This window comes from Apus apus, chromosome 4, assembly GCF_020740795.1.
Source record: "Apus apus isolate bApuApu2 chromosome 4, bApuApu2.pri.cur, whole genome shotgun sequence".
NCBI lineage: Eukaryota > Metazoa > Chordata > Aves > Apodiformes > Apodidae > Apus > Apus apus.
In genome coordinates this window covers 100380565-100524743 of record NC_067285.1, presented here as the reverse complement: position 1 = coordinate 100524743, position 144179 = coordinate 100380565, and the positions used below count along the sequence as shown (strand labels likewise).

Here is a 144179-nt window from a genome sequence, read left to right as displayed (position 1 = left end):
CTGTGTGCTATGTATAAACATACATCCAGAATATTGTTTCTTCCTTGTACTTCATGCTCCTACAAATCTAAATAGAAAAAAGAGAGAGAAATAAATAATAAACATGTAACAGTTACAAGTTGGGAGGATAGTAACTAAATTTTACATTGAACATTTACATTGACATTCCAAGTCAGTGGTGTTCCTAAAACCTTAGGAAATAATAGCTTATCTCCCTAATACTGTTTTGTGCATACTGACCCATACATAGCATATGTCTAAGACATAGGATTAAAAGATCTAAACTCTATTCTTTCCTATTTCAAAGCTTTTACACTTGTAGTTAAATATTACTTCCAGGTAGCTTAAATCATGGCAACTACATTGAAATAAGTAATCTGTGCTAGCAATGATGTGTACAATCTTAAGACATCAAAGTTATGTTCAGAAGTACCGCTGAATTCCAGAAATAAAAATCTCCTATTCTGTGTCTTTGTTTAAATAAATAAATGCAGTAACATTTTTTCATTTACTAATATTCTAGAGGGTTTTTAAATTATTAAGTATAAGACTGTCACCTACCAGCCTTGATTTTTCAAGCAGGCTGACTATCCTCTGGCTTGCAGTAATTTCAACCAGAGTTGCACTCCCTTAATCTGTAAGAAAAATTCACACCCATGCAAACTCAGGAGTAACAGAAAAGAAGTACAAAACCAGAGACCTAAATTATTGACAGAACTGAAACATCTAAATATTCCAGTCATCAAAATTTTATGTCCTTTGTATTCAAATTGACATTGAGAGAGAAATCTTGTCATGCTTTTGAAAAGAGCTCTATTGGTAGCTGTAGAAAAGCTGTCAGAGGTACCTGGCCTTCTGCTGCTGGGTCACTCTCTTGTGGAAGATTTTTAGCCAGTTCAGCCTCCCACTAATAACAAACAGATGTACTTAATGCTACTGAATGTAAATATTATTCTAACACACTTTTGCCTAGTTTTCCTTGAGGCCCTATTTTGAACTGTACATGCTTGTGAATCCCCCTGCCCAAGGGTTCTGCAGGTGGCCTATCTCACACTGCCATTAGAAAGTTAATTACTTACAAGGGAAGTTTAAACAAGTTTTTCCAAAAGCAGTGGAACTAATAAAGCCTGGTTTCCTACAGATTTGTGGCTTGCATCATTCCCCCCTCCATACTTCAACAGCCCAAGCCCGTTTTCCATGCTTCTTTGATAAATTCCTCTCCCTGCAATCCACACTGTCCCCATCCCTCCTGTATCCATCAGCTTCAGGTCAAGCAAGAGGCAGCACACACCATGCTTGTTTCCAAACACTGGGTGTGACAATTGCTTGGCCAGAATATATGTGCTGGAACTTTTCCTTCCATAGGTGTAGTAACACATTTCCTAGCTCTAGTTTTCTCACAATAAACAGGAACCTCATAATTTTGAGAAAACAGTGGCACTCAAACTCAGGTAAAATTGGCCAAAGAGTTGAGAAGTTTCTTTAGAAAAAAACTCTCCAATTGTACTGAGTGAAAGATTTTATTAGATGCATTTCTTTAAAAGTTCAGTCTAAAACATTCCCTCCTCTCAGATCATCCATGCATATTTTGCCATTCGTTAAACAGATATTTTCTCTCTTATTCTTCTAACTCGTATCAAATCTTTCAGACAGAATCAGTCACTGTCTCCTGCATCTCAAAGGTAACTTGGACTACAGACATACAAATGCATAACTTTCAAAATGTATCAATTATCATTAGCACTAAAATTAAAATGACAATTTTGATTTTTCACTGTCACAGAAAATGAGATCACAAGCTGAACCAGTCTCAGATACTTTAATTCTTCAAGGACCAAAGTGTTTTATGTTCTTTTGATACGCCTGTTCCACAGCTTTCATAGCATCTTTCTTTCATGAAGCAATGACCTGAAAGTGTAATTTTCTTGGACTTTCCACTCAGTCCTCCTTAGGACTGTGTGAGTGTCATAGGTCTGTAAGCCATACAATGCAGATTTCCTAGCCCCTCACTCACAGAGAAATTAGACTTTTAGAAGAGAGACCTTTCTTAACAGCAAAAAAATAATAAATGTACCTCCTAAAACAGCATGTGTGAATCTGACCCAACTCATCCAAGGATATTTTTCTATCACCCAATGACTATAATATGCATGCATACTACTATCCCTGAGCCCTCTGTGCCAGTTTTGATTAATCTTTCCCCAGGACACACAGCCTTCCAAGCTATGAATCACTTTGCTTGATTTTGTATGCACTTTTCCATGTCAGCAGTTTTCCTGCCCCACTGCATGATGACAAGTGCAGCATGCAGTGTTTGTTGACTGCCAAGTGTTATGCTGTCACTCAAGTAGAAAAGGTAGTGGAAACAGATCTGCTTTGTTTAGGGATGTGCAGTAGTTTTGTAGGCATCTCCCTGCTCTCTAGCTCCATCTATAGAAATACCAAACCTCCTTTTCCAAAATAACGTCCAAGTATCCCCATAGAGTACAGGAACAGTCAAGGCAAAATTGCATTACCACAGAGTAGCACGATACAGCCTACAAAATCTGAAAGTGGTGACTACACACAACACCCTACTGTAATACCCGTTTCTGTAGGCTGATTCTAGCTGAAGAGCCTGACCTCATAACATCAGAAATTCCCCGTGACATACGTGATCTCCCCAGCACACTTGCATTGCCCTCTTTAATGAACACAGAGCTGCTAATGTCTTTCCAATGCCCATCTGCCCCGTGTCGGCCTTACCCTTTGAATCTCTCCCTCAGTTGCCCCTATTTTGATGTGCTGCTGACTCCGCAGCAAAGCTACACCCTTTTTTTCTGGTGGAGAATATTTTAACTACTTTTTCATTACAATAGTCATTAAAGATCTATCATGAGTCAAGCCTTCGGTCAGGACTTTGTTTATTCTGCATGAGAGCTTCAATGGAACTTGCTCCAACTGTATGCATTCATCTTCCAGCTGATGAGAGACACAGGGAGAATTTTGTTTTGACCTTCCCAAAATAAACACTTTCAAGAAAAGAGATACAAAGTAAATAGTAAAAAGACTGTAAAATATTAAGGGGAAACGTGGAATGTCTGAAAAGATTACATAGTGTCTTCCCATTTAATGAGATTAATTTATTCTCAAACTCCTCTTTAAACTGTAAATTATCAAATAAACAACTAATTTAGAAATCACATAGAAATTTACAAACAGAAGGATGACATTACTAGAGAGTACTATTAAAGGGAAAGGAAGTTAAGGCTCTAGTTCATTTTAAAATCAGTCCTAGCTGAAATATCCTCTGGAAACAGAGGGGCAGCAGCAAAGGAATCTAACCCAGCAGCTAAGGGCCTGTCTCTGCTCAGGGCCTAGAAGAAGGAGAGGTCCTGGGGCAGGCTGCATGCCCCAGCCAGAGAGAGGGTTACTCTCCATGTCACAGTGTCCTGCTTCTCCCTTTATTTAGGCTGTTCATCTGGTTCTGCTTCTGCTGGCTTGTGATCTAGCAAGTAAAAGGAGTGAAAGTCTTTTTCCTTGCAGTTTTTTCCTTCCCCTGCCCTTTCCCACTTCTTCAAGGAACAAAGAGAGGCCTGGGAGAGGAGGAGGTGGGAAAAGAAATGAACGCCTAGTTGTTCTCTGCAAGGGCAGGCATGAAGAAATAAACAACTAGCATTACTCACAGGAGGGGGTGAAAGCAAAGCAGAGCCAGTCTGAACAAGCTGGATTTTCCTGGCTCCAGCAAACCCCTCCTGGACTAATGTATTGAGCCACCTCACAGTCTTTACGCCTTTATCTGAAACACACTGTCCACTCGCCAGCAGCACGTTGCCTTCCCTCGCAGACCTGGCCTAACTGCTTCTTGTAGGTAGAAGAACAGAGGAACCAAGAAGCCCAAAGCACAGGCAGAGACTTAGAAGAGGACGTAAAAAGCCACAGGAGTTGCAAGGACCTGGAAACTCCAGTGCCATCCAGGAAAGAGGTGGGAATAGCTTAGTTTTTTTGCAGAGAGGTGTCCGAGCTGTTAAGTTGCCAACTTTCCTTTTGACCTGCCACAGAGTTACTTGTGTGGATAAAACACAGCAGGCTGGTAAGCTGCACAGAGACCAAGGAAAGCAAAAATAACATTTCTATTTACTGCATCAGACTTGAGACTTGAATGGTAGAATGGCAAACCAGCAACACATAGTGGAGACTGGAGCAGCTTCTGCAGAGACATAAATTGTAGGAATATGTTTAATCCAAAACATTACAAATTTTGAGAGGAAGTTAGCAGAGGTGAATTATGTGTCTTCTTGAAGGCTTGTATTTTAAACATACAGTTCTATACACACAGAACATTCAGAACTCTAAATCTTTGCTTATCTTAAAGTGACCAAAACCATAGGTTATCTATGCAAGATAAAAAAATGAGATCACAACCAATCTCATAATTTTACATAACCTCCCAAAATTATGGAACGTATGGCAACTAGAGGAAACTTCTGGAAAACATTACTCTAATATGCAACCACCAGATGACAGTACAACAGATTTATAACTGTATTAGGAAGGTAACTTGAAATCTGAATATAGCCATTGTGATGAATTATGATATTTGAGTCGTCTCAGAAAACAGCTTCCTTTTCTACTGAAGATACATCACAGGAGAAGGATTTATGGAATTCACTTTTCATTCAAACCCAGTTTTCCTTAAAGGAATCCAGAAAAAGCAATTCACAAAATCCAGGCCAGACCTGAAAAAATGGCAATGCAACCGAGAGTAGAGGGAATGCAAACTGAACAGGCATATTTGCATGGGTTTCGTGAACAGCCTCTGTGAGCAGTGTACTGCCTGACCCACCTGCTTTCAGGCCACCTTGGCCTCCAGAGTATCTCCAGCACCAAACTCCCATGCAAATCCTCATAAGCGACCTCCAAACTAGGAATCCCACATCCAAGACTCAAGCAGGGACCAGACAGCACCCTGGTAGGCAAATGGAAATTGCCTCTCAGTCACTTTCTCCAAATCCATTGTTTGGCACATTTACTAAGTGTTTGAGGTGGCTCCTGAATTTTAAAATTTCTCTTCCAAAAAGCAGATCCCAGAATTCAGAAGCAGACAATGGATGGAAGCACTGAATCCCCTCTTTACCTTTACTTTTAACTAGATAGATTACTTTGGTCTTCAGTTCTATGTTTTCAGACACAAATTAGGCATCAAGGATATCTAGATCCACTGATCTGCAATAAGGTTGAACCTAAACACCACTGAGATGTTCGAAAAACATCTTAAGTTCCTACATTTCTGGGTTGACTTCTGCAAATAGTTTCCTTAAAATCATTTTTAAGACAAGCACATGTCAGAGGACCAAGCTGAATGAATTTACATCAGTTTTGTCTGTCTCCCTCTGAAAAGGCAGTACAAAGCAAACCCTTATCCTGTTAGAGACCTACAGGTTTCAGATCTCCTCTCCTGCACAATCCTGTATCACTGCTAGCTTTGTTACAGCTTTGTCAGAGATCCCAATGGGGACCAAGACCCTCTGTTTAACATTAGAATCCCATGCAGAAGCTTCTCACTGGTTGGCCAAGATTTACAAGACACTGCTTTGACCCAACTCAGTCCAATATAATCCACCACCTAGGAAATGTTCAGACTTTATTACTGGGCCCTCAGTCTTTCATCAAAATATCAGAGTGCTTCAGCTAAAAGAGTCCATGCTAAGACGATCAACAATGTCCCCTGCAGAAAGAAAATTTCTTGGGTGTCATTTTGCAGCCTAGGGCCAGGATGAAGAAACTTGCAGTAGTTAAAAAGAAAAGCTTAAATGTAGCTCCACTGGAGCTGGTCAGTGACTGAAAGCTTGAACATTCACAGACAAAATCCTGGCCCTGTTAAAGGCAATGAGCACAGTCTCACTGATTTCAGTGAAGTCTGGATTTCTCCCAGATGTACTCAGAAAAATGGTCAAAAAATCACCCTAGAGGTAGAGCCAAGATTCACATTCCTGCTTCTGTAAAGAACCAAAAATTCTCTCAATCCTCAGTGCATAAAAACCACCCCCATATCTAATGTAATTGCTTCTATCTTCAAAAGCATGGCAACTGGTCCAGGAAAGGGTTCAGGAGGCTTGTTAAATGTTAAACAAGTTACACTCTGCTGTCTCTACCCTATGTTTCCTCCTGTTTATTTTAAAAGAGAGCTTTTTAAGCCAAGAATCTAATTCCTATCCTGCAATGTTTCAAGTGAGTGAGTTATGGGCATTACTAGGCCGATAAAATACTTACAGGATTTCTGAATTAGCTTTACCTTTTCTAAAATCATCAATTCTTAACATAAAGTAAGAGGAATATCCGGTGGAAATGTGTTTTATCAAAAGGAAAATATATTTAGTCCTATTCAATCCAGGCTGTCTGAAAGCAAGACTGTAAGTAAAACTCTTAGACAACACTACATAAACACATTATTTAAAATACATTCTGCATCTGGTTAATTGTAACAGGAGATCAAATATTAACAACTTAAGAATCTTCACTCTTGAAATCTTCACATATGGAGTACTTTCAAAAGTACTGTAATTTCAGAGTAGTAAATAAGACCTCTCACCTAAATTACACAAGCATTATCTTTTGGTTGCTTAAAAAGTGAATGCACAACACAAAGGTTTTGTTGCAGGTTGATTTGATAGAAGTTGCCCTTGTGTGGCCCATGAGAGAAAAAAACAGGAAAATTATGCCCTTTGTAAGAATATTTAATTCACATTCCTGCTCTCTCTCTTCTGCAGCAGTTATGGGTATGACAGATATTCATTCCTGCACTACTTAAAATGTGGTTTTATATGAAAAAGACATTCATATTCATTCTTAGCTGAGAACATGGCTTGCGTTGTTATGAGTGTTAGAGTTATCCTCAGTTTCTTAACAGAGTAAGTCAGGCCAACTTTCTCAGTATTTAAAGTCTAAATTCAATTTGTATCCTTACCATTTTGCTTCCAGTCATTTTCTCAAACACTGGAAAACTTCCCCTGAGCTCTACATCTTACAAAAATATATTGAATGTTTATTGCCTGATAACAATTACAGCAATTTTCAGTATAATCAGAACTGCCACATCCTGTAGTCACCAATTTAAGAGAAAAGGAAAAACCATCTCCAGTCCAAACCATAGCACAGATAGTTCAAGCTTATTCCAGATGAGAAAGAGCAGAAACACAAGCACGTGATCCCAGGCTACCAATGCAGACTTTTATATGCCACGTATCACCTTATAAAATTCAATAATGGAAGAGAATCTCCTAATTGAGGTTTCATTTTTCTTTTTCCTTCCCTTTTCCAGAAGCAGACATAGTGGGCCAGAGTTTCATTTTAAATTAGTAGTTAAAGCTATCGACTTTAAGATGAGAGACTTACAAGGAAAAAAAGCCCAGTATTTTGAATAAATTACAGCTGTAAACCAGGGCTGAAATCTACTTCCATGAGTTTTCACGGTGCACAATCATACTCTCAGAAGAAACATCTCGTGCTTAACACAAGTCTGGCATCACCCAGTAACTTACCTACCCCTTTGCAAGGGCCCAGCAGGCCCAGACCCTGAATCTGGGTGACTTCAGACTATGAAACATGGACAAAGGAGGGGAACAGACACTCTTTCTTCAATGTATGCTTGATCCAGAAGAAGACAGGATGTATATCAGGTGTCACCATAGCATTCATGTTATCTCTATTATGCCATTGTATCCACCTTTCATTTGCAAATAGACACCAGAAATATATTCTTATGGCTGTAACAAAATCAAAGAATATTATTTAATTCAAAATGTCCATTCACCTATATTATTTGTCACATCTCTATCCCGTTCACAGAAGGCAACTTCAAAGAAAAAGTTTAACTTTTTCATTTACTTTGCTTCAGAAAGCAGCAAATACATATCAAGACAGGAGATCTAAACACAAAGAGAAAAGAACCTCTCAAAATAGTCACTCATATTCTAAAAGTGCTCCACATAGAAAATAAAATGTCTGTTCCTTCCAAAACAGGATGAAAAGCCATAACATTGAAAATATTAATAAACATTAATAAACAAATAACAGCATACAGGTCAATTTGATGGTTTATGCTATTTGTTATTTGACCTGTTATATATATGGATATTTTTGCTGCGATTGTCATTTCCAGAACTAATAAGAGAAGAACCTAGATATCTGATTGGTGTCAGAGAGAGCAGTGGCTTGCCTTAACCAACTGCTGACTCCTGAAATGAGCCTCAAGGCATCATCCCTGCCCTATGCTCTCTCCCTCTTCCCTGTCTTCCTTCAAACCATTCCATCGCACACTGACATCACAAGGCAATTACCTCATCTGACACATGACCTTTCATTTCAGCACCTCCGTTACCTTCTTTGCTTGCCAAAATTTACATTTCTCACCATTTCCCCTTGTGTCCACAGGCATGTTCCACATTTCTTTAGACATTAACCTCACATTTGTGCATGAACACGCAGCGTAGGGAAACTTTCAGAAAGAAAGGAAGAAGATGTGGTAAAACTTAGGAGTTTGGGGGCTCTTGCATGTTTTATCTTGCTGCTAGGGAAAACAATTTGCTGTAGGTCTGATGAGATGCTGTATTATTCTTTGACCTTGGCCAGCTAAGAGCGTATAAATATTTCTGCATAATATCATTGCTTTCTTGAATATGCCTGACATTTAAAATGTAGATCACATGATTAGGATGGTTTGTGTAGAAAACAGGTATGAAATACTACAATAATGACGGCACTGCTACCTACTTGATAAAAAATCAGTAATTTTTACTACATTAATTTTAATATTTTTCAAGACTGTGTCACAGTGGCATGACTCCAAATTACCACCTCAAAATAGCAAGCGGATACTCCGGTGGATAACCACTTTTCAGATTCCAACTGCATGATTTCCATAAGAAAAAGAGCATGCAACAAACCCTCCAAAATGTTAGGTAATGTGTCTAAAAAACATCTCTGTTTCTAAGGAGCTTAAACATGTAACTTTTGAACTTCCAGTTGAGCAATTATGAAAAATGTTAATGCATATACATGAAGAAAAGTTTTGGATGAAACCCTTGCAAGAAGGAAAAATTAGGAAGGAGAGTAAAAATTTCTTTTTTTTTCCTCTTCCCTTAAGTGAACTGATAAGTTACCAGCTGCTAAAGGGCTTGAACTAGCTGGTATAAGACATTCTTCTAAACTTAGCTCAGGATTAACAAATAACACTAGTCAGAGCAAGGGTGAAATACAAAGACTGTCTTTTCGGGAGATGAATGGATAGTACAAGCTTCCAGAAACACATCTGCACTTTTTGCTTATATAAGGTGTCAACCAGACAAGCTGTAGCTCTCAGTTAAAGGTACATACTTACAAAACAGGTGCCACCTTCCTGCTTGTCACCTAGTAACAGAGCATTTCTAACACAGGAGAGTTTTGTGTGCTGCTGGTTTTCACCACTGTGACACTGAAGTGACTTGAAGGAGGGTGGAACCCTAATTTTTCAACCGGACACAGACACCTCTGGAAGGAAACCAGCCCTCCGGATGACTGCATACATGATTCACGGCTAACAAGTCCTCTGGTTTATACTCCCTTTCTCAATAATACTAAGACCATATCCCTTTTGCATTAGTAGCAGCATTGGCTCCACTGTGCATTGTGTCCAGGCCTGCTGTGCCCAGCAACAAGGCACCTGAGCACACGGCCGGTGCACAGTCCAGGGCAGCTTCGGAGTGCTGGACTCACAGGCTGGAAGCTCTCGTTCTGCCAGCTGCTGCCTAGCCTCATCCCAGAAGGCCATTGGAAAAGCAGGATGCCATCCACTGTCAGCAGAAATGGGCTCAGCCCCATTCCTTGCAGCTACAGCACATCATGAGCAACTCCCACGTGCTACATGCAGGTAACCAAGTGCTTCAAATTCTGGACCTGCTGCAATCAGAAGGAAGAGCTCTGTGTAGTTGGAGGTGATATCCCATGTGTCAGGACTCAGCAACAGTAAGTACAAGGAATTATTGGATTAGGTGAGAGGCCAGGTCTCCATCATGGAGTACATGTTGCCGTGTGGCAACATCTTGTAGGCCATATGAACACAGCAGTAGACAAGACCAGGCTCCTGGGTGCAACAAGGCTCAGGAGGAAGGATGAACTCTCTACATACAAATAAACAGGTTGCTACAAACACGTAGCAACCTACACATACATTAGATGTCATTCAGATGTAGGGCACCAAAGGCAGCTTTAGTAACAGATTTTTTTCACTTTCTGAGGCACAAATAAGGAACTCTATGAGTCCCACTGGCCTATCAGGCCTGCTGACCATTGCTTGGCCTGTGCTATCCCAGGAAATCAAAATTACTTTGTTTCCTTTAAGAAAAAGTTCCTCTCTGGGAGGGGGTGGTGAAGCACTGAAACAAGCTCTTCAGGAAAGTGATCAAGGCCCCAAGGATGCTCATGAAGCATTTGGATAACACACTTAGAGATATGGTTTAATTTTTAGGTTGCCCTATTTGGAAATAGGATTTGGACTCAATGATTCTCAGGGGTCTCTTCCAACTGAGGATACTCAACCCAAGAAGCTGGAACTGGGTGGCTTTGTAGTTACAGAAAAAATCTTATTCATTGCTCTAGTCCAGTATATGAGCTTCACATCCCATAAATGATCCTTTCACAACAGAGATGATTGACACAAATTCTGCAAGGTCCGTAATTTTTAAAGGCTGCTTGTGAAGGGAACAAACTGCTGAGGAGAAGTAGAATCAGCTGGGACAGCTATGTCTCAATATAAATATTTTGCTGTTACACATGGACTGTCATTAACTTCTATATGAATGAAAGTTTCACAAATGGAAGTTCCCTCTACTTCAAAAAATAAAAATAAACAACCATGGGTGAGCCAGTGTAAAATTCACATCGTAAGCAACAGAGTTCAATGTGTTAAAAACCATTAATCATGCTGAGGTCAACCAGTGCTTTACATATTTCCTCCCCAAACTCTGTCTTGTGGGTGATCTGTATCCTAACAGGTTTTGTATTGCTGAGTTGTAAAGCGCTCCTGATGAATTGTTTTTGGCACTCAGTCCAAAGCCTTGAAAGCCTGAGTCCTTGAAAATAAAAAGCAGAGCCTTCCTTTAACATTGGTGTTGGATACATCACTGGAACACAGTCTGTATTGTAGGCATAACAGAAGAAGAGCCTGTGGCCCATGCATAGGTTCGTCTGGGACATCAGGAGTCTATCAGCAGTATTTTAAAGCAAAGTCATTAGAGAAATGAGAGCACACTTGAAGGGAAGGCTAATAATATTAAATTTATACTTCTTTCACTCTGCCACAGTAACTGTGGTACCTGTTACTACCCCTCCAGCTCCCAGCATTAGACAGTGACCATCATCCCTGCTGTCCTGTTAACCTCCCTGTTTTTCCTTGACCTCTCACTCCCATTAGTCTCCTCACACTTTTGACAGAAACGTACCTCACTCTCCTACACTGTGTGAAGAAGGCACAAAAAACCCTGTGGCTTCCACCCTTTTATCCTGCCTTTTCAGCCATAACCATGAGCAGTCATACTGAATTCTTCCCCACTGACCTCATGCTTTACTCAGTCAAGACAGACTTCTCTCTTGAAATTATATCCTTCCAGATTCAGAGAAGCACACCTCCTATTTGAATACGGCTGTTCTTTCTCCAGCTGCACTGTGCCCCAGCTTTCATCTTTCAGTCTTTCTTTGCTTTTTGCCTTTTGTTTAGGCATTCAAGTTGTTATTCTACATCTCTCCTTCCTTTTCTTTCCCACTTCCAACAATGGGTCCCAAGACTCCATCCTCTGCCTATGCCTTTTTTCCTTCAGCTTCCATACCTATTTTTACCTGTCTTTTTTATTTCCAGTTCCTGCACAGTGTACAGATCATTACAGAGTAGCCTTCAGCTGTCAAAAAACATTATTGGATGGCCTTCCTCTGTGCAGGGAACTATAAGTTTAGCACACTCTATTATCTCTACCAAGTTTCTCCACTTGTTCATGGGAGTAACTTTCACTGAGGCAGGTTATACATCTAATGTATCTGTCTAAAGTATTCTTTCCTCTGTTCTTCTTACACCATCAAAATATTTGTGTTTTGATTCATCAAGACCCTTCTTCAAGTGTCTCTCACTTCATGTTTTTGCTTTTCATGTCTTTGCTGTTTCCACTAATTTTCTGCCATTTGTCAAACACCTTCATCAGCTCGTACTTCAACTTCTCTCCTTGAGTTGGTGCAGTCTTCAGCAAGAAAATAGGTCAGTTATACATAAATTCTGCTTTCTGTCAAATTGAACTTCAAGAGGTTTTTTTAGCCAATAGATATATGCAAGAAAATATGGTCTCCCAGCTATAAATAAACATGTTTCAGAAAAATTGGTCAGGGAAAAAAAAATAAAATAAAAATTATTAAATTACTTCTCTTTCAGGAAACAGAAGAATGCAACTAGAGTTAATTTTCAATTTAGACAAAGTTCTTGAGAAGAATTATTTTGTCAGCTGTGTATGAAAGAGGCAAACTCAGCAACATTAAAATAAAGTAGTATCACATTCTATAAAGAAGCAACATTCCTAGACTGCACAGAAGGACATAGAACCTTTTTTTTTTCCTCTTCTTGGTCTCTCATCACATAAAATTGCCATCTGAAAGCTCTTATAGTATTTTTAGGCAATAAGAAAAAAAAGCAATATATAATTCACTGTCATATGACACTGTTATATGGTATGCCATAGAGTTATATCCCATCTACACATACCTATACTCTGTCATAACTGATTTTGTTCTCCATAAGATCACACAGGTCTTCCTAAATTGCCCATAATCAATAACATAAAAGGACAACTCTTCCATTCTCAGACAAATAAAACTGCTTTTCAACTAATAATCCATTTCAGGTCTACAAATTATAGTACTACTGTGCCACATGGCTGAGGGTTTATGTGGGTTTAACTATGCAGACTAATTTTTCATGGAGTTTGCAACTTGAATCAAAAGATCATTTTTCCATTTGTTTTCACTATGGTAAATAGGGATCTATCCTGGGGGTTCAGCAGAAACTGCATCACACACCTATTTTCTGTGATAATCAACCTCATTCATCATTGTTATCTACTATTTACTCTTCACCACTTGTCTAGGACTGTGATTAAAACACAACTAAACTAAACAACTTGAAGAAAGTTAAAAGACATTAAAAATCATGGCTGCTTTAAGTAAATGAGATTATAAATGGCAAATAACTAGTTTTAACATAAGAAAAATATTGTCTACATAAGAATTAACAAACTGTAATGAAGGAAATTTTAAAAAATTCTAGAGTCTTCATTCCAACAGCATTTTGTTTAAAGGCAACATACAGTCATTTTAAAATGAGCTATGGGTTTTTCATAGTAATGACAATTTCACTTATGATCATAAAAAAAGACTATTAACATCAGGATGTGAGGATCACCTCCTTCTTTCATATGATTACTTTCACTTGGCTATTCCATTTTTTGTTTGATTATTTCTCCATGTCATGTCTTGTCCTTTTTTGCCATTAAATGCTCAAAAAGAATTTTCTATTCCATGTTTACAGGTAACCTACCACAATAGGACCCCAGATTCAGGATGAGATTCAGAAATAATTCCACTTCTAATTATATCAATTTCATCATTTTTTGTGGCCAGCCACAGGAGTAGTCCTATTTAACTCTGACAAATAAAACTGTAAACAACATTGCTGTCAGCCCCTTGCTTTTGTGATAGAAACTGTGATAGAAATTAACTGAATGCTTTAAGCATCATAATTTACTCTCTCATGTACAAGAGAACATGTTTTTGTATAGCCTCTCATGTCAATAAACTGAATGTACCAGTTAATTCTTCATGGGAACCAGTGATCGATGTTTCACCTCAAAATTGCTAAGAAGCACCATGTTAGCCTCTAACCTCAGCTGCCCCTGTATCTGCTGGGGGTAAGTGGATGTAGCAAAAAATTTCTTGGTACTTCAAGCTTGCCAATGGTCTGATTTAGAGCAGTCCACATCACATCTGGCTAGCTGTGACCCCAGCGGGCTGCCTGCCAGCTGGGATTTGACAAAACTTCGTGTGCTTCGGACATTCCCCTGTTCCCACAGTAACATTCTTGTCAGGGGCTGCAGGGAATGTGCTAAGCAATGAGAATACCCAGCTGAGGAGAAGCGGCAATTTTTTCAGATATCTACAGTGCAGAATAAAGGAGCTCAGACCAACACATTCCAAAGCTGTTTGCAAGAGAAACCCTCTTATTCCAGCATCGAAAGATCACACTGCCCTGCACCAGTCCTGGCTCTGAATGAGAGGAAGGGAAATGTTACCTATGAAGGGGTTTCTATTTTAATTAATAGGATAGCTAAGATAAGCCGTGCTAAGCTGTGACTGTGTCCAGATGGGGAGCACTAAGGTAAAGCCAGGTAACAAGGCTTTGTACTTGCAGGGCACCACTCTGTCCTGAAGTAGAACTATCCACCTTGGGTGCTATTGTACATGTGTATCACTGTCCATCAGTGGAACATCATCTTCATAAAGTCACTGTATATAAACAAATAAGGTATTTTGTGATAATGAATTATTTTTTGCTCTTCATTTTTCTTTGAAAGGTAAAATACCTATTTCACACAAGCCTGAGCCAATACCCAGCAGCATGTTAGGTTATGTTTTCCTGAAAAAAAAATTAAAAAAAAAAAATTGAATTAGATCCAAAAGTGAAGCTCTAACTGTCAAGAGCCCTTAAAAATCCCAATCCATCTTAAATGAGGACCTAATCAACTGTCTCAGCTCATGATCTTCTACTCATTCACTTCCTGTCCCAAACCACTACCTAGGATGGCTCGACAGCATTGGGCAGTTATTGAATTCCTCTCCCATCGATCATGGTGCTCCAGTGCTGCGCTTCCAAAGCTGTGAATAGTTTTGAAAATCCCTGATGAAATGCATAAAGCACTTCAGGGGAAGGTTGATAAATGAAAGCTCCCTAGAACTTTTTGTTTAGCACAAGAATTTAATGGAGCATGATCGTGGTGGGTGGTGGGCACCTTCAATGGGGAGTAGAGGGGACCAGAAACAAGGTCACTGAGAAAAAGGAGGAGACAGAGACAGTAAATGCAAAGCCATGAACTTTTCAAGAGATTATTTCTTAAACAAGCATATTCCAATACGCAGCACACATTTTCTATTGCTTTGAAATTGCATCTGCTTTTTATAAGAGTAGGGCGATTATTATATAAGAAAAGCCTATTTGCCTGAGTATGTGGTTACACATTTTCTACTGACTTCACAAATTGTTCAAATTTCAGTATTTGTTGGCTTCATTATAAAGCCAGTGTTATTACTGGCAGCTATTATACTATATTAAAAAGACTTTTTTTTATTGTTACTATAGTGTGGAATTAAGGATCAGAAACTCATCCGAAATAAGTGACAGCTGAAAGGGCAGGAGTCCATTTACATTGTATTTCAATTTAAAATCTTAATAAAATAAAATTACTCACCAGGTCAAGGAACCAACAGATCCCCCAGATGTGTAATGTCTTCTAAGATCTCATCAATTAGAGCTCTCCAGCTCAAACCAAATCCTGCCTGATCACTCTGCTCAGATGAAGAGACTCACTTGGACTGGCCTTGGTGCTTTGGTTCAACTCTTACACAATTCACTTTCTGAATTTGTTTTGGGTTGATTTTTCACCCATACTTCAATATTTTCTACTGCTTTTTGGTCTTGTGTTATCTGAAAACAAATTCTCCACCACAATCAACCATTAACATAAAGCAGTGAGGAGGAACCACACCAACTGAAGAGTTGGCATAGGTCAAGCAAACAATAAAAAACCCTGTTTTTGACAAATTGCCCACTGGCAGGTGACATGCTTCAGTACCACATTTCTGCCAGTATAACACCTTCTGACAGGAAGAGGAACCAAAAGATTTCAATCCAATTGCTCATCTAAGGCCTCATGGTACCCAGTGGCTGTCAGTCCTTTTGTAGCATCAGAGAGGGAACATGTGGCTTCAGGTGTTGTTTTCGTGGGTAACAGGTTTGAAAGGATCCTTCAGGTCATCAGATCCAGCCCTGGCTCTCACAAGAAGCAATTCAGGTAATTGTTTTTATGTCATTCACCTCAAATAATCTATGATGCTTGTTTTGTTTCCCCTATTCATTTTGTTAGAAGACTTTCAGAAATTAATTGCTCTGAGGGGTGAGAATCTTCTCATTTCCAGCCTGATTGCATTTTTGTGATCAATCTATAACTGTCTGAAGTTCATTTTAATTTCTCGTGCAGTGAAAAGCCCAAATAAAAGCAGAATATTTTTCTCAGTGAAGCCTCTGTTAAGTCATGAGCTCTCTCTCATTTACTGTAGCCAATTCCATTCCTCACCACTGTGAACAGAGGCAGGGGTGCTGATCTTCAGGAGAGCTATCTTCCAGCCAGACCTATGCCTGGAATTCCCACTGAACCAAGGGACTGCCCGTTTTGCCATATGTTGGTGACCAAACTTGACATAAACTGGAATTAATAGCAACTGTGGCCTTCACAAAGATCAACTCATCCATACACAGACTCACACACAGCATTTTGAGGAAACTAGAAAAACAGATAAAACGATCATTGCTTATGTTTCTACTCTGTTTCATCAGTAAACTGAAACACAAAAAACTGGTTTATAAAAATCTACAATTACAGACCCAAGTAAAACTTTTTCTTCACAATACTAAACTAGATTTGTACAAGCTTTTGAAGTTTTAGGGCAGCAGATTTGTGCCTACATTCATCCTGGTAAACTGAGACCACAGAATTTATCCATATGCATTAAGAAGACAGAACATCTCAGGCTGAAAAGAATAAATACATTTGTGAATATTATGCAAGCTGTTGATTTTGAAGACAGTACAGTTTTCCAAACCAAAGTGCTCAAAGAACACTTTAATGAGAATTGTTCATAATCCAAATGCCATGAGTATGTACAGGAACTCCCTGACATTTCAGTTAAATTTCGGGCCTGCTGTCAGGTACAAGATGTTCAGAAAAATCCTAGAGAAGACAAAAGATGACCTGTTTCCCATCAGTAACACACTGCGGTTGTTCAAATGACAGGTTATTTTGACACCTACTGGCCAACTCCGAGTACAGCATTGTTGCAGTTCCAGGTTGAGACAGTGCCAAGAGTAGGCAGATGTTTAAACCAGCCTCAGTAAAGTAAAAACCTTTTGCTTTTTCTTTTTTCTCTCTACTGGAAGTCAATGTATGACGGTAAACTGGAAAAGGCAGGGCAGACAGACTGCTGGAGATCCCAGGCTAGTCCGAATCACAGTTATTTTTAAAGAATTTGAAGGGATAGGGAGAGGAAGGGAAGGAAGAGGGATATGGGGACTGGGAGGCAGGATGCTGCTTGGAGAGTGTAACATTTGTATTTGTAAGCACTGGCGTGGTTAATGGCTCTAAAATAGCTCTTAGACATTGATGCATTAAATTCATTGCCAGGTCCAGGTGTTGAAAAAGGACTTGACTGATAAGAAAAGGCTGGTCAGAATTGAGAGTGCTACCAATGATATAAACAACTGCCATTTGGGAGAAAAAAAGGATTAATCACCAATGGAAGCTAATCAGAACACCATTGCCCCTAAATACTGTTACAGGATTATAGTATCAGGGTCCACACAATGAGAGGGGCCCTTTTATACTATAGGTCAGTTAAAATATATAATGAAAGTAAAATCTAGGGGTGTGGGATGAAAAGATTAATGAACCTTAAGAGATTCTGACTCTAGGAGTCAAAAAGCATGGTTATTGTCACATCTCTTGTCAGGCTGACACAGGTACAGAATCAGTAGATGCAGACAAAAAATTACAATCCTGTCCAACTAATTTGGTCTACAAAATGGAAAAATTATTAAGGTCCAGAAATGACAATTTTTTTTTGAGAGAAGAGCTGAGTGCATTAATTTCAGTATTAATCCCTGGATTTTCAAATCTTCTTTCTGGAGCTCCCACACTCCACATTTCCCTGGCTGTGCAAAGAGGTATCCTGCAATAGAAAGCAAAGCAAAGTTCAGAGAAAAAAACTCAGCTGAAAGCAGAACAAAGTTTCCAGCCTTGAGCTGTTCCCAGGCAGTCCTTTGAATTTAGCTACGCTGTAGACAGCATATCACATTATACAGGGAGGAAGGATGAGGAAGAGACAAAAGAGAAACCCTCTAAAGTAAGTGTTGAAAGCTAGTACTATCTCACCTAGGCAGGCCAGACTTGGACACGCAGCAACTGCTCAGTTGGAACATTGAAGAAGTAAAGAAAAACTTATGAGAAGAGATAGGTAAATTTTTCCAAGCTGAATAGTTTGTGAAAAATCTTCCTGGTGAATACTGATAGTAAAAGGGATCAAAGTTCTCAAAATTTTTCTTTCTTCCCTTCTAAAACTTTTTTATTATGTTAGGGGCAATTTTTTTAATTTTTTTTTTTTTTTTTAATTACACCATTAAATGGAAACCTTTTCTTCATGGGTAAGAAAACTTCTCCAAACCCAGCACAGTGACTGGCTCATACAGTACAGAGAGTGCTGACATTTTCATATTAATTTCTTCCCTTCATAGTCCTGGTTCTTTATCACTCTGAAACTCCATATTTGTTTTTCCAGATAGAAGCACTCCATTAACTATTTTGCTTTATATTTTCACTGATTTTTTTTTTTTTTCTCCTGCTCCTCTGCCACAATCTTGAAACGAAACATGAACCTAGAAATGTTCGAGTTTGAGCTGAACCTTAAAAGCGATGATGTCTGAGTGGGTTTGAAATTAGACAAAACGAGTTCTCCATTCAATTGCTTGGGAAGAGATATGAACCTGTTTACAGAGATATGGGGGCTGACTTACGTTTTCAAACAGCACAGAATGTTTTTACAAGCAACGTGTGCAGTATTTGATACTGAGTCATTGCAGAAGGATTTTGTACCCTAGTGCATAGAAAGTGTATTGTGTTGAGAGAGCTCGTGCAGAGCCCACTCTTCATCTGGGACTCTCAGAGAAATTAGCCATTTTTTAAGCAATTGGTCTACCAGCTAATCTCACCCCTGCACGGTAGCTATAAAGAAGAAAAGCAAAGCTGCAGACAAAAGTACCATTTTTGCCATTTGGCCTGATCTGACAAGATGTGTCTCTTCAGACTGTGCATCCCTCTGACACAGGGAATAGCTTTTTGCCCTTCTCTGAAAAAAACAGTCCCAAGTCTCCAGTAAAGTGAAGCATTGTGATGAGAGCAGTATGAGCATAAATATGCATATGAGAGGAATTACACTGTGAGGATTTAGCCTGCCTATGTAGGCAACAGCTACCATAGGCTGCAGAGGGAGATGTGCTGACTGCAACTCCTGAAGTGTTATTAAACCCATTTTTGTTTGTATCTGAATTACATGCAGGGAAAACAAGTGCTGGACACAGAAATCAGCATGTAAGTGTAGCCTGACCCTGAACAGAAAAAACCTCTGCAACACAAACAATGCAATTCCAGTATCAGAGAAGAAGACAGACAAATGCAGGTGGATAGATGGAAAAGTATGAAGAAACTGAATGAATCACCTTCAAGTGCAGAAGCCTCAGATTGCCAGGTGCCTGCTACTTTTTTGTAGGCTTTGTGGAAAAACAGAATACTAAGAAGTGATACTTAAAATTCATCTGCACATAAAGCTAGTGTCTGTCTCTCTCACCCAATAAGACAAGCAGAAAAATTCTTGAGTGCATGCCCTCTGGCAAATTCAGCTAAAGAACCAGAGGCAGCATCCACAGCATCTGAAATGCTAGCAGTGCAGAATCAAGGTTCTTGAAACTTTATACCATCAAATAATGAAACTAAAGGTCCCTGGTAGCTACTGAGCCTGAGGTCAGATATTCCACAGCTGCACTCCAAACAGAAAAACAACTTTTATCTTAAGCCTCCCACGATACTTCAAATGCCTTAAGCAAAAGTCTCCTCTTTCACAGGCACACTGGGTTTCATCCCTGCTGCTGTTTGCTCTCCTCCTGTGGGCAGAGCCAGTGGGATTCCTGTGCCAGTGGAGCAGGCATAATAGCAGAACCTGGATTTTAACAGAGGTCTTCCCAGGAAGACCAGAATAGATATTGCCAGTGGAACATTCACCTCCCTCCAGCATCAAAAATGCAAGTACCTCTGTTCCAGTCATACACGTGGAAGAACAGGAAAGAATTGTGAACAAATTTGCTACCTTGATTGTACTACCTGTTAATTTTATTATTAAAAACAAACCAACCAAAAAAAGCAACACACAACATTATTACTGGATAATGAAAGATACTGTCCTGTGTTTTTCAATATAATATCTCAGGTATGTATTAAGAACAGCACCCAAATACTTGAAAATGGGTAAGGCTTTAGGAAAAGCCTTTATTTCCAGGGATGAAGGCTACATGCAGGTACTGAAGGGAATAAGTATAGGAATGACAAAACTAGTGTAACACTAGCCTTACTGTTACACACTGCTTGCTCTACAGCTGTAGTTTGTATGAGTAGAAAGAATCCATGTGTTGAGAAAGTGGAGAGAAGAAGGAGGCAAGAGCTGGCCAAACTAAGCCAATTTTGCAGCTGTATGGCTTATGGATATATATGGGTGAAACAAAGGAAACCCCACAGCCCATTTTTCCTTCAACTAACTATCTGGCCTCTGAACTGTGATCATCTGCTCCCCCTACAGCTATAGTTCCCCTGGCTTATTTGATTATTTAATTTCAAATTATACATGTGCAAAACCAGACTGAAATCCTATTTTACCACTGGTTTTATCACTACTGTCTGAACTATAATTCTAAAATACAGTGACTGTAACATAGTTATGTTTCATTTTTGTAGTATAAGATCAAGAATTCAGCAACCCACTGTATCAAGCACTGTGCAAACATACCCCTGTGCAATCCTTCCTCCATGAGTTTACAATTTAAGTACACAAGGGTTGAACTATGTTAACACTACTGCTACTTCCTTTTTTTTTCCTAAGCTCTGAAAGACCTAAACATCAAGTTGACTGTATATGTTATAAATATTTTCTAAATATTATTTACCCCAGGGGCAGGATAACAGCTTTGAAAGTGTAAGTACAGTGTAGAAACACTTAAAACAGACCCAACTTTCCCATGCCTCTCCCTTGCAATCCGTTCAACACAAACACCCACTACTGTTTTCTCCTGACGCCTTTATGTTAAGGATTACCAATAAAAAACAGACCTGGCTTTTACCTTCAAGGCACCACTTAACAATTGTCTCATTCCTTTCCACAGATACCAGTATCTTCTAGTTGCCTCATTTCTGACTGTGGCTTTTTTCCACACTACCATAAAGGTAATGGAACCTCCAATTAGACAGGGCAGAACCCCCTTAAAAATATATCTGACCCAAACTCATTCATCCTTGCTATATATAATTCCTAGCAGGTTTCTGTACTATGCTAAAATGTCTTTTTTGTGTCAAGAGTGTGGCAGGTCCTGTAGGGCGTATAAATCTGAATAGTTGGTCTAAAGGACAGCTTGACACATTTCATAGAAGAGAAACAAAACTGGAGTTTATGATAAATATGATGCCACCTTCACTTCTGGATTAATTCCATCTTTCTCTGCCTGAAAATATAACTTGAAAATTAATCCTTCCAGTGAGCTTCCCAGTACATATTCTCTTTCCACCTTAAAGCACTAAACTCAATGATCAAGGGACTGTTTCCATTTTGAGTTTCACACAGAACTGAGCAGTTCTGTAACTTGTGATGAATATGTGAAAGTGAACAAGGGAACATACCCCCTCAAGTTTCCATTGCAGAGCACTGACTAAATTTGTACCAATATATTAAACATTAATTTCTGCAGAACAGACCGTAACAGTTTCTCCTCCACGACCCACTAACAGACCTTTTGTGACTTGACCTTTTTGTTCCAGGAATCATATTTAGACTGAAGGTTTAACTCATTGATTAAAGTTTCATAAATGTATGACCTTGGTGCAGATTCTTACTCATTTTTAAAATTTATCTTGTCTTCCCTTATTAGAGAAATTATTACAGTCACAAATTATTTAGAATACATTATAATAAAAGAACCCTTCAAAAACATCATTCTGTGACATGCACATGGCTCAGGAAAACCTTCCATATTTTAACCAGTGGCAGGTTTACTCTTACTGCTCTTAGTGGTTTCTTCTCACTATACTGAATTTTAAATAATTCATTGTGGTGATTAAAAAGATCCAGAAATTTATTTGATGGACACTTAATTGCTGAAGAGGCTACAATTTTAAAGCTATTCATCACATTTCAAGTAGTTTATTACATGTAACTAGCCCATTTAAAACTCAAGGAGCTTTGATTTCACTAATATTAATATTTGTCCACAGTTACTACTAATGATGAATACCAGTGTGAAACGATCCCTTTTCCTTTATGTATCTGACCTGCAACCACCCAAGCTGTGAGCACACTGCATATGCACCAGAGAATCCATCTTATAGTTATAGTCATGACTAGTTTTTCCTCTTTGCTTTACAAGTTATCAGAACAGCTGTAGGAATTTGAAAGGAAATGAGAAGATTTATATTATTGTGTATTCTAAATAGGTGACTACGCAGCCAAAATAAACTTTGGCCTTCTAGTAGCTTTAAGGCAATATTGGCACATGTGAAACAAAACATACAACAATACATACCACAATGAGTGCCAGATGTTCATGGGAGAAAACACACAGCTGTTGGGCTTAGATCACCTGAACTCTTTTAAAAGCCAAAGGCACCGGACACCTTTGTTGAGCTGTCAGATTAGCAGAGGGACTGCAAAGACTGGAAGCAAGGAAGGGTCTTCTCAGTTACACTGAAGAATGCCAATTTATGCCTCATCAGCCAACTGTCATGTAAAATTCCTTATGATAGACAGGACTAAAAATAACATTTGTCTTAAATGTACCATTAGGCACATTGAAATAATCTAGTTATACTTATTCTTCTATTAAGAGCTCAGTGTTTCTCAAGTTGACTGTAAAAACCCAGTTGACTCCAATTCTGTTCACCTAAACAGATAGAGTTGAGCAATTCAGTGCAAGGTTATTCAGCAAGACTGAATTTCACCATGACCTGGATTGCAAGTAAGTGGACTGCAAATCCCTGAATTTTATACAATAATATTTAAAAATAGCTAGGAATTACAATTATCCCACATACACAAACATGAGCTAAATATTGGGTGATACGTATTTCTGATATGGGGTTTCAATAAGGATTAATTTTGCTCAAAAAATGAAGATAGATGACAACAAATCATTAAACTATTAAAGGTGGAGTTTCACCTGTGAAATTAAACTCTGGCAAAACTATCCCTCCAAAAGAGCATTTCCCTTAAAAGGATACAGCTACAGGATTTTAAGTTATCTTGATGAAAACCAGTTATAAGGCTAAACACAATATTCCATTTCCAGTGCTGAAGTACAGTAAAAGCAGAAAATGTTGTCCTCAGTTTTCTGAGCATCCAAACAACAGGATTGTGTATTCTTCTAGAAGGATTCAGGAGTTATGGTGTTTGGATCACTTATCTAAAATTCTGCTAGTGGACGCAGTCATAAACATAAGCATACTATTTTTAAATCACATTAACCAATTGAATAATCTCTTTTTAAGCCTATTTTTATTGATGTGTTACGCTAAGCATATATTCAGCTGAAGATACCTAACAATTTGTTGTGTTTTCACATGTTGTTTCAGTTGTTTCTCTGCAATTTAGTTGCGGCCAATTCCACAAGGGTGTTTATCTGTTCATACCCTAATTTCTATGCTAATTCCAACTAAAATTTGAGTATTAAATAGTTCCAAATACTTAAAAAGTGCTTTAAATGAGCTTCTCTCTTTTTCAATAGTTTTGTTCTCACTTCCTAGGGACATTCAAAAGAAAGATGGATTTTTAATCAGCCAAACTGTGTTCAAGGTGAATCTAGAATTTTACAGCTTAAAATCAGATTCAGAAGACTGAGAATATACAACAGCTAGCTTTTACTATAAAATAAAACATCTTTTAGCAAGATTTTCTTGCCTATAGTAAGCACATGCAAAGTTGTGCCTTGGATTCGCAAAAAACCCTCCAAATTTCAAACAAAAGCAATCGTAACACCTATCTGTCGTACTACTTGTGATGTGATAGCAGATCTAGGATATTTTCTCTCACTGAAGACCAAAGTAAAATTCACAAGGTGATATCCTATGAAGGATTTGGCTCCAAGAGCCCACACAATTCCTTGCTCTCAGTCTCCACATGCCTGCTACACTCCTCTGCTTTGCCACATCCGTGCTGCATTTCCCCAGTTAAGTGGGGAATGCAAACGGCAAAGTTACACAGGTAAGTTTTCAGTCTTTGTGTATCCTACTTAAGAGGATTTACTCTGTCTTGGAACCAATATGCTGTAACAATTGTCTGTTAAGCAAATTATGTCATAGCAGAAAATTCAGGATGTATTAAACATTTGCTGACAAGTTTAAATCAGTCTTTATGGAAAGAGTTGATGCAAAGGGACCCATCTGCTTTCCATAGTGTAAGAGAGCCTATGAGATCCCTATAGTTTCATATTCTGCTATTAGTTAAGGACTTTATTGCTTCCTAAATAAATACAGCAGTTCAATCTGTAAACTCACCACTATATAACATATTTAGTACCACAAGTCTGACATTACCCATCTAAAACAGCTGAACCATTTTTTTGTTCAAACCTCTGTATTTATATATGCACCAAGAAATGTAGAGAAAAGAAATTAACTGTTGTAATTAAATGTAACAAATATTTTAAATTTCATTGCTGTAAAATCTCATGGGTGGTTTCATGGAACAGCCCCTTTTTATGAAGTCTAATAAGTTGGCAGCAGTGTGCCCAGGCAGCCAAGAAGGCCAATGGCATCCTGGCCTGTATTAGAAACAGTGTTGCTAGCAGGACCAGGGAAGTGATGATCCCTCCATATTCAGCACTGTTGAGGCCACACCTCGGATACTGTGTCCAGTTTTGGGCACCTCAATACAAGAAAGACATCAAGGTGCTGGAGTGTGTCCAGAGAAAGGCAGTGAAGCTGGTGAAGGGCTTTGAGAACAAGTCCCATGAGGAGCTGCTGAGGGAACTGGGGCTATTTAGTCTGAAGAAAAGGAGGCGGAGGGGAGACCTCATTGCCCTCTACAACTACATGAGAGGACATTGTAAAGAGGTAGGTGCTGGTCTCTTCTCCCAAGTAACTGGTGATAGAACAAGAGGAAATGGCCTCAAGCTGTGCCAGAGGAGGTTTAGACTAGACACTAGGAAGAACCTTTTTCACTGAAAGGGTTGTCAGACAATGGAACATGCTGCCCAGGGAGGTGGTTGAGTCACCATTCCTGGATGTGTTTAAAAGCTGTCTAGATGTGGTGCTTGGGGATATGGCTTAGTGCTGGGCTTGGTAGAGTAGGGTTAATGGTGGGACTCAATGATCTTAAAGGTCTTTTCCAACCTATGTGATTCAGTGCTTCCCTAAGTTGCTGGCCTCAACTGAAGATTTTAACTGCTATAACAGCACAAAACATTTATTTGTACATCTGGTTGGAATTCCTTTTATTTAACAAATTTAATCAGTGTAATTATCTATTTGACACACACTTAGCTGGACAAGAGAAAACCCCAACAAGATGTAATTTACATGCTTCAATTAATCTTTAAAAAAATTTGTCCAATCTAATAGATGGATCGAACTCTGTGCAAGTATTTGACCAAAAGCTATAAATCAACAGTGATATGTTTTCTTCCAGGCAGTAGCCTGAGAAATAAATATTGTTTCACAAAGTTAGACAAAGGAGCTGTAAATCTTACATTTACAATAGCTCCCTTCCTCATAAAACTATCTACTACATAGAGAATATGAATGATGTTGCATTCTTAACCATGACAAAGAAAGGGTAGGTTTGAAATATTTATTAGTCTTGTTAAATAATTTTCTGTTATTCGTGTAAAGAACTTCATAGCCCTGCACTACTGCAAATTAATTCATATTAACACTGATGAGCAAATAGTGAAATTCCCCAAAAGGCAGACACCACAGTTACCATCTAATATCATAGCATGCTATCAAAGCAGAGACACTTCCCTGGTGTCATATTTTCCATTAACATTTATAAATTAATAAATAAAATAACAAAAAATGTGGGGGGAAATGTAATTTAAAAAAATATCTGACTGAGGGAGGTGGTACTGTTCTAGGAAAGGCTCCAATAGATGATCTGACCTGTACAGGAGAGAGGACTATGCCCCTGCTGACCCTCCCTGGTACAGATGACACCACCATACTGCCTGCCTATGGACACAGTATGCGGCAGCCCCTGCCAGGGCACCTCTGTTGCCTCATGGTCACTTGAATGTTGATACCATGATACCAGAGCTTGGCACATCTACAGCCAGTTATCTGAAAACAGCTCTGGATGTACAGGCTGAAAGCCTCTCAGTTTAGACCACCCTGGACCACCCAATCTACCCTCAAAAGGAATAGTAAAGTCGTGAGTTCATCACCCCATCAATCAAAATACGCAGCAGCTGAAGCGTGATGGTCTGCAGCGGGTCACCCTGTTACCACTGCCTTACTGTCTGCAGTGCCTAAGCCCATTTGGCCAAGCAGAGACATTCAGAGCTGCAGCACCCACAGGAACACCCTGCCACCTTCCCTCAGAGGATTGAGATACCTGACAAACTGCTGGTCTCACCAAGGAAAGAGCTCCTGTTCTAGCTGATTTCCTACAAGCCATGTAGAATGGCCAGAGCTTCTACCTTGTACATAGGTGTTGCTGATCAGCTGAGTGGTGGCATCCTCCTATAGATCAGCTGAAAAGGCTCCAGAAAAAAAGAAAATAAGACTGGCATCTCTCCCCTGCTGTAAGAATAAGCACCACATCTCAGTGGAATGCCTAATTCATTCACTATTTAGGCAACCTTTAAAATAGAACCTTATGCACCAGCAGAGTACATGCTACCATGCTGCTGTCACAGTAGGCTTGAACATTAGGTACCTGCGAGTGACAAGTAATACTTCTTACTCTTTAAAGCACCTTGAGTGAAAAGCTATAGAAAGAAAGTTTGTCTGGCATAAAAATGTAGTCTCTTCATTGCCACCTTCATCATTTTGTGCTCTGAAAAGTAATACGAGCTTTGACAACAATTAAGAAGCTGGCAACATGCAGTGCAATCCAGACTGTGCAGTGCAGAATTAGATGGGAACAAGAATTTCACTTAAATCTTCTATTTGTTAAATACATCTTTCCATCTGTCTCTGAGTCAGCAGCATCACCCTGAAGGCTGATAAAAAGCTCAAGAGGAAACAAAACTGCTCCAAAACATTTTCAAACTTAACATATCAAGCCAATACTTAAAAACATCTGAGATTCAGTCTACTCAAAAAGAGGGGGTGGGGTTATTTCTTTCTGAACCATGCATGTACTTCAAAGATACACTCTCTTCAATGTGAAAAGTAGACCTAGTGCTCTAGAGCTACAAAGCCCTAATGCCCTTGATGTCTTAAAGATCATTCAAAATAAAATAAAATCAAAATTAATACCAGATGGGGAGGGGCAAGGAGGCCAGAAAAAAAAGTGGAAAAAATACTAACATTCCTTTTTATCTGCAGTTATTTTTGGCATTTCATATTGCTACTTTAATTTTTTTATCCTTCAGTCTGCTATGACTAACTAATTCCAAGCTTAATTGGTAGTGACTACTGGCAATTTTGCTCACTTGTCAGGTAATCACAGCAGTTAATTTTACTTAGGCGTTGGATCCCACCAGGGTTTATATTCACAACGTACTGCTCACATGGAGCCAACCAGTGGGACAACACATGGATCGAAAGCTATCATAAAATCATAGCTATCTCATGCAAACCATGGATACATATAGGCAACCTTTGCATTTACAGGAAAAAAAGCTCTTATTTCACAGCCTAGAAATAACCTTTACAAATCCCTTAGCAACTTGGAAACTGAGAACAAGATAGCACATTTTTCAGTCTTAAGTTTTCTATAAGGAAATAAAAAGAATTATGTGCAAAACCAAAAAATGATCCTATGGCATGAATAACTTGCAGCAATCCATGTAAGAAAAAAACCCACAAACTAAAATGAATTTACACTGATTACTGAGTGAACTTTAAGGAGATGAACACATTCCCAACAAAATCTGTTTGTGGTAACTTGGATCTTGAGAGACATATTTTAAGAAGCTGAAAAGGCCCGTTTTTGCAATGTGGATAGTTTAATCAAACTGAAAACTGAACTAAAATGTAAGATAATTTGCTTTAGAGTCTGCTAAGCATCTCGTAGCAGCCTTGGCTCCACCATAGGTTATTTATACATGTATATTATATTCAACAGATATTATATTATATATATTCAAAAAAGCCATATGGAAGAAAATTAAGGCTCCAAAGACAGACACTGAAAAGCTAGCAAAAAGCCAGAGTTCAAGTTGCCTCTTTCACTGTAGCACTGCCCACTCATTCAAATACATTCTGACACTGTTTCCCATTACACCACCATTTGCCCTTTTCCCTAGATAAACCCTCCCCCAAATGTTGCATATTTTCTCCCTCCCTCACCCAGAAAGGTGCAGCTCATTCTGTTATTTACTGCATGAAAGCCTTGCTGTGAAGGCAGGATTCATTTCCTCAGTGGTGAATGTGGTGTTGCACATCCCCATAGTAACTGAGAACTTCAACCACACACGCATTTTCACAACACCCCTGCCTCCATCCTCTGTCACTCCGCTTGGTTCCAATCCCTTTGGCAGACTGTTGCCTTCCACAGTTTCTCACGCCCCAGTCACCCAATTCCTCATGTAATCTTGGTCTCAACCACACCTAGAGAATGAGGTTTCCATCCGAGTTATAACTCCAGCAAAAAAAAAAATAAAAAGCTGGTGTTTATTCCTGACTTCCTTGAACCCCTTCTGATAGTTTAGCAAAGTTTTCACAAACTGAAGGCATGGAATGGAAAGGGATAATGTAACATGGTTAATCTTTGCAGAAGAAGTTGCAGCAGCTCTGCCAATAGTTTTTATAAAAGACACCGGCTTCTAGGGAAATGGAATTTGAACTGAGAAAAAAGAGTAGGGGTTAAAACCGTCCCTGGGAATAGAGAGAAGCATTCGCTTGCAAAGGCCACTTTCAAGGTTAGGGGTGTTTCATTTTGCGCCACTTTAAGGGCCAGTTCCAAGTAAAATGTGGGAGGGAAGGGAAGGGAAGAAAAGGGAAGGGAAAGGAAAAAAGACAGACAGAAAGACAGACAGACAGACAGAAAGACAGACAGACAGACAGACAGACAGAAAGACAGACAGAAAGACAGACAGACAGACAGACAGACAGAAAGACAGACAGAAAGACAGACAGAAAGACAGACAGAAAGAGACAGAAAGACAGACAGACAGACAGACAGACAGACAGACAGAAAGACAGACAGAAAGACAGACAGAAAGACAGACAGACAGACAGAAAGACAGACAGACAGAAAGAAAGAATTCTATGGAAAGCAGGCAATGCTAACAGTTACAGTGAAAAGAGTTGTTTATGTGTATTTTCTAATCCAACCCCAAAATATAATACATCTTCTGAATTAATCCCTGCTATCTTTGCAGATTTGAGATTTTTTTTTAAAACACCATCAACATGAAATTACAGGATTTTTTGGGTGTGTTTTTTTTTTTCAAGCTTACACACAATGTTAAAATTCCTTGTCTCTACAGTAAATGGAAAAAAATATTATGTGAAATTTTCTCCCATTAACACACATTTTTGCAGTCCAATCAAAACACTCCTGGATGTCAAGGAACAACTTGTGTTGACGACCTGATCACTCACAAACCCAAAACATTCCCTTTATAAAAGGCTGTGTTTATCTGCATCCCTATCTGTAGGTTCTCTTCAACCTGACAAACATGGCTCTATTACTGGGCACAACCTGGATAACCCAGACAAATCAGCTGTGGGTGCCTTGGATCAAAAATTACTCTTCTGCAGTATCTCTGAGCACAAATTACACAACGAGGAAACCATGGAGTGGTGTGGGGAATATGATGATAATTTAAATCTTTACTGTCTTTAGACCAAGCAGTCTGCTCTCTGTTGGCCTCTGAAGAGATGCCTCTCAAACACTAAGTCCCCAGCAGCTGCTTTAAACTTTGGAGTCTGGAGAACATCCTTGCACTGTCGCTGTATCTCAGAGTTCACAGTCTGAGTGTAGATGTTCAGGGCCAAGGCTGGTGGCCTTCAGTTCAAATGCTTTAGGCTGGAGGCCTGTTTTCACTCCTTCAGACACTGTTGTCTCTTTGAAGCCTGGCCCTTCTGGACAGCAGGGCAGCTGAGCACCTTGCAAGTGCTTATGATCACCAACAAAACAGTTTCATTACTGTTGACTGAACAACATCACGACAGCATAGAGGTACTGGCCTTCCACTGTGCAGTATCAGCTCTGGAAGCAAGCCGCTGTGTTTGAGGTGTGAGGCAAAATTCACTTTTGCCTCTATCCAATAACTCATACACAAATCAGATCTGCAATGTCAGCTTCTAAAGATTTCACAGCAACCAGGAGCATTCAGTCTTCATGGGAAGTCTCCCCACTTCCTAACATCAGAGAAGAAAGGCAGATAAATTTTTCCTACATGCAGCTTTAAGACTGAGTAAAAGTCTTGAGTTAAAACAAACAAACAAAAAAATGTCAGCACACTGACAAAAAAAAAAAAAGGGTTTAAGTTTATTTCAGCTTTATCAAATCCCAATGACTTTCTAGAATAATTGTTCAGCTGGTCTGGATAAAAAGTAAGATCTAAAATATTTTGAAGTATCATCAGATGTAAGACTCTCTCATAAATTACACATTGAAAAGTCAACGACTCTGTGAGTGTAAATGGTAACCCATGAGTAATCAAAGGCAGGAGTCCAACTATTACAAAATCTATCTCCTGACTCTATTAAGCAGAGGATTAAGAACTGTGTAGCTGCATGGATAAACCTTTAGTCCTTTATGCATCTATTATTTATTAAAGTTTAGCAAATATTTTGAAGGCCACACCAACTTAGTGGAGAATCAACACTATCAAGGAGCTTCGGCTTTTTTGCCATAATTATTTGCACTGCTCATGATTTTAACTCTTTAAAATGGGCCCTCCTCAGGTGAAGGATGTAAACCCTCCTCACTATGCTGCCAGCAGTCTCCTTGGGTTGTGAACTATTCATCTGAAAGAAAAGACACCTTGTAATTTCACCACACAACAGGTACAGATTTCCCAAGGCGTTAGTGCATGTCTGTAACACAACCAGAGAGATAAGTCCAGGTCTCTTGGCCCGGCCCCAATATGAGAGCTCCATCCATGGAATCCGCCTTGAGTAACAGAAAGAGAAATACTAATCAGCCTTTACCAGTGGGATGAGTAATTTCAGTGTGCAAAATCAGTGTGGCCAAGCATTACAAGTCTTGCCGAAGAGCAGGCTGCTGCCTTTGTGAAAATCCAACCTACAGAGCTTCTCACTTGCATGTCTAAATAATCATGGAAACATTTTTGGTTGGAAAAAACCTTTAAGATCATCAAGTCCAACCATTAATCTAGCACTGGTTAGGTGCAGCTGTACCTCACTTTACCCTTATCTTTCTGCATCCACCTTTGGCTCCTCACTCCTACTTACAATGGCAGTTCTTTGTGGTGAGGTCATAATTTTTTTCTGCATTGGAACAGCATCAAGCTTCAGGAATTTCAGATCACAGTTGGGGTTTTAGAATTTTTGATAAAGATAACAAATAAATATTATTCTATGTTTCTTTTACCAAACAAACAAAAAACCATAAAGGGGAAAGAAATACTTAGATTTGAATGATTTGACCAAATATCTATAATTTACATGGCATAAGCATTTACAAACGTAACACACTTATACTGCAAATACAAATTAATAGGCTATGCTGAGGGATTGTAGCTTCCACACAAGGGGGCAACTTCAGCTTTGATGCATGCAGGCACAATTACATTAGCATCAGTTGCAACCATATGCTAAACACACACTTTTCTCACACAGGGAAGTTTCTGATCCAGGAGGAAAGCTACAGGAGAAAGCTTCTAATCAGTACAGAGCCACCTTTGCCATTAGGTCACACTCCCTTCCTCAAGTCACTTATTCCATCAGAGGGAATAAGAGAAAAGCCAGGTACTTTAAAAAGAGCAACTACTCCTTTTGTGAAAAAAAGTGCCAGAAAACCCAGGGAGGAATGTAAAGTATTTCTTTACAACAGATTTCAGATAGGCTGAAAGAGCATCCCTGTGCATTTCCTCTCTGTTTCCTCTGCTGTTTCAAGAAACCACTTTAGAAAGAGGTACAGAAAACGGCAGGTCATTTTATATTTAAAGTAAAAATCTTTCTTCCTTTAATTTAAAAGGGAAAAAAAAAAATGAACACCCACACAGATTATTTTATAGAGAAATTTATATAGTTTCAAAACTCACAGTAACCCTAGCCCTGCAATCAGATGCTCAGGTACTCAGTGTCTCATTTTAGGCATCTCTGAAATATCCCCTAGATATGGAACACACTCAGGTCTGCCTTTTGGTGCCAGATGTTCTTTGATGAGGCAGATGGCTTGGCAAAAAAGAAGGGAAAATTATTGAAAATCGTTATTATCTGCTGTGTTTCTGCCATTAACAGCAACACGCAAGGAAATCAATGTGAATTGAAAATCTGGGAGCCCAGGAAAGGACGTTTGCAGATTGACTTTGTGCAGGTGGAACCGATGTCAAGAGGAGGTCAGACAGTGGTGAGAAGGTCACTTTTCTTTAAAACTTTTGCACAGCCTGAGGAATGCAGGTCATAAAGAGCTATTTATTGCCCAGGTCTGTGATTCCATGAGAAGCTGTCTACACTCGAACCCTGACCAGTGGTGCTTCTGTGTCCCAGCTCATTGTCACCTCAGCTGTGCTTAAAGTGTGCCAGGCCACTTTGATCCAATCTTCTAATAAAAACTGGTTCTCTCATGCCCTCTTCCACATTTTTTAAGCTGAACCATTTTCCCAATAGAGATTATAACATGGTCATATAAATAACTGTGCTGCCTTAGTGACAGTGGAGTTGAGGGAGGAGTTGAAATACTATAGGCTGATAGCACAGGGAACAACCAAGTGCTTTGGTGAAATGACGACAGGAACTGGTCCGTGTACCTACTCTCCAGCCATCTTCCCATTTCCTTGCTTCCCACTGCAGCTCTTAGTGTACCATGCAATTAAAAGTAGAAGGTGAGCGCTGGGCAGGCATGTCACTTCTGCACCACAGCAGTGCAAGCAAAAGTGCTCCAGTGCTCTGCAGCACTCCTCAGACCTGCCTTATTTACAGTATCAAGGTAGTCAAGATATCCTAGAGACAGCTATTTTTATTATACATCATTAACAGCTGTAAGTATTTCCAAGTGTTAGCCAAATGATCTAATATGTGCTTCTAGCAGTACTGAAACATTTGTCTTAAAACAGTAAACAGATACAGGTGAGGAGAGAACCAAGGATCTATCTACAACTTTGCTAGCACCAACTACCAAAACACATGTGCACAATGTATGCAGGCTACCATACATATTTATATACACATAGACACACATGTATGAGCAATATAAAGTCCTACTAAAGTACATAGCAATAAAGGAATCAGTTATGCTCAGAGTGGTTCCTGTTGAGGATGACTGCAGTTGTCAAACATACAAGAGAAACCACTGCTCTAATGAGCTGAACATTTGAAGAAAAAATAAGGAAAAAAAAAAAAAGAAGAGGAAAAGAGGAAAGAGAAAGAAGAAGAAAGAAGAAAGAAGAAAAAGAAGAGAAAAAGAAAAAAGAGAAAAAAAAGAAAAAAAACCCCACAAACATGCAGCTTTGATTAACACCATGCCCAGAAACAAGTAGTGATGCTTCTAAGACCTTACCTTGCTTGTCACCCTCTGCAAACAGAAAGTTATTTTTCATATGCTGAAAGACATACCGAATTTTTACCAGTTAATGATGTTAATTGTTAATTATTTGGAGATCTCCATGGACCCTACAGTTGCCACAATCTACCATATTTCTGTGGCAGCATAAACATTTTGCCAGAATAGGGAAATCTGTGGTTGCAAATATCTGTGCCATGACATGCACATCTTATTACTAGTTTCCAGTCAGTTGTCAGTAAATGCTGAAAGTTGTTACATTTACTTGTTCAGAGAACACAGCACATTTGGAGGGTGGTACCACTACTTCCTCCTCAGATGAACAACAGACATTGGAATGAACATTCTTTTACTCTTTTGAGGTGAAGTTTGGCCTCATCCTTGCTACTCCAGCCAAGGAAATTGGAAAATGACAATAATCTGATTTGGAAAACCTGAACCTTCCTTTACAAAAACCACTAAATGTGCCCTGAAACATCTACTGAATAATGGAAGTTCATGTGCACAGAGGGTAGTAATAATTTGTGAGGAGCCACTTAAAAGCATCTGGATACAAAAAGAGTCATAGGACTTTACCCTATAACTAAATGAAGAGCCATGCTGAACCTGTCCAACATTTCTTTACCTTTCCACATGGCCACTTCACAGATCAGTGTATGGCTGACATGATACAGAAGACTCTGATGGACCCTGACCACAGCCTTCTTTCATGTGCATGGTTTATGCTACTATGTAGATAAACATATGTGCACAACTTTTGAAATTACTGCATTTTTCTTGTCTGTTTCTGGAGGGCATGGATTTCCCAATCCCCAGGATCAATCACTGAGTTTTTTCCCTATATTTATTTTAATAAACTCAATTAATAGGATGAAATTACAAGAATTCAAGTGCATCCTTTTGCAGTACGTACACAGCCACGGTAGCAGAAAGCATTAGTTAGAACAGCACAGGTGACATGTAAATACCTATATAACCGTTGCAAGGAAATTGATTTGTTCTGCTTGTGGAACAGGAACATTCACCTGGAATTTCCAGACTTCTGCTACCAGGGTAGTGTCCAACTTGAATCAGTATGATTAGTGAGTCTGCACTGCAATAAACTTCTCAGCCAAAGAGGAAAAGACTATGCCCACACCCATGAGGATAAAGAAACACTGTAGGATCATAGAATGGTTAATGTCAGAAGAGACCTTAAAGATCATCAGGTTCCAACCTCCCTGCCATGCTCACACTAGACCAGGATGCACAAAGCCTCACCCAACCTGGCCTTAAACACCTCCCGGGAGGGGGATTCCACAATCTGTTGTCACAACTAAACAACTACAGTAAACTTACACTCACCCCAAAAAAATAATTGTAACAATCTTTTAAAACTGTTTGGGTCTTATCCCAAAGGCAATGGAAAAACTGAATACTGGTGATAAGTGCACCAATCAAATTAATTGTATCTCAATCAATTAATGTACACTCCTGTAATTGCAAAATCTGGATGAACCTTCTCCAAGCACTCTCAGCTGCAGTCAGCATCACCACTGGCTGCCATCTCAGTTTCTGCTCCTGGGGTCCTGGCTGGCCATCAGGTGCCCTTGGTGGAGATCAGAAAATCATCTAATCAGCTCAGCTGTTGACTGTATGGAGATTTGCAAAGGATGGCCATTCAGTCAAAAAGAATGATTAATTAGAAGAGATTTCCAGAGGATGAGACTTCAAACCATAGTGGGGGAACAAAAAACACCAAAATAAAACAAAACAAACAAAGATAGGGAGCATTCTCTTTAGACTCTTGTTTAAATTCAGTGCTTTTCATTTCAGACTGTGTAACCTGTTGAGGCTTATTTGTATCCCTGCATTTCTGAGTGATAAAACTAGGAAAGTGGTTAAACTGAAAGACTCCCATTTCCTTTCTTACATCAGTGTGTGACTCCTGAGGGAAATGATTAAGTTTTCTTGTAGTTTATGCTTGCTTGTGAGCTCACTCACTCTTATAAATGGGTTGTCTGTATAATTGTTACCAATTACATGCAAATTGCTGTTAAATGGCACAGACAGCCCATTTGTGCCAAATGTTGCTTTACACTTTGCTCTCTTTCCAAGACAGTGGGGAGATAAAAAAGCAATTGGATTGATGAGTGGGATGTCAAAATTTCTCTCCAGTTTCCATTATGCAGTTAAACATTGCCTCACCATTCTTCAACAAATACTGGAATATATCCAGAAATCACACTTCATTTTTTCCAAGATGGTGATCAAATACGTCCCCAAATTTGAGCACAAAGTATCAGCTCTTGTTTATCCTCCATGTCAGATCTGCAATTCAGACACTACAAATGGGAGCTTGGTATGTTTTCATGCACTATCAGTCCAGTATTCAGTTTTCAGTGAGACTTGCCAAGCATCTCCAGATTCTTTTCTCTGTTTTTTGATTCATTATGGATCTGAGGAACATTTGTTCCAAAAATAGCAACTTGCCCAATGTCAAGTAAATCCTCTGATCACACAACTGAACCACAGTTCAACCTTATTTTTCTTTTTGCAACTAGAAGAAAGAAATTACCAGAAAAGCAACTGAATATATGAGAAATACTTTTTTTTCATTTTTTTCCTTTCTTTTTAACTTGGGGGTGGATTTAAATTGTACCCTTCACAATGGGTAGAAAATTCAAGAAACAACACTGAAATTCCTGAAAGTACTTTAGCCTCAAAGGCATTTATTTCAATGGAGCCAGAATTTATGTCAGCAAAGTATGCCAGAATATATTTCGCTTCAAGTGTGTACTTAAATTGCATAGACTTCAAGGGAACTTAAATATGTGCTTAATTTTGAGCATATGCTTAAGTGCTTTTGGTGAATAGTAGTGAACCGCAGTGCCTCTTTATAAAGAAGTGAATGCTTTTCAAAGCAACATTTACTTCTCAGGGCACCGTGTGTGTCTTTTAAATCCTCCTTTGATGTTTCTTGGTCTACTTTGTTTTTAAAAGCTCACCAGAAATCAAAAAGGATTAGTAGGTCATGATCTTGCAAGCTACCTGGTATGGATCAGCACAGGAAAGGAGAGAAATGGAGTTTAGCTGGCAAAGAAAAAATGTTTGCCTGGAGCAGTTTGCAGGATCCAGTTTTCTGGGGCACAAATTATTTAAAATCAGTTTGGTTGGGGCTTTTTTGGTATTATAATTCTAAGGAATATTTTCAATTTTAAAAGTAGAAAGCAGAATAGAGGGTATTTAGCAGATTATAACAAGATTAGTATTAATGTGTATTCAACAACTTCACCTATACCAGTGATACTTCCTACAGCATAAGTAGTTTTGTCCACTTATTCTTAAAAGAAAAACTTTACTGAAGCAATGTATAATTACTATTTGGGGTTTTAAACAGGAACTTGACTTAATATTTTTATAAAAACATTGACTGCTAAGATGACATTAGAGAGTAGAGGAAGATAATGTCTTGAAAGTGAAATTAAAAAAAGATCTGGATTCTCATTTCCTCCAGAATTCAGTGCTCTGAATGTGGTATCTGAGCAAACACAAGCTCTTGACCTCAAATCTATATTCTTCTCCAAGGTCCATCCACTAGGATAAGGAATGCTGTGTAGTGGTTAAATACAAAACAAACCTGAAATTGGTACCTTCTGAGGTTTGGTTCTGACCAGCCTTTGAAATAAGATTGCTTTCAGTCAATTGGTTATTTCAGCACTTGACATCACCCCCACATAAAACGAGGCAAATGGCCAATTAACTAACTGGAAGTTTTCCAGTTCAAAATGGTGCCAAAATGAATGAAGATGAAGTGGAGTAGAAGAAGAAAAAAAAAAAGTTTAAGTTGGCTGAACAGTCAGCTCTCTATGGGAAGCTGAAAATAGAAATCAGTTCATGGAACTCAGGAGCTTCACTATCTTCTATTTGGGGAAGATCAGACTTCGGTATTTGCAAGTTAAACAGGGATCCCCAAGGCTTCCAGAGAACATTTTATAAAAAGAGGTTTTATATAGGACCTGTGTATTTTGCAAATAAAACTGCAGCACATTAAATTCTAATCACATTCTATTCATAGCATCTGAAATCAGAGTATAAATTTGCTTCCTACGGATAATTATCTGGACTGGAGTTCTAATCTTATATGTATGCCATTACCCCTATACAAACATGGATAAATTTGGGCTTTTTCTTTTCAGCTGCATTCAGCTATTTTGACATTTTAAGTGGTTATGAGTTGGTTTTAAAAAAAGACAGGCTAAAGAAATCAGATTATATGTTAAGCAGTAGTACTTGAACCGAGAAAGAAAAGAATACAACATTGTAGAAGGACCTCTTTGCTTGGGAAATAATGCTCAAATTCCAGAAGGAAAAGTAGTTACTCATGTCAGCTTTGGAAATATGAATTCTATAAATGTCAGTGGCACTTTAAATACATCTATCAGGCCCCTCATACAAACTCTTAAGCTACATCAGAAACTAATGCAAGTATTCTAAACAGGGAAAAAAAAATATCCTGCAGAAAAATTGCCATTATCATAAAATTGTTAATTATGCTAAGGAGCAGCAACTTAAGACTTCTGTCAGCAACAAAACATAAAACAGAATAGCACAGTTCTAGTTAGATACACCAAGATTTACTTGGAAAGGCAACAAGTCACGGAGGATTTTCTTTTGCTTCAGTTAGTGACAGCTGCTGGGCCAGCACCGAGCAGCGATCCCAGTGTGGCACAGGCACATACTGACAAGCTTCAAAGCCTCTTTCCAGCAACACCTGCAACTCTGTTCTCAGATGGACACGTGAGCCAGTGACTCTACTACAACTTGTATGAACAAAAAGCTACAAACCTTCTTTTGTGAAAAAGCAACCATATTTCTAATTTAAAATGGAAAAAAATATTATTTCAACTTATTTAAATTGCCATCATCACATCAAAAAGCAAAACAATAGACAACTTTAAATACTGCTATGGTATTTTTCGTTATAAAATTGTTATAAAATTTTGGCTCCCATGTTCATTATCAGGTGAATTTGCCAGTGTTTTCTTTGACAAGCAAATTAGCTCTCCATTTAAAAGAAGATGCCTAATGCAAATACCCTTCAGTTCCAGTGAACAGAAGCCTAATGATACAGATGGATAGCACTAACAATATTAAAATTCCTCAGAAGATTCCATACACTTTACCTAGTTTTCTAGTGACCTTGTATGTGCCCTTCAATTTATATATTTATTTATTTTTAAAGTTATTCTGTTTTAAAAGAAGCCTCATGTGTTTTCACGTCAAAATGATGTATTTGGCGAGGAGATCATTACCTCATGCATTCTGGAACTGACAGCAGCTGGTTGCAAGGGAAAATACCTTCACAGCACTGTTCAAGAAAGAGACTCCATTTGACTCCCCTAAATTATAGAACCACATAAGATATTAAGTTGCATGAGTCTAATAAGACTTCCAATACATATTTTAAAAGCATTGGTAATCTAACATATAGCCAGACACAGTGTACCTATTGGTAACCACCAATCACACCAGGCTGACCCTGGCGAGGAGCTGAACTTAGAACATTTTTAGCTGCAGAGCTGTTAGTGAAATGATTAGTTACAACAATTCTGAGCAGGCAGATCACTTCACCAGTGTGGATCTGTGTAAGATCAGGGCCTCAACATGTTCCTTCCCTCTATCTGGCCTCAGCTTCAGGAAAGAACATGCTTCCCCCCTGCCTCCACCGCACTCCCCATGTCAATGGACATTAAGCATATGTTGCCTGACTTCTGGAAAGTGTTGCATTATTTAACTTCATTACTATTTGTTGAATTGCTCTCAACTAGTTCTCACCTTGCAAGGAACTTCTGAGTGCATTAACATGGCACATGCTTAAACTCTACTGTACGTGAATCATGCGGACCAGCAGTGGGATATCACTTACGGAAGCAGACCAGGCACAGAAGTGGTGACTCACCTGCCTCCTCCATATACCTCTCTGACTAAATTTGTTTCTACCCCTCCAGGCACCAAGTAGCCCTTGCCTTCCCTGCAAAACAGTGTCTACTCCATCTCTTTACACTGTTTAATCCTCCAAAATTATCTCTGATCTTTCTGCTCAGCCTTGTGGAACTTGGGCCATACCAATGGCCACAGCACCCCTGAATCTTCAACCACAGCTGCTGCAGCACTTCAAAGGCAGCTACCATAGCCAAGGATTTAGACTGCAGCTGGAATCCAAAGGCTCAGGGTGTGGTCCCCAGAGCTGAGCCAAAAAAAAAAAGCAAAGCTCATTTGTAAGGATTAAAATGTGGACAGGTAATGGATCTAAATGGGGCAGCTAGGGTAGGGAAAAGCAGGGAGAGTGGAAGTCAGTATACAACACAGAAAATCTGATGAGGTTAAGAGGGGCAGCAAAGGGAGGGGCTGGGGGCACAGAAGACAAGAGATTCCTGGTTAGTGTAAATAATATACATGTATGTTAGGGAGGAAGAAGGAGAGCAGCTTGGAAATGTAAACAAAAATATCTTCAGAGGAGGTAGGGCTTTAACAGAAAATGGTGAAAAGATCAATGGGAATAAAACACAAAAGGATGTACAAGTCAAAGACAGCTAGAAACACAAAATCCATCTGTAAAGCTTGGACTGGGACATGTATCACAGCATTCCCACTGCAGGATTACCCTAAATGTAAAAGCAAAAGTTTCTTATTATTCAGGGTAACAACAGGTATCAAGTTACGAATGTTCTGAAAAATAAAGCTACACAAGTTTTTAAGAGAAAAGCACTGTTTGTTTTTTAAGACCATGCTACGTATTACTTGGGAAGCAGGACTATGAAGCTGACTCACATGCACTAGAGGAAGGTGGCTCTGGCCATCCAGCTGAGCCAGGCTGTGCCCAGCTCCCCAGAGAGGGGGCAGTTCTCATGAATTTTTGAACATATTGGCAGAGTTCAGGATACAAATAAACCAAGAAATCTGAGCATTCAGAAAAACAACTCACCACATGCTTTGAAAGGTATAAGCCTGCAATCTTACTTGCTACTTCAATAAATATGTTTGAACACAAGTTCTCATCTAGTAGTAGTAGAAGATAGTTCATCTTTCAGTTGCATTTAACTATAAGGTAAAGTGGGACTGGGACACAAACTCCACGGCACAGGAGCAGGAACACAGACCGTAAACCTAGAATAAAACATTTACTGTAAATGCACACCTACCTGAGTGTAGGAGAAATTCTCATTATCTCCACTTGTTTCTTAGAATTGCCCACATTTGCACTATAAAATATTACAACACTAAGTCATTATCATGTAATCATAAAACTATATGTCGAGCTGCATGCTGAATGGTTTAAAAATGAACTTAGTTTTTCAATAACCTTGGAATATACCAAAATAACAAACTGCACATTTTTGCCATCTGCAATCTTTTTTTAATAACATAGTTTAAAAAGTTTAACTATTTCATTAAAGTATTAATAGTTTAATAGTTCCAACTATTAAATACATAGGAACAGTCACTTGAAGTACCTTATAATTTCAATTTTGTGATACACAAACTTCCTTCACCCAGCCTCATTAATTTTCTAAATCTCTAAATGTTTTCTTGTACTTTATGAGAAAACACATTCTGGAGTTAAAACAGGAAAAGATTTCTAGTTTGGAATCAAGTTGGTTCAATATTTTTTCTTCTCCTTAGCTTTCTGTTCAGATGCACCAGCAGAGAACTGCATGTTTAAAAGAGAAAAGGAACAGAGAAGAAATGTGATGATCACAGAGCAGACAGCTTTTTATTTGTCATTTACTCTTAACTAGAAGGAAAAGACTACCAGGCCAAAAGTCATTCCGTTAGTTATTAAGAATTACTGATCCTAATTGATATATCAACAGTTTCTAATGCATGCTGAATACATTACTCAACATTTACAACCCAAACTGTGACTGAGGTTCATCCATATTCATGAAGACATATGAGCATATCTACTACTGTGAGAAGTAATACTGATGTGGTAATAAAAATACACCAAAATATTAGCATTTTACAGAGCGTCCACAGAGAAAACTTGAGACTTCGGAAAAGTGTTTTTATATTACAGCTTTATTTCAAGCACTGTTTCTTACTGGATACAATTTATATATTTTGCACTATGTATATATATTAACAGAATACTTTCCAAATTATCCCTAGATAAAATATATTATGTGCTTAAAATTATTCCAGCAATACCTTTTCCAAGTACGTTTTGCCAAGTGCTAGTTCAGATCACAGACGAATAAAAAGAGACAAAAAATTTTCAAAATGCTTTGGCAAAATACCCTTCCACGGTGATGTCTTTAAAAGTATTTTGAATGCAGGGTTTCTTCATCCATTTTTATTCCAATATCAGACAAATAAATAGGCGGAAACACAGAAACACAGTTATGCTGCATTATTTAAACAATTTAAAAGAATATAGATCTTAATTTTTCAAAGTGTGTGGTCTCATGTTTAAATTTTGACCAGTCAAAAAACTGCCAGCTGCTTCTCAGCATATAATGGTGCAACACATTTCTGAAACCTCTAATTGCATTGTTGGGGTGGTCACTGTTAAAAAAAAGTTTCTTGTAATCCCAGAGCCTGTATCAGGGTAGGAGGACCTCCAAAGGTATCCAAATAGAGGAGAATCGCATGGTCATTGAACTGCACACATAGAGCTTCTTGGAGGATTTATGGTTCTTGTCACAGGCTCCTGACTGTAGTTGACAATATCTGCCTTCACCACCCTCTGTCAAAAAAGAAAACACAGTAGCAATCAGAAAATACAATCTTCATGCTGGCAAAGCACTAAACAGATATTTTACTATGAAATAGGAAGGGTACAAATTTAGGCAAAACAGATACTGTTCAAGGTTTTTTTCATTACCTTACAGAAAGTCTTAATCAGGTGCTAATTCTCATTCTAGATAGCCAATTATCCATACTAAGCAGAAGGAAGTGCCTTGGTAGGTTTTCATAACACTAAAAATAGAATAGGACTTTTTTCAAAAGCTTATTAACATAGTTTTATTCAAAACATTTTGGATGGAAATAATATATTAGTATTTGTTTACAAAGACTATGGTATGCATTCTTTAAGTATAACTGCCTAAATTGTAACTGGAAAATGTACCTAAGTTTGCCTTTCTGTCTTTATTCCAGGCACTTCACAGGAAAATATGGACAGAATTCAAAGCAAATGTCAAATACAGCCGTATTTCAAATAAGCTTTGATAGGCAGACTGACTAAATAAATAGAACCCCTGCCTATCATATTTATTTATTTTCTTATACAGATCCAACAGATACTACCCATTCTATTTACAACGCATTTGATAAAATTATTGGTGTCTCCCATAGTAGGAGAAGGAAATGAGATTCCAGTTTTCAGTCCATTTCCATCTGAGGCAGCTCTGTAACATTTTGACCACACAGCACTGAAGTACCTTCCTAAGACAGTAACACAAAGTATTTCAAAGTTTCTATGAACTCTCTGGTTCTTAGAAACACCCTGTAATTGTACAGAGTTACAAGTGCTTACAGTTACAACATATATTTTTCCAATAGAACTTTACTGTAAGAGTTGTTACTTCATATAAAAGCAAGGCAGCTTGAAACAAACCCCAAGTTTTCCATCAATACCTGAACTACTGCATTGAGCAGACTTTGCTCTGGCAGTTGGAAGTGTGACGTTGGTTATCTTCTTCAGGATATTTCACTAGTTCTGCCCTGACAACATGCTGTTAATCACGTATCGACATAATGGATAGAGGGCAGGGAGAAGAATGTAGAAAGAAAAGGAGGAAAAAAATGAGAGATTGATCAGTAGTTAAAAAGAATGAATAAATGACAAAGACTACGCAGAAGCAAAACCAAAGTACTTTTCTTTTCAGGCCTTATGCTGATACAAGAACAACATATCTAGTTGAAAGCATCACTATCAGCATCAGGGCTGCTCCTCAAGCTTCTTCAAGGACATGCCTTTTCAAAGCAGAAAAGTAAAATGTTCATACATGCAATCAACATAAGTGTACTAAAGCAAAAGAAAAGACAGAATAAAAGGAAGGCAATTCAGTGGAAGAAAAGATGACAGTGGCCTACTCCTTTAAGTCTAGGGTACTTGAATTAGTTAGCTCCCTATCAACAACTGTAATAAGTGCATTAATATACACATGCATCTTCTCCACTAAATACCTATTGCATTATAACTAAATAAATAATACAGTGACATAAGTTAACAACCTCACATCCAAGTGCTGCAAAACTTTTATTTTTATATGAAGTAAAGAAAAATCAAAGGCTCTCAATTTTTCCATTAAAGACAAAATCATTGAAAGTTTTCTCACTATTAACACAATGTTAATCCAAAGGGGAGAAAAATTCATAGAACAATTTCAGCAAAGCAACAGAGGAAGGACTGCTATGAAAGATACCCTAAACCAGTCTAGTAATTCTTTCTTCAACACTTCAACAATATTTTCAAGGTTAAATTAATGGATGAATTAACAAATACTATTATTTTAAAGGAAACAATATAGAAACTGGATTATTTGACTATATCAAGAGTATATGTTAAATATTACCTCTCTAAATAAAACCAGTATGTCAAACAAGCAACAAAAATTGAATTGGCTGGTAAGGGATCTGGATTTACTAGCTGCTGATGTACTCTTCTTGAGTTTAATTGATCACATTCATATTATCTTATCTAGTGGACAACATTCATGATTTACTGGACTCCTTTCCTGATGTTATCAAGGGAAAGGTTGTCAAATCCCATGTAAGGCAGTAGCAGGAGTTTAAGCATTAAACAGTGTTATCTGACCTCACAGGACCTAGTTTCTTCGTACCAATCTTTGACTAGAGCTGAGGAAAAAAAAAAAAAAGTCTTGCAATCAGTAGGCAATTAATTGTTCCTCAAAACACTGGTCTAAATCCCATCCTGTAAACATAGGCAGGTTAGTGACCCATGCTTAGGCACGTTGTAGTAAGAAACTGACTATCATAAATTACTTGGATTTTCTAAAGGAATTTCATCTGAATAAGAGTGAAAAAATACCACATTTCTTTTATTAACTTTGTGTTAATGAAAAACTTGGGCTTCTTTGTATCAATTTCTAAGTCAGGTGTCTCATTGCCACAGTTCAAACCACTGCCAATATAGAGAAATAACCCTTCTTGGTGCAAGTACTCTGAATTCCAGATCTGACTTATTTGCCAAACATTTTATTGTACAAAGCTGGCAAACACACCCTAGTTTGCTGAAATGGCATTTAGTTAAAAATGACACATCACTTACAAAAATGCTAGCTCTTGCCAATGCCAAGGAACAAAGCTGTGCCCCATGCAGTTTTTACACTACGGTTGGAAGTAAAAAATATAGAAAGAAAAACATTTGATTAGTAAAGGAGCTATTTCCTTAAATTTCATCAGACCCTTGCGATTTAAAAGAGTGAATATTTTCAGGACTGAAAATAAGACAGAATCTGCAATTTTCTTACTTTGGAACCGTTCCACTTCAAAAACATGCTCTACTTTCCAGTCACGCATAAAGAGTAATTGAGGTCTTTGTTTCACCGCAGTTTTGACCAAATGAATTTTGATTAACAGTCATCTCAGCATGTTAACAGACAAGGCTTAGTAGCTCTAGCTGAGATAGTTTCAAAACTTACCACCCCCAAATGTCTGTCCTGTTCCTCTACTGGAGATCACTGCTGCCAAAGGAGAGCTGGTGGAATGTAATGTGTACTTGCACCTCATCCGCTTCAGCACAAAGTCTGGCAGCTTCACTTAAAAACAACTTTCAGCAGCAGTTTAAGCTAAGCTGCTCAACTTCACCCTGATGTGGCCAAGGCACATGATCACCTTCCATTTTCAGATTCTGCTGTGGGAGTGATAAATCCCAGCAAAACAGCAGTAACAAATAGCTTAGGTTGCATTAATATCTTAAACTGCCGTTGCTGTTTTATAAAAAATGCATGGCAAATAATTCAATTTCTAGGGCTTGTTCTTGCAGTTAATTAATGGAAGTTTTGCTGCTAATTTGGAGGGGACCAAGAACCCCATCCATTTTTCACAAGAGCTTTTGCAGTTTTGCCAGTCATCAAAGCTCAACAGTCGTGAGTCAAGCTCCATAAATTCATACAAGCTAAAATAATGTGTTGGGGATTCCTACTGCTTATTTCTAACCACCTGCAAGTCAATTCTAATTCAGTTACAATTCTAAATGATTTTAAACAAAAGCAATATGATCTTCAGACAAAATAAAAAAATGTGAGAAAAAGGTTTTTAAAACTATCGAGTATTCCCAATATTAGACAACCAGTAATAATTCATAAATGCATAATAATATGCATAATAAAACATACTTCCCATATAGCATTTCACTGTTGGCATTTTACACAAACTCAGTATTTCATCTTACATTCTGCTCCCACCTCAACTGAGTTAAGACATCTGAAGTTCAGACAAATATATTCAAGCAACAACTTTCTCATTGTTCAAGATTATTAAATCCCATATTACACAAAACATGGAAAATTAAAATATACAAACCAACAAGTAAATACTACCACATGTAAAAACAGAAATGTATTTTATTCTTTGTTTAAAAATTAAACCTAAGTTAAGACTTGCATACTTCATGAATTTAAGGATGAGTTATTATTACTATTGCATTTATTTGTTTCTTTATAGCATTTATCTAGCCTCTACCTAGCTACGTATCTACTTTTATAGTCTAATAGCTAGAGTTTTAAATGCCTAAATATTTTAAGAAACACATTCACATAACTGTTCCACAATTTAAGGAAGCCCTGTGCTCATTTTACAAATGCAAGAAAACAAACAACAACACAACATAATAATACCCAAAACAAGACACCATCACATTAAGGAACCTGTATCTGTCATTAAAGAATCTGTGGTAAACCAGAAACCTGGTAATGGCAACATCATCTAACACCACCTCTTTCTAGCCAAGAGACCAGCACCATGCTTTTGGGAAACAGCATCAGAACATTATTTCGATTAGTCTAATAGAAGTTCTCTCAAGAAATGTCCTTCTATTGATCTCCCTGAGGATATTAAGGATGAAGTTTTCCTTCCCCAAATTTAGGCAGAGACTTCACCTTTCCTGTCTTAAGAAGTTACCAAGGTATTTGGTTCTATACAACAATAAACCTTCACACAACTAACAGACACACCAATACAATTCGCATTGGCTTCCCACTGACTTAACTCCAGGCAATTCCTATGGCCCTCTCAAAACAGCACTCTGAAAGGAAGCAAAAGTTTTACTGGTAACTAAGAAGTATTGCTTGTTTGGAATAGATTGAAACTACCCTTGAAAAGCAGAACCTTGCAAAGTCAGGCAGCTGCTTTCCAGCTCTCCCTCTTTAGCTACATGCAGAGCATAGCACCACACAGGGATTTCTGCTATACTGAACAGCAACAGTGAGGTTTCTTTTCTGTCCCACTCCACTTATCAGCACTGATTCTACTGGTTGGTTTTTTTGTTTTCTGTCTTTTTGTTGCTTTGGTTTGGGGGTTTTTTTAACCTCTTTTTTTTTTTTTTAAAATCACTGTGGCCTGAATTCACATTAGAAGCAATGTGTGGACCACAGTGAGCATTTAAGCCATGCATATTAACTACCTGTAAGTTACTGCTACTGTCATTTGCAGTAACAGTTGTAAAATTATTAAAAAACACATAACATAAAAAGCATATACAATTATAAAAAATATAAAAATATTGCGCAAATTGTGTAATTTGCACAATATGAACTTTGATCCACATATTGTATGTTCCATTGATCTGCACCAAAAAAAAGAAAAATTTGTAATTACAACAATAAGGTAGGAAGAAGCCTACTTAAGGCTGATACAAATCTGACACAGAAAACTATGCACTGTCTAGTCAGGGCTATAAAGATGTTCTTACTTTAAAAACAACCTAAAAATAGACACGTCCTTTAGAAAGCTACAAACTTCTGTACAACCCCATTTTTCATATTCTTTTCTTAATTTAAGGTATTTGCATGCCTATCTACAAGCTTACACCCTTAGTTACTGGAACACAACACCACAGAGCACTGAAAGGTATAAGACTGATGCTCCAGGACTAGCTAGACAACTACAGAAAAATTAAAGAACTGTTTAGGTGTTGAATTATTTATATGCAAATAATCACAGAGCTCTGAATAACAGACGTGTGGTGCCCTGGTAGTAAAAAATCATTGAAAAGACAATATTTCTCTACCTATAAATTAAAGCTTTCTGAAGCTCCTTCGCTTTGCTTTTTAGGCGTGCACTGTAAGTATACTTGACCATTTCACTATTTGTAATATAGTTTTCTAGTTAACCACCTCAACACAGGATTGTAAACACTGCTGTGCCAAAACACTTTCAGAAATTACATCTTTATTGTACATTTCAAAAAGAAGGAGACCAAGCTGCACATAAGCACTATTTTGCCTTTCTTTTAAATAAACTTGGCTTACTCTGAGGTACTTGTTTAGTGTTGGCAATAACTAGCAGTTCCAGGGTATTACACCACCAGCTACCTTTTGGTTCAGTAACCAAAGTTAGAACAAGCATATTGTAAACTCAAATGTAATTATATAGTAAGGGTTACCTCAGTAGTGTAATCTTTGTATTTGCGGTTTCTGAAACTGGGCTTGTATAAAATCTTTTATGGTTAAACCTGTGCATACATTCTTCCTAGCTGGAAAATTATTTTTAGAAGCAGGAACTAGGAAGAATCATAGAATGACAGAATCACAGAATCATTAAGGTTGGAAGGGACCTTAAAGATCATAGAATCATAGAATCATAGAATCATAGAATCCTAGGGGTTGGAAGGGACCTCGAAAGATCATCTAGTCCAACCCCCCTGCCAGAGCAGGGTCACCTAGAGTACATCACACAGGAACGCATCCAGGCGGGTTTTGAATGTCTCCAGCGAAGGAGACTCCACAACCTCTCTGGGCAGCCTGTTCCAGTGCTCTGTCACTCTCACAGTAAAAAAATTTTTCCTGATATTCATCTTAAACCTCCTATGCTCCAACTTGTATCCATTACTCCTTGTCCTATCACTGGTCTTCACTGAAAAAAGCTTAACTCCATCTTCTTGACACTCACCCTTTACATATTTGTAAACATTGATGAGGTCCCCCCTCAGTCTCCTCTTCTCCAAACTAAAGAGACCCAGCTCCCTCAGCCTTTCCTCATAAGGGAGATGTTCCACTCCCTTAATCATCCTTGTGGCTCTGCGCTGGACTCTTTCAAGCACTTCCCTGTCCTTCTTGAACTGAGGGGCCCAGAACTGGACACAATACTCCAGATGCGGCCTCATCAATGCAGAATAGAGGGGGAGGAGAACCTCTCTTGACCTACTAACCACACCCTTTCTAATACACCCCAGGATGCCATTGGCCTTCTTAGCCACAAGGGCACACTGCTGACTCATGGTCATCCTCCTGTCTACCATGACCCCCAGGTCCCTTTCACCTACACTGCTCTCCAGCAGGTCAGCCCCCAACCTGTACTGGTGCATGGCGTTTTTCTTCCCCAAATGCAAAACTCTACACTTGCTCTTGTTAAACTTCATCAGGTTTTTCCCCGCCCAAGTCTCCAGCCTGTCTAAGTCTCTCTGAATGGCAGCACAGCCTTCTGGTGTGTCAGCCACTCCTCCCAGCTTGGTGTCATCAGCAAACTTGCTGAGGGTACATTCTGTGCCCTCATCCAGGTCGTTGATGAAGATATTGAACAACACCGGTCCCAGTACCGACCCCTGAGGGACTCCGCTAGTCACAGGCCTCCAACTAGATTCTGCCCCATTGACTACAACTCTCTGACTTCTTCCTTTCAACCAGTTCTTGATCCACCTCACTGCCTGATCATCAAACCCATACTTGATCAACTTATCTACAAGGATGCTGTGGGAGACGGTGTCAAATGCTTTACTGAAATCAAGATAGACCACATCTACCGCTCTACCATCATCTATCCACCTAGTAATTTCCTCATAGAAGGCTATGAGGTTAGTCAAACATGACTTACCCTTGGTAAAACCATGTTGACTGCTCATGATGACCCCCATCTCCTTCATCAAGTTCCAATGCCCCTGCCATGAGCAGGGAACCCTACCACTAGATCACATTGCACAAAACCCTATCCAGCCTGGCCTTAAAAACCTCCAGGGATGGGGCATCAACAACCTCCCTGGGCAACCCGTTCCAGTTCCTCACCACCTTAGAGTGGAGAATTTCTTCCTAACATCTAACCTAAATGTCCCCCCTCTCAGTTTAAAACCATTACCCCTTGTCCTATCACTGCTCTCTCTGGTAAAAAGCCCCTCCCCAGCTTTCCTGTAGCCCCTTCAAGTACTGGAAAGTGCTATAAGGTCTCCCTGGAGCCTTGTCTTCTCTAGGCTGAACAGCCCCAACTCTCTCAGCCTGTCCTCATGGGAGAGGTGCTCCAGGCCTTTGATCATCTTGGTGGCCCTTCTCTGGACCCTTTCCAACAGGTCTGTATCTTTCTTGTGCTGAGGCCACCAGAGCTGTACACAGTACTCCAGATGGGGTCTCCCCAGAGCAGAGGGACAGAATCACCTCCCTGGCCCTGCTGGCCACACTTCTTTTGATGCAGCCCAGGATGCAGTTGCTCTCTGGGCTCCAGCACACACTGGCGGCTCATGTCGAGCTTCTCATCAACTACCACCCCCAAGTCCTTCTCCACTGGACTGCTCTCCAGCCATTGTTCCCCCAGCCTGTATTTGTGCCTGGAGTTGCACCAACCCAGGTGCAGGACCCTGCACTTGGCCTTGTTGAACTTCATGAGGTTGGCACTGGCCCACCTCTCCAGCCTGTCAAGGTCCCTCTGGATGGCATCCTTTCCCTTTAGGATGTCAGCCACACCACACAACTTGGTATCATCAGCAAACTTGCTGAGGATACACTCAATCCCACTGTCCATGTCTCCAACAAAGATGTTAAACAGCACTGGTCCCAGTACTGACCCCTGAGGGACACCACTCGTCACCTCCCTCCATTTAGACATTGAGCCATTGACCACAACTCTCTGGGTGCAGCCATCCAGCCAATCTCTTATCCACCAAGTGGTCCATCTGTCAAATACATGCCTTGTCAGTTTGGAGACCTGAATGTTGTGTGGGACAGTGTCAAATGCCTTGCACAAATCCAGGTAGGTGACATCAGTTGCTCTGCCACCATCCACCATCTCTGTGTCCTTGCTGTAGAAGGCCACCAGATTTGTCAGGCATGACTTGCCCTTAGTGAAGCCATGTTGATTGTCACCAATCACCTCTTTATTTTCCATGTGCCTTGGCAGACTTTCCAGGAGGACCTGCTCCATGACCTTGCCAGGCACAGAGGTAAGACTGACTGGCCTGTAGTTCCCTGGGTCTTCCATTTTCCCCTTTTTCAAAACAGGGGCTATGTTCCCTTTTTTACAATCAGCGGGAACCTCACCAGACTGCCATGACCTCTCAAATATGATGGACAGAGGCTTAGCAATTTCATCCACCAGCTCCATCAAGACCCGTGGGTGAATCCCATCAGGTCCCATAGATTTATGCACCTTCAGGTTCTTTAGATGGTCATGAACCTGCCCTACACCTAGGGTGGGGGGGTAATTCATTCTCAGTCCCTGCTTTCACCTTCTGTGGCCTTTGTGTTGAGGTTGGAGGACTTGCCAGAGAAGACTGAAGCAAAGAAGTCATCGAGGACCTCAGCCTTCTCAATATCCTGTGTTGCTACCTCACCCGTTTCCTTCAGGACAGGGCCTACACTCTCCAACATACCTAAAGAAGCTTTTCTTAATGTTCTTAACATCCCTGGCCAGATTTAATTCTAGCAGGAACTTGTCTCTCCTAACCTGATCCCCAGCTGCTCGGACAACCTCTCTGTAATCCTCCCAGGATACTTGCCCTAGCTTCCACCCCCTATGTGCTTCCTTCTTCAGTTTGAGCTTTTCTATGAGCTGCTTACTCATCCATGCCAGCCTCTTGGAGTTTCTACTTTACTTCCTCTTAGTTGGGATGCAATGCTCTTGGGCCTGGAGAAGGTGATCCTTAAATAGCAGCAAGCCATATCAGAAGGATGTGGTAAGGGAAAAGGGGTTATATTAGAAAACCTCTTGCCTATTTGAACAATTAACCCATTTTTTAATCTAACTTTCACTGATAAAAGCAAAGTGACTTCCAACTGTGGTAGAGTTTGCCACTAGACCGTAAGGCCATAAAACAACGTTCTCACTAGAACTATTCTGCATACCTCAATTACTGAACAGCATGAACTGCAACAAAGCTCTGCTACAGTTCAGAACAGGACACACAGGAGGGTTTTGCCATGCATTCACAGTCAACTCACTATGGTCACATCTCTAACTCACTGCTAATCAATGTAAGAGAATGAGGGACAACCTTCTTGATGACCTCCCCACCTACAGCTGGGAAACATGCTCCTCTCTCAGCCCGTTCTCACTGCAGAGGAAATGGCAGAAAGTTGCCAAGATAACCTAATAAAGAACAGAACACAAAATGCAAGGGCAGAATCTATGCAGCTCCTTTAGGGGGAGAATATCTGGGACCAGTACAGTGAGACTGCAGATTCCAGGATGCCATCATAGCTGTCCAAACACTTGATCCCACAGGTCTGCCTGCTGTTGAAAAGGGTTATACTGAATCAGAATGGGATCCGCTTCTCATCTGCACATCAGAGTAATATGGGAAATAGTGCCTCCAAAGACAATATTCCTTCCCCAAGGCAGACAGTCACAACTGAGGAAAGTATTCTTGACCTTTATTATACAGGCACACAATGAAAACTAAAACCTGAGATTAACCAAACACAGGATCTGACATTGTTAATTCCTGACTCTGTGACTGACAATATTTTTTCCTATTTGACTACAATGAAGACTGGTTTTGAAAATTTCCACTCCCAGAAGCTTATGCCTTCTATCACTTAAATTTGCTGTGTTCAAAAATTATTTTTTTAAAAGATTTTTCATAGAATCATAGAATCCTAGGGGTTGGAAGGGACCTTGAAAGATCATCTAGTCCAACCCCCCTGCCAGAGCAGGGGGGTTTGAAAGAAAAATTATCATAAGAACTGTATCTGTCATCAATGTACAGTAATTAATGGGTATGTAAGACTGTCTTCCATTATAACTGTCTTTGTAAACATATAAGAGAGGTTTTAACTTCCAAACCGATTTTAAGTACTGATTTTAAACAAACAGCTCTCAAACTGTTCTCTCTTCAGAACAACAGATGCAGCTTCTTTAAAGAAGAGTTATTAATTTGCAATGAGTTTGGTTTTTTTTAATACTAAATCTAATACAAAGAAAAGCAAGTATTTCTGGAAAATCACCTGTGACTGTTCCAATTCTGCTTTGTTTAATTTGATGCCAAGTATGTCAGCAGCAATTCTCTGAAAACACAGGAAGACCTATGGAAAAAAAAATTAAATTGCATTTAAATGATTAAAAACAGACACCCTTGAGGTTCTTACAAATATAACAAACCATTCTTGAACTGTAAACAATGAGATATACAAAATTATGACCTGCGCAAAACAGATCTGAAAATAACCTCATCTGGTACGTTCAATTTTGTTTAAAATTGGAGCAAATAACTCAACAATGGTACAAGGAATGAACAATATGCTGGACTGTTAAGCAGCACTTCTACTCTGTCTCCAGAGACCTAACTTTAAACAAGCTTTTACACAGCCCACCTCTCAAATACTACTTGGTGCTATAAAAAATGAATAAGGGTATTCACTAATGTTCAGCACAAAATATATTACCAACATATTATGCAACAGAGATGTAGGTTTCTGAAACCAAGGACAACAGAACTGTGCATCAACATCACCAAAATCTCTCCTGTACACGTCTGAAAAACCTTAGAAATACAAAAGCCAAGCAATGATACATTTGCTCTGAAGAGTCTTGCAAAACTTTACGAGTTTTTACACTGAACAGAAGTTATCCAGGAAACAAGCAAGATGGTGTAAGGCATACACCAACCCAGCAGAGTCAGTCAGACTTTGGATGTGATTTGACAGATAGCACGGGGTGTCAATGCTATCTTAAATAACTCCTTTACTTAATCCAGTTGACCAATCTTATTGTATAGGCAGCTGCATTTTAAATAAAATTAGAGAACACAAAAGATGTTAAAGAGGAGCAGCTTAAGCTTGCACTGCAGCTGAACACTGTATTGTCAAGATGTATTTTACCTACATGGTAATTTGACTGAGCTCACAATATAAAGTACTATTAAATGCTTTTCATTATGCAGCTGCTACTCCCCAAAAGGCAAGTCCTGTCTACATGCATTTAGTAATTTTCAATTATATTTAAAAACAAACAAAAAAACCAAACAAACAAAAAAACATTTACACAATCTCTTCTTACACCTGACATGCAAACTAGTAATAAATTAGTGGCACAACCAAAAAGCCATGGTAGCTTCTAAAATAATGTCTTTTTCTTTCAACTTCTTGATTTAGTACTGGTCTATTCTTCTAGCAGCCAGACAGCAAGAAAGGAAATCCTGACCAGACTCACCTTTTCCAGATACGTACTTTAACACACACCAGGCTCTCAGGTGTACTATGCTAGATCACCTGTCATGAGGACACTTTTTGCAGAAAACATCAGGCATGAGTTCAGTCCTTTATTTATGCAATTTGGTGCACAGTAAGACAGTTAGACATTCTAAATATTAAAGGTGTTTTTTTTCCCCGAGGAGACCTCAGACTTCACAGAATAATTATTGTCTTATAAAATTAGGCAGTCCAATGTAGAAGATTCATGAAAGATTTTAAAATAAGTTATTCCATTTTTGTCTCAGAAATATAGTTCCATCTACTTGAATGTGGTCTTACTGTCCAGTAACACAAAAATAAATTATGTTGTCATAAATATAAGGCAGACACAGGACTGTTTTATGGGAATGACAAAGTCATTAGGCATGTGACAAGAATCAAGCAAAAAAAAGCAGTGTGATTTGACTGATACAGTTGACTGAAAAATAATCTTTTCTTCCACAGGCTTCCAACTAAAACAAATAACCCAATTAGCTCAGTGTCAAAAGACTGTTCAAAACTGTGCTCTGCAAAGCAATACAAATACCAGAATGTTAAAATTTCAGTAGACCTGCAGAGGGAGTGTCTCTCCACAGTTCAGGACTCGTATTAAAAACTTTGATCACAACAGGGTCCTGTGATATTATCAACTGTATTAAGTTTCTATATTAATGGTCTATAAACGGGACTCCACCTAGACTGCGGGAATACATTCAACTACAAGCTGACACCAAAGAGAATTCCAGCAGGCTTCAGTTCTCATGCTGATGTATAAGCAAGACCGTTTCCATATTAAAATCTATACCTCAAACTGCAAATCAGATGAGAAGACACTGTAATTAATAAAGAACATACATACTTATACAAAGCTCTATTTTTCATGCAAGTAGTAGGCAAAAAGGACCTGTGGCAGCCCAAGTCCTCAATGGTTTGATATGTGAAGTGTAATAATACTGATACATCATACTCCATCATAGTAAAGAATAAAAATAAATAAACATAATTTTTTTAAAAGGATTCTATGTTTCATACTTACAGAATCTCCTGTCTTGGCTGACACAAAATGGCTACTGAAATTATTTTCCTGACAAAATCGTTGGTGCTTGTCAACTTTCACCATGCGCATATGCTCCAAGTCAACTAAAAATGAGTTGAAAAAAAATGAACAAATTACTACAATGAAGCCCATTTAGTTACCTGTCTTGGAAAGTATTCATTGGAAACATATCTGATACAATCTTTTTCCTCTACAGATGCATGCAAATACAAGTTTCTTTCTTTTTATAATAATTTGCCAAAACAATAACGACCAATTACCTCAGATTAATTTTATTTGCAAAACTAAAATGAAACCACAGTTAAAATTATATCGTCAACTGTAACAAATTCATATCTTAAATAAAGGACAAATTTACTTCTGGATACACACAAGAAATTTGTAACAACTTTACTGCTAACTACATACATAAACCTGAGACAGAACTAAATTTTGAGCATTCCGTTTGCAAGTATGATGTATATTGGAGAGTCCAGTGCAATCTAAAGACTTTTTACAAAATACAGTTCACCAAGCACATCTGAATCTACTTTTTTTTCCTAAGTAAAAAATATAAAGGAGAGAAAAAAAATTGTTACAGGACATGGTAAAGGAAAAACAGTCCCTATAATAAAAAAAGTAAAGGTGTAAAAACATGTTTAGTTACTTGTCAATCAAGTTTTCAATTCTACAAAGGTATGGTTCAGAAAATGAAAACTAGTAAAATGCATATTTCAAGAGTCACATGCAGTTTCATGTTTATCATTTTATGACCACTGAAAGTAGAGCAAAGCTTTCAAATGGCATTTTAGGTTGAAGAGGACTGGTTACTTCCAAAACAACACGGAACTCAAGTCTTGCTCAGGTTTTATTGTATACATTCCACTTTCTCCAAATGTGATCCTGAGGTAACTGGAAACTATATTGAACAGTTTCTCTTTTTATTGCATTACAGTTCCTATAAGGGTGTTGACTCAATGCCGTCAAGTTATAAGGAAAATATATTCAGAAGGATTTAAGGACAACCAGGCTCTTTGAGTCAATACAGGAAAAAAAACTTAAACTGATTTCCTGAGGAAGGGACCCAACTGACTTGTAAAAACTTGTAAATTTGCAAATCCAGTAAGCCTGCATAATAGTGTCATTTGATTATCAGCTGAAAAAATGCTCTCCTACTACATAAAAGGCTTTATTTTAAAATTATATTGGAGGTCTTTAATTTGTAGGCTCTGGAGATTTTCTCTTGGAGATTTTTAGTCTAACAGGGGATTCCTACACCCCATTTATACTGCTTACCTTGGTTACTGTGGAGTTTTTGCCACATATTACTGTTCCTTGCACATCAGTAAGGCCTTGTTTATAAGAACAGACCTAAAACCATCCAGCTACCACAGGCATTAATTCGTGAAAGACTAAAATATTAAGCTATTAACACTAAAGTTTGTAGTAGTTTTTCATAATACTAAATGTAGAGCATATAGCTTCATAAAAAATAGGATGAACAAATACATTTACTAAGATAAAACCAAAAATTCGTAATTATTTTGTTAAAACCTCATGCAGTCTATGTAACAGATGCTTAACTTTTTTCTCTGAAAAATAACTACCAGAAGGGAACCTCCGTTGAAATACTTTAAGAACTAAATACAGCATACTTCCTAAACCATATCATTATTATTATTTTTACTCTTCACATATTAGCTTTAAGTGCAGCTTGGAAAACATAACAGTGAGATTACTCTTTTGGGAAAAATAAATATGTATTTTCTTTATTTTTATTTGACGAGCTCTTAAAGGAACCCTAACCCCACTTCCAAATTACACTCACTGTATTTCTTGGACTGTACCCGACCTCCAAAAGCCTACACACAATTACAATAAAAATAAACATACAAATAGATAAGACAGATAGCATTAACACTACGTCCCTCTAAAATACCATGGCATGCGTATGTAAGTCCATAAAGACAAACTCACAACTTACAATCTCTCTCAAACACACTTTCCCAGGAAGGAAAGAATAGGGAGTGGAAGGATACAACAGCATGCTGAAAGGTTTCTGAATTTTCAGGAAGAAAACGCCACTGCCATATTGGAAATCATATCCTCAAATGCCTCCTATTTTCTATTTGAAGAAACATCAAGAATATAGGTTCAGTGAAGTATACACTTTACTAGAGTAAAGAAATGAAAAGCACACAGGTTCCTAGATTCTCACAGTCTGATGTGAAAATCAAGGTGAATTGTTTCATCTTGTTTCACATAAGTTTCTGAATTTTTTCTAATTCTCAGTTCCTCTCCCAACTTAGAAGTATTTCACCTTGTGCCTAGTGAATTATGGGCAGTCTGCTGTGAACTGTACAGTTACTGTTACACTAGATAACTGCCAGGTAACTGTCCATGTGCACACTTTCAGCCCATAGTAAATGGAAGGCAATTCATGTTACATTAGCGCTCAATGAAAGAGGGCACAGTTTTAGTACAAGAAAAGGGTTTCAAGCATTAACAAATATTTAACTATAAAAAGCTGCAGCTTGCAGTCAATGAAAGACGACTATGCTAACTCAAATTATCTTGCATTGCCACAGGCTAAGGGCACAATCACAGACAGTTACTGAAGATCAGCTAAAATACAGTGATCTTCAGTATCACCTTGCAGTTCTTTTTTTTCTTTTATTTTTTAAACATCTGATGTTGGTCAGCTCGACAGGCAGAATTCTTAGCACACCAGGAGATAAGTCTTGCCCAGCTTTTATTTAGACATCACAGCAAAAAGTCTTTAAGGAGGGATTTGGAGGAGAAAAATGATTTTCTAAAAAGATGTTTATAAGGAATGCAGGGATTTTATAGAAAGAAAACTAACATCTGGCCAATCTGGGCTCATATGATGAGCCAATTAACAGCAGGAATAGATAGCTTGGGATGAAGGATGATACTAAAATGCACTTAAGCCATGAAAAGTTTAAGGGTAAAGACAAATAAGCTTCGGATAGAATGAAAGAGAATCAGATACATTAATACAGTTTGATTTTACAAACCAGAAAAATGATCTTTCAGAATATTCTAAATGACTAGATAACATTACGTTGGCCAAGAAAAAGGAATTACTGAAATTAAGATGCAAAATAAGAACATTTTAGCTGTGGTAATGGTAGGTCATATAGTCTAACAAAGGTCTCAAAGAAAGAATCTGCAAGATTTGGACACACATCAAATACAAACATTTAGAGAAAGGCCCAAAGTGAAGCTCATGTGCCAGATGGTACAGTCATCCTCCTCAACTGAAGTGAATAAGAAGACAAGGGCAGGGGAAAATTAATAGTCCTATTTTTACCAAATAGAATTTAAATTAATGGCTAAAATTTCACAATGAGATGTCAAAGAGACACAAGGATTTTAGTTTGAAAAGTGAAAAAGACAAACATTTGCAAACAATGAAACTCTAAAGCACACAAATGTTACAAACCAATACTGTGGATTAAGTGCCTGATACAAACTCTGCTATCTGCTTTAATAAATTACATTTTCTTATACTGAAAAGCTAAAGCAACCCCAAGATGTGTAAATATCACAAAATGCACTGAGAGCATTTATTTGAGCTATCATTTCTAAAATTGTTAAAATCTTAAAAATGGGACCAACAGGAATGGCAGTTAAAGTAGACATTAACGAAGCAATAGTTAAAATGTCAAAGGGGTACAAGAACATTGCTAATTCCTTGACTACACAGGAACCACTTAGTATAGTTGCATTAAATGAAGTAAGTAAACCACACAAAAACTGAGACCAGGAGAAGCAGAGGGACATTAAGAGCAATGGGGGAGAGAGAGAGAGAGATCATAGTATTGATTCACTGACTGGCCTTGATGAGGATAGAAAAAGCAGCCCTCAAATTAATTCTGGAGTCCCTTTCTAAGAAAATGCATCCACAATATGGGCTGCTGCCATTTGCTCATTTTTATGCCTGAAATACACACTAAAAAGATTGTGTGATGACAACAACAACAAAAAAATGGGTGCCAGATATTCTCAAAAAATAATCTCTTTTGTCTTAGTTGACAGAATCACACAGAATCTTAGGGGCTGGAAGGGACCTTGAAAGATCATCTAGTCCCACCCCCCTGCCAGAGCAGGGTCACCTAGAGCACATCACACAGGAACGCATCCAGGCGGGTTATGAATGTCTCCAGTGAAGAAGACTCCACAACCTCTCTGGGCCTGTTCCAGTGCTCTGTCACTCTCACAGTAAAGAAGTTTTTCCTCACATTTATGTGGAACCTGGGCAGCCTGTTCCAGTGTTCTGTCACTCTGGGCAGCCTGTTCCAGTGCTCTGTCACTCTCACAGTAAAGATGTTTTTCCTCACGTTTATGTGGAACCTCCCTATGCTCCAGTTTGTACCCGCTTCCCCTTGTCCTATCACTGGACATCACTGAGAACAACCTGGCTCCATCCTCCTGACACTGACCCTTTATGTATTTACAAACGTTGATGAGGTTGTCCCTCAGTCTCCTCTTCTCCAAACTAAAGAGACTCAGCTCCCTCAGCCTTTCCTCATAAGGGAGATGTTCCACTCCTTTAATCACCTTTGTGGCTCTGCGCTGGACTCTTTCAAGCAGTTTCCTGTCCTTCTTGAACTGAGGGGCCCAGAACTGGACACAATATTCCAGATGCAGCCTCACCAAGGCAGAATAGAGACAGAGGAGAACCTCCCTTGATCTACTAACCACACCCCAGGCTGCCATTGGCCTTCTTGGTCACAAGGGCACATTGCTGGCTCACAGTCATCCTTCTGTCTACCAGGACCCTATGTTCCTTTCCCCTATGCTGCTCTCCAACACGTTAGTACAGTTGTGCTCTTCTGCAACTGAAACCTTTTGTTTCTGTGGAATCAAGCCAAACACCCATCTTTAAACTTGTCTGGTGTGAAGAACAATTTCAGTTAAAGCTAACAATTTCAAATGCTGCTCCATAACTAACAGATCTATATGCATTTGTATGTACAGGTATCCCATAAAGATACTGGCACATCAGAAGTAGATTAGGAACTTCAGTAATTCAGACATGACTTCCACCAAGCCAGAGAGATCCAAGTGTAAAAATCTCACCTTGTAGATGAAACCAGCATAGATAAGTGTCTGCTGTAGCCAAAGCAGGTAAGGCTTGCTAAAAGACTTGTTTCTCATGAACTCTGGAGAGTTCAGTTTTGATTTGTAGGTGAGACTAAACAGACATCTAGTTAGGTGAAAAAAGAAAACAGAATCTAGGAAACAAGTATGAAACTCCCACAGAAATCTCAAAGACACTCCCTTAAAGTCATTTCTGAAGATGTGAGAAAATAAACAGACAAGAAAACTGCAGAACCTATGTAAGGAAAGAGATGTAAACATATAATTGGTCACCTTCAATGGAGAGCAAGTGACATTTCAAAGAAGACAAGGACAAACTACTCAGTTTAAGTTAGGAGCAGAGAGATTTGATCGGACCACATCTTCAGGTAATTTATATAAATGTTTTCATCATCCCTTGAATTCCCACTACACATTACTTATTTGCAATGAAAAGTAGAGAGACAGTGCTAACTCAAAATGGAAAAGGAAACTATGGTTTTAATGACTGTCTGCAAGGGTAGATATGCTATGATAGAAAAAAATCTGAGGAAAAACTTGAGACAGTATAAATAGTTATTCAAAGTCAAATTTCTATATAACGTTATTTGAAACATTAGGAGTAAGCCACTGAAACATTAGTTTATTGGGTAGCATCAAGGGAACAGAAAGACACAAGATAAAGTGCTAGATAAACACAAATGGGTGCTTTACAGTCTACTCACACAGCCATTTAACAGCAATTCAGTCTTGATTGAATAATTCTGTGATTTTTTACTTGAGACTCTGAAACCATTAATGGTAAATAAATTAATGTCAAATTTGTTTATCTTACACTATTTAAGAGCTTGCAATAAACCACACAGCACCACTGCATGGGCACCAACTATAATTTCCATTGCATTACACCACACACCTATGCAAAACCAACAGTCAAACAGCTTAAATCCTGCCTTACTTCATCTGCTTCACTCAAATGAACTAGAACAAATATAATCAGCTGGCCAGTTTGCTTCAAGGAATAAAGTGTGATACCAAATTCCATAGCTGTATTGTCTTGAATTTAATTACATTAAAATATGTATAACAATCTCCCAGAGTAATACAGCTGGTACAAACATGAAGTCAGTAAGTATTTTAAAATATGTATCATTAATTAGAAGGATGGTGAATCTTCTGGTTTTATAATCTTTCAAAATGCCAAAAACGTAATGATAGCACACTTCCATTTAAATATTGCCACTCAAGCTAGGAACTGCACATAGTCTAAAAAGATAACAGAACATAATTTATGCACAATGTAAAGGCTACTACTTATGCTATTTATCTCCCTTTCCCACAGGACTGCCAGTCTCTTCTGTAACATCGCTGGAGAAGAACTCCATGTAAAACTACAGTTTTTAAAGTCGGAAACCATCCATTTTGCATGAATCTTCCTTTCAGGTAATTCTGGAAGAAACACAAATACGTAACTTGTACAGGTACTTCCACGCAGCTGAAAAAATAGTGACAGTACTTGTTCAGCATGGCATAAACAGCTGAGAGGCATGCATAATGCATGTTAAGCAAGTCTGAGTGTTTATTAATTTGTTGGCATTTGTCCTGGATCATGAGATTACACTTGTAAATTATAAGGCACTATACAGTCATTGTAGATGGTTATGCCAGTGATAACTAACCTAAAAATTTTCTAAACCATACGTATGAAAAGAAACATGAGAAGGTTCAGAGAATTTCAGTAAAGGGGCATTTCTCCAGCCAAATCTGACCATCTTTCACTTTCAAAGCTTGCAACTGCAGTAACCATGAGGGAACCTGTTACAAAGGGGTAGTTCGCCTGGTTTTCTTTTTTTGACAATGTCAGTATTTGTCACTAAAATTGGTATTAACATGAATATACAACTATCTAGTTTTGTAGTTATTGTGCGTGTTATAACTATTTCATATTTTATTATAATCAAGGATAGTTTTAAAGTTATAAGTAAACATCTACATTAATCTACGGTACTGCACAAAAATACATTATTTTATAGTATGCTGTGAAAAATGAAATATAAATCTTTCTGCAAAGTATTTGCAGCTGTTCACACAAGGTATACAATTACATAATGTTTAAATAATGAGCTATCACGATTAGCCCACACAGACATGACAAGTAAAATGCTTTAATAATTTATTAATTTGATTTACATGTGCTTAAAATTATGTACATATTTTGTCTTCTGAAAATACTCCAGGTTCATAGAAAAAAAAAAAAAGGATCTGTACATGATGATCTCTTTTTCACCCTATTTTTTGGTATAATTTCAGACTGATTTCATAAAAAAAAAACAACAACAACAAAAAAAACCACCTAACTCGAGTACCTGAAAACCCAAGAGTGATGAAAACAATACTGTTATACAGTAGTATCTTCATAGAGCAACACACTGCTCAACAAGCGCAGTCAGTTTAATTTCAGAGTGTGAAGGTTCTGCTTCTCCCAAGCACAAGTAGAAGTGCATGGAAAAGGGAATAAAAATGGGATTTCTCTAAGATGTAGTCAAATATCCACTGCTCAAAAGAATAAAACAGAAATCATAATGAATACTGGGAACAGCATTCTGGGTAACAGGATTTTACTGCCCAGTTTATCAAACCTCTGCCCCACAGCACCTCAGGAGAGTATAGCCTGTCAGGTCCTACAGCTCTGGCCAAAAGGAACCTCTCTCAGTGCTTCTCTTCTGCCATAAGCAGTATTACCATTTTAATTCTGATTCTGCCATCACTCCAAAGAAAATACAGAAACAAAACAAAAAAAGCACCAAAAAACCCCTCCCTAGCTTTTATCACCCAGCTTAACTGTAACCTACTGCTTTCCCACTAAAAGATGAAGCTATTTCATTATGTTTTAAGTTTTTAAAGAACATTTAAATGGGTTACTTAGAACTTCAAGCAAGTGCACTTCATTTTCAAATCAGACACAAATGCCATATATATAATTATTAAAACATCAGATATAACAGCAGTCACTAGAAGTATGCAGAAATAATAATACATTAACTTGACAACAAATTGTACCGAGTATGCAGTTCTGTCAGACTTTGTGTATTACCTAACTTATTTTTTAAAAGTTTGATTTGGTACTTTTAAATTACTACCACACACACTTCTCGAATATTCAAACTTAAATGTCAGAGTGTAAACTGCAGCTTTTTGTAGTTAACCTTTTATTAATACTCTCAATCTTTTTCTCACACCATAGCTGTGTAACTGCCAAGAAAAGAAAAATCTTTCATGAAAGTCCTGAAAACTATCCCACTACATTTAAGGAAGCTCAAAATGAAATATAAATATAGTTCCAGTACAGATTTTCTCAGTAATTTTTTTATGTTATCAAGAAAACATCTAGAGTGTTGATCTGGTTATACTCATGTCAGACAAACTACATGTCACATTAACTACCTCCAGGAAGTTATTCCAAACACAAAATAAACTGTTTATGCCCCTTCTCAGATAGATAGCATGACAGATTGTTATTAGTTGAAGACAGATGAAATACATTAATTTGATTGCAAGCATGTGTTTACTTTGTCACTGTCATGTACACTCTACTGCTGATGTTTCCCTATGAGGACACAGGAACAAACCAAATGTTGCATTAGAAGACTTGCTAAGGCAGAATAGCTGGTGCTGCACTTTACTACTTTAAAAACTCCACTTAACTTTTCCAGCTACAACAGGAAATTACTGTTCAGAAAGAAAAAAAAAAATAATTCATAGCTTAAAAACTCATCATTTACACAAAATATCGTAACACCTCAAAAAAAAAAAACAAACCAGACTTATTAGGAAGCATGGTTGTCAATTACTAAAGAAAATTATAGCTTTCTAAATGCCAAATCTATGATTTGAGCTCCTAAACCAAGAGGAATTCCTACAGATACAAGGGAAGAAAATGTATGCATATAGGAAATGAAAGGTGGGCAATTCCTAGTTCTCTGGTTAGAACCAGAAAGGCATCTTGTCTGTGAATTGAGGCTTGCCTGGTTGTATGCATACCTCTCTTGGGCCTTTCAGATGAGCCTTTCAGGTACTCTTAATAAAATAAAAGATCACAGCAGTTTTTCTGACAACAAAACACAGATTTTCTTGTGCATCTTGTGCAAGGTTTACAATTTCAAGATTTAAAATAAGTTTCAACAAAAACCAAAAGCCACCAGAAGCAAATGTCTCCATCTCAGCACACCAAGTACAGCTAACTGCAGAGGACACAATGTGACAGGATTCTTGCCTAGTAAGCATTTATAAAGTTTGGTAGATGACAGATCATTTTTAAGAAGATATGTTAACCTTTGCAAATACAAACAGCAGGCATCTTTGCATACTGAAGTAAAATTTCTTACGAAGAAAAAAAAACAAGAGTACACCCAAGTTTCTTTACAAAATTAAGATGACAGATGACTGGTCTACACAGCTTGAAGAGACAGTTGAAGAGAAAATAAGGTGTTTGTTTTTTTTCAGCTAGACATTTCCCATTTTCATTTTTCAATAAATTCTTGGCAGAAGCTCTTGCAACCATTCATCATTTGTCTGAATAGACTATGTTTACACTGATAAAATCTGATCCCTTCTGCAAGGTACCTATACTCCTTATCCCTGCCTCTAATGCAGACATTTTTGGAAGCAAGTATTCAAAAATTATTATACTATACAACTACTATACTATAAAATAATATATGCTATTATACTACACAAATGAGTCACCTTATGTATATTTTAGGATCAAAACATAATTGGAAAACTCTGCCTTTTTTTTTTTTTGCCTTTTTAAAAGGGTGTCATAAGGACACTGAAAGCAAGAGAGGAGAATGAAAGGCCTGAGTTGACTGTCATCTCCCCACCCTGAAACAGATTTAGGTTAGACATTAGGAAGAAATTCTTCACGACAAGGGTGATGAGGAACAGGAATGGGTTGCCCATGGGGGGTGTTGATACCCCCCCATCCCTGGAGGTTTTTAAGGCCAGGCTGGACAAGGTTTTGTGCAACGTGATCTAGTGGTAGGGTTCCCTGCTCATGGCAGGGGACTGGAACTTGATGATCTTTAAGGTCCCTTCCAAACTTAATGATTCTATACAATATATCTAGATGGCAGACAGTGGTGTAGCAAAGAGATGACCAACTTAACTTGAAATGCATTAATCTGGGCAAAAGGAATTTGGATGTGGCACTACAGAACTCTGTGCAATTACTTCAGCATGTATCTCTACTGTCTGCTGTGTACAGTGTAAGCTTAACAAATCAAGTTGGGTGTGGGAATGAAAGAACATGAAATACTTTTGTGCCTGCTGGTATGAAGAATGAACAGCCCAGCTTCAGCAAATTAAACCCACTCTCTCTCAAAGCATCAACTCACAGGATTTTAATGTTCTCTAATTTCACATCTTTGCTTAAATAGCTTTTGCTTTCCACAAAGAAATGTGTCCTAAGATTACAAGCTCCTCCTGGAAAGAAGTTAATTGACTCTTCATTTTTTATCTAGACAGTCTTATTCTTACATGGTCCTCATCACCACAGTTACTAACAGATCATTTGCTGACTAATTCTCTTCCCACTAAATAAGGCAAACGCTATTCTTATTTTTACAAATGAAAAAAACCACAAAGATAAATTTAAGTCTTGCCTAAGGGCAACCACAAACTTACTGCTTTGTGCACTAAATCATCTTTCAACTTCTTTAACACATGTTCAGACTCCCCAGTCTTTGTCCAAATGTGACATTTGATAGCAATTAGTTTAACTTCATCACTAAGTTAAAGTGTTAATTGGGACTCAAACAACTTTACAGATAGCTATTTCCTGGAGACAAAAAGAAATTTAAAAATGGCTGGGACAGGAGAACAGTCCCAGCTGGATGTTTCTTGCTGTATTAATTCAACTATAAGAATCATTGGCAGTCACAGTGAGGAGCATAGCACATGAATTATGTTGGGAAATGCTTTATTACTGAACAACACTGAGAAAGAAAACAAAACTAACTAACCTGTACTCACAAAAACTATCATCCAGGATGCCCAGCAACAGCTGGAATTCCAGTCCCCACAGGCACTGGCATTAGACAGCAAAATGTCTAATGAAACTGTAAACACAGTAATAGCATTAGGGTGACCATCTCGGGAAAACGGCAATTCTGTTAATGTCTTAATTTGTTAATTGTTAATTCTGTTAATTACTATAACTCATATACAATACAGCATTAAAAATATGTAATAATTATTTTGTATCTTTGCAACTCTAGCTGCAACATTTCTTCTCTCATTCTTAAACGTTCCTACACAGAGCAAAGGAAACACAGAATTACACTTGATTCATAATCTTGTAACAATATTTTTAACATTACAATGACTGTAATGTATTTTTATTAAAATGTTCATATGAACCCCTGTGGATAAATTAATTTATATGAGCCTAACTTCAAAAAATAAATTTCTCTTTAGATTACCTGCTACGACCTTTTATAGTAGTTTCCAAACTTCCCTATACCAAACTTTAATGACTGCTCAAGCACTCTGAAACAAAACTTGGTGACAGAAAAACAGTAACAGAACCTTCTTTGATTTAACATTCTTTTAATCAGGATTACTAAAACAACATTAAAAAAATGCTTAAATTGATTTATTTAGCTGAGCTACTATTGAAAAATTGCTGGAGTTCAATAGCTTTTTTCAGAAAAATCATTTTCCTCCTTCCACTACTTCTTAGGACATAGTTTAAAAAAGTGTAAAAAATAAAATCCTCATTTATCACTAATTCAACTACAGATATTCTTTGTTCTGGTTTAATTTAATGATTTCATAAACTCAATAGTGAGTAAAAAAGACATTACAGTGCTGTATTTATTGAAATTCTAAATTGAGTGAATATCTGAGTGAAGACAAAGCTGTAATGTACTAAACATTCAGAAGATGGTGCTAGTCCAATATATCTGCAAGCCATGGATGGCTCATCTTTTCTTCAGCTCTCTCAAGCATTTTCTCTAATTTTGATATATCCACTACTTCATCACAGAATTTATCACTCCCAGGACAAAGTACAGCCATCTTCAGTTAAATACTAAGAACATTACTGAATGATCTATCCTTTTAAAATTCATAAAGATTCAGTGCATTGACAGCAATAAAATATAAATCTCATTATAATTTCATCAACTCAAGGTCTTGAGATCTTAATGAAAACTCATACAGCATTTCTTAGATCCTACCTTCAATTACATCTCTCTCCTTTTGCAGTCAACAGTGAGAGTTTCCAGTCACAGTCTCAAGACCTACTGATGCCAGCACCAAAGATCAGAAAATCTCATCTCCTTCTGGTTGTTAATTCCCACCCTCGTGTCACAGTGCACTCTCCTCACCAACTTAGGAGGCCATGCAACTTGTAGGAGCTTATGAAGCTCAGTGAGCTGATCCATGTTAAAAATAGCCATTTCTTTTTGCAACGTTCTGTGTAACCCAGATCCAGTTTCCCATGGGGCAGTGGTGCTAACTCCAAGCTGCAAATTGGCTTCACCACAAACCCAACCAATCACCAAACCGCAGCCTCCATAAGCTCGGAAGGGCTGAATTCCTTGTCAGCATTCAAAAGGGCAGGCAAGTTAACAAAGTCAGCCTCGCTATTGCATAAGAAAACCTATTTTTTTCATGTTATTAAAGGCAGGTATCTCCTTACTAAGATATTAGATGCAGTCTGTAATTGTACACAGAATACAAACAAAAAAAACCTCACCCACCTTCCTCCCACTCAGCCCGCATAAAATGTCATACCCATTTGCAGTTCTGTCTGTAATTCAAACATTCCACAACATCTTGCTAGCTAAGTACAGTAAGACAAGTATTTTCTTCCAAAAATAGTAAATACGGATGTACTATAACATCAAGTGAAAAGCTTTACTCTTACACAGCAGTTCCTAAAACAGCTTTCTCAAAATAATGCACAGGATGAGTAATATCTCATTAAGTCATGAAAATGACTTATTAATACAAAATTTCTTCCTATAAAAAACATGTACCTATTAAATAACACTTGCTCACAGGGCTCACTCCAGCACTCCTGATGGCTGCTGCTGCATCCATCTATACAGACTGTTTCCACAGGTATCCTTCTGTTGACTTCATGCCAAACAGCCATGTTAAAAAACTGGCTATCCTCTCAAGCGGGATGCTTTTATCCAACACTCTGAATTACTTGCTCCTAGCAGAGCCAACGCAGGTCAGCTCCAGAGCCCTTTCATGCCTGATTCCACTGTTCCTTCCAGCAGATGTAATAAAGAGTTGGAGACACTTAGTGCTTCTCCTACATACCCCTGTGGGAGCTCTCCCACAACAAAAATTATAAATGAACATGAAATCATTCACTGGGATATAAAAACAAGCCTTAAATGTTCAAAGATCAGGCCAAGTCAGTATTATTGTTATTACAATAAACCTCCAGTATTAAGCAATTTTAAACATCAGTTCTTCTTCCAAACTTTTTTCAATGCAGAGGCAAGATTGGCACATATCTGAGTGAAATTACTTAGTCACTAGGCAATTTATTACTGCTTAACTGTTCCATGTGTATCAAATCCTGTTTGACAGCAGCCCAATTTTTCTTCCATTTGGAAGCTTTTGTAACTAAAAGCTATGAAACCGTTTTCAACTGGCAGTTGAAAAATTAATAGTACAACTCAACTTTATATTAAATTACTTTTTATAAGAAAAAGGTAAAACTGCTTAGTAAAGAAATATAACACAATTTGTTTAACTAAAAAAAGGAGAAATGAAAGCCAAACATACTCAGATCACTAGTATATTTATAAGCCATTTCTTAAACTGAGCCACAGCATTTTAAAGACTACAAAAAACTGAATTGAAACTATTTCTATTTCACCAATATGATTATTTCAAACCAGACGGTAGAAGTGGGACTGTAAAAACATCTTTTACATTTGCCAACTCACTTATTCCATTACCACTAAGTAGCCGTCCAGGAAAAAACAAACAAACACCTAAATTTCAGTCAATACATCAACCATTTATCCTTCGTTGTACTGAAGAACTGTTCTTGTCTCCAAACAGAATGAGCATACAGCTTGTTTCTTCCTGACATAAATTTCTATCATGTTGTGAACTTTTCAATCCAAAACTTTGTTAACTTAAGAGAAGGCTGTAATTGATTCACATACTGAGGAAAAGCTATAAAAGCCCTTCTACAATACTTATATTTACTGTTTTTCCAAACCAATTAAAAACATTGAATAGTAGAGACACTAAGACAGAAAATAACCAACACCGCAACTTTACAGTATTGCCCAGTCTTAGATGAGGAAGAGGAACCAATTTAGCAGGCTAGATACAAGGGACTGAACAAAAATCGTTAACAACTTTGTCCAAAACTTTAAAGGTATATAATGCATAAAGGACCCAAAGGAGTAAGAAATGTACTTTGTACATAATTTGATTGTTACAGATCTGACAAAGCAGGGTCCATACTCTTCTCAGAGCTAACCTGGCTGTGCAGAACAGTCCAATTCCCTCATCTCACAAAGAAACAAAACAAAGAAAACAAAATGTTTACCAGGAAAGTAGATGGTACAGTGGGAGGGTTGGCCTGAAAATAGAGTTAGAAAAGTGGTAGTTTCTTTAGCAGCTTAAGCTAATGTAATTGCAAATCAAATGGATGGTCCTGGCTTTCCCTGTGCTGCTGGCCAAGCAATTCCAAACCTTCTCATATCAGAATATCACTGCAGAATAAAAGGAATCCGTTAGTTCCTTGGAACAAGAACCCCTCCCAAGATTCTGTTCAGTTTAGAGTAGATCAGCTCACTGATCCAACTCTCTATGCAGTGCTACCATGACTACAATTGGCAAAAGCAAAACTGGGTTAAGGCAATTGCAAAACCAACTCCTCAAACTGGTCTGAGTGTTGTGGGGAATACAACACTGAGGACAGCTGAATTTGGACACGCAGGCAGTCTTAAAAAATTTTGTCAGGATTCACTTTAGTTTGAAAATACTAAATAAGCAAGGTAAGTTTCAGCTGGGACTGCTTTTTGTAAACTTTTTAACACTTTTTCTAAAACTTCCTAAAACCAAAGTTTCTGCTTTGTTCAGTTTTTACTGAAGGTGGAGAAATCAGCCACATCTGACTTACAGTGGAATCAGTTGCTGAAAGTGTATTTTCCCAGATCATTTGGTCAGTCATGACCTCAAACAGTTAAAACCTCTCTACTTTTTATAGTTAGAAGTCCTCAAGGATAGGCAGCACTTCCTTTGCTAGGTTTGAAAAGGAAAGAGAGAATATGTGTCAAGAAGTTAACAAGTCCCTTGCAAATAACCCAAAGATATTATCTACTAAAATTTTAGCACAGCCCTGAATATGACCTAGTTTCTTTGTGACTTAGAACACTTGTCCTCCTCAAATATACATTAAGAGGGCATGGAGTTTTCACAGGCATAATTTCCATGGATGAAGTTCTCAGAATTAGGGCAGCAAAGAGACTAAGGAGTCTCTTGATAGTGTTAATAGTTAAACATGCATTTAGGCCATCGAGCTGTCTTTAAAAAAAACTGTGTCACCATCATACTTCCTTTTAAAACATATTTATAAAAATATACTAAACAATGTTAGATTTTCAGAACTTTTCAGCAAAACAGACTTCTTTAACATAAATTAGGCAAGAAGTAGTGTTGTGTTTTCAGACGAGTCTGAGTGACTAAACAGCTGAATTTGTTAAGAGCCGATACTGTAAAGAACCTGAGGGCCTAAAATTAATCATCAGGGATTACTCAGATACTCAGTGCCTCTCTGTGTCCCACAGACTTCTTAATTACTTTATCCAAAGACTGTTATACTGAAAAATAAATTACAGACTTCGGAGAAACCACCAGAATCCAGGTCATGTTCTCTCACCTGCACTATACCAACCAATCAGCTACAAAGTAATACACATATATGCAGCCACACCACCTAAGGCACTGATGGCAAAATGGCATGAGGGGTTGTTTTGTTTGCTGTTTTGGGGGGTTTTTTTGGAGGAAGGAGGGGTAGAGCAGGACTTGTAACAGCTCAAGGTGAGGAATCCGTTTTTGCAAATCTGATATTCAAAGGTCTGGTATAACCCATGCCAGTAACCCACCTCAAGGAGAAGTCAACAGCAGGTATTGAGGTTTGAAAATAAGGAACAGTAAAACTACAATGTTCATTTCTTGATACACAACCCATTTTCAGACATTCTGCATTCCTCATCTTGACACTACATCTCGATGTGGCTAGAAATACAGCTGATATGTCTTATAGCCATGGATGGACAAGCCCTTAACTAATCTCTGCAGTCCTTTTCTGGACCCATGTGCAATTCTGGCTTCTGCAACAGCCAATTAAAAAGACCTCCATAATTTAATTATTTGCAATGTAAAAAAGTAATTTCATCTGTTTATTTTAAGCTCACTGTTTAATAAAATGGCATGAGATTTCCTTGGATTTTTTCTGAAAAGATATTATATAGTTATTCACTAGTCTCTTTTTAAGATTTTATACACCTGTTTGTCTTTTTCCTGCTGCTATGGAACTCTATGTATTTTGTCCCTCCTCGTATAAAAGTTTTTTCATTCCTTTGGTCACTATTGCCCTCCTACATGCACTGTGTAGACTGTGACCACCTAAACTTCTCCCAGTTCTTGAGGATAATTCTGTGATTTATACCCAAAATTCTAGTCCCAGCATAGACCGAGTCTTACAACAGCTTCACAGATTGGCACTAGAGATACTTTGACAGAAGGAATTACTCACTTGGCATTTTGTTTCTCCTACTTATTTTTTTTTTTAAGAAGTGATAGTAGGAAAATTTTAGGAAATTCTAACCAAATGCAAAAATGAGACATCCAAAAAATTGGAAGTGATTAACGAGCTTTTTGGTTCTTGGTTGTTAATAATACTAACTCGTAAGATACTTAAGCACACAAGCAGGAAACAATACCAAAATATTTTTCAAGGAATTGAGATTGCTACACAACCCACGCTCATTAGCTGTCCATGCAAAGAATACATGAGCACATTGCAGAGAGATATATTAAACGAAAGCCATACCAAACCTTCAAACCCAAAACATTAGGCTGCACACTGCAGGCTACACTGTTGGGGGCAAAAGCGATATTGAAGTTGTAACGTAAGTGTGGAAACCCCAACACAGCAGGTAGAAGTGTAACAGAGCAATAGTACCAAGACAGACTATTTTAGTGACAGCAACAGCTAACACAGGCTGTAACCTGCTGAGATCAAAAGATAACAGAGGTATCAGCAAACTCAATTAAAAAAAAAAATTGCAGCTTTGAAGAACCTTCAAAAGCATTTATGATTGTTATCATTCCACATATCATACCACAAAAAAGTCAAAAGACTTAATCAGAACATGTGGCTCAGGGACCATCTCACTTTAGCAGGTCAGCACAAGTTACCATGCAAAGCAAGTTACCACTACTTGCACTCCCACAAACAAGGTTATGTCTATATGCCACACATAGCCCAGGCCACTGACAGCCATATACCTGCCAGGCTTGCAAACTGTATGAAGACAATTCCACACCCAGATGCATGCTCTGAATGAGAATTAGTGCACACTGACACAGTAAACTTAACTAAGCAAACTTCTTGTCCCCCACCACAGTGGGACTGGCCATGCCTGTTCAGACAGACTGCCACCAGACATCTGGGAAGGTGCTGCAGCACGACATCAAGCTTATGGAATGGACCAGCTAGGACAGGCCCAAAGAAATTTGCCCAAAGGAATTCCAGAAATGCACATACACAGTTATGAGGTCACAGAGCATTTTATACTCTAGCCCCTCCTCCTCATCAGTAAAGACAAAATATGTCCTTGAAGGAACTATTTTTTTCTCTGAAAGCTCTTCACAGTACAGAGCATAGATTGAACAAGGAACAGTCTAAATCTTTCCTCTTTCTTTCAAATAGTCAACATCTGATACCTCCCCTGCATGTTTCTGTCCAATCGATTAGTAAAATTTGGCAACTCTGACTCAAAAAAGAAATCCTATGATTACTTCAAAATGCTTAAGTTATGAGCAGGACTATAACACCAGGAAAACATGGTGTGAGGGAAGTATTAACTTTCTACACTTGGTCTTGGATCTTGGGAATTTCAATGAACAAGCTCCCTCATTAGAATCAGATGGGGACAGATGTACCCACATGGTGGGTGGGCATGGGTGGATATCAGCCCCTCCAACCTCTATAATGAGCAATTTCCCCAGATTCAAAGAAAAATTTCATAAAAAGTTAAAGAGAAATGGCAAGTTGCCTCCTATTACCACTGGCCTTACTGCTTGGGCTGCTGCTTCTATAAAACAGTTTTTTCAAAGAATATTATTGTTAAAACCATTTGGCTGAAAGTGAAGAGCTATTGAAAAGTACAGTCAAACTGGCAGCTTGCTCTTAAAATTCCCCCCACCACTTTTATAAGTATCATTTTGCTTGTGGCTTTTAACAGCTGTTCACACACGCCTAAGCTAGATATGAACTTTTGTTTTCCCAAAACTAAATGGGAAGCTTTAAACAGCATCTGATTTAATTTTTTTTTAATTAAAAGTGGAGGCTAAAAGGACTGTGGAAATGGATGATGCAGCTGTGCTGATGCTAAGGAAAAGAATTTCAGAACAAGAAGTGAGGCAGAGTAAACACACAAAATAAGTTCCACAAAACTAAGTGCACACCACACTTAAGTGATTTTATTAGCTAATGGGAAGTTAGCTCTATGTTTCTTGAGAAATGTTGACCAAAATTAAATTAAATTGTATTTTGCAAATATAATAGAATTTGGCTATCTACTCTGACCTTCCCTCAGAGCAATCCTAAAATTAACTCCAGAATGAAGCGGCTTCACAGATTCCAATACTATTTTCAAATAGGAGACACAACTCAGAACTAGCTCACTAATACTACCATGTAATTACTGTTTTGGTTCTCAAAAGAATTTAACTTCCTCCGCATTAAGATGTCTTCCTGGAATAATTAAACGTTTAGAATGAAATTTGCATCGGTAATGAGGTACTGAAAGATGCAAGCAGGCATTCCTAGGGCCACTTTTCAAAATACCAAAGCAACTACTGGACAACTAAGCAATGGTTTAATCATATCTGAAAATCCCAACAAACAGCAGTCTGTGTTTTTAAGCACCAGCAGATTCATAAAAATTCTGTCCTCTTGGCCTTATTACTTAATATATAGCACTAGATACAAAAGTCAAATAACCAAAAAAACCCACAGAAAGGAAATAGTATAAAAATGCCACAATTTATTTCTACTTGTACACCTTAAGTACAAAAGCACACAATGACAATACAATAATTCTAGATATCACCACATATTTGAAGGGTCTTTTCTACTAAAACTCTTAGGAAAAATATAAAAGCATTTTTAAGGCCCAAAATTTAAAGGATTATGAAGGAAATGCCACATTAATCCACACAGATTACCTACCCTGTAGACTGTAACAGCTCCAAAAGAAATCTTTTCCAGTGCACTAGTACAGCTACTATTCAAATCAAAAGACCTTAGTAATTAATCCATCAAGTTTATTCAGCCAGAGAAACTGCTAAATTTTTTTATAATATATCTAATGTACTAAAAAATATGCAAAGGAACTTACACTTCTCAGAACAACTATTTTTTAAAAACAACAAAAACCTGGTGTCCATATCAGGCTGATGAGGCAGCACTCCCACAAGATGCATGGACAAAAAAGAAAACCAACATTAAAAGCACTCCCTTTGTACCAAGCACAAAGCACTAGGTGTAAAAAGAACAGAAAGGATTTAAAAAGTGCAAGAAAAGAGATATGCAATCCACCCTGGACAGCAGAGCCTAATAGAGGGAGACAGGTGGAAGATTTTAGTGCTGCAGTCATCTGTTTGCCTCTCTTGTCCACCCACATGCAAGAGACTCAAAGATGAGAAATACAGCACTCATAACAAATATGACCTAATCAAAACCAGGAATCCAGAATATTCTAGTCAGGTCAAATGAAAAACACTACAACCTGGATCCTTGCCTAGGGTTCCTCTGGGACATCGCTTGATATTGTCTTTGATGATATGAAGCCTTGATTTCTGTTGGGTTAGTTCCCTGCTAAATTCAAGGCACATTTGGACAAATGAAACCCAGGTCACGAGTAAAACATTTTATGCAGGTGCGTTGTGTACTTTAACACATCAAACATAAAAAGTAAAAGTTCACCATAGTTAAACACACTGATAAAGCAAATACGGTTGTCTCTGAACCTTATAGAAATAAAGCCATGTTTTAAGAACTGATATAAATACAGTGTAAACCACTGAGAGATGATTCATAGTGCACCAATTAACAAAACTTGTTTCATTAGACAGAGAAGTAAGAAAATTCAGCTTCCATGAGTACAAAATGGTTATAAGTCTCTTTTTGCTTAGTTACCTAATAGTAATGCCCTCAGCACTACAAATATACATAACTCAATTATAAAAGTAAAGCCCAATGAAAAAACAAAAGGAACCAATGTACATTTAGCAAAAGTACAGTTCCGCAACTTAGGTGAAAAATAATTGGCCAAGCAATCTCAGAAGGTACAAATAAGACAACAAAGAACTCAAACTACAAAAATGCTCTAAAATGGATGGTACAAAAACAAAAAATGCCTTGTTCCCATAAGACATTTCTTCATCTGAAGGATAACAGAAATCCTTTATTTTCCCTCCTATCAGTCATTATGACCATAAACATATGAGAAGCTAGCTCCCAAAAGGAGCATAGAGATTCTTCTGTCTTGAGGATTCTTAGCTGGAAGTGTTCTCCTCAGGTTAGACATCTGTAAAAGCATATGGGTTCTACCATATAATAAAGGCATAACACGGCAAAACTATTCAAGAAGACAGAAGGCATAACCATTTGCATCCATAAAGCAATACAATCTGTTCAGGACAGACAAGGAAAACGGTTTCATTGCGTGCTTGCTCAGTGTTTTCTTTGCACTGTGGTTTCAGCTTCAGTTTTTCAGCTCCACCTCAAAGAAGATCAAGAATACCCTAAAGCTTATCCCCACATACCATTCAATACAACAAAAATGTAGGGTACTATTCCGTGTAAAAGTAATTAAAGTCATTGTTCTATGATCATTTATTTAAAAATGAAGAGATGGAGGGAGTTAACAGTTGTTTAGGTGACTGCTGAAAAGCAAAACAGCAGATTTGTAAGTATGATTCAATTTTAGAGGAACCACATGCAAGAAACTTTTCTGTCCATTTTGCTCTCTAGTGATCTGCTTCCATTATTACTTCATTGTCACATGCTAAGTTTAAATATATGATGGAAACTTCAGTGTTCTTCCACTACGTTTGAAGCCAATGAGACAGCCTGGCACAAATCAGGATAAATATATACTGTAGGATTGTGACGTTGCTATAGAACTCACTCTTTCATTAATAGTAATTACTCTAGCAAGTGTGTAAAGCAGACAGGCCAGTTGCATAAGGCTCAGTGCAGGTTTTATGAACTGCAGAAAAGTGTGATTAGTTGGGGGGGTGGGGAGAACATGTTTCACACTTTTATTGTAAAGAACATGAGAATCTCACAGAAACTGCCAGAACAGATGTTCATAAATTGGGCCCTTAATCTGCAGCACTTTCCAGGTTTTAAGCTATATCCACTGGCCTGTAGAACATACTCCTCTATTTTTAATATAATTCTTCTGTTTAGTTTTTTTAATAAATAAGTTTATGACTTTACAAGTGTTGCCAGCTGTTCAATTTTGATTTACTGTCAGAGTCTGCTTCAATATATCGCGGCTTTTGTGGCTTACCCATATAGATTACATTTTAAGCTTCAAGATATCACTATAAAGCAGCTGGGAAAAGTACTGGCTATGCTCAAAAACGAGCATTACTGCCCTAGTGATTGACCACTTAAACATGCAACTACACCAGTAACCATTCTCTAAAAACATTTTGGACACACCGTTCCCAAAATAAAATTGCAAAGCTTAAGGTGTAAGAGGAGGTTATCTTAACCTTTAAAAAGCTTCAAAAGAATTTTTAAAAGTCAGCTCAATAAAATTGGTATTTATTAATAATTGGTAATTATTAATTAGGTAACATATTAGCTGGCAATAGGGATCTCTACAGACTGGTCTTTATTGTTTCATTACACTATTTGCTTTACTTCTAATGTGTAGCTTGAGACAACAAGAAATAAAACCCTTCAATTAAAATAAAACAACCTTCATCCTCCTAAGTTCAACTGTTATTTTCAATAATTGTTCCTGATAGATATCAGTAGTATTGCAGAAAGTTACAGCTGCTGTAGCATGAAGTTACTGTAGGATGACAAGAACTAATGAGCAAAGAACACAATAACACGAGTGAACCATGTGCTGCAGCAGCAAAGAAAGCCAACAGGATGCTGGGCTGCATCAACAAGAGCATCACCAGCAGAGATAAAACAGATGCAGACAGGTTGGAGAGGGTCCAGAGAAGGGCCACAAGGATAATCAGAGGACTGGGGGACCTGCCACATGAGGAGAGTCTGAGAAAACTGGGTTTGTTCAGCCTTGAGAAGAGAAGGCTTCAGAGAGACCTTATCACCATGTTGCAGTACTTAAAGGGTGGCTACCAAGAAGATGGAAACCCCCTGTTTACAAGGGGTCACGTGGAAAAAACAAGGGGTCATGGGCACAAGTTGCTCCTGGGGAGATTCCGATTGGACACAAGAGGTAAATTTTTCACCATGAGGACAGTCAAACATTGGAATAGTCTCCCAAGAGGAGTGGTAGATTGCCCCACATTGGACAGTTTTAAGTCTCAGCTTGACAGAGTGCTGAGCCATCTCATATAAACTATAGTAGTACCTAGAAAGGGGATTCTAGGATGGCATTCCATGATTCTGTGATTCAGTAATTTCTACAAAAACACAGAACTTTTCTACAGTCTGAGCTTGTATTCTGTATTTTACAACTGCTTTCTAGAGTTTTTCTAGATAATTTCTTTAAAGCATTGCTTACCGAATATTGCTGTAAATAAATAAATACATACATACGAATCAATACTCTTAATACAGAAACAGTTTTAAGCTTAAAGAATTGCAGTATATCCAGACTAGGCCTTTTTTCCTCTACTATCTGCAAGTATGGCATAATGCCATTAAAATAAACTAAAACAACAGTATTCTTAGAATTGAATAATATATTAAAAAAAATATCTGGAAACTCTAGTCAGAATTACCAGAATTATTATCAGTCAGAACTATTAGGGGCTTATTACACTGAAAACTGCTTTTTCTGCTCAAAAAGGTTCCTTTTTCCATATTAAAGTAACTCCCAAAAACAATTCCAACCAAAAGATCAGAATAGTTTGATTCAGGAAGATAAGCCCGGTGCCTAATGAGAGGGGGTTTTTTTTGTCTTTCACTGTTAGTTTTTCCCAAGTTTGGATTTGCCAGTTGGACAGTATCCATGTTGCATTACACTCATGAAGTCTATCATTCCTAAGAGGATGTGATACATCATGGAAGACACAAAGGGAAAAATACATCAAAACAGAAACCAGCTGTTATATCCATAGTATCAAGAGCACTGTCCATAGGAGAATGGGAAGCATCAGCACTTCCCGTGAGACATAGCGGTGGCATCTCCGAACTAAAATACTTCAAGATTTGCCATAATGGTTTTGAAGGGGGACTGAGAAGTAGACTCCAAAATGCCACAATTTTCTATGTGGGAAACAGAACATTAAAATGTTTTCAAAACAGCTCAACTTAACAGCCTGACGAACAACTCATACACACTGCTCTCTTCCTGCATGCCTACAGCAAATGACTTGTAAACTTCTTCTGCAAATGTTTTTAGCAACTGAGGGTCTTACTTCCCAAAATATCAAAGGTGCGCTATCAGTATTAATCATATTTTTCTAGCCTTCATTTTAAATATTCTAAAAAAGAAAAAAAAAAAAAGCTTAAGATTGCAAAATCCAGCATGTTAAAGGTGACCTCCATAATACATAATAATTATGTACCAGGATGAAAATCTCTTCCACACTTTCTGCCTGTACAGAGTAGTAAGCATATTCAATTACTATTATGCATTTCAGTTGAAGATGCAGTGTACACATAAATACTGTACAACTGTTCCTATAATTTATTAGTCTAACTCTAAAACTGTGAAACAAACATTAAAAAGATTACTGACTTATGCAGCTTTTAAACAGAAAATAATGCTACAATAGCATTTGTCTTTTTCCCACTTTGTCCAAAATCCTAATACTAATGCCCTATTCACACTTGAAATGTGGTTATCCTCTCTCATCAACTTCCTTCAATAATAATATAGGAGAATATATTTCCACAGTAGCTAATGGAGACATTCCTACAAATCAATGCACTGCAGTGATATAGAAATAAAAGCTTATTTCACTGTAATGATGCCTCCAGACTTCCCTCAAGTCAGGTGGTTACTTGCAGTTAATGATCTGTGACATGCCACACAAGTAGTCCTAAAAAGACTTATTATCCACTGCATGTGCAACAATATTTGCTTTATGGATGGCTAAATGAATGAAGACATTCAATGTAACTGTAAAAGTAAAATCAAAAGAAAACTTACAAGTAACATGTTTTCTTTGAGTAAAAGACCTGTGAACATTTTCCATTAATACTTAACCTTTTGCTGGAGCAGTGCAACCACATATAATGCTTGAGTCTGCAAAGCCCAAGATCTGCTCAGGGTTAACACTGATTAACTGCCCCAAATCAAGTGGTATAACTATTAAAAATCTCAGAGAGTTTCACTCCACTAATGAAATCAAATTGCATTTATGTCATATGGCAAAGGTGGGAGCAGGACAACTTGCAAAGTAAGAAATTTTGTTCTGTCTTAAAAACCCAATAAAAAGAGACATTAAAATGATTGTTTTTTAAAACTACATATTTTATGCTGCACTGACTTCCATTAATATACTAATAGAAAAGAATAGCAAATTAACTTAAAATAAGCTACAATCCAACAGTACAGTATCTCCCAGGACTCTCAGACTGTGCAGACATTCACACATTTTCTGTTTATAATTTTTTTCATTTACCAGACTCAGCTTTTGTCCACCATATGTCCACTGTAGATTAACTATTCCCTTAGGCACAATTAAGGGCTTTCCATTTGTTGTAAGAAGACCAAAGTATGAAGGACGCAGCCAGAAAAAACATTTCTACCTAAACCAAAAACAGAAGCACATTCAGCCTGGACTATGGTTTATGCAGCATCTTTTTTATTAGACATATGTCTACACTGCTAAATAAACTACAGACAAAATCCATGGAAACAGTAAGAGATCTCTCAACATTTCATTTGTATATTATTACAAAAATAGAACACATATACTGTTCTAACCTTTGTATTTAAATGGTTTACTTCTATTTCCATTTTTCAACTACCTCTTTGAAGATTTTTCTGACTTTAAGCATAACTGTTAGTGAATGAGAATATAGTATTTACTGGCACTTCTGTCACACTGGTGTTTGTGTTCCAACTACACTGACGATACTCTACCAAGTCCTTGAACTTGCTCTTAGTTCTTGGTTGGTTTTAGCAGGGAAAACTTATGTGCACAAATAAAAAAGCTAAGTGCAGGCTCAAGATTGCCAGTGCAGGAAGAAGAAAACAGATTATTCATATGCACTAAAATAAAAACTTCTAACAAAAGAACAGTCTATCAGCTGGACTGTTTCATGACTATCCTCACTTTCTTGTTAAAGCACCATATGATTCAAATGAGAAAACTAATCTGTCCTGGTTCAAATGAATGCAAATGCATTGTTTTTCATAGAATTACACCTGTTTATATCAGGGCTCTGTCTAGCTGTACAAATCTCAACCCCAGACAAGTGGTATAACTGTAATACATGTTCTGTGTGCAAGATGTATACAGTTTTTAGCTTCATCCTTGTACTAATCTTATAGGGCAGCAGAGCACAAATCAAAAAGCAAGCTCACTACTGGTTAATCCTATCTGTGTTGAACATCAGAAACTCCTCTTAACCCAGGCAAGGGCACAAAATTATGATGATGATAATATTTTAATTTTTTTTAGCACTCTGGCACAGGCCACTTGGCTTTTGAGACCCACCATGCTCCAGTAATGGTAGAAACCAGGTGATTTAGCAGCTGATGTGTTCACTGTGACTTCCCATCCAAGAGATCATTTTATGTACTATTCTAAAAGAAGAGTCCAAGTAAAACATCAGAGTTTTTGTAATCAGATGCAACAGATACATTTATCACAGCGGATTATAGAGAGACTAGGACCAGAACAGAGTACATATGCCCATATCCTTGTGATCTGTCCTGCCAGGTGTTTTTCCTCCTCATCCAATGGGATATTTCTAAGCAATAAACCTTCCTTCTTTTTTCCTGCATTATTTTCTGTGAGCTTAGCTACTTTCTAAAGAACCACATTGGAAGCTCTGGCTCCATATATGTATCTCTGTGTGGCATGTACCACAGTTTAATAGACTTGCCTACATAGTAATCTAAGAGACTTAATGAAATAGATCACTTCAGCAATGATGGTAGCCAGCACAATTAATATCATGTCAAGCATGATTTAGGATCAAAAATTTGCAAGACAGATGCTTTCTCAGACAAGCAAGGTCATTTTATCACTCAAAAATCTGCATGTTGCTAGATTGCTCCCACCACTGGGTTGGATATATATTATTATGGTGAAAAAAAGATCCGTTTCAGCTGTGATTTTCCCTTTCATCAATTTCAGTTTCTTGTTTTTGTTTTTTTGTTTTTTTTAAAGTTAGCTAACTGGTGAAACAAATAAATCCATAAGACTGCAATTTTCTATTAATCTTATGAGTTTGTCAAGACAAACATTCTATGCATATTTTAAAACAGGGTAGCTTTCTATATTTATTCAAATGAGCTGGTAAATTGACCATAGCACAGGACAAGGTTTTCTTTTTAAGGGAGTCTCTACACATAAGTAGTTTACTCTCCAATCCCAGGACCATGTTTGAGGCTCACATGACTTGGACCTGCTGTCAGGCATGCAAGAACTTTAGTTTAATCAGGCATAAGAGTCAAAAGAACAGGGGTCTTTGCATTTGCTATTTAACATTTGTCTTAACTACAGGTGAAGGACCTAACAAGTGTTAAGTCCACAGGAGAAAAAAAAAAACAGAAAAAAAGCTGAGATGGTTGGGGGGGAACAAGAGAATGAATGCATAAGATCTCAAAATTCGTATCAATGAAGAAATTTTCTGAGTACAGCTGGGAAGACTTAAGTGTATAAGGCTAGTAAGAGTCCAAAAGCAGACTGGGTATGCCTGTTAACAGCCAGATTCACATTAGTTCACAGTACACCAAACAGTCATTTGTATCAGGGCTGAAAAATGTTTCTTTCTGAGCTCAGATAAGATAGGTAAAAACATTTTATGTTGTATGTAAATGCAAGTTAAAGGGTACACTAAAATGTAACCTTTAAACTTCACAATGTAACAGCATATCACTTCCTGTTCAGAGATAGCACTCCAACATCAATTAATCATGGCTAAGCCGAACAAATGGTCAACATTCTTAATTAGTGTTGATGCATTCTCCTCTGTGCCCTCATCTGTCATGAAGACTGTTTAAAAATCTGAGTTATTACTCTTTATTGAGAAGTAGATCTGGTTAAAATCTCTAAGAATAGAAATAATTCTTCCATCCACCATACACTGGTACCTGATAATTCCTACCCCCTATATAAGCTATAGATAACCACTGCCCTAAGACCATCTTGGTAGCTATAAATCAAAATAAGTGCAGCTCCCATGCAACCCGGGTTAATTTTTGTTTACAATATATCCACTGAAAACATTGGTATGACACTTGAGGAGTCTGCTTATAGATTAGTGCAGAGGAAAATAAAGTAGTCAAGGTAGAAAGGAAAGAAACACATCAGTCATTCAAAACAGTAAAACCTCTTAATTCGCAGTGACGACTAGAAGATCCACTGCAATTACTGAACTTTGTCAATATGAAATTTAAGCAAAGCCTAAGTGCACAAAACACAATTCATTCACTTGATAACTATAGTTTCATTTTTATTGTAAAATGTAAGTCAAAAGTATTTAACAGCAACATATCTATGAAAGTTTTAAATTAGTGCACTGAAATTCAAAAACATTTATTTGAACTTAAAAATAAGGTTTGCTCCCTTATTTCTTGCGCAAATTAAGTGGTATTAGCAACACAGAAACAAACACACTTTCAATATACTTCATATTTAAATAAGATTAAAATACCGCAAAGCGGGTTACAAGGAAAGTCCAAGTTTAGATTTAACACCAACTGTAAATTTGAGGATTATTACAGAATCAGAATGTTAGGGGTTGGAAGGGACTTCTGGAGATTATCTAGTCCAACCACCTGCTAGAGCAGGATCCCCTAGAGTAGATCACACATTATTTCTATTTAGTAGAATTAGTATGTACAGTTTTCTATATTTTATTGTGAAAAAAAGTATTTTTCATTGTTTTCTTTTAAGCTGCCTTTTTTTTTTTTAGAAACTATGACTTTATTCCTATTTCTGAAGCACTACAGCAGATATACCAGGCATATTTACCCAAAAAGGAAAAATACCCATTTCTTTCAGACAGTATTAATAAATGAAAATGGTCAAATGAGAGTCTACGCCCAAGCTAAGGGCTTAAAAGAGCAGCACTAAATCTAAACCAAGATTTTGAAATGGATGGTTTCAGCTGGGCTTCCAAATTCCCATCTAGGTATCTAGACACCGGTACAATGCTTTCCAGTTGCTATGAATGAAAATAACTGCATTCTTGGCATTTTTTAAAAACTTTTATCAGAAGGAAAATTGTTAGAATAACTTGCTAGATATTTTCCTAAAAGACATATATAGATCAAAAAACAAGTGCAATCATAAGACAGAAACTAATGATTTAAAGTATTTCTCCTGTAAAATGCATGAGGTCAAATAAGTCCATCAACTCATCAAATGGCTTTTCTTGGCTTTAAAACCTATCCTCTTTCTTGCATTGTGTATGAGTGTCTTCTCACTTATTGAGTAAAGTTGAGCTATTCTGAACACAGTGATTCCACCTGAAGAACTTGATAGTACTGGTAGCTTTATCCTAATATGCAAGAGTCCACACCATGGTTTTATAGAAACACTTACCTTTCTATTTATGTAACAATAGGAGCCTGACTACAGTCACCTGCCACAGGCCACAACAGTACTGGGGTGGAAGCGCTATTGGATATTCTTCTCCTATTACAGAACTTATAAAAGCAATACACTTCTAAAAGCTTAACTTTTGTAATGCTGAAATTAAAAAGTATATAAAAAAGAAAAGCCTCTGTAATTGACATGCAACAACAAGGAACATCTTCAGGATCACCTTAAAGCAACAGTTTGCTTTTTTCTTTACACACAACTTCCGAGGGAAAACAAAGTAGCAAGCAAGCTGTTCCTTCAGCTGCTATTTTCATAAAATGAAAGCCTTTTCACTAGTCAGTGTCAGTCTTTATCTGGAAACTCACTTATGTAACCATATTCTATTTGCAGATGCTCCCAAGGAATACCTGGATTTTATAGAACAGCAAACATGCATATGAGAAAAATGGATATACTTAAGGTATGTAACAGAAATAAAACCCCTGCAAATGGAAACCAGTGTCTAATTTTCTACCTCTACGGTGTTGTTACAGCAAAAGAACATTATTTATTCTATGTTACAGTGTATCTTACTGTAAATACTTCATAAGATTTGCAGAACTCCAGTTAGGAAGTCCAATCTTGGGGCAAAATATAAATCAGTGAAAGATACTTCTCATTTGAATTTGAACAGAATCTGTATTATTGACTCTGGTTTGCTACAGTACAACACTGTCTATGTTATACTTTCAGAAGTGCTATTTATATTGTAACTCTAAGAGCCTCTCTGTTTTCTTCCCAGAAAATAAGTAGTCTTTCATAATTAATATAATAAAATGTTCCAACATCACAGCAGAAATGCTACAGATAATGGTTCTGAATAAAAGTATTGCCTCTATGTTGTTTTTTAATGCTTTTAAACAACACTAATGTGCTGGATGATGCCTCTTTTCAAGTTTGTTCATGATATGGACATTGTGACACAGACAAGAATCATTTGGAAAGTCAAAAAAAAATATGTTTTTGTTGTTCAAAAAATATATTTACATTGTTTCAAAATTCTGTATCTGCTTCCATCACTTTGTTTATAAAATGGCTTTATGCTGCTTTTTTAATTTTCCATTTTAAAAAAAAGAGTAAGAAAGCCAGGCTCAAGGCCTCTGATATGATAGCAACAATGTTTCTGTAAGATTTCTTAGCTGGAAATGGAGGAATTTGAAATCCATCTAATTAGGAAACTAACTAGGTGATTATTATTTAATGTGGCATATTTTGCTGGTCAGAGAAATAACACTGTATCATACTTGCATGATCAAAAAGAGGATAGGTTAAAAAAATCCCAAAACAAAAGGAAGTAACCTCATCTGCAAGACTACAGATAGCATGAAAAAAAGTAACTCTAAACATTATGGCTACTGTGTAGTGCAGTTATTTTAAACAATACATGCCAGTACTTAATTTAGCAGTTTCATGACACACAGAACCCTGAAATATACCTATTTTTAGATCCAGGAATGATTCCCCACTCTCCATTCAAGACGCATGCCATGGCTATATCCAAAAGTCCTATTCAATTCAAACATGGGTGAGAGACATCTCTCCTCCTGTGTGCTGCTCTCCAAGCAAGAAAACACAGGCAGAGAGGCTGCAGGCAAGGCAAAGCATGATGCAGCAAGTCCCTCCATGTACCTGCCCAAAGCCAGAATACTGAGGTATGTCCAAATATGTCATCTCTACACAGCAACAACACACAAGACAGTACTTAGCTTCTTTCTAGATATATGCCATGTGCCATTGCTTCAATAGAGAGAAACATGCAGAGTACTTCCATAAATATTTAAGTGTGAATAACTTACTTTTATTTCCAACCAAGGCCATAAGTGGCTGTGTTTCTGAGTCTTCATTCACTTTTTTTACCACATTATACCAGTCTTCTAAGTTTTCAAAGCTCTGGCCGTTGGTAATATCATAAACCAAGAGAACACCCTAAATAAAAAGATGCATTTTCTGTGTTACAGGTTGCAAAAATATTTGACCTTGGTAAAATTTACATCAGTCTAAATTACTATTATCATAAAATAAAGCATTAACAAATAACTATATTGTATGTTTTGAGGAATAAGTAAAGGGATTATAAGATTCCGTAATAAACACATTTCGTTAACAATATTGCTCCTCCTTTCCATGTTTTACAAATTGAGATGCTACTAGAACTACAAGGGTAGAAAAAAATGGCAATTCAGTTAAAAGCACAATTAGCTATATTAGAAATATTCCAAACTGCATATGCTTTACAAAAAACCTAAGAAGCACTTCACACTAATAGTTTGATAAAAATCACACCAGATAGGGACTTTTGTTTTAGTTAATATTATTTGTTTCATTGTTCTGTTTTTGTTTGTTTGTTTGTTTTTTAAAAAGGCAAAAAAAAAAGCAGTTCCATTGAACATTTCTGCACATCATCTCACTGTCATGTCTCTCTGCTCTCCTTTGGGCAGAAAGGCCACATCACTTCACTCACTAATGTAGAAGACAAGCAAAAAGTACTGGCAAGCTTTAAAATTCCGAAGGAGAAACCAAAAATGTGGTTATAAGTCAAAAAGAAGGGAGGCCCATATATTTCAGAGGTTTTGTGCCAGGGTACAAGTAATAAATACTTAAAACACACATTACGAAGGATTCCTCAGAGCTAATATCCAATATTATAAAACACAGCCTATTCAGAGCCCAAATGTCCACCTTCTTCACTCCATAATTGTAGGATCATCTCTCACAAATCACTCTCCTCTCAGCCATTGAGTCTTTTGCTCCTGCTTTTCACTACACTCAATGTATGAGGAATAAAGTCAGAATTTACTTCTGTTGCACTTGTTCTCATGGAGTTCACATCTGGGGAAAAAAAAAAAATCCCTGCAACTGCACATTCTTCTTCACATGAAATTTCCACATATTCTTAAAAAAAAAAAAAAAAACACAACACAATACATACAAAAATAGCTGGTTCCATGACCCACTGGCAATAAAAAAGATTTTTCAAGTGAAGTTTTTCAGGCATTTGTCTGGGCCCAGGTTCACTTGTAGTTTCATAAAGTGTGTCTCAGTTCACAAAACAGCACACTTATGAAACTAATTCCATGGAAGAAAACAAACTGGTGGAGACTACAACATTATTTGAGAAGAATTTAGATTATATGGGGAGAAACAATCTAAAAATAATAAGATGCAACATAATAAGTGCCATGACAAGTTCAAAGGAAGCAATAATCAACTGCACAATCGGAAACATCTGGCTTTGTAGCAGGTTCTATACAATAGGATCAAGGAGTTACAGTAGATCATAGCTGAACATATCAAGCTTATTTCATAGCAAAAAGGCAAATGTCACACTGGCATGAAACATTCCAGGTGAAATAATGCGTCCAGCTTTGGACACTCAATGTTAAGAAAAGGGTAGAATATAAGACACCAGTAACAGTATCAGATGTTTAGAAACCATGACTGACATCAGAAAATTGCAGCCTATGTACACCTTTGGAAGAAAGAGTTCTCAGAGTGGATTTACTGCGAAAAAAACAAAACAAACTGCACAAAGTTTCAACTAGAGCTTACCTAACTTGTCTTTAATCTCCTTCTCCATGATCTAAAACATAGTTTCTAAAGCATATTCTTAACTATGTGTTTTAATCTTGTAAATATTTGCTACACTTAAGAAACAAAGATGGCAGATAAAACATCTTAGAGATTAAAAAAACAAAAACAAAAAACACACCAAAAGCAGCATGGCATCCAGGTCAGAACAAACACTTCTTGCTTAAGATTTTTTCAAACAGTGCTCTGTAATCAGCTTAGTATGATGTAGATAATTAACATAGAACTAGTCATAACTCCATTGCTAAAATTTATTTCAACTTTCTTTTATTTAACAAAAAAGCACAAAAGCACATCACAAAGCACTCCATACAGTATATGGAGTCCAGCATGAGTAGATAGTATAAAACCTGTTATTTCCCTTTTTGCATGAGGAATTAAGGTGGAAAATTAACACTGGCCTTTTTACACAAAAGTAGCACATTTCCCTGCCATGAAAAAGGTTAGAAATGAAGACAACACGTTAATTCTCTAGTCACCTAAAACGTGGTAAATAGACCCTGTTTGCACAATTGCCCCCTAGTAAGAGAGATATTTTGCCTACATTAGTGCATACATGAGCACTTTCTGTTTCAGCATTACATTTTCAGAAATAGTGCAAAAATTATTTGCTGGTCTCAGGAGAAATGAGGCTGCAGTATTCATTCTACTAACAAGACAATTCATGAGGTAGCATATGCCAGCTCTTAAAGATACTTTAAATTAGATATGGGTGTAGGGGCAGTAACTGCAGCTAAGAGATGGGGACAGTTCTCAAATATTTATCACAAAAACAGCAACAGTGCTATTACACAGCAGAACTGCTGTTATAGTAGTGTTGCAGCCAGGCAATATGGTCACACTAGATAATGCAATATAGTCACACTAGATAATCAACATTTAAAAGATGTCAAGTTTATGCCAAGATTTGTCACAATAAAAGAAAGCTATGGAAAATGCTAATTAAAACCATATGTTTCCTTTTTCAGGTTCATCCTCAGCTGCCCTCACCCTATAACTGATCTTAGTATGAATGAACCAAATTAACTTTCAAATTTTCATTAATAGTCACTACATGTCAGATCAAAAATCTTAAAATATTTTTTCTAGCCACGGAATATTCATTTTAGCAAAGAGTAACTTCCATTATGGTATCTTACATGTCTGCACAAATGCTACTTTTACAGGTGAAAAGTTTACAGTCTACATATTCTTAACGACTGTTGTCTTTGCTGATACTGAGGTTATGGTGACTCAAAATATATGTGACCGAGCTGCCATAATTGAATGAGTTACTGTCTATCAGCTCAGCTGTGAGAACTGAGTATACAATTGCTCTTGGCCTCTCTAAATGCTGAGATACACGTGTCAGTCTTAATCAACACTGACAGAAAGCTGTTTATTAGTATTTTTCATTTATAAGACCAAAGAACTCTTTCCTCCCTTCGCCTCCACTTGCAGGGTTCTTCTGACCCACCAGCGACATTCACCTGCCAAGACAGGATGTGGCAACCATCGTGTTCTGGATGAGCAACACCAGAGAAAAAACAAGGCCAGGGGGAAAGCAACTGTTTCAAGACAGCAAATGAACTGCAGTTTCTCCAACTGCAGCCATGCAAGCAAATGAAGTAGGTTCTCATCTTCAAACCTGGCACTCTCATTTTAAAACATGGCACAAGAAATCAGGGACGCGGCAGCGTAGAGCAGAGAGCGGCAGCGGCAGCGGTGGGAGCTGTTCCTTTAAATTGCTGAGGATTTGAGAGGGAGCCGGGCTTCCTGGAGATGGTGAAGCCGGGGCAGAGCCAGGAGAGAGCCAAGAGACCCGAGTCTGAGCGGGAATCCTGAGAGAAAAGGGAGGCTGACGTGGCAGGAGGCGTGGCTGTGAACGGCGGCAAGGTTTAAAAAGCGGCCATTTGGCAGCCTCCTCTGAGCACGCGGCAGCGCAGAGCAGAGAGCGGCAGCGGCCATCACAGGAAGTGGCGCGAGGGCAGGCAGGGAGCAGTGGGTGCCTTCTCATAGCAAGACAGGCAAACTAGTAGCTAGATAGATCATGGTCGCAACGCGCCCGAAAACCATAGTGAAGAAGAATGTGGGGACTCAGATGGAGCTCCCAAGCAGGCACGCAGCCGTGCAGGTCTCTGGCTGCAGTGAATGCCTGAGCCTGGCACTGGTATCGGAGGGAGACAGTGAGAACACATGTGTGCAGTGTGAACAAGTAAACGATCTCCTCAGGCAGGTGGTTGAACTGAGAGGAGGTTGAAAGACTACGGACCATTAGAGAGTGTGAGAGAGAAATAGATTGGTGGAGTTGTACCCTGAGGCAGGGGCAGATGCAAGAGGTTGAGGAGGTCGAGAAAGTGACGGATCCCCTCCCCTCCTGTCACCAGACAGAAGCAGAGGACTTAAGAGATATGAAGGAATGGAAGGAGGTCCGACCTTGTAGAGGCAAGAAAAAATCCTCCCAACCTCTTCCGCCCTCCCAATTGCCCTTGAACAATAGATATGAGGCCTTAGAAATTCAGGGACAGGAAAATGAAGTTGAATGAGTAGACTTATCTAATGAAGCACCTAGGACTCGTCAGTCACCCCGAGTCCTTAGGACTTCTTCAATCAAGAAGGAAAGGAGAGTAATTGTGGTGGGCGACTCCCTTCTGAGGGGAACAGAAGGGCCCATCTGTCGACCGGACCCATCCCACAGGGAGGTCTGTTGCCTCCCTGGGGCTCGGATTAGGGATGTTAAAAGGAAACTCCCTAATCTTGTAGAGTCCTCCGATTACTACCCACTGCCGATTTTTCAGGTTGGCAGTGACGAAATCATTACACGAAACGTAAGGGCAATGAAGAGAGACTTCAGGGCCCTGGGACGGCTAGTTAGGGGGTCTGGAGCGCAAGTAGTGTTTGCCTCCATTCCTCCTGCAAGAATGGGTGGGGAGGTAAATAGGAAGAGGTTACAGGTCAATGAATGGCTAAGAGACTGGTGCCAAAGACAGGGTTTTGGTTTTTTTGATCATGGGCTGATATATGAGACACCTGGCCTGATGGTGGCAGGTGGGATGCACTTGTCCCAGAGGGGGAAGAGGCTTTTGGGGCAGGACTTAGCAGGGCTCATCGAGAGGGCTTTAAACTAGGCATGATGGGGGAAGGGGAGAAAACTGAGTCTGTTAGGGACAAGCCCAAGAGGAACACACCAGGGCCCGAAGGCAGGTGGTCTGAGGAGGATTTGGTCCCACCAGAGTGCTCTGTTTGCTTCCTGAAATGCCTGTATGCTAATGCACGCAGTATGGGGAATAAGCAGGAAGAGTTAGAGGTCTGTGTACGGGCTAAGGGTTATGATCTGGTAGCAATAACAGAGACATGGTGGGACAGCTCACATGACTGGAATGTGGTCATGGATGGTTATGTGCTTTTTAGGAAAGATAGGGCGGGGAAGCGAGGTGGTGGAGTTGCTCTTTATGTGAGAGAGCAACTAGAATGCATTGAGTTTTGTGCAGGGGCCGATGAGGGGCAAGTTGAAAGTCTGTGGGTAAGAATTAAGGGGCAGGCTGGTGTGGGTGATACAGTTGCGGGGGTCTACTACAGACCTCCAGATCAAGATGAGGAAGTTGATGAGGCTTTCTACAGGCAGTTGAAAGCAGCCTCACAACTACAGGCCCTAGTCCTCATGGGAGATTTTAACTACCCCGATATCTGCTGGAAGACTTACACAGCCAGCCTTTCACAGTCTAGGAGGTTCCTCCAGTGCACTGATGATAACTTCTTAATGCAAATGGTGGACAAGCCAACTAGAAGAGGAGCGCTCCTGGATCTGTATTAACTAACAAGGAGGGCCTTGTTGAAGCAGTGGTGGTCAATGGCAGCCTTGGCTGCAGTGATCACGAGATGGTGGAGTTCAGGATCCTGTGTGGAAGGAACAGAATACCCAGCAGGATCAGAACCCTGGACTTCCACAAGGCAAACTTTGGCCTCCTTAATCAACTGTTAAGGGAAATCCCATGGGACAGGGTGCTAGAAGGTAAAGGGGCTCAAGATAGCTGGTCAACATTCAAGGACCACTTCTTGCGAGCACAGGATCAGAGCATCCCAATGGGTAGAAAATCTAGTAAGGGAGCTAGGAGACCTGCATGGTTAAAAAAGGAACTACTGGGCAAACTCAAGTGGAAAAGGAAAATCTACAGATCATGGAAGGAGGGGCTGGTCACTTGGGAGGAATATAGGTCTGTTGTCAGAGGATGTAGGGAGGCAATTAGGAAAGCTAAGGCCTCCTTGGAACTTAACCTTGCAAGTCAGGTTAAGGATAATAGAAAGGGCTTTTTCAAATACATAGCTAACAAATCTAACACTAGAGGCAATATTGGCCCTCTGATGAACGAGGTGGGAGCCCTGGTGACAGAGGATATAAAGAAGGCAGAGGTGCTGAACGCCTTCTTTGCCTCTGTCTTTACTCCTGCAGGCTTTCCCCATGAGCTCCAGATTCATATAGCCCCAGAAGAAGTCAAGATAGAGGAGGAGTTTGCCACGGTAGATGAGGATTGGGTTAGGGATCAGTTGAGTAATCTGGACATCCATAAATCGATGGGTCCGGATGGAATGCACCCAAGGGTGCTGAGGGAGCTGGCGGAGGTCATTGCTAGGCCACTCTTCATCATCTTCGGTAAGTCATGGGTAACAGGAGAGGTGCCTGAGGACTGGAGGATAGCAAATGTCACACCAGTCTACAAGAAGGGCAAGAAGGAGGACCTGGGTAACTATAGACCGGTCAGCCTCACCTCCATCCCTGGAAAGGTGATGGAACAACTTGTTCTTGTCACTATCTCCAGGCATATCAAGGAGATGGGGGTCATCAGGAGCAGTCAGCATGGTTTTATCAAGGGTAAATCATGTTTGACTAACCTCATAGCCTTCTATGAGGAAATTACTAGGTGGATAGATGATGGTAGAGCGGTAGATGTGGTATACCTTGATTTCAGTAAAGCATTTGACACCGTCTCTCACAGCATCCTTGTAGATAAGTTGATCAGGTATGGGTTTGGTGATCAGGTAGTGAGATGGATCAAGAACTGGTTGAAAGGAAGGAGTCAGAGAGTTGTAGTCAATGGGGCAGAATCTGGTTGGAGGTGTGTGACCAGTGGAGTCCCTCAGGGATCGGTACTGGGACCGGTGTCGTTCAACATCTTCATCAACGACCTGGATGAGGGTATAGAATGTACCCTCAGCAAGTTTGCTGATGACACCAAGCTGGGAGGAGTGGCTGACACACCAGAAGGCTGTGCTGCCATTCAGAGGGACTTAGACAGGCTGGAGAGTTGGGCGGGGAGAAACATGATGAAGTTCAACAAGGGCAAGTGTAGAGTTCTGCATTTGGGGAAGAAAAACACAATGCACCAGTACAGGTTGGGGGCTGACCTGCTGGAGAGCAGTGTAGGAGAAAGGGACCTGGGAATCCTGGTAGACAGAAGGATGACCATGAGCCAGCAATGTGCCCTTGTGGCCAAGAAGGCCAACGGCATCCTGGGGTGCATTAGAAAGGGTGTGGTTAGTAGGTCAAGAGAGGTTCTCCTACCTCTTTATTCTGCATTGGTGAGGCCGCATCTGGAGTATTGTGTCCAGTTCTGGGCCCCTCAGTTCAAGAAGGACAGGGATCTGCTTGAGAGAGTCCAGCGCAGAGCTACAAAGATGATTAAGGGAGTAGAACATCTCCCTTATGAGGAGAGGCTGAGGGAGCTGGGTCTCTTTACCTTGGAGAAAAGGAGACTGAGGGGTGACCTCATCAATGTTTACAAATATGTAAAGGGTGAGTGTCAGGGAGATGGAGTTAGGCTTTTCTCAGTGATGACCAGTGATAGGACAAGGGGTAATGGGTGGAAATTGGAGCATAGGAGGTTCAAGGTGAATATGCGAAAAAATTTTTTTACTGTGAGAGTGACAGAGCACTGGAACAGGCTGCCCAGGGAGGTTGTGGAGTCTCCTTCACTGGAGACATTCAAAACCCACCTGGATGCGTTCTTGTGTGATGTGCTCTAGGTGACCCTGCTCTAGCAGGGGGGGTTGGACTAGATGATCTTTCGAGGTCCCTTCCAACCCCAAAGATTCTATGATTCTATGACTTCAGTCAAAAAACAGACACCTTAACAGTAACTTAACCAAAAGATCTCTCCTAGAAAATTGCTTCAGGTCTCATTCAAAAAGGAAATATCTAGTGACAGGGTTTTCAGCAAAGTACAGATGGATGTCCCACTTACTCCCTCGGTATCCTGATCAAATTTCAACCAAAATCAAGGGAACTGTAGACTTGCTCCTAATATAAACTTTTAGGTTGCTATAGATTCTCAAAACTTCCAGCTGGTCTTAGTATTTTCCAAGTAGGTCTGTCTATCATACAGTTAGATTTCTGAGCAGAAAACCAGGAATTCAGCCACCTGTTTTCTGAATCTCACAATGGTCAACCAGAGGAAGTTTACACAAGGCTATGGGTATCGACAAATACTGTAGGCATGCTGCAAGATATTCTACACGCGTACTTTAAATCTGAATTTAGATTTGGAAAACACATACAGATGAATGCAATTTCTGCCACCAGTCAAGATCATCTACTCTATGTGTAAGTGTACAGCTTGTGTACTTTACAAACAAGATGTTCAAAATCCCAGTTGCACCACACATACAAAGTGCAACATACCTTAAGTACACATGCTTATTTTTCCAGCAACCTTTGCTAGAATTGTTCCAATATTTTAAAGGCTTCCTTGTCCCAGTGAACCCCAAACTGAACATGGTACTCCAAATGTAGCCTCAAGAACATCAGAGAGGGTGATAGTCACTTTTCTTGATGTACCTACTTCATTCTTACTAATGCAGTCCAGACTTCAGTTAGCTTTCATTGTTGCAAATATGCACTGCTGACTCCCATTCAACTGTGTTTGTTTGTTTGTTTTTTCCAGTAGGACCTTCACCCTCTTTTCTCCAAAGCCATTTTGCAGAATGACCGAGGCTGGAAGGGACCTCCAGCGGTTGTTTGGTCCAACAAACCTGTTCAAGCAGTGTCACCTACAGCCAGCTGCCCAGGACCACATCAAGATGGCTTTTGAATATCTCTGAGAACGGAGACTCCACAAACTCTCTGGACAACTTGTGCCAGTGCTGGATCACCCTCACAGAGAAAAAGTGTTTCCTGATGTGCAGAAAGAGCCTCCTGTGTTTCAGCTTTTGCCCGTTGTCTCTTGTACTGTTACTGGGCACCAGTGAAAAGAGCCTGGCCCTATCTTCTTTACATCAACCCTTCAAATATTTATATACACTGATAAAATCCCCCTGAGTCTTTTTTTTTTCCAGGTTGAGCGGTGCCAACTCTCTCATAGAGAGATTTGCCTATCCTCATAGAAGAGATGCTCCAGTCCATTAATCAGCTTTATGGCCTTCACTGGACACTCTCCAGTTGATTCCTTAACAATCAATTCCCACCCTGCATAAGGTCCTTCTGTCCCAGGTGCAGGACTTTGCATTTGTCTTCAGTGAACTTCACAAGAATTTTGCTCATCCTTATTTCTCTCAGAAGCACCCCCATCCTCCAGTAGATTGACCATTCCTTCACAATTTGATGTCATTTGCAAACTTAAAATGTTTTGTTCCACTGATTAATAACAGACATGACCCCAGGACCAACCCCTAAGGAATATGAGAACTTCCCAGAGAAAATGTGAATGTCTCAGCTCTGGAAGTATACAAGGCCAGGTTGGGCAGGACTTTGAGCAACATGGTCCAGTGGCAGTTGCTCCTGCCCAGGCAGAGGGTTTGGAACTAGATGATCTTTAAGGTCCCTTCACCCAAACCACTCTGTGATTCGATTCTATAACTTATAACCAGGCACCAGCAAGAGACTGAGCTATGGACCATCTCCCTTTAACTCCAACTGCCCATTTGCTTTTTCTGTCACCTTATGGTTCACCCATCAAGTCTGTAACTCTACACTTTGTCTGTAACAATATTATAGGAAGTTATCTCAAAGGCCCAACTGAAGACAAGGTAAATGACATCCACCGCTCTCCTCTCCACAGAGCCTATCCTCTAACCACAGAAGACAATCAAGTTGGTTGAGCACAATTTACCCTTGTTAATTCCATGTTTGCTCTTCTCAATTACTTTCTTGCTGCTTTTCTGTGCATTCATGAGAATTTTTATAAGTACTTAAAAAGGATTTTTCTTTCCAAATATTCTTATTTGTTCTACTTTATCTTTCCTCTTATTCTACAAAGCTACAAATGATTTAACATGAAATAAGCTTCTGCCTAGAAATACAATGAAAGCAGTGCCTTTCCAAATCATTCATGGTGTTTCAAACACAGATGAAAATAAAGATCGATTTATCCTTCTTTAACAGGTGCTGTTACAAAGCTAATAGAAAAGTGTGTTACAAGTCAGCTTTGATAAGAAGAAGCCTATTACAGACATTAGCACCACATGCCAACAATGGTACAGAGAACACCCATTAGCTCATCAAAAAAATTAAGAGTTACAATGAGGGCTGAGGAGGATTAAACGGGAAGAGACTGGACGTAGGGTTTTTTGTTAATGTGCACAGAAAGACTAAAACTTGAACTTTTTTAACTTGAGCGTACTGCTATCCACTTTTTCACTTCTTTGGGACACTTTTTGACTTGCTCTTGCTGATAAGAAACTCCTACGTTTATAACCAAATTCAACACAGAAAAAAACAGTTAACAACCTTTTATTTCCTTCATTGAGTTTACTTTGAGCATATGGCAACAATTTGTGATTAATCACATTCCCTCTATCATGGAAGTCACTTTCTCCTGTTGTTCAGCAGATCTTCCAGCAAAAAAAATTTAATTAAAAAATAATACTATAAAATACATGCAACAACTAATAACATTTTTATATTTTTGAAAGTTGCAAAAGGTTAGATTGACAAATTTGTCTTTATCTTATTAACTAATAAACCCTAATCTCTTTATTAGCCATTACTGTGCTGCACTTAATTAATACTAAAGTTTCTGCCCAATAGAAGTTTTAGGATTCCATTTTTACATTGATTAAAGTACTGATGGAAAAATAGGTGCATTTGTTTTCTTTTGAGATAAATAAAACATTGCATAATAAAATGTTATGCCTATTTTCTTATTACAAACTCCATATTAAAAAGCAGAATACATTTTAGGATTACTCACGTTAAAGAAGTTTGGCATATAGTACACCCTGCTAAATCATCTCATAACTCAAGATACTGTTAAAATATTTAGCTCTTACTTAATCCTACCATTCGCTCTAAGTTGCATAGTTAACCTCAAGATAAAATTAATTTTTGTTGGATAAGAGTTCTGCAAAAATATTTAGCTACCTAGTTGCCTTCTTTTGTTTGCCCTCTTATAACCCCAGTTGCATGCATGAGTTTAATGGTACAGGATTGCTCTTAATTTCCTCCTTCGACTTTTTTCCCCAGGAGGCATCTGTTCTAAAAGCAGCCACTATATCTACCATGTGGATATCCACATAGCTTTTACATTTACTATGATTGCTTTTCTTAACTCAAGATACAAAGCCTGGAAACATACATATGTTCTTGAGAATTACTCAGATCTACAAATGCACACCCTTGCTTTATTTTTTAAGTCAGCTCGAAAAAATTAACTACAAACCAAACTTAAGACTTGCATATTAATATCAATTAAGCTGAGAGCCAACACCTTCCAGATATACAAAATAACAATTTGTAAGATATATGCAATTTTAAGAGCGAAGTTTCAGTGAATTTTATGTAATTACTACTGATAAAATTATCATAATTTATACTGTACCTGAGCTCCATAAATATATTTATCCAGCATTTTGCCTCCTATTGTTTGCCCCCCTACATCCCACACTTGAAGAGTAACATTCAAATTTCCTGAAAAAGAAAATTATACAGATATTGTATATCCTGGAAAACTTCAATACAAATAAAATTACAGATATATTAGCACAGCAGTTAATACAGTTCTAGCATACCAACAGCAATAGCTTTTTACAAGTATACAATAAATAGTGACTAAACTTCAACAGAAAGATGGCTTTATCATTTGGAAAAAAGTCACTTGTGTCCAGGTAAGTCAACAAGATGCAGTAAAGCTATGGTTAGTTATTAACATATTTAATATGAACAGAAAAGAAATGGAACTGCAGAAAGTATAACATTCCTGACTAAAAATAATATAACATACTTCACTGAAGAAACACATAAAACTTTACAGAGAAAGTTCTATAGCACAGTACTTGTAACTGAAAAGTAACACAATTAATTTCAACTTAACCACACTACTTCATGCTCTATGTCCCTTCTCCTCTGCTCCCTCCAAATTTTCTTTACAAATCTAGAAGCAAGGAGATCTGCACAGTAACTGCATTTTGGTAGTGATGCCCTTAGTACTATAAAGAATTATAAAGTTGATGGATTAAAAAATGGAAATGCTGACACACATCTAAGTTGCGAATGCAAGCTATGATTATTTCCTCCACCCACTATCCAAAAGCAGACAACTAAATTGGACACGATTTACATAATTTTATCTTTGAAGAATCTACACCAATAACAGATCTTCCTTTCTATCCTAAACAGCCTTTAATCTATGCTGAAACTGTTAAGAGATTTTTGAAAGCCAAGTAACAAAAAAATCTGTGTAAAAACAGAGTATTTGATATCCTACAAGTCATACATAACTGAGAAACCCACAGACTAAACATACACACAGCAATGTATGTCACCACATGCATACAAACATATTAATGTATCATTTGGGTCACTTTGCATGGTAAGAACCATTTTCAAAACTGTTTTGATTACTTGAAAGCACCAAACTCTAATACAATAAATAAAACATGAATATTTTTCTAACCTACATGCAACTTACATGACAATAACAACTCTACATACCCACAAATAGTCATAACTGCTTATTAATTTTACTCCTAGATTTAAAAAAAAAAATTGCAACAAATTCCACAACAATTGACAGTCAAGTAAAAAAGTACACAATATTTTTGGCTGCTAAGATACACTCTTAAATCAACTATTTTATGCTATTTACAATCTTATTTTACACAATGTGATCTATTCAGTTATCAGATATAACACACTCAAACTAGTAATGCAAGTGAGTGCGCTCCATGGAATCATATCCCAACACTCAGTGAATATAAACAGCAAATTAGAACTATATAGCTGAATACGTGTCACTTGTGGTACTAAATATACCACATCGTATTTTTATGATGTATCTTGCTTTAATCTGGTTAAATGCACAGATTCCCAAAGTGCTGCTCTGGTCTCAAACATACAGAGATGAATGTGAGACAAACTATTCATAGCACTTTCAAGCTACGCAGATTTTTATCTAATACTAAGATTAAGAATTTCAACATGAAGCTTAGTAAATACATCATAAACACTCCAGTTCAATAAAGGCAACTTTTCATATGATAAAAAGTTTATCTGCTTTCACAGTGCACATACTATGTATTAATGAATTATTTTTGGAGCTTAGAACATAAGTGACTGCAAACAATGCAGGAAAATCTTCCATAAAGCATCTGGCTTGGATAAACTAGTGAATCCATAATCTGAAATGACTATGCATCCCCAGTAGGTATATAAAACAAACAAGCTCAAAAGCTCATGATGTTGCAGTGCTCTAGCCTTCCCCTGGTTGTATGCATTCTACTGGAAATTTACCATGTCTTTCATGCCAGCTATTTGAAAAAAAAAAACAACACAACTTTCTAAATATTATCACTTTCAAACCTTAGAATTTTCAGATGCTTAATACTGTGTTCAAATGCTTTAAAAAGTTTCTAAGTTCATTTTTCCTAGGAGTAGGAATCATGCACAACACACGAGGCTTGGTATCTGAATGACTGAAATTATCTGAGAAACTTTAATGCAGGAAGCTTAAATGGTCTAACAGTGACTGTTCAACTTAAAATCTATTATGATTTACTCTCCTCCACTAACAAAAGAAAAAAGAAACTTGGGAAAAAAGGCTGGAATGCTCATTTAAGATGAAGCGATTCCTAATTAAGACTTCAATAACTACTGAAATTCATGCAGACCAGTGCAAAATGCCTCATTTTCGCTTTGTTTTCAATTAGGTCATGTAATATTTGCTTTGTGATCAGATTTATTTTGTGGGAGAAAGAAGAATGTTAGAATTATTCTGACAGAAGAAAAAACTCCTGACAATTTGCCTAGCAAATTCTTAAAATTATGAGCTGTGATAGTAGCACATGAAGTTTTCTGCAGAGAGTTTGAAATCTTCTATATTTTTCATAGATTTAAGAGGCACATACAAACTGGAGAAAGATAACAAAATAAAAAGAAGCCACAAATAATAAGGCAGTTCTTAGAAACAAGGTTAATATATGAATAAAAATAACTGAAGGACCCCACAAAAATAGTATGCAATACACAGAACTGTTTTACTCTGTAGAAAACACAAGTGTGGAGTTAAAAAAAACTGAGCTAACACAGTGCAAGTATCTAGATTGCTTCTGGTATAAACTGAAGCCACTGGGCTGATTCAGTAGTGATCCTGCAGAAGCACACTTGGTGCATTGGTTAACCTTAAAGTGCTTCAACCAAGACGGAATTAAACACACGAGTCTGCCACTTTTTGCACTGATGACTTAAAAAAAAAAAATCCTTTTAACAGAAGAATCCTGTTTACTGGACTGCACCCACAAACCCTTCTAAAAGTATTCACCTATGTCTCTTAAGAATCTCTATCAGCAGACCCTCTGGCTAACAGATACACTATTTAAGCATCAGCGTCCACACCGTGGTTGCATTCAGACTATACAAGATACTGCATCAATAAATACACTAAAATTGCTTTGCATTTGAAAAAACATTTCTAACAAACTGCATTAAGAGAATTTCGAGTACTGGAAGTCATATCATTCAAAATCAATCAAAGGATTTACTATTTGTATTAAACCACATTGTTTTACCATATAAAAGATTTACTTCTTTCATGGCAAAACTGCATTAGTTACTAAAACTAGACAGAAAAACGCCTTTTATTTTAAAGAAGCCAAAACCCCCAGTAAAACAGCAGTTTAGTTTACAAGCTAAAATGCATTTCTAATGTGACCTAATGTAAAGTTCTGTGCAATTCTAGAAATCAGTAATTTTAACTTCTGAAATCTTTGCTTACATTTTAAGAAGGAAAACAGTCAAATACTGAACTATAGTTATTCATCAATCCTCCGACTAAATATGAGAAATTGAGGCTTTTTTCCTAAGCATATACACTTTATCATTTCTGTGCAGCAGTAAGAATTAACCTTTCAAGTTAACACAGCAGCTCTGCAAACCCAGAACTAATCAAGAAATTAGAAAAAATCCACTTATTTAAATAATGCCTCCCATTCTAGTATTTAGAAATTTTACCTCCATCCCTGTTCTTCTTCCTTCCCTCTCCCACCCCATGACCAGTTCACCTTACCCACAAAACATATAAATCCATATAGCACATATATATGCATAGGCAAAAACAGAATGACAAATTACAGAGAAATGCTTCTTCCTGAATATGAATATATTCCACAAATGTTACTATTCTGTTAGTGATAAATGAGGAAATTAGATACACAGACTTTGCTTCTGGTTTGGTGCTATTTTCATCTACATTCTGATTTTATTACAAAATAAACTAGAAGTAAAACATGAATGAATCAATAGTTGATAATTTTCCAACTTTTCCACTCAACAAGGATATTTAGAACCACAGTCATGTACTAATACCTTCTGCATGCTTAACAGCTGGAAAAAAAACTTGCAAAATACAAGTTCTCAGCATGCACACTGCATGATTTGTGTACACATTCCACTTGCAAGCATTGCTGTAAAATATTATGCACACTGGTATTTTTAGAGGCATGAGCAGGACAATAAAAAAATTATTCTCTTGATTTTATGGAGAAATAAGCACTAACATTTGGTACTTTATCACTCACCAGACACTAAAATAAAGTACAGCAAAATGGTCAAACAGACTGAATGCAGGAATAGTCTTAAAAGATTACTCTGTTTCACTTAAGAAAATACAGAAACATATTAAAGAAATTATTTGCAATATAATTTTAACAAAATAAGTTCGAGAACTGTACATACTCTCTTATAACTTCAGATTATAGCCAAAATGCTTAACTTCTGTGTTTGCTTCCCTCCCTCTTTGTAACAAGGAAAAAAGACAGAACGACAGAATTTGCAAAAACTTTGCCAAATCTCACTACAATTTTTAATAATTACACTCTTTTTTTCTAACTTCCTCTGATTTCTGAAACCAGATGAAAATGCATTTAATTAAATATTTTCATACTTGGAAATGGAACAACCACAAATCAATGAAAATATTTATTTCAAACCCCCAATGGTTCAGAGACAAACTTCTACCAGCAGCAATTCTTTTTTTCATTATTCTTTTGCATTTTCCATGCAGTGTGCTGCAACTGGCATCTAAATAGCTTCTTTGCCGTCGTGAAGTGAAACATCTTGAATGCTCAAACTGTATTTTTATGAGTGCCGAGGGACCCTAAATTTTAGTGGTCTATTAAATGCCAGCAATTTCATGCTGCCTTGCATAAAACAGCATTCACATATTAGAGCACTGCAATTCCATAGCTGCATTATGCTTCTTTCACACAACTCAAATACAAGTTGTGTATTTCATGTTTTTAAAAAAAGTTTCTTTCAAAACATACGTATGTTTTCAAATAATATATTTAACATTTCATTTCATTGTTGTATGTTACACTACCCACATGGACAGTGAGTACACTCAAGTAGAGATAATCAGAAATCATGAACATTGATAGCATTCCTTTAATTTGAATTCAGTGTTTTACTTAAAGAGCTAAGTTGCAAATGCACAGCCCTTAGTCAACTGGCAAGAACACGGTAACAGAATTTTCTCTGAATAACCTAATTTATTTTGCCATAAAAAGGACTGTACTAAGCTTATTTAGTATACATTACTCTGAAGAATCTGCTTCTGCAAGTTTTACTGCTGCCCAGCCTCTCACTGTTCATTCCAGCTCCCTTACCTGGCAAAAGTATCCTTTTCAAGAAGAAGTCCAGTCCTATGGTTTGTTTGTACTGTTTTCCGAAACTCTCTTGGGCAAAACGTGTGGCTAAGGATGTCTAAAACAGAACAATACCAAATTAAGTTGTCATTTTACACAGCAATGTTAAACCAGAAATATGAAATACAGTTCTGCAATTTTAAATCAAAGCATGCTGACAGTGTTCATGGATCTGGACTGACAAGCATTCCAGACAACTTCAACATAAAACAGGAGGTGGCAAAGGCTACTAATTTATGCAAGAAGCCAGGCACATACTTCCTTTGCATGTCAAAGATTCTGCGATATTCATATTACAAAATATTACACAGATTTGAATGAGGTATCATCAGTACACTTAAATTGACACTAATCTAAGTGACACTAACCATAACTGAAGAGCTTATTATTTTTAAAAATAATTCCTTTCCAAAACAAGGGTCCTTCCCTGATGCAGAAGACCATGTTCCTAGAACAACCTTCTGGCAGGGAACAGAGATCTGCACCATGCAACTCCCAGAGGGGCTCCTAAGTGTGGCAGGATTCCTGCCACTATGTACCAAAGTTTCAGGATCAGGGATTACATGAAGTTCAAGATAGGAAGAGTACTTCCTTGTATACATTACTCATGTTAAGAATGCAGTTTGGCAGAATCAATCATTTAAGCACAACTTTTGAAACTTATTTCTTCAATTGATATTTTGTGGATTTATGAAAGTAGACCAATACACTGGTGACCTAATAAAGAATCAGCTTGTGCTACATACTGCTAAATGTTAACCAACATAAAGCAGTTAACCAACGTAAAGCAGTTAAGCGAGGCATTTATATTATTTCACTACCATTATAAGTTCTCCATGCAAGGTAGAAGTGAAAAGGAAGAAAAGTTCAACTAAAGAGAATACAAAAGTTTGCACTGTGGGAAAAAAATTAAATACTATATTAAAAATTAATGTCACAGATTAAATACATCCTATATTAAATGAGTGGCATACACTTACAAATCTCTTGTTGATATGATGTGAAAATATAAAAACAAAGTAATTGCAGAAAAAAAAGATAAACAGATCTTTACATATAGGACGGGAAGCCAAACAACCTCACAAATCCCTTATACTGTCTGAGAAGACTGAAAATGAGGAAGAAAGAAATGTTTTGGCCAGCTTTCTGTTAATCAAGACCTGAAGAGATGAGTAACACCAATTGTTATTAAAAATTGCTGTTAGAGCACGTTTAGTGAAAAGTACAATAGCAAAATAACACCAATAGTTCTGAAAAATGAAAATAGGCAAGTTCTATTATTAGAACAGTTATAACAAAGATCTAAATTTTGCTATAACATCAAATGTACGCAGGAAGAAAAGGTAACTTAGAAAACATGATCACCAGAGCTTCAACTCTAGAATACATTTTTGCCTATTCATACAACTATTAAATTACCAGTGAAGTAAGTAACAAAGATTTACAGTTTTCTTGTTTCTATATCATATTTATATTCACTTTCTCATATATATATAAAAATTGTATTTTGATATGAGAAGGTATGTTTAGGAAGTAATTTAAAAAAAATCAACTGGAGACTATGGCAACATAGTTTATTCACTGAACTGAAGCCTTGAGAGGTTTAAAAACAAAGAAATGGGGAAAACAAGCAAGTAAACTAGAAATAGCATGAGTATGCTTACATATTTGTATCACTGTGGAAAGGGTGAAGACCACAGACGATGAATCTTGAGAAGATTCTTCTGTCTACAGCTATGTGACAGTAATACTAATAACACGCACCAAAAAAAATTCAGTACAGATTAAGGCTGTTGCACTAAAAAAATCAGTAGAATCAATTATTTTAATCACAATAGTTAGCATGTTGAGTTTACAAAGATGTTAATTTTAATCTGTCATGAACTTACAAAACTTCTCAGGAATACACCATGCAGTCTTCTGAAACTTTCTTTTACAAAAAAGTAACCAGTACCCCGAGTACGGATTAAAATATCATCTGACTACATCATAGTATTCTGTATTCTCTAACACACTAATTTAGATCCCCATTAAATAAGCAACCACCCGCTTGTTTAAAGGACTCAGTAAAGACTAGCTTTATCACTCTGTGACAATCAATATTCCCTGAAGACTTCTAGGGGTGTTAATAAAAATAAACAACATACATTTAATTAACAGCCAACCAATAAGAGCAGTAAACAATCAAAAGCATGACATAGTTCTCCTTAACAGTTTTCTTCTACTGTGCTCTTGAATGCAAAGGAATTTACAGAGTAAAATCATTGACTAACTCCTTTTTACATTTTTTTTCTAATAAATGTTAGAACTCAAGGAAAGTGTTGGATTACCAGACTAGGATCCCCTGTTTATTCACAGAAAACACATTTATCCACAAAATACTAAGAACAACAGTTCAAATTTCTCCACAACAGTCAACAGAAGTTATGTCAATGCATATTCAAGTACCTCAAGTACCAAATACTCCCTTCAATCCTAGAATCGTTTTCTGCCATGCTTGTCATAAAATATTCTGCATGACAGTTCTGCCTGTAAGGACATGCTGAGTCCAATCTATGTAAAAGATAAGTGAAGTTCAGTAGAACTGTAGCTGTCACAATAAATAACTGATAAATTACTCTTTCTTAAAAAATATTATGGTCCATTCATGAAATTTCAGTCATTAATCTAGAGATTAGGAGCTAGTATGATATAAGGAAGGCCCTGTTCCTTCATAGCCCTACTAAGACAACCAGGACACCAACTTTCACAGCAGATTTTCCATTAGACCCAGTCTGGCAAGTTCACATATTTGTCTTAAATACTTAAAAGAAAACATTCATATCATAGAATCATAGAATAGTTTGGGTTGGAAGGGACTTTAAAGATCATCTAGTTCCAGCCCCTCTGCATGGGCAGGCACACGTTCCACTAGACCAGGTTGCTCAAAGCCCTGCCCAACCTGGCCTTGAGAACTTCCAGGGAGGTGGCACCCACAGCATCCCTGGATAACCTATTCCAGTGTCTCACCACTCTCAGAAACGTATGCTATTCTGAAGAGCAATACACTATTGATGGTTGGTGTTACAAATCCCCTCCTTCAGATAAAAAAAAGTATTTGAGTACTAGCATACAGCAATCAAGACAGCAATAACATATAATACAGAAAAATTATGGTATTCTAAGTGCAAAATACAATGGGATATTTGGGAAGGTTCGGAAGCCAACAAATATGCAAATCAACCTCAAAACCTCAAAGGTGAGGCAAGACTTGCTCTATTTTTTTTGCTTCTATTTTTCAATGTCAGTAACTCACCGTATAAACTGCTAACAAGCTGTTCCTAAGCACCTACACAGTGAGTATACAGAAAAAAAAGCAAACAATATTTATGAAATAGTAGTAGACAAGTCAAACAGAACAAGCAATAATAGCCAGCTCTGAATGACAGTGACTACTTACCAAGACAACATGGAAACTCAGAGAAAACCCTGCCTATGATACTTCTTTGAGTCAAACCGTATCGAAGAACTTTCAGAAAGCGATGCCATGGTACTATAGCTGTAAGAAAAACTAAAATCAAAATTCAATGGGATGCAAACATACAGTTCTGAAGCCACAAATTTCCATTCATGTACCAACTTTACCAGCCAACTGAGAATCCACTTTCTAAAAAGCAACATATATCTATCCCTTTCCTCACTCACTTCTAGAACATCAATGCTGTTCTCCAAGCACAGCAACACTGTCTCCTCAGTCATGTCTACCCCTACCAGCAAGGATTTTGAGACAGATAAAATTAAGAGACCCACCAGGCTAAATAACAAAATGCTTTAATTAGCATAAAACCACGTAACTGTCCAACACAGAGAATGTGTCACTGAGATCAGTCTAACTTTAGGGAGGTGAAGTATTTTGTAAATAAAGGAAGTAGTTCTGTCATCTGAAGATGGTGTCCTTCCACCCCACTCCTAATCACTGATGAAACTTTGTTCCCTGCAAACAGAAAAAAATTATCAAGACTTTTGGACATGAGACATGTGTCTATGAAGCTAGACCAGTCTGCGCAGGACACCTGATGAAGTTTTCCATCTGCCAGACTGAACAGTGACAACAATGTTTTTGTCAACGCTGTTGAAGTTTTTGAGCCCATGTGTAACAGCAAGATCCAGAATTGGCAAAATGCTTAAAAATCTGGCATCCTAAAAAATCCTAAAGCAAGCAGGACACCACTCTGTATCCCAGTCTATATTCTGGCTCCTGCAAGTTCCCACACCAGGTTGAACATCCACTCTTCAGTTTTTAACAACCATTGTTAAGAGAAGGAAAAGGTAGCATGTTTCTGATACCATCCTTGAGCCCCCAGCTGCAACAGACAGCAGAAAGAACCGTGCTTGCTTTGCGCCCACCACACCGCTATTTTTCAGGACCTTCCTTCCCATGAATAGCTCCAAGATTGTTTCCAGGGGCCCAAAACCTTTTTCACCAGCAGCAAATCAGAATTAGTTCTATCTCAAATCAGCAACATTATATACTCCAATGTTAAGCCAATTTGTGCATAGCGTAAGTAGAAATACCTGGATCACAATGTTGGTTTTTTTCAACTCATACAGTTATTGCTAGCTTATTTTAATGGAAAATCATTTTGGCTTGGGAAAAAGTGAGTTAATTTTAAACCTAGATGCATGAGGCTGTGTTCCTCCTGTAATTCAAATCAAAGAGCCAACTGCTATTAATAATTGCTGTTTCTTTTCATGTCATGTTGTCCCCACTTCCGATTTCTTTTCAGATTGTTTTCCTAGTTTGTGTAGTTCATTAAAGTAATTCTCTGTTATTATCTTCATACTAATAATCTTGTCTTCCTGAATTTTTCAACAATTTATCTTTCTTTATCATCTCTATTTTATTCTAATACTTCTTCAGAGTCTACTCAGGCTTACTCCTCTCGTTCCTTCCTACCTTTTTACTCCACAAAACAAATGAATAGAAGTACAACATCCCTCCCTGGCCTCATGGATAGAGCAATTCCAAGCTACTGGAAACACATACATTACCCTCAGCTTGAACTGACATTAATTTGTTCTTAAAATGCTACCAACCCTTGCACAAAACCTGAATCACATTGCTTCTAAACAAGGGGTGAGGAAAAATAAAAGTTTTCACCTTTAGCCAGCTGATTCACAAAGACTTTTTTTTTTTTTTCCCCCTTGGAGAACTGATGACCAGACAGCCCCAGATAGCAAAGAGGAAGGATTTTTTAATTTTTTTTTTGGCAAAGGGAGAAGCAGTGGAGAGAACTCAAATGCAAGTATCTCACACTAAACACAAAATGCAGTATTTCAAAAATATATTCCATTATTTCCTACACTCCTTCTGTCCAATGATCCCAGTGACAGAGGAAGAGAAAATCCAACCTCTTGCACAGTAAATGAGAGGCTAAGTATTCATGTGCATAAAGACCAGCTGTGAACCAGATGTGAGAGGAAGGCTATTTAGAGTTGAAAACATGTAGACATACACGTTTCAACAAGTAAGCGGAACGAGTAGCAAACAAAAGAGAGGAACCTCAACGATTTAGTCTTCTGAGGTGCTTGAAATAGCACTAGGTACATTTTATCCTTCCATTCCATGACCAAATCACTAGTTTATTTTTACAAGATTTTACAATAAATCTATTCTTGCAAGTGTTTGCTGCTAGGCCATCAGGATGGCTGGAAGAAGTCTCTATTACAGCATCATCTAGGGGGGATAGGAGGAAAAGCAGCCCATCATAGCATAGCTGCTGCTCATGCAAAATAAACCACACTTGAAGCACAGGATTCCTAGAGCCAGCAGGAGATTCAGTGAGTGGCAGCTCCCATGTGAGAGGTAGGAAAACCAGCAGGAATATACATCAAAACTCAAGAATGCTTGAAAATCCATGTTTGGCAAGAGGTCTTGCCACAAGGTGCTGAACAGCAGTAGTGAAAGGATTCCTCAGTTTGAATGGAAAACTCCTGGGGAAAGCTACCAGAGAAACAGCACTTCAGCTGTCAATCCTGTGCATTTATTATGCTCTCATCACATAGTCGCTTGGAATTGCCCATCTACTGAATCAGATGAATACAATACTACTTGAGACTGAGTTTTGAATCACTGGAGACAAAATATGTTTTGTTTCTTCACAGAGCTTTGCATAAGTCAGTAAAATCATGTATGTACTTTCACTAAGAGCTTAGGTTTTTAATGGCAGGCAGCTCATTTAAACCACCTCCAACAATATTTCTACTTCTTATCTGAACTGTGAGGCAGGCAGATATTCTGCCTCCCCCTGTTTTCAAGTTAATGATAGAGGAAAAACTGTACTCTTCAAATATGCCATAAAATTACTGTTTTAGCATGGATCTCAGATAAGGATTCAGGCTACATATTGCAACAGATGTTCACATGTGTAAGTTAAAATCAGTGACTATTGCCATGCGTAAGAAAGCATCTTTTGCCTTCTTTGGTCTGAATAATTCAAAGTTTCTCTTTTAAAAAGACAAGCATAGCTTGCCTATAAACAAACCGTTTGAAAAATTGCAGTTAATTACGTTGATTACAGAAAGAAAATAAAAACCACGTAAAAAGTCACGAACAAAATCTAAATGGACCCAGAAGCCTGTTTCCAAACTCTGAAATAGATGCAAACGGCTCAGGTGCTTACCAGCTCCGAAGCCGAAATTAAGCGACCCTGTAGCCCCCCCCTCACCAGAGCTCCCCGCTCGTCGTTTAGGCGGGAAGCGGGAACGCACGTGCTCGGCCGGACCCCCGCCCCAGGCACTGCCCGCCCCGAGAACACCTCGGGGCTGTCCCGACAGCTCCGCAGAACAACACCCGGCCCCGGGGTGCGGGCAGCGGCGCACGGGGGTACGTGGGAAACGCCACACCAGGCATCGCCCCAGGAATTCCGATACCAGCCGCTCCTTTTATTGAGGCTCAGGAGCAGCGGACTGAAGCCGTGCGCGCCCGTTGGCCGACCCAGTCTCCTCGGGTGCCGCAAGAGAGCGGAAACCACGTCAGGTTTCCCTGCCGAGCACGACGAAGACATAAGCGGCCGCGGAACGAAGCTCCCCGGGGAAGCGCCCACCTCTGCCTGCCGGCGGGGACCGGCGGCCGCCCGTCCCGCCTCTGCAGGGCCCGCGCCCCACATACGCGGGGGAGGCTGCGGAGAGGGAGCAGTGCCGGGCGGGGGCTCCGAGGGGGCAGCCAGCCAGCCTCACGCCGCCGGGTATCGCGACTACGGTACCGCGACAGCCTGGAAGCCTCCACGGGCTGCTCCCTCCTCAGCAGGAGGACTGAGGGGGAGGGCCACGCAGGAGGCTCGGGGTGCCGCGGAGACGGAGAGGAGCGGGGCGCTGCCCTGCCGGCGGGGCCAGCACTGACCTTGCCAGTGGTGCCGTCCCCCAGCACCACTAGCTTGAGCTGGCGGTCCGGACTGTCCTCCTCCTCCGAGTCCGACATGGTCCCTACGCCCCCGGCGGGGAAGGAAAAGAGGCGGGGGGGGGGGGCGGGGGGGCGTGGAGCCGGGAGGGACGGGGTGCAGGAGCGAGGAGGGGAAGGAGCGAGCGCCGCGCTCACGGAGCCGGCAGCGGTGCCGACACCGGAGCCGCCATCTTCCCTCAGCGCGCCCGCTGTCGCTATGGCCCGCGCGGGACGAAACCAACGGGAGAGAGGAGCGGGGGGGGCGTTAGCTCGCGGGCGGGAGCGACCAGCCCGAGAGCCGCGAGCGGGGGGGACCCGCGACGCCCTCGCTCCCGCCCTCTCCCCCCCCCCAGCGCCCGGGAGGATGGTTCGGCCCGGCCCGGCGCGGCGGCCGCGGAGCCCCCGTGACGCGCCGCGCGGTAACTAAGGAGCGCGGGGTCAGAGGGCGCGGGGCGGGCAGGGCCGGGGCCGGCAGCGGGGCCTGCCGGGCAGCGGGGCCGGCCTCGGGCCTCCGGGAGGGCGGCTTGGAAACTGGGGAAGGGAAGGTAAAAGCCGGGTGATCCCGGAGAGGTGTCCTTTGGGAGCAGGCCCCGCTTCCTCGCGGCGATGATCCGCTTGACCCGGGGGGCTTTGTTTTCACTCCAGCTGCGTCCAGGTCCCTTTCTCAGCTGGGGTTCTGCGCAGCGGCAAGATGGTTTTATGCTGTTAACCATGCTAGCAGAGAGAGCAAACACCACACTGAGAACCACGCTGAGTCCAGCCGCGTGGCCCCCCATGGACAACTCTGCCTGACGTGCTCCTAAGCCCACCAGACGGGGACACTGCCATTTTCTTAGGTGATCTGCTCAGACCTTTCTACCCATATAGGCAACTAGTAATAAAACCTGTCTGCATGGCCCTAAGTGACTTCTAAACCATTATTTTATTACGCACAATGTCCACAGAGAACAGTTTATAATTCCTCTTTCGCAGCAGCCTTTCACATACCTAAAAACCGTCAGCCTGTCTTTAGTCTGGCTTCTTTTCTGTAGACTAAACAACTCCTTTTCGTTCACTTTTCTAGACTTCTGATTGTTCCTGTTGCTTGCCTTTGGCCCCTCTCCACTTCCTTGGAGAGGTGTGCCAAAACTGGGATACAGTGCTTTGGTTGAGCCCTTATGAGTCCTGGGTAGAGCTGACATATTCATGTGTCTTACATACAAAACTTGTTTATATATCCCAGTATGATGTTTGCTTTCCTCACGGTATGACATTGTTGACTCATCCTGTTTCTGATTTACTAAAATAAAAGCACCTGGATCCTCTCCTGCTATCAGAATTTAATATATTTTTATATCCTGTTTAGTGCTTTCTGCCTGTCCCCATTGGATTTCATCCTATATTTCAGGCTACTTGCACAATTTGTCAATATTATTTTGTTTATAATTCTGTTCTCAGTAATGCATGCTATCCCTTCTAACTTGTTGTATCTGCAACTTTTAATTAAGAGTCATGTTCTCTATTACAAAGTCATTATAGTGTTTAAGGCCAGGTTGGATGAGGCTTTGTACAACCTGGTCTAGTGGGAGGTGTCGCTGCTTATAGCAGGGAGGTTGGAGCCTGATGATCTTTAAGTTCCCTTCCAAACTTAACCATTCTATGATTCCATCATTAGTAAAGATATCCAAAAGTACCAGATCTCTACAAGCCCTGCTTGACATATCCTTCCAATATCACCAGTGGTAACAATTATTTGGGCAAAGTTTTTGCTACAACTTGAGCAAGAGGCAAGCTAAAGCTGTTTAAAGTATAGATGTACTTTAATAAATTCAATATAAAGCTAAGAATTTTTAGAACAACTTACGTAATGTCTGAATAGAAATAATTTCTGTTTCAGTCTCTTCAAGGTTTTCTTTTTAAAATCTATGTCAGAAATTTCCAATATTAAAATTACACCATTTTCTCAATCCTCAGCATGATCAAGAGGATTTCTTATTACTCATGTATTGAAGTGTTCACAGAATTGAGGCCAAATGCTTTCCCAATGACATTTTTGGGGGAAAAAAAAAAAAAGTGGGGGGGAGGGGGAAGCTGAAAATATCTTAATTTCTAATGGAAAACCAGACACACATCTTTGTCACTTTCATCATACTTCAAAATAAATTGTGTTACTCATCAGCTATTTTCCACTTCAAATCATCTTTTAGCCTAATTATACTGCAAGTTCTCTTCAACAAAATCAGCATCAGGGCTCAGCTGAACACCATTTCTTGGAAGGAAAAGCAACAGGGACAAACTTGGAATTTCCCTTTGTGATTTCTGACATGCTGAACGGTTGTACAATTGACACTGGACATTTAAAAAGCTCCACATCTCACATCAGGGCAGATACATGATTGATAAACCACTGTTGATGGACTGGTCATATTCCTGCCAATTCTGCCTTAATCACATTAAGTAAGAACATAAAATATTAATTCAAAGCTTCCTGGTGCTTTGGGGAGAAGCAGGCTCTGTTAAGCTCCCAAGATGAGAATTGGGCAGGTTCAGGCTGCGTGTACAAAAGCAGAATAATCAGAGACAAAGGTGCTCCAGCTCCCCAGGCTACATGTATTGTAATTTGAAATATGACAGAGAGATGTGTGTGTTATAATACACTTCCCCAAACTTAATTTTCTTCTTAGATTATATTATTTTTTCTTCCGCGAACTACCTGAGCCTATTAAAAGGTATTGCCATCATCTAAATGTGTCAACAATCTAGAAAGAACAGTTTGTCTTCAATATGGCATCCGTAGGCTTAAAGAATTACTAAAGAATAATTTTGGGACTACAAATAATACTTGGTATGGCTAAAGAGGAATGTTTGCTGTTGACTACCATGAAAGATGAATGGAAACTACCCCAGAAGACAGCACAGTAATGTAAAATCAGACAACAACCCCCCAAAAGCCTCCTTCCAGTTCTTAAGATGTATGTCCCCTACCCCCTCCTGGTCACATTTTTTGGTGTGAGCCATTGCTTTGTTTCTGCTGTTGTCTTGAGCTGGTAATCAGAGATACTTTTTTTTTTTTTTTTTTTTTTTTTTTTTTCTCCCACCATTTTATTCCAGTTTAATTAGAAAACAACTGTCAGTAGTCAGTTTCAGTTTGAAAAGGAAACAGTACAGTTGCAGTTTTGGTTTCATTGCCCCCTTATTTTCAAGTTACCCTGACTGAATAGTTGTGACATACACAGTCTACTAGGTTTGCAAATTGTACAAATACAAACTAGACTTTTGTGAATGTGTGTATTTCTTAGAACGTAGTATAACATTGCATTTCCTACATGCAAGCACCTACGAAAGAGCTAAAAATAACTGCCTCCGTAGCACATAACCATGTTCTTCTCCCAGACTCTGAGAAAGGTGCAAATCAAGCTGAACGAGGTGAAATTCTGAGCTGACAGAAAAAGGAATGGCATGTGTGAGAGCTTGCAACCTTGCAGGGTCGTTAGCCGGTGAGTCATCTGTGCTGTCCTCTTCAGCGCTTGATGGAAACAACACATTGCTCAGGGTGATGGACGGGAGCTGTGTCCTCTGTTACTAAAACAAGTAATTATTTTAATTTTTGTTCTGCTTTTTCTTCCTGTGCTTATACAAACATATTCATTTCCTTTTGTGTTTTGTTCATGTCCATTTTTCTGTTTCAGGTCTCTGTAGCTGGGTCCTCTTCTTCAAGGTGGAAATTGCCATCACTTCTGTTTGAACAAGGAAAGCATTCTTGAAAAGTAAAGCAAAATTGCTGCCAGAAAAAGTGGAATTTGTGTGTTAAAAAAATTGTTTACTTGTGTTATTGTGTTGATTTTGCCACTCAGCTCTGGTGCAGAGTAGAAAGCAGCTGTTACTTTTAATTGCACTAGAGATTTGCAAATAAAAAAAACTTTCTTCTTCATCGGTATAATCTCTAATGTTTTTACCAGATAGTCTTTTCTCCTGCACGGCTTGATTACAGTGCCTTGAGTCAGACTCAGTGATTAATGTGGCTGACTAGACTGACAACTGAGTGGAAATGGTAAATAATCACTTGTTTTTATACGTGTAAAAACCAGTTTCTACTCACATTGGAAATCCTTGCATTTGGAAGGGCATCCTTCCATCTTGCTTCCTGCTAACCTAAGGTCATTTAAGGAATAACTGCTTTAAGTGCTTGTTGATTACAGTGATGTAAATGTCTCTGGCCCAGGCACTGCAGTGAACAAGACTTTCCAAACAGGAATATGGTTAAACCAAAGGCCGCAACTTTTATGAACTACATTGCCTAATAAAACAGGGAGGAACTGCTAGCCAGCTGTTCCCCACAAACTACCCAGTAAAACAGGACCAGTGAGGTTCACCAAGCACGAGACTATGGAGGCCAAGCTAAATGTTTAAAAGAAGGCTAACCGCATCCTCCCTCCTGCAAAAGTGACCAAGGCATCTGGTCCCAAAGTACCTCCCTCTAGACTATCTGTGATGGGTACAGAAAAGTAAGTAGTAGCTTTTTTTCTTTGTGTAAGGTGCTAAATTTTGCCTGCATTGTGGAAAAGGAATTAGCCAACTTAGACCTGCCTAGTATTTAAGACATGGACAGTAATTCTGGCCACAGCTGACATAAAAACCCACGCTGGAAACCTGCTCTCCAGTTGTGTGAGTGCACCAAGAAGTTATCTGGTATTTCCACTAGCTGAATTTGCTAGTAAAGCCACATCACGTTTTCACTGTGGTAAACACTTTTTCTCACTGTTAAAGGAAAGCATGCTAGCCAACTCAGAGTAGAATATCCAGTAAGAGCCAGGGTAAATGAAATAAACAGAGAAAAAGAAGGGGTCAAAAGACCTTCAGAACCAGAACCAATTTATAGAAGAGGAAACTAGAATTCACACAAAACACATCTAACTTCTACTAAGAAGGTGACATAAAGTGGAAGCTTAACACCCAAAACCAGGATCACTGGGAACTCCTGTTCCTTGTCTCCAAACCATTTTTGTTAGAATAATGGAGAAAGCTATCTTAATCACAGTACTGACTTGTTACCAGTCAAATAAAAGGCCATTAACTTTTGTTCTTCCTTTTATAACAATGTAGCAAATAATTCTAGGATTATTTTCTAGCATCTAGGAGTTTGGAAGGACCCACCTGAAACACTGGTGTCCTGAAGGAAATCCTGAAGTTCCATCGCAACAGCAGAGAAGTAATTTTCCCCACTGCTGTTGTTGGAACCTTATTCTAGAGGCTAATGTTTTGACTTCATGTGGTGGGTTGGCCCTGCCTAGCAGATAAACTACCACCTAGTCACCTGCTCACTCTCCCTCAGCAGGGTGGGGGAGAGAATCAGAAGGGCAAAAGCAAGAACTAAAGATTGAGGTAATGACAGTTTACTAGGTGAAATAAAGGTACATGCACCAGAAAAGCAAAAAAAGGAATTCATTCACTTCTTCCCATCAGCAGGCAGATGTTTAAATGCTTCCTGAAAGGCAGAGTCTTGGCACACATAATGGTTACTTGCATAGATAAATGCTATAACCTCAAATGTCCACCACCCCCCTCCTTTCCCACAGCTTTTACTGCTGAGCACTACAATTGCATTTGTTTTTTTCTCAAGTAAATTACTAGAGACCTAGTAGCCATCTCATTCTCCTCTTGCTGGCTAGAGCATCTTCTGGAGATTTGGTTACTAGTCTCCAAGTGCACAAACAACACCATGCACTTTATATAGCTGAATCTCATCCCCCATCAAGTGCTTCAGACCACAGAGTTATCCAGTTCTTTTGACCCAGTATCTTGAGCCTCCTCCATAGCTTCTCAACATCCTCTTCCTGGTTAATCAGCCCAATGCTGCTTTGTGTGGGCACCTAATTAAGAAATGCATTACACAAGGTTGCCACCTGAAGCTTATCATTGAGGGAGCCCATCCCCTGCAACCTGATACTTCCTTCAGTAATATCCATCATAATTTTCTCTTTAGCTAGTTCTCACATCTTCATTTTATCTACTGATTTCCACCTTTCTAACTTAATGACTAGCTTCTCTCATTATCTAATGTCACATAGATGATATCTACCATATTGCCCTTGTCTAAAAAAAATGTTTCAGCAAGTAAAACTGTCATTTTAATCTGACATGAAATAAACCTGTGTTGCAATCTATCCTATTTTTCACTTGCCTGGAGGTCCTTATTAATTATTCTTTCTCACACAACTTTATGCCAGGAGAAATCCTTTGGAATTATGTCAGTAAATGCCTTTATGTGATCTATCAATCTGTGAAGATGTGATCTACTTGTGAACAATACATGACAAGACTAACAATTTTTTTCAATTAATTACTCATTACAAAATATTTTTAAGACTGTTGTGGTGAATATATCCCATCCAGCATTTTTTATGATCAGCCTTTCCCACAATAGTCATTCACTATTGATCTCCATCCAAGGAACTGCACATACATGAGTTGAATGAATCTTGACATGGGAAACGCACTGCAATGCCCTTTCTGCCAAGTCTAACTGATCTGCTCAAGTCATAGATGATGTCAACCTCAAAGGCAAGATTAGACAGAGCTCAGGTTTCCTACCTTGACCTCTCCAAAATTACATGTGTCTTCAAGACTGAACTGCAGCTGTTGGTCGTGACTGTTATACCTAAACAGTTCTGTGTTCACTGCAGCATGTACCAACCATGCTTTCAGTGTACCCAAACCTAATTAGTTTCCCTGACTGCTAGGCTTTATTTTACTAGTCTCTGTATAGAATAGAAAAATATGTCGGTTGTGATCCACTTGGCAAAACTTGAATCCCTGCTCTGGGAGGGCTTTTTACAGAAAAAGATCTCTCTACTCTTCAAATTATTTTGGTTGTGTATCTGTGTAACTCTTCCAGAAGCTCCCATAAACTGCATGAGAAAACACATTACCAGTCCGAGTACAGAACTCAGATGTGAAGAGATGAGAGCCTACTCCTCCACTCCTTTGCTGCTGAACCTCCTCATCTATAAATATCTTGGCTGATGGAAGGTACTGATGATACACTACAGCTGTCTGTCATATGGAATAAAATTGTCTTGTCTCTTTCTTCTCCCCCATGACTGTGTCAAGTTCACATTTATTTATTCATGCCAAGGTTGCAATTCACAATTTTTGAGGTACAAATATGATCCGTTGGCTATACCTGTGTGCCTCATGTTGTGAACTGAGATCCTTATACCTGACTACAGATTTTGGCTGCTTTGAATATATGAGCAATATAGTCAGTTGTACATCCCAGCCTGGAATTACTCAGCTGGATGAATGCTTTCCTGTCAAAGCCCCATGGGAGAGGTTAGCAGTGCCTGCAGACACCCAAGCCAAATTTTCTTGAGTAAGCAACTATTCCAATCCAAAATTAATTTGAAATGTCTGTAAAGTGTCATTTAGTAGCCTCCTACTCTGGTATGTACTGCTGCGAGTGACTATATAAGATATGGGGCAAGAGAGGATGAAGCCTAGTTACCTCCACAAACCATCCAGCCATTCCTCAGCTGTGCCATTTCAGTGCAATGTGCCAGCAAATGAAGGCAAAAACAACTGAAGCGCTAACTGCCCCGGGGTACTTTGCCAGAAAATTATCCCCATTTGAATAACCAAATGTAACACATCTTCATCAGCTTTGAAATGTCTACTGTGCCTGACCGGCATTCATGTCACTACCCAGTGTGGCAGAGGGCTCTGACTCAGTTCAGCGAGCAAACAGCTGCACAGTGTTATTATCCCCACCCCTTCCGTTATTTGCTGCCACTCCTCTGCCCACGGTTACCACCACAGCAAGAGACTTGGCAGAAAAGAATGTGCACCCACACCACAGCCTCATGCCTTCTCATCAACTCATCTTCATCAGTGACTTAAGCCATGATGTGCGCGCTGAGACTGGGCACAAATCCCTGCTGCCCCTTTGGCTACTGGGACATCCAGCAAACTGGAGAGCGGGTGTCCTGGCTGGACAGTTGAGCGTCACAGTCCAATTCAGCAGCTGGCCTCTTGTAGCTCTAATAAATATACTCTTTTGGATATTATTGATGTTATCACAGTAAAGCTCATAGCTCACCAGTAATGTGTCTCAGCTGAAATGAAAGGGCTAGAATTTTAAATACTTTTCCTGTCCATCTTTCTTGCCACACATAACAAACTAAAATGAGAACTAACTTTCAATAATCCATGAGTGAGTATAACCAGCTACGTTAGATAGAAGAGTAACTGATTTTCAAAACCCTGCTTTGGACTTATTTACTTCTGGTGGGGTATCAAACGTTGTGACTCACCCAAAGTCCTTTCATTCCACACCAGCCTGCGTGCTGCCAAACTAAATTTCCTCGCAGGAAATTTTACTGCTGCCAAAACTATAGGTATTCTTGATGGAGCTAGAGTAGCTTTGTTGCATGATTATCCCAAATCTCTAGCCAAGCTATAGAGATGTATTAGCAACCTAACAAACACAGAAAGTAGTAAGGAAGAGATAGTTAGGAGAAACACCAGGAAAAATCAAAAGCAACAACTGTGACAGAATTTGCAGATCTAATTCTGTACTCAAGAAGACCAAGATGAAACCTTGCAATTAAAGTTTTGAGAATATGCAACTGTTACTAATGATAATTTAGGTATTATATTCAGTGTCTTGAGGATTCCCCCATAGATCTTTTTAGCATTTCTTAGTGGATCAGATCTTGTTGGTTTTATTTTACTCAGCAAAATACTTGCTGGTTAATAGCAGACTAAAGTTCATGTTCAGTTTGGCAATGTGCTAAACCCATGAAGAGCTTGCACAGCTTATTGCATGGACTTAATGAAATACTATGAGAAAATACACATTTAGAACCAAGATTCCAATTTGCAATTAGATGTGCTGGCTCTTTTATCTTTCTCACCATGCAACAAAATTTCAAATGTTTGGAGTGACTTGCTATGTTTAATTGTAATTAGAGTATATATTTTTAGAAGAAAATTTTATATTTGAGTTGATAGAGTTTTGTCCTTTTAAACAGACAAGCATAGACTCACACCCACTGCCACATACACTGGTATGACTGCTGGAGCCCATCAAGTGAAGTGGCTTGATTTTAGATCCCCACTGACAATCATAAACCTGTTGGATGCTGTGTAATTCTGTCTCTTCACTTTGGTGCTCCAGGGGCAGCTGTAATCTTCTGAATAAAATTGCTCTCATAAATGTCTGCTGTTTAGCTAAAATGCTTTGGTTACACAGAACTGCCTTCTCCTCAAACTCTGTTAATCCATTAAAATGTTGCCAGAGATCTCCACTGATGTCCTGCAAGAACTTTTCCAAAATATTCCCTGCTAGATTTTGGCTTTGACAGATAGGTGTTGGTATGTTTTCATTTATCCTATCCTAATGTCTCTATCAAGTGCAAACCAAGGATCCTTAAGCCAGACTCTTGCCATGCACATGTAAAGAAGTATTTTGGAGATCAAAGGAGAAAATCTGGCTGGTCTGAAGGGTGATATCACTGCTAACCATGCTTTATTTTCTGCCTAATTAGACTGAGGAGAAGAAAGCTTTATACAATATACAATGTAAACACAACAGAAGGCTTGAGTCTGACAGGCTCTAATGGACATCAGACATGCATACCTGGATCCTGACAAGGATATTTTGTGAGCAAATGTAATAACACAGCTTTGAAAAGCACACGCTTCAGAATGATGGATGCTTTAGAGCTGTGCTCCTTCAAGTTTTGATTAAGAAGGCTGGAGGCTTCAATCTGAGTCACGAATATTTAAAATGACAGAAACTTACAATATTTTATTGCTCTGCATTTAATAATACTTACATTTACAAGCTGTCAGTTTGAAATACTGAATAACTCATAGTTTAGAATGTGAAACATCAGTTTGGATTGTGCTTGAAGTTCATTGCTTCCTACTTAAAATCTTTCTCAGATACTCAAAACAGTCTTTCAATCTATGCACTTTCATTACCTCTCTTAATTCAGTTTTGGCCCCAAAAATATATTGACTTTGCAGAAAAGTCAAGGAAAGACATGTCTCCTGTTGCCATTAAAAAAAAGGGAAAAAAAAACCAACAGGCATAATTAAAAGCTCCCTTCCTGGCTGTTTAATGTGCTAATATGAGAACATTAAGGCCAATGTACCATCTACTGCTTGCTTGCCTCAGCTGTCTGGATTCTTTTCTTAATTTACACACTCAATTATGTAGACTCTTAAATCCCCAGCATTGGTGGGTGGTAAGGTAGATGGTTAATGAAGAAACATGGAGTAGGAAACTCCTTTAATGCCTGTTTTATATGTGTCTTGGGTAACATTTTTAGGAGAAAAAGGATCAAAGATTATAACTCTAAGAAACTCTCAAGACAGGAATAAATGTACATGGTTTTAAGGCACCCCTAAAAATTATGAGAAGGCTAATATCCCCCTATTCCGTGGTCTGTTCTCAAACAAAAATATTAAGCCAAATGTTTGGCTCTGTATAATAAAAACAGATTATCTAATGGTTTCCAGTGAGAAATATGAGAAAGACCATTCATAAAAGCTCCATAATAGTTATGAATTATAAAGACTTCCTCATTTTCAGTATAAACTGAGACCCCAACAGAAACTGTTAGATATTTATTCACATGCCCTCAAAGGGACTGTACGTGGACATTTTTAATTAACATTATTTGCAACACCTTACTCAAGTTGTTCATTATTAATTTGACATGTTTTGAAGTCCTGACCAGAAAGTTTTCATCACTTACTCTAATTACAGCATTCTTATATGACTTTAATAGTTTTAAAAGGATACAGTGATTTGCAATCTGTACTTATTTTAATTAAAAAAGAAAACTGTGCTTAAGTAATCTAGGTCATAACATACCAAAAAAAAAAAAAAAATCAGGAAATGTTAAATAAACTTCGGGTCATTCTCTTTACCAGGCCACTAGGCCTTCACTAAGAAAAAAAAAATAAATGGTAATTTAAAAGTAAAGACATGGTTTGGCAGCCCTTTTGCATTTCCAGAGATATCTTTGCTGTCCCTATTTTTCCTTTCCCCTTCCTGCCCCCCAGAGTGATTCTATGTTTAGTAGTGGGTATAGAACAGGTATATCACTCTCAGTTCACCTTCATCTGTCCTCACTGTCCAGATGTCTGTGCCAGTTCGACTAAGCCAGGGTGAAACTGCTTTGTCTTGCCTCATTTTAATTATTTTCCTTAGCTTTTCTCTTTCATGCAGGCTTACATTGTGAAGCCATTCACCAAAACTGCATGGTGAGTCTGTAGAGATCTACTTGAAGTTACAGTTGTGGTAGCAAAGGCAGAAAATATGCAGGAAACTATTTACATGACCTTCATGTTTATGTCTCCAATGGATTAATAAACTCTACTAGTTTCTTCCTAGAGAGTAGTAAACATGACTAGAAGAAAAATGTCACTGGAGAGACCTGAAAGATCAGCAAAGCCTGAACTGTGATAGACAGAGAAAAACCTGCTCATCCTTCAAGACCCAACAGCCTCAATTATGCTTTGCTCTTTAGCTAGAAGCTAGAATGTTAAAATTCAGTATGTTAAATAAAACGGGCACTTGTCACCTCCCTTTGAGAGCATGACTGCAGACTCAACTACACCTTTTTCCTTGCAAATTACAGCTATTCATTTAAATTTGGTGACAGAGGCTCTGGTTTTGTAAATAATAGCTGAAAGTCTACAACACAAGATGGCAGTGTCAGACACCGCGTACCAAGCCAGCGGGGATTACAGACTGGTTCAGCTGGATCTCCAGAAGTGGGACAGAAGAAAGTAGTACTGAGGACTTCATGCTTTCCTTGATACCCCTGTGGAAATCTTGCTTGGAAACTAAGAGTTCCCACTCTATGTTTCCACAGTAGTCAGAAAAATACCCTGCAGAAGGAATAAAGAAACAGTACTCTCTGCAGAACAGGTCTTGCTTCCTTGCAGAATTCAGATCTCCAGGTTTAAGACAATGTGTTAAGACACGAAAACATAGATCTATCTCACAAAGGTATCAAGGAACTTATCCTCATCGCTAGAACATTGTTTTTCTTTCTCTTGGGGTTATTCTAGCAGAGAATAGAGATATAGGGTGGGTGGGTTGTTTGTTTGTTCTTGTTTAGGTTGGTTGGTTGTTCTTGTTTAGGTTGGTGGGTTTTTCTTCAAATTCATATATCACCCCTCTCTGTAGCTGGCTACAGAGTGACGCATATTTTTTGTCAAAGACATACAGGAAAATTTATTAGTTCTTAAATGCCATGGGTTTGTCTTGTTGCTTGTTTTAAGAAACTCCTACAATCAATGAGGGTGAGAATGGGAAGATTGGGGTGGAAAAGATGTGAATATGATCTAAAACATGGCAAAACCCCCAGATCAAACCTGAAAGAAATGGAGCTGTCTGAAATACAGACACCTGCAGCATCTCGGTGGGAAAATAAACTTTAAAGACCCTTTAATCACACCAGTATGTCCAAACCCATGAAGGTGATTAACAATTATAGTTCTGCTGAGTTTAGGAGCTTTGTACTGGGGTGTCCTTGATGACTTCTCTAGGACTACTGAGGGCCTGAGGCCCTGTCCTGCTCCCACTGAGGGACACAGGGCTGTTCCTCTGCATGATGCAGTTCTCAACCCTCCCAACCTTCCAGTTGCAAACCAAGCAAAACTTTCACTCGATCAAGGACACTCAGGTCATCAGGTCGACCACTTGATCCTTCCAGCTGGAGATACTCTCATTCAATGACTTCTCCCATTGACCAAAACCAAGCAGATGCATTGGGGGCAAGGGGAAGGATGAGAAGGTATCTGAGGACCCCATTAGTGCAGACACAGGTGGTGAGCTCAGTGGTACTCAAGGCCCTGTAGAAACAGGGACTGGTGGGATAAAGCACCCAGGGAGGGGGGTGGCAAAGAGACGGGGCTAGAGAGCCACATGCCGGGGTGGATACAGCGAAGGGACCCGGCTCCCAAATGTTCTGTCCACCTCGTTGCCTTCCTCTGTGGTGTGTCTGGGGCAGCCTGAGGACCCCAGCATTTCAGACCAGCTTTGCTCCCCCAGGCGAGAAGCTCTGGCTTCTGGTTGCCAGGCGCTGCTAGCTAACTCGCAGTGTCCTAATTTGTAACATGTAGTGGGGTGGTTGTTTATTTCCACCGTCTTGACCTCAAAATCGAGAACTGAGAAAGTATTTTGTTTAGTTCTTGGGGAAACAGCAATAACACCTTAGACATGCCGTGGAAATAAGCCGCCTAATCAAAACACTTCCCTGGGAACCGAGAAACGTCAGACAGGCGATCCCTCTGGTCCGTATTTTAAAGCATATTAATGGAGAAAACCTGCTTTCTTCGTTAAAAAGACAGCGGGAACCGCATTTCCTCACCCCCAGCTGCCCCAGGCAGGCCTGGATGCCTTCGCTCCTTGCAGGGCCGTCTCGCCGCGGTCACGGAGGGGTGAGCAGCTCACCCGTGGGGCGGAGGCAGCAGCTCACCCGTGGGGCGGAGGCGCGGGGCCGGCGGCGTTCAGCACTGTCCGGCCGATGACAGTTCCCCGAGCGGCGGGAGGGCGGCCCGACAGCCCCCCCGCCCGAACCCCTGCAGCCCCCTCCCGGCCGCTTCGCCTCGGGGGGCCTCTTGTCCTGCCGCCACTTCGCGGGTGCCCACAGAAGAAACAGCAGAAGAAGAATAATTGTCGAAAGGGTATTAAACCGGAGCCGTCGTGTTTAGTGTGTTCTAAGCTTTTGGGATGAAGGGAAGCGATTTTCAAGACGGCGGTGAAGGGCAGTGTGCGGGAAGGGGCGAGTTCACGAGTGGGTTGGTTAGTAGAGCCGCTCAGGGGACACAAGGAGATGGGAGCACTGAGGAGCTCCGGGTAACGCCGCGGCGCGCTCGGGCGTGTGGCCCTCACACCTGTGATCGCCAGCCTTCGAACAGATCTGCCTGTTCCATTGAAGTAACGCGTGTCTTTGCCTCTGTGATCCTGTCTGTGCTTCTCTGTCTCTCTAATTAGGCCTCGGGCTGCGTCGGTGAGCATTGCACTGCGAGAGAAAGCACAGCGTCCGGGTCGGACCATGTTTGCACCCTCTCTACCCTTCCTTGCAGCTGTGACTGTGATATTCACAGTCAGTTGTGTCTGCCGAAGGAAATTCTTCTTGAGGCTCTTTAAACCTTAGTGAGGCAGAAGTATTTAGGGCTTAAAAAGCAAGCGATGATGCCTGCCGATCTGTAGAAACGCGGGGTTTCTCGCCTTGCAGAACCTGGCAGGGACGTTGTGCCTTGGATACTGTGTTGTGGCATTTGCGGCGCGTATCCGTCATGCGTGGCTCAAAACTAAACGCCTGCCTCTGTTCGTTCATTTGTAAATAATAATAATAATAATAATAACAACAACAACATTTTAAATAATCGCCCAGGGTAAATCCTCACTCAGTGGCTTTTGGCAAAACGTGTCCCGGCGCGGAGGGGCCCGCGGGAGCGGAGAGCTGCCCCGACTGCCGTGGCGGCCCGGACGAGCGGGGCTGGGAAGCGGCGGCGGAGGCGTGGAGCTGCCTGCCTTGCTTCCATGGAGCGCATCGGAACCCGCAGAGAGAGCCTTCATCGCATTTCTAGGGAAATCGTGGAGGTGAATGCCCCAGGAAAGCTGATGGATGTGACGGAAAGCACTCCGCGCCTTGTTTACAGCTGAACCTCCCTGCCGCCCTGTGCTGTCTCTTCCATAAAGGACATTTCAAGGCCGTACATCCTCACGTCGAGGAGGATGAGGGCTTTTCGCCTACCTGAGAAGTGCACGAATAAATGCACCGATTTGCCTGACTAGCGTTGGCGAGGAGGGCAGCGAGAGATGCCTCTGACTCCCGGATCCAGCCGCTTTGCCAGTCGGCACATTGTCCGCAGTGTATGAGGGACCCGAGCCGGAGCCCAGCTCGGTTGCCCGAAGGGGGAGGAGGGGCGGGGGGCTGCGGAGCTGGCGGCTCCGCATGGGGCTCACTTTTGTCTCCACCGGCCTCGGAACTGCCGTCTGGGGGCCTGGGATGGCAAAGGGTCGAGCTCCAGCAGCCTGGGGAAGAGACAGGGTGCCGGGGAGGGGGGTGGTGGCATCCCAGGTGCCCCTCTCCTCTTGCTGCAAATGTCATCAGGGCCTCGCCGCCGAGCCCGGCGCGTTTCAGCCACATATGGTGGGTGGATTTAGGTGTCAAAAGCCGGCGAATTAGAAATGGTAATTGTCCGTCATTATGGGTGAAACGCGATCTATCACAACAACTGGAACATGTCTGGGCGCTAGCAAAAATAATTTGAATGATTAGCGATCATTATGGATGTCAAGCCGCGTCCATTAAGTTGTATGAAGAAATTATCCTTGACGTGCGAAATCAAACTACAAATACACAGGCCTGGCATTGAGGAGACCCTCCCTGCTGGGCCGCGGGAGGCCGGGAGCAGCCCGGCAGGGCGCTGGCAGGGCCCGGGAGAGGCGTCGGGGCGGTCGCGCTGCCGGGGCCGGGCCGCCGGTCGCTGCCGCCCCGCTGCCCCTCCCGGGCGAGGGCTCTGCCCTGAGCCTGCACGGCTCTGCTCACGGTGGGGGGACAGGGAAGAGACGCTCGGTCTCTCAGAGAAGGTTTTGCAGAGAGAGGGAGGCGAGGGGCAGAGAACCGGCTGGGATGCGGCAGCGATGGGCTGCTGTCCCATGCAGTCAGCGGGCACCTCCCGGAGGAGGAGGACAGGAGAAACATGGTGGGGTTTGTACCCTGCTGGGAGGGACTCCGGGAGATGTAGTCTGCAAGATACACGTCTGCCTCACCTTTAGTTACACTAGTCCTTGTCAGGAGAGGACGCCTCGGGTCCCCTTTACCCCGCTCCTGGGGGTGGGCATCGCGCCGCGGCCCCGCTCCCTGTCTCGCAGCCCCGCTCAGCCCCGCCGCGCCTGCCAGGCACAGCGCTCTGCAGCCGCTCTGAACGCGAGACTCTTCCCGGGGCGAGATCGGTTTACAAGTAATTTCCACTTTGCAAAGGTCGCACTTATTTTTTTTTCCTGAGATAAAATGTCATTTTTTACTTTTATAGTTCTCCCTTTACGGCGAGGGCTTGCGAAAGAGATTTTTTTTTTCCCCTGCACCCTCCCTTCGCTTCTGATCCCTCTTCATCGAAATAATTTGTTCGCAACATCGAAGTGGGTATTTCAGTATCTTTTGGAGGTATTTTTGGTAAAACTATGCCATTGTAACCCCCCAAGCCATGGCCTGACACGGACATCTAAGCACAACTTCTCAGAGTTTACGAATCCACGGCGCACACCGCGCTTCCGAAAGCAAAGCTCAGAAGTTTTTTCCCTATCAGCGAGGAAAACCGTCTGTGACTTCCAGGCAGTTTAATCATTTATTTATTTATTTATTTATTTTTAATCCGATAAACTAGTCGAATGTCAGATAAATTAAACAAACCTTCATAGTCACTTGACAAAATTACTGTCTGCACCCCTGCAGATTAGTGTTCATAACCAGCGAATAAGCGCATGTATTATTTGCTTGTTGCAGTCGCTAGGAAAACGTAGTATGTTGGTAGAAGTTCCCCATATCTTCATAGTTTTTATTCTTCATTGAATGCAGAAAAAGACTACTCCTCCATTTAGTTTTAATTAGACAAGTTAAAAGTATTTATGTACTGTGCCACCGTGCAGAACAGAGCGCCGACGCGCCGCCACCTCGTCAATGCACTCACGACATCCCCACACAGTAAATCGTCCCCGTGGCTCCTTGCCGGTGCCTTTCGGGCTGCGCCCCTGCAGCCGAATCCCCCCACCCCCCTCTCCCGGACTCCCCGCGGCCGCCGCCCGTTACCGCACACGAATGCCAAAAGGCAAATCCCGGAGGAAACCCGTCCCTCGTTTCGCCGTCCCGAGTAGAGGAGCCCGCCACAAAGCTCGCCATCAAGCCCGAGTGCTGGCGGCAGCCGGCAGAACTGCCTCCCCTCCCAGCCTACCCCGGCTTTATTCGCACGGTTTGCAAATCTGTATTATTCCCGCACAAGCCAAAAATAATATTAGTCCTCTCCACGCGCATTTCATCCCTAATTATCACTCGAGTCCTTTGCGACACAAAGAGTTTCCCCGGCCGGTTTAAGCCCAGCGCAGCACAGATCCATGGACGAAGTGTTTTAATCCAACACGGGAGAAAAGCGGGGGGGGGGGGGGGGGGGGGGTGTGTGTCGCCGCCGGGCGGCTTAGCGAGGGGCAGATCACCGGTGCCGAGCAGGGTCTTCAAATCACTCGAGCCGAACGGCAGGGTTGGGCTCTGAAGCAACGGGCAGGGCAGACAGCGTCTTTCCGAGCCATTACGGCTGGCAGAATTTACTTTCCCCCAGAGCAATTTAGGAAACAGCAGCCCCCGAGCAGTCAGCTCCAGCTCCATGGGCGCTCACCAGGACCCCGGCCCCCGGCCATCCTCCCCTCCCCTGTCGCCCCTCTGCCCCGGCCCGGCTGCGCCCCTGCCCGCACGGTGATGTCGTCCGGCCCCGGGAAGCTGAAAATCAGTCCCTTCTTTGCACCCGTTTTATGGGTTTCTGGCCGTTCTTGGTAGGTGTGGAAGCACTGTTTTGGTTGTCAATCGTCCATGCCTGAAAAGACTGCCTGTAGCCTTTTTAGCTCCCATGCTTTTCTTTTTTGTTTGTTTTCTTTTTCTTTTTTTTTTAAGGAAAGAAAAAATATATGTTTTACATATCTATGAGCACTGTTACTAGATATATATTTTTATTAATACCCATGTCCCTTCTCTGGTGTGAAGGACATCAGCCACCAGTCCTGGTGACAACTTGCAGCCCTTTGGAGACAGCAGATAGTCCAGGCAGGTCGCTTTCTGCCCGTGGCCAGCAGCGGGGCAGTCCCCCTGCCGCTCCCAGAGCCGAGCTGCTGCCGCGGGAGGTGAGAGGCTTCCCTGGCTCAGATTCAGTTCTGTTTCAGCGGTGGATCCTTTACTGGATTCCCGTGGTGTCTTTCGGGAGCTCAGGCGCCGGCCTCTTTACTACCGAGTGAGAATTTAGGCAAAATAAAACGAAGCCTCAGGCGCACTTGAGAGCCCCCAAACGGTGTAACCTGCGGCTCCGCAACCACCACTCCCCCCTGATATTTTTTCAAGGAGCTCCCCGACAATTCCACGCATGGCCAGCATCACTTGGGACCAGCCTTGTGGCTTAACACCTCTCCCAGCTCCGATAGAAAGATGGGGAAACAGCCGGGGAAAGAGGCGGGGGTGGTTCTTCAGCCGCCCAGAAGGCTCCGGGCAGCAGAGTCAAACCCCTCATTCTCTGATCAGGGCTTTTGCAGTGAGCCGGCTGGGAGCAGGCAGGGCGATGTCAGCGGCAGCCGGGGGTCGGAGGGCAGTCCTGGCCCCGGGTCTGCCCTGGGATGCTGCCAGACTTCGTCGGGCACTGCGACTCTCGGGCTGGCCCGGGCGTGAACTCGCCCTCTCGGTCCCCTCGATACCTGCGGAGAGAGCGAGGGTTTGCGTGCGGACTGCCGAAATTCATTCCCTCCCTTAAAAAAACAAACAAGCAAACAAAAACGCCACCCTAAACCAAACAACATACCCCACCAACAACACAAATGCAAACCGTGTTAAAATACTGACAAGTCCGACCTGCGGGTGATAGTCCACCCGCTCTCGCGGTCTCTCGTCAAAGCACGGGCTAGCGGCCGCGGGGCGGGGGGAAACGCGGCTCCCCGGGAGCAGAGGCGTGCTGGGAGCACCCCAGACGGCACCCCCGGAGTCTCTGCTCACCCCCGGAGGAGGGAGCTCTGCCCCGGCCCGGAGCTGTGCAGAGTTCCGGGCGCTGACCACCGTGCGACTCGAGTGGGACAGGTTTCATTTGCTCCCTGGTTCACCTTGCTCCCTTGCTAATCGCGTTGCTGTTGTTCTCCTCGTTTTGGGTCACTTTCGGACAGGTGAGGAGCAGTAGCATCCCCAAGCATGTGGCCGCGCCAAAAACATGTCCTATATTTTTCTCATCACCTGGGGAGAATAAAAAAAACAGGCTTCCCTGGAGTCACCACTGCCACCCCTCCTCCCTGGCCGCGGGGCTGCCACTCTTCGGACACCTCGCTCCCAGGGCTGCCGGCTCGATGCAGCAGCGGCTTTTCCTTGAGCTGCAGGGCTGTCCGAGCGGAGCTGCTTGCTTCTGGAGGTTCGGTGTTGCAGCCCCGGAGGAGCCACCGAGAGGGCCGCGGGGCTTCCTCGTGCCCCCAGCCGGGGCCCGCCCTCGGGGCGCGTCACCTTCCCACTGACAGGGGAAGCGAAGGGGAAAAGTGCCTGCCCAAGCCCCAGGCCTGCCGGGGAGAGGCCCTTAACCTCCGGGCCACCTTTGCCCCTTGCTCCCGGGTGCCCCTGACAGGCCGGGCAGGTGCCGGGGGCACTGCCTGTGCTCCGGCGTCGTTTGCTGCTTCTCCTCCCGGGGACGCGTTGCTGAATTCTACCTGAAAAGTGTGTGTGTATGTGGTGGGGGGAAGATCTACGTGGTTTCCTGTTTTATTACCCCGCAAGCGAGCAGGAGCTATCTAAATATAGGCAACCTCCCGGTTGCCGGGATGGTCTCTGCGTCTGTGCGAGTGTTTAATACACAAACACGGGCGCCTATGGAGACATATGGAAAGATATACACAATTTACATTACATTTCAACAATCGAATTTCTTTTAGCTGCGGGAGTTTCTCTCTCACACTCTTTCTATTGCTACAGTTTTCTCCTCTTTAAGAATGGAGCTTGTCCACGGCCGGATGGAAAATCATTCCCACGGCTCCTGTGCCGACTCGGCATTTGGGAGAGAGGCCGAAGTCGTGATATAATCCTTAGGATTATTTCATGCTGCCGCCGTGGATGTGCTGATGAGCTGAATGTGTATTCGGGGAAGATGGAGACAAAGTGCTAGAGTCCAAGGTTCGCTAGTAACTTAAACGCCGAAAATCCAGAGCAATTCCTTTGGCCTTGGTACAGATACTCGCGGATTACTAAGGTCTTTGTCACTAAGAAAAGACAAAAAGACTCAGAGCATGTGCCTCATATTTAAAATCGTAGACATTATCAGTAAATCAGGAATAGAAACGCCTCTAAATTCCCGTAAAATTCCATTAAATTAGAGATTAATTTTCCCGCATGCAAAATACTGACGTTTCTCAAATATCGGATTTTGCCGACGTCAAACGAAGACATTCTCGATGAGTTAATATTCGATATTAAACATAAACCTAACATTCCAAATATCCTCACTCAGATAATCTATTTCAGCAATTTCCGTCTCGGGTAAAATGTATCTTAGTTCTACGGGATTCAAAGAAAAATAGTTTGACGCTTTATCCTGCGTATCTTATCCAGTGTTACAACCCGGGAACCCCGGAGAAGTTCTAATGACCGACGTTTTTGTTTTTGTGTGTGTTTTTTTTTTTTTCATATCAGGCGGTTTCCTACAGCGCTACATCCGTCAGCAAGCACGAAGCAAAATAATAAAACACAGTGTTCTACGGGGAGGGGGGCGGGGGGCGGGAGGAAGGAAAAAAAAAAAAAGAAAAAAGAAAAAAAAGAAGGCTTCGATATAATCCTCTCTCTCGAACAGGGAGCCTCATAGGAGCCAAAACCAGCTTCGCCGAAAGCCATCCCCACCGCCTTGCCTCCCCATCCCCACCGGGGCCAAATCCCACTATTGTTAAAATGTCCCATCGCAGCTGGGATGGGTGTCAGTGGATCGATGTCATGTATGGGTTTGCAAGCCTCCCACTGGGCTGCACGCAGAGAAACATCCCTAGGAGCAAGCAAAGGAGCAAACAGAGCTGTCTGTGGGGCAGCGGGGGCTCCTCTTCCCTTTCGCAAGTGCACGGAGGCCCTGCTCCTGCAATCCAAAACTTTCATTTACCCAGGAGGGAAAATGATGGAAAAGGCGGAAGGAAAGAGTTTAAATAATAATAATAGTTAAAAAATAAATTAAAAAAAATAATAATAAGAAAAAGGGCTTCAGGATCAGGCCTAATAAATGCCAGTGCTTCCACATCTGCCAAGATCTGCTCTTTAGAAGACCCTTCGCGGCAGGACCGCCAGATCTGAAGCGCTCCTTTTGCGCGGAACACCAACAAAACCGAAGTATTTCCCCCGGTGCAACGACCACCGACGGCTTTGGGAGTAGAGAGCTCGCCCCGAGCCCCCCAGGGAGCTGCTGCGGCAGCCGGGGGTACCAGCCTGGGCGCATGTGCCTGCAGGGCGAGGCGCCCAGTCCGCAGCGCTGGTTGCCCGAGCCTGGGGAGAGCGAAGTAGCAACCGGGGAGGGCGTGGGGGCTGACGAGCAAACCACTCTGTCGTCTCTTGGGGCGGCTTGCCATGACCGCGGCCGGGGAGCGATGGAGCAGCAGGGCCTCCTCCGAGCCATTCCGTGCTGGGAAGCCGGAGGGAAACCCGTGCGACGCAGCGGGGAAGCCGGCGACGGCGGAGAAGCGGCGGCGCCAGGGCAACACGGCCGGCTGTGACAGGCCCCCGGTGGGGCTCCACCGGCGTGGAGAAACTACGGCAGCTACCACCGGGTCGGGTCCATCCGAGCGGCCATCGCCCGGCCCCCAGGGTGAAGCTGCTCACCCCAGCGCAGCCTGCGGAGGCTGCCTGCCCCGTCTGGCAGCGCCGGTCCCTGGCAGAGAGTGCCGAAGAACGGCGGCCGGCGGCGGGGATGCGCTGCCAGCACCGTGCCGAGGGCCGGGCTTGCCGCGGAGGCTTGGAGAGGATTCGGGCGAAGGCGGGAGGGAGGCTGCCCCAAGTGCCTGTCGCGGTTGTGTCGGGATACAAACGGCTTCGGCAGTTTGGCCGAAAACTGCGAAACCGCGACCTGCAGCCCCAGCCGGAATCTCCGCCCGCCCTCGGCCCTCAGCCCCGGCCTCTCTGCCAGGCTCCAGCAGAGGGAAAACAATCCGCCGACCCACGCACTTTCCCCGGCAGCTGCCAAGGTTTTAAACACGAACGGCCCGTGGAAGCGGGCAACTGCCGGGCCGCCCGGCCCAGCCCGCACAGCGAGACCGGCTTCGCCGGGGAAAACCATTTGATGTCCCCGAGGCCGCTCCGAGCGCACCCCATCCTCACCGTCTCCAGGCAGCTGTAAATTAGACCAGCGAACCCGGCCCTCCGGCAGGAGGGATAGCTCCGTCCTGGACACGAGTTAGCCAAGAACTCCTTAAAGCGCTCGGCCTGAGCCCCTCCGTCCTCTCCGCTTCCCACGGAGGGAACCGGCACCGGCGCTGCACCGTGCAAACGAGCTGAGCGGCCCGGGGGAGCGGAGGACGAGATCTCTGCCAGGCCTCATGACCCCCATCGCCGGAGATGCCAGTTCCCATCATAGCCACTAGTCCCTGCCCCTGTGCGAGCGGGAAAAGGAGGGACATGGTCTGAACTACAGCTTGAAGCTTGGTGCAGGGAAAAAGTCGCGGGGGAAATCCTTGTCTGCTCTCAGAAATGACACATGCAGCAGAGCCAAGTGTTAAACTAAAGTTTATAAATTAAGAAGAAAAAAAAAAAAGTACAGCGGGCAGCTTACAAACATTCACAATTCATTTGAAGTAAATAATCTAGTTGAGTGCACAGTGCCATTAAAAAGGCAAAAAGGTGAGTTACTTTGAAATAAAGAGACGGTAATTATATTGCTGAGCAGATCAGAAGTCCCTGCCCCTGAAGGAGAGGTCTGCAGAAGAAATGTAAAAGGCACTGATGGCATTAAAATTTCCCGTTACATCGATTTCTTAAAAAGCCTGACTAGAAATATTCACATTGAATATAAAAATAACAACAACTTTAATAAAACTGGAAAGTGCGAAAAATCCGTAACTCTTCCCTCCCCGAACACGGAAAGATCTCAGGAAAAAAAAAAGGAAAAGAGTAAGTCTGGAGTTTCAATATAAGTCTCACCCTTTTGTGACATATTTGTCCTTTGCCAGGGATCATGGAGTACAGGAATAACATGGGCAACAATAGCAGGGGTGATCTGAAAGAGGTTTCCTTACATTCAGCACCATACAAGGCACATTCAGTTTGGAACGAATTGTAAGACCGAAGACTCAAATAGACGTCAAAAATAATCTTCCTTACAATCCACCGAGGGAGTCTTTGATCTCCTCTTTTGAGCTGCATTTTGTTTTGTGGGTTGTTGGGGGTTTTTTTCCCCTCTCCTTTTTTTTTTCTCCCTCTTTCTCCCACACAAGATCGAGTCTCTACCAATCCGAAGCAAAACAAAACAAACAAAAAGTCTACACCAAATACACTGACAACATGGATACCATGAACTAGTTGTGCCGAAGCACGAGAGTCCTCGGCTGGCAGGGTGGAGATGGGCAGGGCCAGGGCAGGGGTGGCCAAGAAGACCTACGCTGAAAGATGAGAGGGTGAGGAACCATCCAAATAATATTAATAATAAAAATAACAATAAAATAATAATAAATACTGTCCGAGGCACTGAGAGCTGCAGCTGGGGCTCTGGATTTGAGAAGCTGGATAGATGGATGGGTGTATTGGAGGGAGGTGGCAGAAGGAAGATGGGTTTCCTGTCTGCCAGTGGGGGAGGCGGCGCTGGGGAGAGGGGGATGCACGTGTGCCCCTCACTGGGTGCTGGCGGCTGCGGCGCAGGTGGACAGAGCCCACCCGGGCAAGCAGTAGTAGGGGTAGTAGTAGGAGGGCTGGAGGGAGAGCAGCGAGGGTGGCCGCAGCACCTCGCCGGGGTGGTACTGTCTCTGGTCGTCGCGCACCAGCACCTTGACGGCCACCTTCTTGGCGGCAGGGGCGGCAGCCAGGAGGTCGGCGGCCATCTGCCGCCGCTTGGTCTTGTAGCGCCGGTTCTGAAACCAGATCTTCACCTGCGTCTCGGTAAGCTTGAGGGAGGCAGCCAGGTCGGCCCGCTCGGGCCCCGACAAGTACCGCTGGTGGTTGAAGCGCCGCTCCAGCTCGAAGACCTGTGCGTGGGAAAAGGCTGCGCGGGAGCGCTTCTTCCGCGGCTTCGGGGCCGCCGCCTCCTCCTCCCCCGGCAGCAGCTTTCCGCACTTGCCCGCTCCGTCCTCCTCCTCCGGCGGGCTGCGATCTGCGGGCAGGGCGAGAGCATAGCAGTCAGAGCAGGCACCGGGACACCCACCTCCCCCGCGTCCCGCTCTTGCAGGGTCCGCACCCACGCATTGGCAGCAGCGATGGGGTGGGCGAAGGCCCCGCCGCCGACGGCAGCCAGGGCTCCTCGCTCTCCTTTAAGCGCCGGGAACCCTCCCGGTCTGCGGACTCAGCCTAGCAAAGGGGTCCCTCCCGCTCCGCCCTCCCTCTCCCCGCGGGACGCGTTTCGGGGACTGTTTCTCCCGGCACTAACCGGGCCCCTTGCACGGCCCCGGGGGTCTGGCAGAAGGCCCCGATCATCTCCCGCTCTCACCCTGCCCCGGGACCCTCCTGCCCTCCCCGCAAGGGTGCGGAGGGGCCTTCGGCGGGGCCGCCCCTACCTGAGACGGCAGCCGACATCTCGCTGTCACTGAGGCCGGCGGCGTCCCGCTCCGCCGCCTCCGGGGGCCGCGCCTCCTCCTCTGCCACCGCCGGCCGCTCCCCGTCCGCGGCTTGGGCGAGGCGGGAGCTGCCACCGGCGCCCTCCTCCTCGGTGCGCCGCTCGCCCTCGGGGTCCTCGCTGAGCGCCGAGTCCGAGTCCCAGCCCGCCGGCGTCCGCAGGGCCGCGGCGCGGGCGGAGGCGGCGGGCGAGGGAAGCGGCGGGACCTCGGCGGCTCCGCACAGCCGCCAGCCGCCGGCCGCCCCCGGGAGCGGCGGCCGCCCCGCCGCGTGGCGGGCGCGCTCCTCCTTCTTGTTGAGGATGGCCTGGATGGAGAAAGGCGTCAGGGCGTTGCCGCCGCGGACGGCCATGGCCCGGCGGCGGGCAGCCCCGCGGGCGAGCAGCGGACCGCGCCGCGCCTTCAGCTGGGCGACCGCATCGCCGGCCGCGGCCGCGCCGGTGCCGGGTCCTTCTGTGCCGCCGGGAGGGCGGGCGCCAACCGGGGCAGCCTCTCTGCGCCTCTGCCGGCCCGCCCGCCCATAGGGCCGAAGCCGCCGCGCAGCGCTCCGCCGGGCGCCGCCGCGGGTCCCTGGCGGCGCGGGCGCTGGCTCCGCCGGGCGCTGCCTCCCTCCGCCCCGCTCTGTCCCGCCCCGCGCCCGCCCTCTCCTTTTTCTCCCGGCGGCGCTGTCATCCCTCACCGCCGCCTGACAGCGCCGGCCCCGCGCCTTCCCATTGGGCAGCCCCCGCGCTGCCCGCCCGGCCATTGGCTCCCCGCCGCGGGGCGATGCGGCTCCGCGGGGCGCGCTGCGGGACGCGGGCAGCCTTAACCCCTTGCGGCCCGCGGGGCTCCCGCCTCCCCGCCCCCCCCCGCCTCGGTTTTCGCCCCCACCCCTCGCCCGCTCGGGCGCCGCGCTGCCGGCCGGTGTGTCCCGTGGATGAGGCGACCCTGGGAGGGAGGGTCTCTCTTGGCGGACAGCGGCGACTTTCACCCGGAGAACGCGGGATACCAGTTTCAGGGTGTTTCCCCGCTCGCCGCGCCTCGGCCGGGCAGTGAGCGCTGCAGCCCGGCGGCGGAGAAGGGTCTGGCCAAGGCGAGGAGCGCCGCGGGGGAGCGGGAGAAACACCTCAGCCACGCCAGCATTTGATGCGTGATGCTCGGGCAAGAGCCTCGGGAAATCGCTTAGCTCAGGGTCTTCCGGAGGACCGCGACGCCGCGGCGGGAGCGGGGCCGTGTGCGCTGCGGGAAGAGCGCCCGCACTCCCGCCCGCCCTCCTGTGCGTGCAAATGCGAAATAGCCTCGACGGCTTTTCCAAAATGGGCTTTTCACCGGTTCATTTGTTTAAGAGCGTGGTCGGGTTTATATTACGGTCGGTCTCCGGCCCATGGGGCTTTTAAAGACCGTTTTAGGAGGACAACTCCCCGCAGATTAAAGACTGCTGTCCATGAAACGGTGTTTTCACTGAAAAAAATTGGCCCTCACAAATACGCTTTTGGAAACTATCGCACGCACGTGCATTGTACAAATACGACTCGTTGCCAAAACAACAATGTGGCCCCAAGCATCGTGCTTGTCTTTCAGACATTATTTGAATTCTCAGAGCACACAGAAAAATCTCGGCGAGGGTATCAAGCAGGTACACGAGAAATGAAATGCCGGCGCCTCACGACCGCGATTTTTTGATGCTGGGGAGACGCTGCAATGTAGCGACTTACCAACTTATTACCCCAAACTCAGCTTTACTTCGTGAGGCGAATTCGCAGAGTATTAACCTGCTTCTTCACAGGCGTGAATCTACCTCCAACATTTTCTTACTTGATCCCCTTGAAATGAACGCCTGTTTGCAGGAGACCACAAAGCAACGATAATTGTTTTTCAACGACTATGGCACGAATTAAATGTTTTCACTCATAATTCTTACCCCCCGAAAATAAATTAATAAGATAAATAATCCTCCTTTCGTACACAGCATGAAGCCGGAGAGCACCTTTGCGTGACTGAACGAGAACAGGCTTTGTCCTTCTGAACAAATTCAGCCCATTTTAATAACCTTCATTGGGCTCCCTCGTTATCCCTTTCTCTCGCTCAGGTATTTCCTGAGGTAGCCATCGCTTCTGCCACCCAAGACTTCGGTGCCACAAATATCCAGGGAATATCCAAAGGGGATTTTTTTTTAAAGAGCTTGAGGGAAATAAGAGGCACCTGGGGAAGCTGCGATAAACCCACCCATGGGATGTGTAGGAAGGGTGCCCTGTGCGGGCATTTTAAAGGCTGCTAAACAGCCGAGATGAAAATTGGGGTCTCAGAGGAGATGAGCGGACAGAGAAGAAGGGAAAGTAAGGACTGCTCTTCTAAGGGGAAAGGCTGGAGGTGCGGGTCTTGGGAGCCGTGGTTTGGCGGCCGAAGAGGAGCTCTGTGTACGGCGGAGACGGGGAGCTGCGGGCAGGACTGGCCGTGGCAGCTTTCCGACGAGCGTTTCTTTTTCGGGCTCTGCTCAGGTGCGGCAGCCCGCCGAGCAGGAGGCAGCCCAGGCGGCTGCTTTGGGGCTGGGGGAGCGGTGGGAAGCAGGCAGAGGCGCTCCCCGGTGCAGCCTCCCTCCAAGCTCAGGCACTGGCAGTTGCCATCCCACGAAGTCCCTGATTTACAAGGTTTAGCGTCTGAACTCTTGGAAGTACCAGAGGTTAGTTTACAATGACTGTAATTCTTTGCTAATTTACCCAGCTCCCTCCCTGCCAACTCCTTTTCTTTTATTTTGTTGTTTTGTTTTCTTCCCCTCTCCCCCCTCCCGGGGCGATCTCTGCGCGTTCTTCCCAACCAGAAAACTACTGTACGGGGGAGGAAATGCCTTAGGTCCTGGAGGCCGGGAGGAGAGCGATGATCAGCGGGGGTAGGGCGCAGGGGAGCGGCGGAGGGAGGCCGGGCCGGGCTGGCGGTCCCGGGGCTGCGGCGGCCAGGGGCCAGCTGGGTGGTCCCGCCGCGCCCGCCCTCCCGCCTTGCCGGGGGAGACGGGCAGCAGGAGGGAGGCAAGGAGGGGGGTGCAGGGGGAGAGCGGCCGCTCGGTATTGCCTCGCACTGACCGCCCGGGTGGAGGGCTCGCAGCCGGCTCCCTCAGCTGGGGCAGCACCGGAGGGCAAGGGCTCTCCGGACACGGCGTGCGGCGGACACAGGGGCCCCTCCAGGCGTCTGTGGGAGAAACTGGGTGCAAACAGTCCTCGCAGGAACAAGCTCTGGGGGAACGGGAGGAGATGGGGGGAGTGGACAGTCGAGAGGGCAGGCAGCGGCTGAAACGGGGATTTGGGCAGGGACACATTTTCCGTCTTGCCCCCAGTCCTGATAAGGGCTGCGCATCCTCCTCTCCTCTTCCCTCCCCCCCATTCCCCGCGGTTCGGATGCAGCCAAAACCCATATACTGTGTGGGATCCGACGTTACACAGACGTGTATGACATTGCAGAGGGGAAAACCCAGCCCCTGCCGTGCTCCAAAACTGCCTCTCCCTCCGCCCTCCGGAGTCCCCCCGGCTCTTTGTCCAACAGCCCGCTGAGGGGCCCGGGTCGCTGCCCCTCGTCTCCCCGCTGCCCGCCGGCAGCGGGGCCGGCCCGGCGCGGCCGGCAGACGGGCTGCCCCACCTAGAGGCGTCCCCGCCGCACTGCCCGGCTTGGGCCGGCCCTCGGGCGGCGGGCTCAGTCTCGCTGCCCTGCCCTGGGCGTCCAGTCGGTCCGTGGGCACAGCAAGTGGCCGGGGTCGGCCAGGGCAAGGCCACCCCATGTGGGGAAACCGGTGCAAATGCACAACCCCTGTGTCCCGTCCCGGTATCCAGTGACAAACCATGGGAAAGCGGGAGCGCAGCTTGCCTGGCTGCAGTTTGAGGTAGCTTCTTGCTGTCACTTGAGACGTTCTTTCCAGGTGTGAGGAAGCTCGCTCACAGAAGCACTGTGTATAGTGCACGGGGCTATGAAACAGGGAAGGATGCGTCCTGCCCATGGGCATCTTATGAAAGCATTAGATAAACATGTGAAAAGCAACACAAACGTACATGAAGGTGTCTGCAAAATCTTTACAAAGCCTGACTAAAAAGCACACTTTTTTATACAGAATATAATGTTGTATTAGAACACTCACACGGTCCCCAGGGCAGGAGTAGCTTGCACTGGGAAAAGGCAATGCTATAACCTTTCCTTCAGGGTAGGATCTGCCCAGTAGGGGAAATTAATTACTGAAGTAGCCTCCATCTGCCGGCTCTCGGTCGTATCTAGTCCCGACTCTGTCCCTCGCCTCCCCTCCTCCCCCAGACCTTCTCAACTCTGAAGCAGGCGGAAGAGTTTTATGGCCCAAGACTGCCCCGCACTGTTGCCCTCTTGGCAGCACATCCTGAAGCCCGCATAGTGGTAGGAAGTATCTTTGCCATACCTAATTAGAGGTGATACTTTTTTTCCTAGACAAAAGCTGTCTCCCCAGACTTGTTCCTAGTTTGCCTACTGATATACACAGAGCGATGCAAATCCTTGACCCTGCTGGGTCTTCCAGGGGCTTAGGTGGAAGATGGCAATGGGTCAAACAGTGCTTCTTCCTACAAGGAGTTTTAGTCTGCTGTGACTCTGTTGATGAAAGGGAAGATTTGGTTCATGGTTTTTACCTTAGCTATGCTCCCCTTTGGCTGTGTGGCAAAGGGACATAAATGTGTCCTGGACAACTTGCTGGTTTTGCAGGAAAATCTCAGGTCATCTGCTTTTGAACAGGTTTTGACTCTATGTCTTAAATAATAACAATTTACTTTCAAGCAAATGTAACCATAGCTACACAGTAGTTGACAGTTTTGCATCTCTAAAAGAAGTTCCTAGCAGGATTTCTCCATGTGTCTTGTGAAGGAGCTCATGTAAGTAACTGCTGCAACACCCAGCCTTCAGACTTCTTTTTGCAGTTGACATCAGGATCCTCTGTTGTTGCCGAGATGTCCACTGTAAGATGCTTCTGGACTTCAGCTGGAGAAGGATATATGGCCTATAATAATGAGAAAAATCTGAACAATTTTTAGAATCCAACTGAGTATTAAATCTGGAGAATGTGCAAATATAATACTTACAATGAGAACACTAATCTTGCTAACTTGACAACCTCTTAGCAAATTGGCTCAGTAGCTTTTAATAGCTGGTTTGCAATCCTGTGCTCTGCTCATATTCCTTATATGGGGAAAAGCCCGGGTCCTTTAAGGCTGGGAGGCTCAAACACAAACATTCCTATAGGAGTTTACAACCAAACTGAAAGGAACACTTGAATCTTGCTGGTTGCATATATACGGTGGCAGGATTTGGCTCAGTTTTATTGCTCAGAGCTGCTGTTTCTGGGAAAACCAGCCTAAATGTCCCTCTTTACAATAAAAAGTGAAGTCTTGGCATTCAGAGTACCAAGCATGAAAACAAAACTACTAACATAATTGCACTGCACAGCAGTTTTCCTCCTGAATTATTCCTCCTTGGAAGACCCTGAAAAGGAAAAGACATACGGACTATCTAATCACCATGCTTCCAAGAAAGAGTGAGGACATATGGTTGTTTCCTCGGCTTAGTGCCAGGAGGCCACTGGCTGCATACACTGAGAGCCCTGCCCTGCAACTGCACTAAGCAGAGACCGTCTTCTGAAATAAGTATTTTCTTTGCTTGTCTCCTTATTTTTATGCTAGGCTTTGTTCTACCTCAGTAAATGGCTATATATTCCTCATCATCTGATGTATTTATCCATAGGATAGAAATATAACCTGGACAAGGTGAAGCTGATTTACTAATAAAAAGCAAACCAGTATAGCCAAATGGACAGATGCATCTCAGAGTCATTAATTAAAGCTTTTGAATTTTTCTGTGAAATAAATATTGTGATATTTAGCCCTTGAATTTAGCTTTTAATCTGTTTCAAGCAATTTTAAAAGGGGGGGGGGGTAGTCTATTTGCACTGTCTGATAGAAAAATTGAACTAGAAACAGATTGAATGACTTATGCCAAAGTCATGTATTTGTGAGTCACCCATACAGTATCTGGTCTATCTGCTTGTTCTGAATTTTTCCTGATTATTTACTAGAACATTTTAATGAATATTCACCATATTACAGTAGATACATTTGCTGTGTGCAAGTCTCTAGGCTTTTAAGAACACTCATAGCACAGATTAATAATTTGATGTTTATTTGGTACAACATCCTATGAAGCCCAGGTTTCCTTTGCTGTTGCTCCTCAATCTATAAATCAGTAATAAGCTTTCCTAGTTTTTGTTTGAAATAGCTGAGTTCACTTTTCATGTATGATGGACTAACTTGGTAATTAGATCAATGGCTGTGTTGGGGTAATATTTTAATATTTTTGTTGCTTCTGATGCTTAGGTAAATCAAGTAAGCCTGCTGGGCTCTCAGGAAACTGGAACCGTTTACAGTTATAAAGTGATTTCACATCTTTGCCTAAGAGTCACATCTCTATTGATAGCAAGTCAACAGACAGTTTATATTAATTTTTCTACCTCTTTATTATTTGTATCAGGAGTAGATACCCATCAAAGGTAATACCTGGGAGTGTTTGGGACTTATCCGTTATAAATCTACACTGATTACTCAAAAACTGAAGAGAAATCAGAGGTGTGAGTTCAGCAGGTAATTGCAGAGTAGTTGCTCTGGTCCCTGGGAGTGTAGCCATCACTCTGTTGAGCAGAGAAGGAAGCCAGACAGGTTAGACTGAGCATCTGGCTCCGTGGTAGCTCCATTCTCTGAAAGGACCCCAGCCTCTTTGAGATCTTTCTGACACCTCGGGTGGGAAACAAGGCCCCCAGCTCTAGACACTGTGTGACAGGGGAGTCTACGCCTGCAGCTGCCACCTGCAACCATGGGGTTGGCCTTGACACCATCCGTGCCTGATAACCCATGGTGGGCAGCCAAGTCAAGCTGTTTGAGCATGGAGACCTTGGATCCAGTGTTGGGTTTATGAAGTTAGGGCAATTAGTACGTTCACAGTATGAGTTGTTTCCACTGGCAATGATTTTGTATATACAGTGACTGCACATTTCATCTGACCACAGCTTTTACATTAAATCACTAATTCTTTTGGCTTGCTCAGTGAGAATACAAATACTTACATAAACTTCATAAAGAAATTAGTGACTCTGTTTTGCTCAGTTCACATGCAAATCTAACTGGTTGCCTGAAAATTAGCAAACATGACAAGTCTGCAGGCAATATAGATACCCTTCATATTTTCTGTGTATCTTACAGAATAGAGACTTTCAACCTGTCAATTATAGATGACTGCAAATATGCACCCTGTCTTGTTCATATGACACTTATTCTTTCCCCTCAGAATTCCTGTCTTCATTAGCATTGTCTTTGCCTAAATTTAGAGATTATGAGTTATAGGCTGTCTCCTCCTGAGCGTTTTTAAGGTGTTGAGAGAAGCAGAGCCTGAGTGGGTTCTCAGGGTACTCTTGTCATGAAGGAGCTATTTCTATAATTTTTTATTCAGACACATTTTGGGATTTACCCAAGAGAAGAAGAAAGATATTAAGGCAGATGACAAAGAATAAAAAGATGTAATATGACAAAAGCAGTTTGCACTCTACTTATTACATGAATGAGATTAAATGAGATACTTGAAGAAGTCTCCAGTACTAAACAAAGGACTCCTGTGACTTAGTGTAAATGAGAGGGACCAAACATGTGGGTAGGTGGTGTGGTTTGGGCCCAACACAACAACAAAGGAAACAGCCCTGTGGCTGCTCACTCAACAGACTCAACTTGGGGAAAAAAATAATAATTTAATCTCACACTAATCAAACACACACAGGGCACAGATAACACAAAGAGCAGGGCTTGCATACGTTACCCCACCCCTCCCTTCTTCCCGGGCCCAAATCACTTTGTTCCCGGTTTTTCTCCCTCCTTCTCCCCAGCAGCACAGGGGGACAGGGGATGGGGTTTAGAGTCACTTCACAAGCTGGTGGTTCTTGCTGCTCCTTCCTCCTAAGGAAGGATTCCTTACAGTCCTTCCCTGCTTCCTCATGGGGTTCCTCCCATGGGAGAGAGTCCTCCATGAACCTCTCCTTCATGAGTCCATCCTATGAAGTCTGGAGCTTCTCCAGCCTGGGCTTCCCACAGAGTCACGGGCTGCTTCAGGAACAGCAACTCCCCTGACACCGGGGTCTTCCAAAGCTGTGCAGAGTCCACAGGCAGCAAATCCACTGGCCACAAAATCCAAGTCCACTGGCCAAGTTCACCCCTCCTGGCACCTTCAGGGAATGTTCCACCATGTTCCTCCACGAGTGCAGGGGGACAGCTGCCATCTTGCCATGGGTTGCAGGGAAACTTCTGCTAGGGCACCTTCTTCCCCTTCTTCCTCACCAACCAGCAGCACCGCTCTCCTTCCCCAGCACAGCTCTTCCCCCCCCCAGCCCTTCTCTGCTCAGGTGTTACATCAGTTCTTTCGTATGTTAATGATGAGGCGCATCTGTTGTCCTTGTAAGGGCTCTTTGGCTGGGTTTGGAGCAGAGGCAGCTTCTCAGCTTCTTACAGGAGCCACTCATGTGGCCCTTCCCTTCCT

General features: G+C 40.9%; 2 protein-coding genes and 1 long non-coding RNA gene across 11 annotated transcripts; 1 reads left to right on the top strand and 2 right to left on the bottom strand.

Annotated features, from left to right (window-relative positions):
• Window positions 1-42030: 42030 nt before the first annotated feature.
• Window positions 42031-111325, bottom strand: RAB28 (RAB28, member RAS oncogene family). 8 transcript variants are annotated; one of them, XM_051617875.1, is made up of 8 exons: window positions 111074-111325; window positions 103654-103750; window positions 98373-98461; window positions 86793-86922; window positions 55624-55727; window positions 53364-53441; window positions 43609-43706; window positions 42620-42715 (listed from the first exon to the last, which is right to left on the bottom strand). In XM_051617875.1, the coding sequence occupies exons 1-7, from the start codon at window positions 111149-111151 to the stop codon at window positions 43614-43616; spliced, it is 669 nt and encodes a 222-aa protein (XP_051473835.1). In that variant the 5' UTR covers window positions 111152-111325; the 3' UTR covers window positions 42620-42715; window positions 43609-43613. The 8 variants fall into 8 exon arrangements, 6 of the variants coding, with proteins under 6 accessions (XP_051473834.1, XP_051473835.1, XP_051473836.1 ...); XM_051617876.1 differs by lacking the exon at window positions 43609-43706 and adding an exon at window positions 42854-42948 and having other exon boundaries at window positions 42642-42715; XM_051617873.1 differs by lacking the exons at window positions 42620-42715; window positions 43609-43706 and adding exons at window positions 42857-42948; window positions 45266-45324.
• A 105-nt stretch (window positions 111326-111430) lies between these two features.
• LOC127384866 (uncharacterized) lies at window positions 111431-115562 on the top strand. Of its 2 annotated transcripts, XR_007889522.1 has the most exons (4): window positions 111431-111531; window positions 111758-111948; window positions 114485-114682; window positions 114781-115562. It is a non-coding gene; the product is annotated as an uncharacterized LOC127384866 (long non-coding RNA). The 2 variants fall into 2 exon arrangements; XR_007889521.1 differs by lacking the exon at window positions 111431-111531 and having other exon boundaries at window positions 111597-111948.
• Window positions 115563-134699: 19137 nt separating this feature from the next.
• On the bottom strand, window positions 134700-135984 carry NKX3-2 (NK3 homeobox 2). Its single transcript, XM_051618940.1, has 2 exons — window positions 135576-135984; window positions 134700-135175 (listed from the first exon to the last, which is right to left on the bottom strand). The coding sequence occupies exons 1-2, from the start codon at window positions 135982-135984 to the stop codon at window positions 134700-134702; spliced, it is 885 nt and encodes a 294-aa protein (XP_051474900.1).
• Window positions 135985-144179: the final 8195 nt, after the last annotated feature.

Excerpts from the sequence above, each read along its gene's own strand:
- NKX3-2 (XM_051618940.1), bottom strand. The coding sequence starts at position 135,984 with ATGGCCGTCCGCGGCGGCAACGCCCTGACGCCTTTCTCCATCCAGGCC. Across the intron at positions 135,176-135,575 it reads GATGTCGGCTGCCGTCTCAG|ATCGCAGCCCGCCGGAGGAG; the intron begins GTAGGGGCGGCC and ends CCCTGCCCGCAG.
- RAB28 (XM_051617873.1), bottom strand. The coding sequence starts at position 111,151 with ATGTCGGACTCGGAGGAGGAGGACAGTCCGGACCGCCAGCTCAAGCTA. Across the intron at positions 103,751-111,073 it reads GGGACGGCACCACTGGCAAG|ACATCCTTAGCCACACGTTT; the intron begins GTCAGTGCTGGC and ends GTTCTGTTTTAG. Across the intron at positions 55,728-86,792 it reads GGCCTTGGTTGGAAATAAAA|TTGACTTGGAGCATATGCGC; the intron begins GTAAGTTATTCA and ends ACTCATTTTTAG.